Genomic DNA, 144,179 nt, shown 5'->3' with positions numbered 1-144,179 from the left:
GAAAAGATTAATACCTTTTCAAAGTTATTGCATTAAACAGTCAATGTATTTGATTGATTGTGAGACAAAGAACATTATGGATATACCTGATTGTTTTTCTTGGGTTCCGCTAGTTTCTGAATTTGCCACTCCATTGGTCAACTTATCCAGCATACCTTTTAATAATAAACTCCTGGGAACTATTGAACTGATAACCCTATTGTGTTGTAGCATTAAAAAATGAAAATAATAAATGGACTGCCCTTATAAAGGTCCTACACGCCAGGTGCTATAAATTTCATTTAAGCTTCTCTAAGCTAATCATCAAAAACATTGATTACTTCAGGAGCCATTTGGGGTACTGTACTGTATCTTGCCCAAAGATTTTTTGGACATGTCGGCCAGAGGAACCGGATCTTGAACTGCCAACATTCCAATTGAAGTACAACCCACTCCACCTCTGAGTCACAGCTTCCCTGAAGATAGGGAAAATGTATTGGCATCAGAACATCCAATAATTACATTCTTTGGGGTGAAGTACACAATCCAAGATTATCTGGCTGATTTTGGGTCTTATCCCTTATTTCCAATACAATGTTTTATGTGGGGAAACCCAGAAGAAAGCTGAACATGCACTATTATATGCTAACAAAATGATAGCCAATTGGAAAGCAGGCTAATTGAAGTAGGAGGCTCGATAGGTGAACAAGTCCCTTTTTACTCACGTCCAGCACTCTAACATATACAACTCCTCTTTACTCCATGTCTACATTTTTATCCATAGTTTAACCCTTTTTTGTGCATTTTAAGAAAAAAGTAGTCGAAAAACGAATGCAAATTTATCCCGCCTATTATCTACCATATTTGTTTTGTTATTAGAGATTTTGAAAGATTTGAGTTTTGAGAGTCTAGACTGTGGTTGTTGGTGAAGGAAATCTTTCAATTGAAAAGAGCTTAGCACATCCTTCTGCAAAAAGCCAAGTACTGGGAGATGGGGGTTGAACTTGGAAAGAAGACTGCAGTTTCCAGAGGTGCACACAACCTGCACACACAATGTCCTGGCCAGACATTGTGTTGTGGTCAACCAAGGGCAGGAAAATAATTTTTGACTAAGTGACAGTGACCTGGGAGAAGGGATGCCAAAATGCTCATAAGAGAAAGGCCTTGAAGTATCAGTCCTTGGTTCAGGAATGCAAGGACAAGGGATGGCAAGCATGATTGTTACCCGAAAATTGCTGTTGAGGTTTCCTAGCTGAGTTGAAAGAAGCAAGAAACAAGCAGCTCCCAAGATGGGGGAGGAGGCATAACAAGCCTCCTGGATATGCAAGTAGGCAGGAGGAGGGATGCCAGGAGCCAGTCGCAGATGGGCAGTAGTTTGACCACCACTGTCAGCCCACCAACCAGAAAGTGTTGTGGTTAAGGTTCAAAACATTCAGTGATGGTTGGGCACAAACTGCTAATACAACATCTGCTCCTGGCCGAAGACTTCAGGTACCTCTTAATGTTTCCCAACCTCTTGTCATTGCAGTGAACATAATATGGACAAAATCTATGTGGTTGGATGAATTCCCAATAGGATAAAGAAGATAGGTCTATGTTTTTAAGTATCCAAACATTAAAACTATCCTTTTTGGGGATGGAAATGGCTCTTGGACATCTGACATCAGCTGAAAGAAAATTGTGTGATACTAACATTTATATTTCTGTCAGTTTTACTCTTTGAGTTGAAGCTAAACTTGCAAGGTCTGATCTTTTTTTGGGGAATCAATTAAATAATTGATGCAATCAAATTAATTGTGATTTCTGGCCATTTCTTCAAGACAAGGAAGGGAGGGTGGCTTCAAGGGTCAGTAATCGTTCCTTTTCTTCTCAATAACCACCCTATAGTACATTTATTCCTCGCACTGTTGCTATGCAGCTAAATCCGTCATTCTCACCAGATGACATTACATTTTCACGGACAAAATATCATTGAGCCTTGTTGATTTCTCTCCAAGAAGTAGATGGAGATTTGAAGAGTCAAACAACATAACTGAACCTTTGTTTACTCACCAAACACATCCTATTGTTTCAGCTGCGTGTATCTCCTCTAATTATTGTTGGTTGGTAGCAATTCAACTCTTTCGCAATTAATCTGGCCAACTTGTCTGACCTCAGCCTGAGCATACCATTCACATCAAATTGAAAGCAGGTAAGTTGCTGACTCTGAGAATAAACACAAAACCTTCCATCTCCCCAAATGCATTGCTTAGATTAAATTGCGACTGTTAGTTATTACTCAAAGACTGTGATTGAAAACAGGAGTGATGACAGTTTTATTTGAATCTAATCACACAAAAAAGTATTTCTAAATGTTCAAATAGCTTCATGGAAAAGACGATGAGCAGATTTCACAACTGATCCTTGTTTATTTGTTGGATCAACTTGCAAGGACATAGTTTCTAGCATTTGTTGTCTTGACATGAAAACAATAGAAATCTGTTCTTTTTCTTAAGTTTTTATAATGTTGGTTTTTATTTATGAAAAACTTATGGCAGTATTGTAACATTATGTGTACGGACAGTTATTATTTTCTTTTATCTACTGTTCAAATTGATTGTTCATGTTAAGATGTAGTGTATCGTGTTTTTTAAACTGTCCAGATGTGACTATTTGTAATCCATCTGCACTGATGTCCACCTCAGCTTTTAATTTTGATAAAGCTCTAGAGGCAGGAACTTGGACTTTCACATTATTTTGTTCATTGCGTTGCAGACAACATGGAGGTACGTGGAACAGATGCTAATCAATGTAAGACGTCATCAAACTTTTAATCAAATTATTAGTCTTTTTAAACATAAGGTTTTCTGGGTATCTCAAGCGAAGCGCGGGGAGGTTCAGCAAGTTGAAGTTTGAAGTGTTTGCTACAAAACATGTGCTGACACAAGTATGACGACAAGTACTTGAGTTTGTCTCAGCCAGCATAACTCAGAGCTGTGACATCTGTTGCTTGTTGTATAAAAGACACTAGTAATTCTATTCAATAGACTTGTTGCTCAACTTGTCAGAATATTCCCGTTCCTTTAACATGCTCAAAGACAAAGACACCCCTTGAGAGATTATACAAGAGTTTACTTTGATAATTCAAACTGCTCTCAGCATGCAAATCTCTTTATAATGAAAAGAAAAGTCTGTCTCTTCCACATTGATCTAAATGATCAATGACCCATCAGGGCAATAAGGGCTCATAGGGAAATAAACAATTACTACCATATTTCTTTATGCATGTCACAATTCTTTAGAGGCCAGTGTATGGCATTCAAAGCAGAAAACCATTCTCATTTAAACGTTTTTGAATATCAAGCAACAAATTATATAAATAGAAATGGAAGGAGATACAAGAGGTGAAACTGTAACTGGGGTCTGCTGGTGATAGAGTTAATTATAAGAGGCAAGTTTAAGCCAGACTCGAAAAAAAGCTATGATTTGAGCTTTCAAGCTATCACAGCCACTGCTTTATTCATTTATTTGGGTGATGTCTTCAGGTTGCATATTACTAAAAGGCTGGAATAACTCCTAACACTTCCTGTTAGAATTTTACAGCCGATATTCATCTGTTTTTCCCTTGAAAAGTTTTTGGGTAAGCCACCAATCAATCCACAACTAGGCCTAAGAAAACAACCGATCGGTCCAGCCATGAATCTTCATGGCAGAGCAGCCACATTGAAAGCACAATAGAGATTTATGGAGTAATTAATGCCTGGAGTATTTCCTCAAATGGAAGAGAACACAGTCTGCTGCTGAGCTTCCTTACTCTGGAGTTTGGAAACAAGGAAAGTAGTGCCTTATTATTGTTATCCAAAGCATTAACATTTGCCAGTCACACTGCTGTAATGGGTCACTATTATAATACACCAATCTGTTTTGTGTAATTAAAAAGGAAATATAGTTTTTTTGCTGTTTTAGGAAGTACCAACGGATATAGACAAAGCAGGAAAGCTCCATAAAAGCATGGAGAGATTAATACATTTTCTTTAATGTTCTTTGGAGCTAAGGCTGAACGATTTTAGGAAAAGATTGAATTGTGATTTTTCTGGCAGAAATTGCGATTTCAATTTTTATCACGATTTTCTTCAAATCAAGCTTGTGCAATGTTTTCCATGTATACAGTAACATTTACAAACATGACAGGAAATTACATCATACCAGTTAACTTTAAATGCCAGAACTCTAAATTAATAGAATGAAAATTAAAGTTAAGAATTAATTTCAAATGTATTTATTAAGAAGAATCACACAGACGGTGTGATGTTCTTGGTTTTAGTGTCAGTTTGACAGAAATCTGGTCATAAGTGTTGATATATTTTGTGCCTTTGGGGTTGCTGTAGGTGACAATGTCTCCATATTTTCTTCTACACATACGGCCGAAACATTTGCCTGTGAGCGTCATGTCATGTTCAGATCTTGGATTGTATCTTTTGAGTATGTTTAATAAGGTTACAACGTGAGACAACAATTGACACATTTGCGATGCTAACCGTTAGCATTCCTATTCAAATTCTCATAGACGTTAGCATCAAGCTAGCAGACTTTTCGGTTGTTTAGCATATTATGAGATGAATAACTTTTGTTTCGATGTCTGTTTAGTTTTACAGTGCTTCCTTTATTAAAGACTGGACAAAGAAACTTCAGCTTCTTTATTGGAGGAAAACTGATAGCTATCTGTCGAGCTGTGTATCAGGCTAAAGAAGTCATGCACACACGCAGGGGCAGAATAGACGGCGTGTGCACATTAGTTGACAACAGCTCCTGGGTCATTTGGGAGAAGCACTGCCAAAAACCGCAGCGTTTTTTGAAATTGCGATTTCGATCAGAAAACGATAAATCGTTCAGCCTTATTTGGAGCAATGACATCCTTTACCATCTTGTTGGGAAGTACACAAGTGAGCATTAAGAGGAGCGTGTACCCAAATGTGTTGTTTTTCAGCTCAGTTTTTCTTCAAATTTGGGAAATTACATGAGGCTGAGATGACCGATATCTCTGGTGGTTAATATACTTTTGATTGAAGAGTACGGTTCTAATACAACCCTCCTCAAAAATTACAGAAACGTTCCTTTAATTTCTGTCAACTTTGTTACCAGCTATGATCTCCTCACAGAAGCTTTACGTAGTAGCTTAACTCCCAATCGAGAGAGAGATGCCTTTCGAGGGCATGTGTTGAGAACATATCTACGAAAGCCAAAATATACACGCGTAAAGGTCTTTTTTTTTTTAATGTATGATGTTGCTAAATCACAAAAATTCTTGGCATGCTCTGAAGAAGATTTAAGTGTAGCCTGGAGAGGACACACGGTACCAAGTGTGCTGCCGAAAGCCTTATTTAGCCAGAAATTTGGAGCCTTTCTCTTACTGCCATTGCATAACAAGTCGAGTTACTTTAAACCAGACTGGGAATGATATAATACTGTCATCTAAAGTTATTTATGATGTTTTCAAATGTTGTGAGAAAGTAATTTGGATAGTAATGAAACTGCACAAGAGGGGACATTCATTTTTGTTCCTTTTAAAATATGTGGGCCTTCATGACTGGTTAGAATATGACTTCTCATATCAGATTTGTCTGCTGGATCGATTACGAGAGGTAGCCAAAATCTAAAGACATCTCATTGATGAAGCAAAAATTAACCTCATTAACAGCTGCTTATATACTTTGTCTGAGTGTCTATATAAATCTCTGAATATTTTCCACTCAACGGCTTCTTCAAAGTGTAGCAAAGAGAGCAGACTGATTTGTCTGCTTGTGCCTGTTGCTCTGACGCCATTTCCAGGATCTTCTCTGGAACAATGAATTAAAGGTGACTGCTGCAGAGCAGAAGTAGACAGGTGGCCTTTTTGAAACTGTATTCCAGGCAGTTATGACATAGTTTATGTTAAATAAGACATTGACGTGTGAAATCTGCAGATCTGAGCAGTTGTACCCCAGAGCAATTGTAAAATCTGCAATGTGGTTTAAAGCCAGGAAGCCGGATTTAACAGAAAATGATATGACCTGCAGTAGAGGAAAAGTTTGACGAAATACTGCCATAAAATCCAATCACTGTCATTAATGCATCAATTTATTTACCCAAAGAATGTTACATAACATAATTTAGTATTGGTTGATTTATGGCTGTCATATTTGTTTAAGATTTAAAGGCCTGTAAGAGCTGAGTGGCATGTGGGAGGAATGAATGTATCTTTTCATTTTTGGTAAAAGTCCATTTTTTAATGATTTTTCTGTCAGTTATAAAAAAGAATGATGCCAGAGAGGATAGCTACACAGCAGGATTCACAAGCTTAGGATATTTGGACTCAATGAAGGTCTCCTCGAAAGAACTTTACTCATATTTTGTCAATTATGGATGTACTGTGAGGTGATGGGGGGGGGGGGGAACAACATTTCTAAATATTTTTCATGCAGATGCTTAACCTTAAAGAACATCGGTGTCCAAGGATAGAGGGTGTCATATGCTGTGCAGATTGTAAAGCTTCCTTTTGGACAGGGAGGCAGGCAGACAGGCAGATAGACAGACAGATAAATGTAACATTTATCCTGACAGATCAATCATTCACTTTGCACGCGCACATTTGCAGATGTTTTGCACATGTGAAATGTGCTTTTCACAAGTAGAGCATATGTTGTGAAGCATTTCCTCAGTGTCATGAGAGACACACATGCAACTTCACATTTTCTAAAATGGTAAATGGACTTCAGCTTGTACTGACAACTCAAAGCGCTTTTCACACCTACCAATTCACACCCATGTAAACACTCATGGCAGAAGTTGCTATGTAAGCGAGACCATCAGAAGTAACTAACACATGTGCCACCAAAAAAGCAGCAGGAGCAATTCAGGGTTAAGTGTCTAGGACAAATCCATGTGTTGCTGCAGGGATCAAACCCTCAACCTTTCAGTTGAGAGACGACTCTACCAACTGAGCCCCAGCAGGCATGCATTCAGCATTTTTCATCATGTGATCACATGTGAAAAACATGAGGAATTCATCTGGTGTGTCTGCAAAGGATGTTTTGAGGTATTATTTATGTCTTCAAATGCACGAGCATACTTTCACTAAACTAAACACCATTTGAAGTGAAATCCTAAAGGGAAAAACATAAAGAAGAGGAAGTGTAATCAAACATGTTCAAATGTGTGGGCCATGTTCAGAGCTATATACACTGTAATCAGCTAACAGCACACGGTAATCATTTTTTAGTTGACTCCCAGCTCGTTTACTCATGCGTCTCAGCTGCAGAGGCAGCCCAGACTTTGTTGTGGCGGCTCCACATCCACATGCGGGCCAGCCGATAAACTCACAAGATGATTGACAGCCTGCAATCAGAGCAAGCTGAGAAGCCCGTTTCTGTAACTGATGCCAAAAATAAATGCGTCGAGCACATCTGAAGGAAAAACAATCACAACCTACAAGTTTTGTAGGAAGGCCACACCACACGATAGGCGTCTGAAGCTTGAAGCGAAGGAACCAGTAATTACATTTCGACTTTAATTTGAAGGTCCTGTATAGTTTCCTAGTCTTCTTCCAAGTGCACCTGCAAGAACAGACTTGTTAGTCTGTCCACTTGGAACATGACATCACTCCATGTGTCCTAAGCTGCACCTTTCCTCCGGGGGGAACTGCTTCCTCAGTGCAAAAAAACGTACAAAAGCCTCGTCAACCCATATTTTAAACGATATTCCATTAGAAGAGGCCTCACCTGCGTTGCCATGGCAACCAACGAAATGAGCAACAAAATCGGCTGATGCTAAATTCCTCCGTCTTGCTTTTGACTGTCTTTGACCTCTGCATGCCGATAGCACGCATTAGCATTATCATGGGGGGGGGAAAGGTGTGGAAACACCTTTCCTGCACCTCCATGTCCCTCTCATCCAGTGTGCACTACCCTATCATTCCTGTAGAGGCCGTTAATGAACACGACATCATTTTGAGGAGCATGTTTGAACTTGACAGGAAATGAACAGGACAGTTTTGTGCTGGTAACATCTGTGGAGTGAAGAGATGAAAACAGCGTTATTTCCTTGACAGTGTGTCATTACAGGCATGTTTACAAGTTCTGCATGTCAAAGCGAAGCGCCCCTGTGCTCTTAATGACAGTTTACCTCTTTAGATTAGTTGTTTCTGTTTGACCTGAATTTTGAAACTATTCCACGACTTTCAGGAACTTGAAACAGGTTCACAATTTGGACCCATGAAGTTACCGTATTATGAAAGCATTGTATTGAAATAAAAATCACTGATGATTATTTGGAGGAAGACATCCGGCAGATGGATTTTTATTGAAAGGAAGTTTCTCCTAACTTCTGTTGCCAAACTAATGCTGATGGTGGACTTCTGTACGCCCAGCGGTAATCCAGCTGTGGAGATAGGAGGTGTAATCTTGTAATGATTATTTGTCTTCATGATGTTTATAATTTATGTTAGAAAAAAAAGCTAATTTATTGTCACTTGGTCTTTAATCTGTCTGTCAGCAAAAGCAACTAACTAAATAATGAAACGTTTGGATTAAATGTGGGTTTCATTTATCAAGACGCCAGAGGAAAAAAAAAACTCCACTAAAGTTATTTTTGAGCAATGATTTATTACAAACGAAAAGTAAGTCTGGATTTTATGAATTCTGAAAATACTTCAAGCTGTCTTGGGTATGGAACAGAAATGTCTTCCATCCCTGCAGATTGTTGACAAGAAAAAAACAGACCCACTGAGCAAAAGATACCGAGCGCTGTGGAGGCCTCCATCCTTAATAAGCAACAGCCGCAAGACTCCTCTCGTTTCTGCCTGGAAAAGTAAACAAGCTCACGTCCTACACCAGCTGAATCATGAGGAACACGTTTGAAAAAGGAACGTTTTCTCAGTCATTTAAGCGTCAGTCTCAGTTCTTTCGAAACCGTGACTGTGAATGAACAGGAAAACTGACGAATCGCTGCCTCATTTCCATGTTAACAGCAAAACTAACACAAACACACGCGCACACACACACACTCTTGCAGATAGCCTTTCAGCAGAAAAATAGGGATGGGCAGCCAAATAAGAGGAACAAAAGAGAAACCAAAAAGACACAACATCTGCTCCTCCTCTGTTAAAAGCCTCATTCTTTCTTTGTATGTGTTCTTTTAACAAATAGATGCTCACGTCTTTGAAACATGGAAAATGTACTGACAGAGTCGAATTGAGGATTATGTTTTCAATCATGCCAAGTGAATTTTTGATGCGCTTTATTTGTCTTTCGCACGAACAAATCAAAGTTATTAGCGATTTCACATGTTTTGCGTGAAAATAACATTGGTTGCCTGCATCGTCTGTTCAGCAGAAGCCTGTCAGCGATGAGATGAATCAACAGGCAGTTTTTTTGTTGTTGTTGTTTATTTTGTTTTTTAGCCCCACTGCCTCTTCAGGGTTTATGAAGCTGCAAAGAGCTGAGTACGGATTAAAAAAAGGGAGAGTATGGTGGGCTCTGTTCTGGTCACAAGCAGGTCTGACTGTTGGGCTGATATGTGTTGAGGTGTGCAGGGTATTTTGATAGTACGTAAGTGACATGATGCCCAAAGCCAAAAGCAGATTATATGCTAACACATCTGTAGAAACTCTTAAAGAGACTCTCACACCACGCTTTTTGGAAACCTTGTCAGTCCCCAAGCACAAAGGCCGGTCTAAGTCATTTAGTATCGCTGTGCTCTCATCACTGAGAATATGATGTCCTTATTGCAACATGCATGCTGAGAGGCTAGCCTGCTGAGGACTCCTTTCAAAAGTTATGAGTTAAAATACGAAACGGTCACGCTGAGATTTAATCCTGCAACTACATCCTGAGATCAAAAACAAACCCATCTAGACCAAAGGTGCTGTCTGTATCAGAGTGCTGCAACTTTACGGCTTTAAATCTGCGAATATTTTCCGAACACCCCTTCATAAATGAAGATGCAGCCATTAGCTAATGTAAGGTTTATGCTCCTTACTGGAAAAACGAGAGCATGCCAAACAGGAAGAGGGAGAGAAAAAAGTCAAAGTAAAACATAAAAAACAAAGTACAGACGTGATGGGCTGTGGAGTGCTGAGGTCTGATATATCCATTTAGAGTGAAGAGTCTGAAACGGATATGTTTATTCAAATTTGTATATCCTTCAGACAAAGTGCTCCATTTATGCCTTGCATTCTCCCCTTTAAGAAAAAGGCTTTCTATATTTATCTAACGCATAACTGGCCTGAACTTAATTCATGCAATGATAGGTTTTTACATTATATATAAAAATAAAGGAATTACCTGGGAAGATCATTAAATCACAGTGTTTTCTTTGGAAGGCTCAGGGGAACTCTTTCTTACCAGTCTGTCTGGAGACATAAACATGGACTGCCGTAGCAGAGCCGAGCAAAAAAAAAAAAAAAAAAGCTTTACAAAATATTATCATATTTTATATTATATCATGTTTGTTTATAGTGGCATCACGGTTGAAATTAAGCAATGGGTGATAGATTTTGAGGGAAAAATCAAGAAGATAAAACACGAGAGGCTGTAATCTGTTTGGTATTATCACAATGAGCTGTGGAAGTAGAAGCTCACCGTGACTGCAATTTCTGGTTTACTGTTTTTGAAAACAAACACAAAAAGGTTTTAAAGGCTGAGAAGATTTTGGTTGGTGGAACTTTGTGCTGATTGTGTGCATATCAAATCCGGTTGAGGTGTTTCCAGTGTTTGTTCGAAGCCTCATACAAATCTCTTGGAAACTCAAGCTTTCCCTGAAACCACGGGACAAAGAAAGCAGGAAAATGTTTCAGCACATGGCTGGCTGATGGAGGGGGAGCTGGGGAGAGTCTCAGGCTGTAACTCTGTATGAATGACACAGCCAGAAACCACTGAACAACAAAAATAAGATTACGTAAAAGGCTGCTGGACCACTCTGTTCATGCGTTTTGTTCTTTAATGTCTGTTTGATGTAACAAGTCTGTTTATGAAAAGAACGTTGAGTATAGATTAAAAAACTGATGATACAGTTATATATAAAAATAACTAATAGGTTGCTGTACATGCCACAGAAAATATTTTCAAAAATGAAAACATGTCAGTCCTACTTTGAAACATGTCAGGTCAGAATGTTTGACAAATGGAAACCACACCATGCGTCATACAAACTGATAGGCTAAAATCTGTGATGGCAGGTGTGGTTAACTGGTTAACCATCCGCCCAGGGTCGTTTACCTCAAAAAGACTCACCGAGAACAAACAAAATGTGTCTCATGTCAAAATATTATTAATATAAAACTTTTTTTAAAGTCAAGAAACATCTGATCACATTCGTATTTTGTTCACTCTACATCCCCTACACTTCAAAACCATACACTGTTAAAGGGAAGTTTTTTCTTGCCACGCAATGACGGATTAAGCTGGGCTCTTGTAATATAGCCGTAAGTAAGGTCCTTTACCTGCTTTTGTAAAGTGTCTCGAGATAACACCTGTTATGAACTGACGCTATACAAATAAAGATTGAGATTGATAAAGATTGACTGTAAAAATGAATGAATGTATGAAATGTTTTATGTACTAAAAAACAAAAGCCCAACAGCAGACACAAAATGCAGACACAAGGGAACACCACAGAACACGGGCTCACGGGTATACAATCACAACGGGCAGATAGCCGACTGAACTAACACAACAAACAGACTAAACACAAGGAGCAATCTTACAGGTGAAACTCATGAGTGCAATCAAAAAGGGAGGGGAAACACAAAAGGAGGAAGTCAGACAAGACAAGAAACACTGGGGAAAAGATCTCCAAAATAAAACAGGAAACGTTAAAGATCAAAGAGAACTCAAGGAAATATCAGCAACAATAAACGGTGAGAAACCCAAAGGAAGGAAAAGAGCAAACGAAACCTTATTGTACATGAGCAAGGGCAACAGGTTACATAAAAAAATAATAAGAAAGGCAAAAAAAAATCTAAGTAAGACAGGAAACAACAAACAGAAGACACGATAACGCAAGAATTCAAATTTGCAAAATCAGACAGGAAGCATGAGTTACTAACCAGAAATATGAACAAAAAAAATATGAATTCACCTTCTTTTCTGTGCAATCTAACCTGATCAAACATGGTTCTGGGTCAAAATGCATCTTTTGTTCACAGCTTTCCTGAATTGATGTAATCAACAACAATGTCGGCATGTAATGGATTATATTTCTTGCTGGGAAAACAGGATGTTTTTCCTGCAACCTTGATTATAATCCCTGTTATTGGGTTTGTGTATGTGGTAAATACTAAATTGGCTAAATTGCCTTCAGTGTATAAACCACAGTGATAATTTCCTGGTGGCTGATTAAAGACATTTGTGTTTTAAACGTGAAAGAGAGAGGCAAGGAAAAAAAGTTATTTTGGGAAGCTTTAAATTCATTTTAAGTAGGTAATCTAAGCTCCAAGCTGCAGCTGGCAAATTAATAGTCATCAAAACTGTTGAATTCTAAAATAAACTGCTATGAGAACTGAACAAGCCTTTTTAAATTGTTTTCTAACATCTATGTATAAATCCATCTAGGGCAATATTTGCACTATGTATAGGCCTACTGTATATAGCTAATAGCTGCACTTTTCAATACTGGTCCAGCTAGTGATTGTGGTCAGTTTTACACTATGCCGATTCACCTGCTCCTTTATTTTATCCTCTTGTATTATGTAACCTTATTTTTAGTTTTTGAGTAAATATTTTATTTTGAAAGGCTTATTAATGATACGTACATCAGCTTTCAATAAAGCTGCTCATTCTCAACAAAACAGGGAATGTCTATAAATTGACCTGACCTATGCTATTTTTTTGTTGTTGCGTTTATGACGTAATTGTCAAGTTTTTAGATCCTAAATATCAAACTTCTTTGAAATAAATCTGGCCGTCCCTGACAATCCCCGAGCGGTCGGGGACGTTAAGATTGGAACTTTTATACCACTCACGCTTCAAAATAATCTGGGCAAATAATCGGTTCCGAACAGATTTAAGTCGGGAGCAACCCCTGCGATTGTCGGGAAGGAGGAATCGGACCTCAAAGCGGCCTGATTATCCTGCAATGTGAGCAAGGCTTAAATGCCCTAAAGTGCCCAAGTCATCTTTAACACATAAAAAAAAAAAAAAGTAAACAACGTGTCTGTTGACAACAGCTAATATCGTTTCCAGATGTTGTTTAAAAAGAGTCACGAGGAATAAAAACATTTTCCGTCTGATCCAGTCTCCTAAATCTTAATAGAGTGTGTAATCTTCATGGCTCGGACATCCTGGTTAAATAAGGTAAGAAACTTGCATCTATTATCATCACTTACAGTATATTCATGTGCTGTGGAACCTAATGACAGGACCAGATGGAGGACTGAGTGTGAGTAAAAGCTCAGGGATTCTGGTCCAATGCCCGCTGCTGATTTAGAGAGATCCCTCTGTCTGGCTGCATTTAGTGTTTATGCATGATGAGACACTGCATGTATTACTGTGCTGGTCGGTCTGTTGAAAAAGATATATCCCGGCCTGTTCAGCAACACACACAGATGAGGGTAGCTGCAACGCTTCATTGGTAAACATCATGATCTATCTGCGATCTTCCTCACCCAAAGAACCACGTCTCCTCTTTATCGCAGACATACTGTACGTCATCTGAAAACATGACATGGGGCGGCTGTGGCTTAGTTGGTACAGTCGGTCATATTTCAACCAAAATGTGGGTGGTGATATCCCCAGCTCGGATTTTTTCTCTTTTAAATGGAAACTCCAATTTTTCATTATGGCGGTGCCTAACTTCACTTTCAGTGAGCTTTAATTTCAATCAGGAGAGACAAGTAAACGATCGAAAGATTAATTTTACATGATGTGACATTGAGTGCTGGTTAGAGAAGGTTTGTTGCTTGAACTCAAGACAAGGTGATTGAAGAAGTCCAGACAGTGGTGGTGGAGGCGTTGGTGGATGATGTCGTCTGGGCATATGCAATGAAGAAGCTGATTGAATGTGAAGACTGGGGTTGACCGAACGGCCCACTGCTGTTGATGTGATCTGAGGTCGATTGGATGAAGATTGGGATGAATCTGCGAAGACTTGGCGGTGATTAGGAGTTGAACGGTTGCTCGTAACGACGACTTAAATGAACCAGTGGAAGAGAAAGACGTTTAAAAAACGACAGCAGCAATATGATAGGCTGATGATGAGAGAGTGGAGCGGTGCTAGTAGACCAGGTAATTTGAACAGCTGATTATTACAAGAAATGATTCAGCCTGCGTGGGGGCAAACACGGAAAGAGAAAAAAAAACGATTACAAAAAAGTGAACAGAATATCACATTCCTGGCTGAACTTTCGCTAGGGCTACATTACCCTCTGAGATCAGTCATTCAGTTTCCGATATGCCATCTTTGTAATAAAAAGCAGATCCATCTTATCCAATTCCTGCATCAGCCTCCTCAAACAATATGCAATTCATTTGATGGGGAAATGTGTTTGCTGTGATGATTTCTCTTCCCAAACGCATATTTAGTTTCCAGTCTGTTTTCATCTGCGCTGGCACAAAACAACCAGCAAATAAACTTTGATGAAAGCTAATGTTCCATGACTAAACACTCTTCGGATAGCATTAGTGTAGAGCATAACAAAAATGTCATCAAATATATCCATTGTTAGACGTTGACGTTCCTCAAAGTTGATGATAGAGGAAGGAATTTCCATACAAAAGGGAGGTTCGGTGTTTTATAGTTTATCTCTAAATTTCACGGTCAGATTGCATATCAAGCCCACCATCACAGATTTGTGTACGATTTATTTTCCGCCACAATATCAGGCCAGAAAAACACAGACAACGAAAGAGAGAGCTGTTGTTGTGGAAGGACAGAATTATTTTTTTAAAATTTCCTTCACTGTGGTAGACAATGTTTTTGTCCCACAGATATCGCCCGCAGTTAAGTCTTCTCCTAAATAACAAAATTCTACCCTCTGTGGTGAACAAAAACATAAAGAGCTCAGTCGTTTCTCATTTTGGTCACTGTGGACCAAAGAGACATGTACGGTAAATGCCAAATAATAAAATATCTCTTTAAGCCTTGTGGGGATTTAGAAAGATCCTATACTGTTTTAACTCCAAAAAAAGCTGCAAAACCATTCACAGAATTACAGCAAGTAAAACTGTAAATCTTTGACAATAAAAGATAAATACTTGTGACCACGACAAATAATGTGTCTGACAACACCATGACTCATATTGGCTGAACTCTAATAATGGATACCAGTGGATCAGTTGTTGGGCTGGCACTAAATTCTATGTTGGATTACTTCATTTTGGTACAAACTCAACCCTTTGGAAGGTGCTTTCACAACACTGTATGTACTGTATATAACGTGAGTTTAAGACTCTGTGCTCCTTACATTGTGGATGACTTTTTTTAATATAGGCCATTAATCTAAGAACATCTGAGGGCAACATAAACAGGCTCCTTACAGATGGAGAGCATTCACATGATAATAAAAATAATTCCCTACAGCTGTTATTTCATGTGGTTATTTTCAAAATATCAGCACACACATTATTTTTATATCTTCACCATTAAAAGAACAGGCTGCAGGGAAGAAAAAAATGACATCCAACTGTCCTGCAGTGAACACTGCGATGCTTTGATGCTTTTTTTTAAGGCTGTAAATGTTGTCCTGTTTAGATGCAGATGATCTGTTTAGTGTCATTGCTCGTGACAATGTTAGTTAATGTAATGCTCGTGTCAATTTTCTTCATGTTCAGCACATGTTTCTATTAGATTTCTTTCCCATCATTGACATGACTGTGCAACATCCATTCCCATTCAAACACTGATGGCAAAGGCTGCTAAGGAGAGGGACCATCAGTATTAACTAATCCCATTCGTGCCGCCAAAGCAGTGGGAACATCTTGATGTTAAGTGTCTTGCCCAAGGACACAACAGGCGTGGCTGCAGGAGCTGGGGATCAAACTCCCAACCTTATGGTTGCGAGATGACCGATTCTACCAACAGAGCCTCAGCCTCCCCAAGTGAGGAGTGCTGTCAAAAGTAAGTATTTTAAGTAAACATTCATCATATTATGATTCATAGGTATGATTCTAAATGACCTTATAGTTTATAAAACAGTCCACTGAAGCGGTATACTGTAGTACCTTTCCCATGTTGGTTACCGTTATCTTTGATATTTCATTCATTCATTGGAATCTATAGATTCATATGGGATCAGTGTTGCTCCACTAGCCTCAAAACTACGTCGACTACTGCTTTAAAAACACCGTTTATAATACCAGGTGAGACATAATTTACAGTGTTAATAGAAAACTATTTTAAAATGCTGCTCACATTGGACCAATTGTATTTTTCTGGGGTCCAGGATTCCTTGTTACACAACAACTGACATAAGAAAATTGCAACAATAGCGAACAATGATGAAATTAAAGTCTCTGGAGGACTGAAACACAGTTGATCGGCAGAACAAAAGTACTAAACAAGGGTTCGTGTTGTTTTGTCCAGCCTGTGGTGTTTGTGCACAGAAAAAAAAAAAAAAAAAAGATCCACTGACTCTATTAAAATAAACAACAATTTGCATCATAAATCCATTCACTTCACTTTGGGTTAGCTCAGTGGTTTGCGTTTTACTTGGGGAGGACAAGCTGAAAGCGGGCCGGTGGCTTGACCACCCAGTTGGACAGACGAGCATGCTCAAAACGAGGGTGTAATCCAGACTGTCAGCTTTGGCCAAGGCACTTCTTTTTGCTTACACTGGAGAATCATCCATGACTTATGGACAAACAGAGGGGAAAAGAATAATTCACAACAGCCTTTCCAACCTCATAATTCTTCTGTAATTATTACAGCCAAGATGACTGTCATTAATAGCTACAGCTGTTGTTAACATGGTGTCTACAGAATGATGTCATTGTTCAAATTAAGATGACTTGTCCCTGCCAGGAACAAGTCATCTTGTTTATGGTTTAAATAAGGAGAAGAGATTTAAACCTGTTTTTTAGAGGGTTCTAGTGGGAATACAATTAGCATTAACCATGTTTTTTTTTTTCAGAAGTCCATTTTATTAGAATATGATGGACAAAGAAAATGCCAGGTAAAGACGACCAATGAGAATGAGGAAAGTGCTGGTGTTTGTGGGTTCATTTAAAACTAATGTCACACGTGCCATTCCACAAGAATGACTCACTGTTGCGGTAAATTGTGAAAAAAAAAAAAAAAAAAAAAAGTTAATCTTGATTTAATGAAGCAGGATTAAATGCAGTAGCAGTATTAGTCTGTGCCTCTGCAGTGCCCAGACTTCCTTTTCTTAACTCTCAGGCACATGTGTTGTGAATTAGCCTGCTGGCAAGAGACATAAATATGGAGTCTTCTTCCGATGGACGTGGCCCAGGCAGACTTCTACTCATCTCCCCCCCCCCCCATTTGACAGACCTTAGTGGAAAGTCTGTGTCTAGTTATGCTGTGAAAACAAATGAAGTCCGAACCTGATCAGGGATCAGATCTGACAGAGAAACAGAGCAGAAGCGATGATACCACGGTGACATCAGGACACGATTATCACGGCTGTTTCTATACATCCGTTCTTGAGGGAAGAAAGCTTTCTGAATCTTCAACAAATATTTTACTTTACTCAGACTGCTGCCTCATCTGATAATTGAATCCTGATGTTCATTAAAATAACCTGCTGCTGCTATCGACAAATGTGACAACTATTTTATTTATTATTTTCTTGTTTTATTGTAACTTTTTCCTGTTGCATTATACCATACAAGCGTCTCATTAATAAGAGCTCTCGCAGCACATGTTTCCAGTTACTCCAGTAATCTGTCAGCCACTGAACTGCATCATGGGGTGTCTTTGAAAATGTAGTGACAGCTTTATGATCATGTTGTGAGATGTGTAAACGACTAAGTGAGCGAAGACTTATTCAAGCACACTTAGGCCCAAAGTTTTGTACAAAAGCTCTTGGCAGCATCCATAACATTAAGCCCCTCCTGACACCTGCTACTGCTCAATCAGCACTTCCAATGCTCTGCTTACCAGAGGGAATCTTTATATTGACAGCCAAAGGAAGCTAAACTTTTCTCTCTCTGACTTCTTGGTGAATTTGTAAAATAAAAACATAAATGACAATTCTTGCCTTTGTTTCCAAATATATCATTCTAAACCATCAACCTGTCCCCTGGACCTCAAAGAGACATTTGTAAAGTATTACTCAAGTTAGCACTATACTAGATGGGATCCATCTGTCTTTATCAAATGGCTATCTTCCATATGCATGTCAGTTCCCTGAATTAAACCCATTCTTTAACAGCCTGCCATTGATTCAGGCCTTAAAGTTATTTTTGTAGTATTTTTAAAGTGGGGTTGTATGAGGTATTTGTAAGGAGGAAGGAGTGCATGCTTGGAAGCTATAGACTGGTGTGGTTTTGAGTCCTAAAACCAGGAAGTGAGTTAGCATTTTAGCGCCATGGGTTCCTAACTCTAAAAGTCATTGGGGATTGTGAATGGGTTTGTGTTTAGACGCCTGAAATAAGGTCTGTGGTTAACACAAGCTGAAGAGAAGAGATAAACTATGTTAGCTAAGACCCCACTTGTGAATTTTAAAGTTTTTACGTGAACAGCGGTTGCTAACGAGTAGCTAACTGAAACTACAGTGGTTGTTGCAGACATTACACGTCATAACGCTGGGAACTCTCTCCCTAATCCTCCTTACAGCCTCTATTCATGTTTTTCAGTGTTCCTGCAAATATTAGGTTAATAAACAACTTATTAAGCTAACGTTTCACTAGCTTGTCAAATCCGATGATTAGATCAATGAAGCATAACGGTCGCGACGTCATTACCAACCGACCGCGGTATAGTTCGCTAGAGCATAACGTTAGCTTTTTACTTCTCTCGGCTACATTAACTTTTCAAACTTCATATAAATGATGTTCATCTGTAAAGATTATCTCGCTGAACAAAACAGCTACACATAAGAAAATGTGTGTTTGACACAGAGCTTATTTTCTGCAATGATCCAAAATCCAATGCAAAAATCCCATAAGCAAATTTTCGAAGGAACCACCGATGCCATTTTTTCGGGTTGGCCTACAAAAATACGTCATTACTATACCAGTCTTTTGGTTATATGGCTATGTAAATAGAGATGTTCCATGTAATATTTGTAGTTTTGGCTAAAAACCAAGGTCTGGGTAAATTTCTACTATATTAAAAAACAATCACAGCGCTTTACTTTTCCTCATAACTCCACTTCAAATAGTAATTAGATTTGCATTTGACAAAATTGACCATCTCATCATGTAACAGAGAATAGAATTGTATCCACAATACGTTTGTTTCCATCCTATTTTTCAGAAGCATCTCAGTTTATACACATTAATATACAGTACGCCTACCATGCATGCCAAAGCTAGTTATGGGATTCCACATGTTTTGGTGCTACTTCACCTTAGTAATACTTTCTTGAGATAATATCTTCAGGAGACAAGCCATGAATGCCAACTGATTATGCTCAATAATACTTATAAACCAATTTGTTCGAGTCACACACACATTCACCTTGATTTTGTAACACTCGATGTCTTATTAGCCCCATTTCCAACAAGTGGAACAGTATGGCACAGTAAAGTTTGGTTCGTTAAAGCCAGATTGTGTTTGCTTTTCCACAGCCAACAGAGCCAATTTTGGTTGGCGCTGTGTAAGCCGGATGCTGATAGCCATGTCAGCTACGTAATAGCATCTAATCACAGCAGCTAATAGCTAACAGCTACCCCGCTAATAAATTTGAAAAAAGAGAAAAACACGACACAGTAAACTAAACCCGACAATGGAAGACATGCAGCAATTCATCTACTTTGTCATTGACATGTGGCTCTTCATTACAAAACACCATCGAGCTTCGTTTCAGGGAAGGCCGTGTGCCACGAGGAGAAATACAGACGAATAAACAATCGACTGGGTATTTAAAGACGCGGTTGCTGCTGTCGCACGGGAAGCGACGGTTCTGTCGACCAATCAACGGACTGCAGTGTTTCGCAGCTAAACACCACAGTCCAATTTATACAACTGATTTTCACTCAGGGATACATTCAAAACAAAGATTAGCACCAGTTTCATTTAGAATTAAATGGTTCCATTAACAGTTAAAAGATTCTTGACTTTCTGTTATATTCCAAAAAAAATTATACAGATGGGTGATGATGGTCAAAAAACAACCCCGCTGGCTTTTGAACTTTTGACCTTATAAGTACCATTTTTTGCCGTGAAGTAAAATCATAACCCCTCCTACAGCTTCATGCTAGACTGAGGTTGTACTGAGCACATTCAGAGTTCACATACTTCTGAGTGAGGTTGAGGAGGACATTGCTGAAAAAGGGGTCTCCCTCCCAGGGAGCAAACATGCCACATTCAACTTACAGAATTGTACCTTAATTGCTCTGACTGGATTAGAAGCACAATTTATGTGTGAACATTTGATCAACAATGGGGTTTTTGGCCATGGTGAAGACAGAACCTGACATTACATGGCCTTACACCTCAAACAGCATCCAAAAATCATTATTCCAGACGTCTCTTCACGTCTCCTTCCCTTGATGGCTGTTACTCAGAATATCCATCCTCTCAATCACAGGGAGACGTATGGTTCTTTCATTTACAAATCTTACGGCAAACCACGAAGAAAAAATGACCTGTGCTTGTCTGCATTTCTCCTGTTACATGATGGCTTCTCGACATCTACACGAACATGTGGCAACACTTAGAGATCTTTTTCCACCAGTGCGAGAATCTGTCATGCATTTCTCTTTCCATTTCATAAAGTTCAAGGCCAAAGGCTTTACTGAACATTATGGAAATTTAAACCTGTTTTTTAATATATGCTGTTTAGAAAGATAGTGTAACTTCACTTTGGCTTAAGTTTAACAGACCATACAGTAATGTCCCGAGATGATCCCAAGTAAGAAAGTAATATCCAACCTATCCTATGAATGTCTTTATGTTTGACAGATTTGTTTTATGGGTAAGATTGTTATTGAGCCTTTAGATTGTATCCATATAAATCAGTGGCTATTTTTTTTGTTTTACTTTTTCATCACCAGTAATATACATGCTATTGATTGGCAGTCATTTCACCCGGTAAAACAATGTTTTGCCATTCATACAGAATTTTAACACCTCCACAAAGGAGGTTGTTCTTGCACTGTTCTGTTTGATAGCAGCACTAAAGAAGAAAAAAAAAAGTTCCCCCAATCTATTTGTACTTTTGTGATAGCATGGGCTAAGATAGACACATTTAAATTTAAATTACGAAATTTTACTGTATAAAAAAATAAAAGGCTTTATTTCAAATCTAAAGCTGATTAAACTTCAAAGTGGCTGCAGCATATCATTGTCAACAGATGGTAACGTTTCCTTAAATTACCAAAGCACCTGCTTTGTTGAACTATACCATGTCCCTGAATAAAAAATAGCAAATAGCCTTTTCAAGAACAAAGTGCAGCTCTATTCCCCTTCTCCTGCTGGCTAGTGCTTTACACCTTTAGGTTTAATATAGCTTAAAGTCTTTTTTTTTAGTTCAGCACAATGGCAAACAACAACTTTAAAAGGCTCTCTTTAAGTATGCTATAAAGCATCTGCATGATGATTTATTGCCTCAGCTCTGAATGTGTGTGGAAGGCATCTCAGCTGTGGACATTATGAGTCACAAAGCTCACATGGCCCTCAGATCCTGTACAGGTAGTGAGGCACAGCAGTGGCAGAGCGGGCTGTCTGGGAGCGCAGCACCATGGAAAGTGTGGTTTTGTGGTTCAGTAGAAAGGACAACAGGGCAAGGCCAAACAAAGGCACCTTTAGTTTTACTGCTACTCTGGTCACAGAATACTTAAGAAGACATCTGAGCATCTTCACCATAGAAACCCCTTCAGTCCCTCGAGATTGGTGTGTTTGTTTTGTGGTCTTTTCCCGTGTTCTTGATTATTTTTATTTATCATGACTTTGAATGAACAATCAATAAACAAATTGACAACACTTTTGGCAAAATGTATAAATTACATAAAGTTAAACTAAGTTTCCTTTGTTTAAAGCTCTACATTTTCATTTTAATACATCAAGGAACATGGTTCGAGGATTTTTCTGGATGTGGGATAAAGAAAAGGCAGTCATGGTTGCATGGTTGCATAGAGTGCACACACGCTCTGTTTCTCTCTCTTACTCTCTCTCTCTCTTTTATGAAGCATTTTCCAACTATTAAATCAAGTTCCAGGAAACAAACCATTGTTTGGAGTCAATGAATCAGTGGAATATGAGACTTTACAAGGCAATGCACACGCTCATGGAAAGCTGAACATAGAAAACGTTAATGCTCAATGATGACCAATGAAAAGTGTTCCTTTTAAATGGTCATGTGTTTTAGTATTTAAATGTCTTAAAAACATCACAGGCGCACCAAGACATTTTCATGAAATAGATTACAATGACAAGATTAGTTAGAGTTCATATTAATCAATGTCGGTGCTGGTTATTGATTTTCTTTACCATGAACAACATTTCTGTTAAGTAATGAAATTATATATTCCCATGAGTCCTTACACTCTGACATTAGTGTCCCTGTATAAAGCTGATGTCTAAACTAATTAATGTCATCCTTTATCCAGTAGACTAACAACGGCAGCCCTCATTATTCATTTACTTCGTGCTACTACTGTTTTTATTTTTCGTTTTTTCATTGTAAAGATCAAGATTAGAAACCATATCCTGTTCATTTCCCCCCGGAGCTCATTGCCAGTCCTCTTATTCTCACAGGGTTTTGAGACTATAACTTCTAAGTTATAATTGGACCACTAACGTCTGCCCTCCATTAACTTTCATTAACAATCCTTTAAACCAAACTCACTACAAAGCAAGAGAAATCCATAATGTTTTTAATTGTAACAGGACATGTAAGGTCAGTGGCCACCATGATGAGCTGCCATGACAGACATGAAATGTTGATTGTTGCGGGTTTAACATAAAGTATGTTTACCCCAGTCATTGTTTGTTGCATTGTAGACTGAAAACTCAATTGTCAATGGTCTACATTGTTGCTGACATATTATATCGGGGCTTTGCTGATTGGGCTTAAATGACCAGTTGCTTACTTTATGACCGTTCTAATGTTTTCACTCACTGTATGTTGCAACAAAATATTAGTTCTTGCAGTATCCCATGAGTGCTTCTGATGTTCACCCAATGTTAGACAGTCTCAACTTAAAGCCACATCTGTAAAAGAGCTTATTCTGAATCAATAATAAAAGCCAAATTCTGTATGCCTTACAATGCTAGCTAAACAGGGTTTGTTGTTAACAATAACCAAGCGAAAATGTGGGGAAACACTTAGGAAAAGTCAGAGTAAAGAGGGGAAGCTATAAGAAAAGAAAACACTAAACTTAATCACAAAGTGATTTCCTGTAATGCAGTAACCATTACAACCTGATTAAACTCACCAACTGTAATTAATTCAAGTCTGAGAGTTTACTTTTTTTTTTTTAATTCTATTTCCCATTGAGCACATAACAAAACATTTGGCGCTGGCTTCAGAACAACAGATGGTCAGATAACCTTCAAAGTACAGCTGTATAAAACTTATTCCGACAACCACAACTCAAGGCAAGGGTGCTGGTAATGTTTGCAATTCACTGAAGCACAAATTTGACCGATATGTGCTATTTTCAGCGCTACAAGCTCCTTAACGTTAAATTAAAGAGTGAGTCAGGATGTGCTATTTACTGGGGTAATTAAGAAGAATTCCCTGACTCTGTAGCTGACTGAGAGCTAGCAGGTGGCTATCCACATACTGAATGTACACATGATGTAATGTACTGAGTGGCGTTTCTGTGTGTGAAAAATTGGTGGGGCACAACTCCTTTATGATAAGATAAACAAGGAAATTGACATTACTCTATGGACTGATGCCCTTTTTTAATTGTACATATGTCAAGGGGTCATTTATGGTTGAAAAAATACTAAGCAGCGTGCCTTGTCAACTCTTACATTAATACATACACAAACAACACACTCTCTCTCTCTCTCACACACACACACACACACACACACACACACACAAACCCTCATGTACACACTCTTTCTTTGACACAAAGTCTCTCACAAAGTCTCTCTCATCAGTTGTCTCCTCGATCTGTACAGCGACAAAGGATGTCTCGCCCATTTGTTTGACTGTCTCCTCCCTGTAAACTTCATGCATGCAGTCTAACAGTTTGTTTTGAAGGGTGCTGGATGTCCCTTTAAAGATGGGCTGAGCATCATACTGCCTCTGAAGCCTTCAATCGCCCTCACTGATGGTCTCAAAAACACAACGGGAAATGCCTGTCCGCCAACTTGTCATAGTCCCGCAATGTAGTTTTGCATTTTCCACAAAGTTTTAAACATGTGATTATCCGAATAAGGACCTGTTCTCCTCCACCTGTCGTCATGCTGCTCAATGGGTCGCCTGTCAGCGCTGTCAATTTGAGCTGCCACCTTTACTGTTGGCAGGAGGTAACATGCAATGCTCCATTGCATGTTACCTCCAACTTCTCCTGCTAATTCACGGTTTCAAAACTGCGTTCCAATAAAAAAATCCACTTTATTGTCATGTTTATAACTTTGCTAGCTTTGAAATCCTCCCGCTTGCGTACGAATTCGATCGATACAGTCACAGACAGACAGCCAATCATCCGGTCCCTTCTGAATAATCAGCCAATCAAATCTAAAAGAATGTATGACCTTTCAGTGGGGCTACGAGCTGTGAGCCCCACTTGTCATATTTTTAATCCGATTTACGTTACATAGACAAACACTCTGCGCATGCGTAGTTCGCATGCGTAGACACAAACCAGAGTATTTAAACTTTATTTTAAATTGAAAATGAAATAAAATAGAAATAATCCGAAGCAAATTACGAACATACTTATCAAATCTAATACATTATGACATAATATGTAACAAATAATGATAAATTAATTTGTTTGCACAGTTCTGACGCTAAAATGGCCAGTCCCCACCGAATGTACTGTATTTAATGAATTCACCCATCAGCGTCTCTTCAGTGAATACAGGAAAACGTGTTTGATTTTAATGCTTGTGACATTTAGGTGATGTTTGATACTAAGGAGGCCTCTCTGATTCCAGTTCTCATGGCAGAGAGATGAAAACGTTTTCATTTTCAAAAACGTGCAATGAGATGCTGACATTTTTGCAAAACCTATAATTGCATGTTTGTTGTAATGGTCGCTTAAACAGGAAGATCAGATATCAACTTAAGGAGGTGAGTGGTGTAGCATCCAAGTCTTTAGTTTTGACTGTATCTCAAATTTCTAAAATTGGTTGCAGGACACAGAGCCTGTTTAGTCATGTAAAATGATGACCTTTGTAACAAGGTGAAAGAGTGAAAAGGTCAAAGAGGAATCAGTCTCAGACCACCAACACAGCAAGGTTTTTGTTCAGCTGAGTAACCTTTGTGGCCGCCATAACCATTAAACCCTGAATCCAGCTACAATTGCCCTGAGGCTCACATGTTGCTGAGTGGCACTTTTGTGGTTGTGGTTAATGGGCAGACGGTGCGAAGAGAAAATAAGAGAGGATTGGTCATGCCTGTCATTCTCTGTGTTGGAGCCAAAACACCAGGGATTCCTGCTTCCTTGGGTGCAGCGGCTCACATTGTTGACTGCTGCTGTAAGGGCCTGTGATTGCATTCGTGACAGAGTTTCCCATTGTTAAAATGTTCAAGCAGCACAATCACTGTCTGGGAAACTGAGCAAAATAAAGCATAATGACTCTCTGGATGCCGACATGGTACTCTTGACTTGGTGTGTTAAATAGTTCTTACCAATGCTTTTATTGGCATAAAAAGGCCAAAAATAAACCTTTAAAAGAACAAAAAGGTATGAGCTTAGAAAAGAAAAAACAATACAACATTTTATTGTATAGGTGTTTACAATGAAATAACATTGCACAGCCTGAGTGGAACAAAAACAAGAATTAAAATAAGTACAATTGTCAGTCCTGTATACATATACATACATCCACTATATACTCACAAAAGAACATGCATTCAACACTTATACATGAGGTAGCACTTAAAAACAGTAGTGTTATACCAGTAACGTCTGGGTCTAAGTCTGTGTGTGCTTTGGTTGATCTATAATGCTTTTATGAGGACAGGAGCTCAAACAGATAGTAGACAGGTTAAGATGTTTCCTTTAGGACGCAGTTGTAGATGTTATCCAGGGTAGGTAGATGTGTGTTTATGATATTCTGTTCTGAATCAGAATCAGCTTATTGGCCAGGTATGTTTAATGCACAAGGAATTTAACTGTGGTAGACTTTGCTCATTTTGTACAAGGTATAATATTCAATAAAAAACAAGTAACAAGTAATTAAAGACCAAATAAGATAAGCTTATAGTGCAGTTCTGCACCACAAGTTCACCAGCAGCTGTTGTGCCTTTTTAACCAGGGCGTTAGTGTTGATAGTGATAGTGAGATTGTGTGAGATGTGGGGGCCCAGGACTTTCCCCACTGTCTGTCCATTTGTGGTTTGTCATCATCATATTTTGTCCTCAAGTCAACAATTGATTCTTTTGCTTTGTTCATGTTCAGTGCTAGATTGCTATCTTTTCCCCAGTGTGTCACCCTCTGTACCTCCTCCCTGTAAGCAGTCTCTTCACCTTCAGATATCAGCAACACCATGTTGTGTCGTCTGCAAAACATTATGATTGTGTTTGTGTGATGGACAGCTGCCACCCCTTTACATGAATTCACAGTCATCATTTTACAGTCATCCACCGTTAATGTAAAATAAAGATAAGTCGCTTTAAAGATTTATCTTTTTATGTTAATGACATTTTGTAGGTAACATAATTAATCCACAGTAACCAGCTCTAAGACTGATCTCAAACTTTAAAGGTAATGACCTCAGATAACCTCAGTTGTTTAACAAGAATGTAATTACACCATTGGACATTTTAGACAGATGGTACCAGTTTTATTGAGGGAACCAAAGCATACAAGCAAAAGGCTGAACATATAAATAAAAAATGATTACTATAATATCTTGAGGAGGTCTTTCCTCCCCCCCCCCCCCCCCCCCCTTAAGGAGCCTAGGGTCTTTTCAAAGAACGACCTCAATCCCCCATATGCGTCATTCCTTAAAAAGAGGTTTCGAGTAGTTAGGAAACCATTCTGGTTGTCTCCTGCTTCTGTGTGCAACCATTAAACAGTATGGGCTTGGAAGAATTTGATCTTCAACCCTCAATGTCCAATGCTGCCTCAGCTTATTTGAAGGGAGGAGAGTTGCAGAAGCATTATGGTTTGTAAAAAGAAAACATCGTCCTAACTCTGGCAGTGACTCTGGGAGTGTGGGTATTGCACCCCCATACTTTATGGTGTAATGCTGGGGTGAGCCTTTTCATTTTCCAACAAAGAGAAACCCAAAACGTCCAAAGCTATTGCATGAAACAGGAATTGGTTTGCATGTAATTACCCAAAGGAAAGTTCTCAGTCTCACTTCTTTTGCATTGTTGCCATGTTCCCAGGCATTTGAGTACACCATTAGTCATTTACTGCAGATCAAAAAGGTCACAGGGCATTACAAATACAAGTTATGGCAAGAGGAAAGCTAGACTAAACTGTACTTTACTTTTTGTCAGATCCACATAAACAGTATATAACCAGTCATACAACAAATAGTCTGCGCAGTTATACTGCATATGTTGTGTGTTTCTGGTTGAAAATGAGATTTTTGTTGGTTCTCGTTTTCTGTTACGGTCACTTAACAAAAAACAAGAACAAAAAGGAAGTTGGATCCAGGAAATGGGAAGTTGAGGAAAAATTTAAACAACTACAGCTCAACTACACTTTAAAGAACATTCTGGGAACTGTATTTTGTAAAGAACCCTATGAATGAATGTTTACTTTTTCAGGAATCACAAATAATGTAACTTCAGGTGCAAATCGTTTAGTTTCACATTCTCCTTGAAGCATGAATGAACCATGCCAATAGATTTTTTTAGTCTAGATGGGAGTGAAGTATTTAGCTGCCTGTCAAAATACATAAATCTCCCAGATTGAGAACAAAACATTGTCACGGTGTTTAAATCGTAATCATGTCACTTAAACAAACACTACATTTGACGAAACTACAATGAAACCTAGAAAGAAAAAAACTAAATATGAGTGATTGTTAAACACACCAAAGGGGAAAATGAGTGATGACTATTCTTCCCGTGGTTCATATGATGCCATGCTTCACCAAAACCAAACCATATAACTCAGAAAAGGTGCCACAGACTGGTTAGATATCATGATGCAACCTCAGTGACAAACTAACATTCACTTCTCTGCTATTTCGAGTTTCCCAAAAGAGGGTTTTCTTTACTGGAATAATTGTGGAAAATTACACAAGAGGATGTCTAAATAGCTTCTAACGAATCATGATTTTTTTAGAGAGAGTTGAAGGAGGGGGCAATGCTATAAAAAACGGTGATGCTTATGTACATTACAGAAAGACGTGCAATTTCTGCCAAGAGAAAACACCATTTTACAAAAGTATTGATGCAAATTTTGCAGTTTTGGTTTCACAAAAAAAGAAAAATCACAATTCAAACAAATAGACCCAGACATTCCAAGCATCTGGATTTTAATGGACTCTTACATTAAGGCTAATATTAAAGAGTCAAATGTTAAACAGCATCATTACAGCAAGTGACATATTGTCTGGCTGCCTTTCTTTCAACCTAAATAAAGAACAAAGAAAAATGCTCCCTGCTCCCAAAAGCTGGAATTTAAGTCTTTCATAGCGGATGGAAAATGTGAGCGGATGAAGAGCAAACAGTGGAAAAAGTTCCGGCTATGGTTTGAACACTTCTAATTGAAGCAGACAGTTCCTGACTGCAGGGACAAGAATTCCATTTTCTCTACATATTTCTCAGCAGCAAGGGAACTTTTAGGCCACGAATAAATACATCATATTAACAACTTTAAGGTGTGAAGCTGAAACTGACTTTTTACAAGCACTTCTCTAACAAGCACTAAATCTAATGAATTACTACTTACGACTAAAAGAAAAAGGTCCCTAAAAGAAGATCATTTGTGTCTCTGTGGCCTTGTGGCGGTATTGTTTGGCTAGATGTCAAAAAAAGATAAAACTTGCCGTGTTTCTTCTCAAGTCTTCAATTCATTGCAAATGTGCTAGGTTTATTTTTTCTTGAGCTTGTGCTCTCCTGACTCTCAAATCAACGGTTTTTGTATCATCACAATTTTTTCCATCATTTAAAACTGAGTAAACTTTGCACTGCTTGATCAAATTGGAAAGTTTAGCCTTTATCCTTAACCTGCCAGTGGAAACATTGTGATTTGATTTAGGCGATTCAACAGTTCAGAAATCTTGATTTTATTAGCGATGCACTGATGTTACCTGATGTTAAAATATCCTGCTTCTCAATACCTTGTTTTTGCTTGCTCTGGAGAGATTTCACCTCACTTTATTCTTTCTAAAAACACTGAATTTTCCAACAAAAACTGCTGATTAATAAAGCAGCCCAACACCTGAATTTGTCACATGCACATAGTGTGACTTCTTGTCATGTATGATTGAGGTCACATTAGACCAGGGGTCCTCATGGGACTTGAGTTGGGAACTGAAGGGTCCCCTTTTCAAGTCCTGGTTTGGACCAAAAATTTAGAAATTGATGTGGTAGCTGGGGAGGTGCCAGACCACTTCCTGGGCACAGCCGAGGTGCCCTTGAGCAAGGCACCAACCCCCCCCCCCCCCTCCAACCAGCTCAGAAGCGCCTGCCGGGAGCCGCTCCCTCACTCACTCCATTCATGCATGTCCATAGGATCCTGTTTGTGCATGTGTACTGTATATCAGCCGATGTGTGTGTTGTATGATTAACATAGTGTAAAAACACAATTTTCAATCAATCAATAAAGTAAGTCACTGCTGAATTCTAACTGCAATTTCTAACTCACACTTTCCTTTTTGGAGCAGTTTACATATTGACATTTTTCTGGCTGTATGCCTAGATTGCATGTAAATGTGTTCCAACGTCACTGCTAAAAGAAAAGTGGACAATGAAAATTGGCAATTCAAAGAATAATGGATTGAAAAAGTTGCATTCATTCTTCCTCCAACCAGCACAAGACCCATGTGCTTAATATGCCACGAGACTATAGCTGTGATGAAGATTTCCAATTTCAAACAGCATTATGAGATGAAGCATAGGAATTTTGAAATCGGCATATCAAGCTGCAAGAAGGTTTCTTGACACACCAAAAACTGAAATTACATTTTATTTTAGTTTGTATATTTGTTGTTTTGAAGGAAAAGGACATTTTCATTCATATTTTTTTAATACTACAGTATTATTGTGTGTGGTCTGACAGACCTCAATAAATGGATCTTTGAGTCAATGATAAAAATCTTTGTGGCCAATACAACATTATGGTGAGGCAATGGATTAAAATAAAGCCGCTGCAGGTAGGCCTTGGTCACTTTAGACATTTTGAATTGTTAACAAGCCAAAAACATATAACATGAAAGTGTCTCCATTCCATTCTGGTATGCCAAAATATTTTTAAGAGTGTCATAATGCATACGAGCAAAACATTACACTGAACTATCTTAATGGAATCAAACAATAATTTAGTTAATAGTAACTGTGCTTCCCTTGTGTAACATTTGAACATTTCTACTGTGTCAGACCTCGTCATCTATCCCCCTCCTTAAACCTCCAAAGTCCCCACCAAGTAGAAGAGATGAACGTTTAAAGCTGACATGTACTAGAAAGAAACAAAATTCTATTTACATAATGTTTTCTAAAAAAAACTGTTTGTGTCTCTCAGACAAAACAAACAATAATACTTAAATAGTTCATTGTTTGTACATAAGAAACATAATGTTTCCATCTTCTTTAGTTTCTTGGTGAGTGCTTTGCAAAACGGTTTTCCACATAATATCCTCTTTCAATTTCTGCAGACATCTTAAAGAGGAATGTGTGTTGCTTATCCCATGACACTGTGCGTAACATAATCAAAGTCAAGCTCTTCAGTTCAAAATGAAAACAGCAAAAGAAACAAACACGGCTCTGCAGCACTAAACTTGAATTGCCCCCCGGGGACCAATGAAGTTTTTTTTTTAAATTGAACTGCTGGTGGTCACTACACAATGAGCATTATTTTTTGTTATGGATGACTGCAGCAGCTGCACATAATACAACTCGAGGACAGCAGTGAGACAATAACTTGATCAGTGGCAGGCACAATTGAATGTTAACCATCAATCAATCACTCAGTCAATTAATTTTATTTTTTCTTTATTTATTTATATAGCACAAATTAGAACGTTAGTGTTCTTGTTATTTACACTTGTACATCAGAAAATAGGCAGCAAAGTAAACTCCAATAATAAAAAAAGATGTTTTCAATTCACTACAGGCAGTCAGAATTCATCCTAGGTATTCCACTCTGGACAATGTTGATTGTGTTTTAACTCAACAGTCAAGGTGGGATGTGACATCTGTAATAAAATAAGTGTATCTCTGGCCAATCTCTTACACAAACACTGCATGACTGGACTTTTCCAGTCGCTTGGAGGCAGCACTGTTCCTCAAACAGGCAAAGTCTGAGTGGCCGTCATTATAAACTTGGCCTCAGTGGTCCAAACAGCATGGCTCTCAGCCAGAGGATCTCACACTCTGGTGGAAGTCCGCCTGCTGAGTCACTGCTGAAGGACACGAGCGTCTCACACAGACCAACAAATACAAAGGTCTCTCTACATCCACCCATGTAAGCATCCAAAGAAAGCATCTGCACAAATCCGTAATAATATAGTTCTTCTTACAGAGGTCTGGCTTGCATATTGTATCCAAGGACTCAACTGCAAGTCATTCCAAATTACAGCACACATTGCGTAAATACTCAGACTCCTTACAAATCAGAGTAAGACGTATTCAGTGAGCTTATTGTTCTTTTGCTTTTTAACGTTAACCTGTGCGTCCTAAATTACTTTTTAAGACAAAATATATTACCAATGTTAAATGACTATCATTAAACTTCAATTACTCTTGGTATCAACGTTCTAACAACATGGTATCAATTACCTTACTGAACCTTAACATTAGCAGACCATAAAATCATCAGGATGAATACTGTGGGATTTTTTTTTTTTTTACGAGTAGTGGACTCTCAAGTTGGGGGCTTCCTTTTTTGGTCAACTAGTTTACAGAAGACCCAAATCTGGAAAGGTTCTCTGAAGTCCCACTGAAACAGAGGACATTTATTTCAGATCACAGGGAGCCTTCTGTGAACATTTTTTGGTTAAAAGGATCACTGCAGCTTCTTGTTTTTAAACAAGAAGCTGCAGTAAAACATCAGATCCATGTTTGAAATCATCTTCGGACAGAGACTGTTCATGTGGTGCAGCACTCCTTAGAAGCTCAGATTTTTTTCCTCTGAGAGAATCTGACAATATGACACTTTGAAAGGCAGACAGTCCTTCTTAATTAGGTTATGATGTCTCCTAAAAGATGGATAAAGTGAGATGGAAAAGTAAGACCATTTTCATCATGATAACTTTTTAATCTGCAGACAGGAAAATGAAATCACCTTGTCCTGAAGCTAGGGTTGTTTGCAGGTGTTCATGTAATATAATACCTCAGAGGAATCCCCAGGACTAGACTGGAACTACCCTCTTATCACGCAAGAGCCTATTATTCACTGAACTCCTCTGCCTGGGAAAAAAAGCGATTATAATCAAAACGTGCAGAGACTGATTTTTAAGCCAGAGGGGAGGTGCATGATGGAGGCTTTCCAATCTAATCCAAGCTGTTGTTAACAGTAAACCTGGTGGGTGAAGAAAACTATGAAAGAAATCCAGAGACATCTGCTAAAACCTGGCTGGACGTTCAGTCACATCACTGGAACACTATAGCCAGCTATTGTTAATGGAGAACACATGGGCAATGGTGTGATTTCATAGATAGGTGAAGGAAATACGACAGTGGAATCAGTCTCTAAATGATGGATGAGACAGAAGAATTCATGTCAGCACTTTGCTTCTTGTCTTCAACGTGACTACAATGAGAAGCCACAGCTTAAAGGGCTCTGTTTTCATTTTTCTGACGTTCCATCACAAATCTAAACCCAAAATTGAGTCATCATTTCCAACGCTGAGAAATACCAATGCACACCCTTGTCCAAACAATAACCGTTTTTACACTTGCAACACTATTGACTCCTACATTCAAAATCCTGTGCCCAAAAACTACAGGCTAATGTATGTCTAAATGTGTTGAAAACACGCTATAATGTTAGCATATGTGACTCTAATAAACAGAGTGTAAAGAAGCTTAAGACTTACTATAACTTATTTACTCGATTGTTGAGAGAATTATGAAAGAAAGTCTTATCCTCTGAATAAGGTTACACCAATTTGAAAGTTAGTTTAGCTTCCCCTGGATAAAGTTGGTCCAGCTAATATTTTATGTATGTGACTTACTTGAAAGAACAACAAATATGCTAAAAGTTGTCAAATTATATCTAGTCTAACATGATAAAGGAAAATTGTCACAGGAGCGGGCAGAGAACAGGGAGGAAGACCCAAGTGCAGATCAACAAAAAGATTATTTATTTTAACAAAAAGGCAAAAACTAAAAACTTACTCCACACGTAATCCAACAGAAGAAAAAACGGGAAGCCACGAAATGAACTGACAACATGAGGGAAGGAACACAGAGACTAAATAGACATGGGGTAATCAGACGCAGGTGAGACTAATAAGACAGGTGAGGACAATCAGAGTAATCAAGGCAGGAGGGAAACACAGAGAGGCAGGAAACCAGACAATACTAATAACATGGAACACTGAAGAAACACAAGGAACTAAAGGATGTAAGAAAACACAGAAGCATGGGGAGAAGACTTTACAAAACTGGAAACACTAAAGACTAAACAAGTAAACACCAGGAATCATACACACAAATAAAACAGGAAACAAACTTACAGCCAACATAGAAGGACACAAGGATACAAGGAAACACATTAAAGACGAGGACGAAATAGAAAATCAGAAAACACCAAAAAAGGGTCATCAATGTTATTATATAACTCTTTGTAAGAAAACAACTTTGTAAATACTTTAAGTCCTTTTTAGGATATATATATATATAAATAAATAAAATGAATTGGCTTGTAAGGCTGGTAGAAAAATGTTTTTGACAGTTTTGTAAGCGCGGGGCTTTTGGTTCATGTTATTTGCTCACGGGAAAAAGGCAGCCAGTGGTGCTGGATAACTGTATATACAATATATCCTGGAAGTAGCAGCATAAAAGGCATACAAAACCTCCAAATAAACACTTTGGAGTTTAAGGGTCAAACTCATCAAACTTCTCAGTCCAAGTTATCTAACCACAGAATGAGACTGTTTGCTGATGAGTGGACTGAAGAAATGGCTTCCAAAATAATCAGAGGTTATAATGTTTTTTCTTCCCTTAAATTTTCACTGTCTTTCACTGTCAAAATGGAGAAAGACAGTAGAACGATTGACAGGGGAAATGATAAACTGTGGATAAGAGCCAGATTAAACATATACCTTAAACCACAAAGTCACTAGGATATGTTTAATTAGTCGGTATCAGTTTCGGTGGACAAGTTGTGTAACAAACCTCCGAGATGGTTTCCCAGTGAAGACAGCTGAAAAGGAAGTGTTAAACACATAAGCACGACAAAGAAAAATGGGAGGTTTTCAGACAAGAAAATCACCTTCACTGTTGGGAGTCTCTGGTGTCTCCTGCTTGAAACTAAACTCTGCCATAGCAGTGGAACGTATGGAACTATATGTTCTACAAAAATGAAGAAAAGTCAAAATCCATAAAGAGTACAATGAAAGAGCTCCATGAACTCAAACCTCCAACTATAGAAGAGTTTGGCAAGAAGTCAGGATACAAAGTTAAAAGGGATGAATACTGAAAGAACAACCGGAAAGCCAGAGGGGTTAAATATAAGTTTATCAGGTTATCTTATTGACATTTGCTTGGTCCTGGCAAATGGAGCGGCTAGAGAAACAGTTTTTTTTTCCTGATAATTTTAGATTTAAGCAAGATGAAGCTTATACACATATTACAGTAGTTGCCTGACCAGTAAAAGTATAGCCTATGTCACCTATGTCTCTTTTTAAGAGGAAATTAATAACATGAACAACATTTTTAAAAAAAACAAGACAATATACTATGAGAGAGAGAGAGAGAGAGAGAATTAAAGGCAAGATTTATACTCGTACAGTATAAAGCTAGCAATGCTAATTTTTTATTGTCAACAAATCCCAAGTGTAACTGAAAAGGACAATGTGTTTGTTTATCTCTACTGTCATAGCAATGTAAATGTTTTTGTTAAAATGGATGTTTAAAGTGGATATATATATCCACTTTAAACATGGGGTATCTGGCCTGCATGGGTCAAAGATTAAATCTAAAAAAAAGAAAAAAGATTTCCATTTAAGACATACATTACAAGCTACTATTTTTTTTAAAAAGTCCCCCTCGAAAAGTAATTTGTGGTACAGTATAATAATTATTGGATGAGTGGTGCATTTTAAATACATTTGATGGCAAAACTAGGACCGCCAAACTGGCCAAAAATTCCTTAATCATCACACAGCTAAAATCCTGGGCTCAGGATGAGGCCAAAATTACAGACATCATGAGACATCAAAACCTTCCATTCATGATGAGTGCTGAAAGCACTGAGATCACGTGAAGAGTTACGAATTTTATCCAGCATCAATGAAAATGTGTGAGCAGAAATGTAATGAACTCTGACAAAATGGTCAACTTGCCAGCAAAAATAACGTCTGGCTCTAAACCATAATCAGTTCAAAGCAGTGATTGAGTTTCCTATGCATGACAAGGAAGACTTTTCTCTTTTCCACAAAATCATGATGTCAAAAAGTGGAAGTGCACCGAGGTTAGTATTGAGGAAAAAGTGAGAAGAAAAATTATTCTCCATTTCAAGCCACTGTCTTTGTTTGTTTTCACTAAAGCATCTTATCAATCAAACTATGCTGGTTAAAGTTGTGTTTGTTATTTCCATACTCTTGATCAGTTTGCTTATGCAGAACAGGGATTTCTATCAGGACAGTAAAACCATGAGAAGAAAAGGCCCTTGATGTTAAGATGAAGATTTATTAGACCATTTAAGAATAATGATTTATCTTCATTCAGAAAGACCTGATCCAAACTGCAGTAATTACAGTAAATCACAGGGATATTATGCTGTGTTTTGGTATGGCAGCTCACGTCATGTTGATACAGGACATGTAAAGACAATAATGAATCACACTTGCTTTCACAGGGGCCAAACACAACCGTGTCTGATCAAGTATTTATGAACTTCAAGATGAATTTGTTGAGTAAGCCTCCACCTTTTCCAAATTCTTTGCCCAAACTCTTTTGTGTTACAAAAATAATAAACTCTTTATCAGTTGATGGCAGACCAACAGCTCATCAGAGGGCATGAAAGTATGTCTTTATATTGCAACAAAGAACGCAGAAAATGTTTGAAAAGTAGTGTACAACAAAAGTTGTAGTCACAGAACATGTGAAATGATCCCTTGAGGAGGGGGGAAAGGAAAAATGTACCTAATAAATGGATGGAAGCAGTTGTGAAATGTGAAAAAAAAATTGTTTCATGCATTAATATCTCCCTGTTTACCTCACTCTAATCAATGAAGACAAGAGGTAACCCCAAAAGAACCTTGAAATCAAATTGCAAGTATTAGATATGCTTTGGTTAGGGTTGCCGACTGTTCTTTAAGTAAATAAATAAGTAAGTAAGTAAGTTCACATAAAAAAACAATCAAACAAGTCATACAGTGAGAGAATCACAAAGATGAACAAGGCAACATTAATTACAGGGAAACATGCGCACAAACACGCAAAACAGTAGGCTCAAGGAAGGGTTGCTACATGAAAGCTAATCTATACAGGTCAGCCAGGACATCACATACTTTAAACTAAATTCCTGTGTTTCGAATGGGGAACTCTTGTATTTTGTTGATGTAACTTCTATGTCATCCCAAGACGACAAGTCCTTGATCAGATTGTCGGGCACTGATCATGTCATTTATCATCCAATCACAGCCCCTCTCCCGTACATCAGATATGCATACAAGAAAAAAGTAGGAGCTTTATTAATATAAACTCACATAATAATGCAGTGTTGTTAACTGAGTCTTTTTGAGAGGTTCAGCAAGCAGCAGTTATTTTTGCATTAATCTAAATAGAATTGTCTAGTTATTAAATTCAAATCAAGGCCAAGTGTATCCATTACACTTTATTTGGTGAGACATAATTCTTGGTGTAAGAGAAGGGGGTGGAGAAGGGAAGACCACAACTCCTCCAGTTGTCATCCGGTTCCTCTGAAACAGCAGACAGCGATCATCTGTGAAAGTCATCACTGATAGGAACAAGATTATAAAACCTCCTCTATCATCCATTTGGAATGTCCCTCCCACCAGGGATGGAGACCATCAAAACCTCATAGTACCTTTGCTATGTTGCCCCGCTTTTCATTAAAGTCTGAGGAAGAAATGACTCATAGCAACTTTAAAGTTCAAAAGATGGAACACACATGATCTGTAATGATTTATGCAACAACTGCTGGTGTAATATTAACAAAAAAAGATGAATATCTTCCAAAGATTGTTTTAACATTATGCTGTTGTTGCTCTATTTGATCATGGTGACAACTTTACGACCACTGATGGAAACACCATGTCAGTGAACCAGGGTGTACTGTATACGTTCAGTAACATGAAACAAGCATGACCCACTGGGACACTTTTCAATGACTTCAGTGTGAAGCTGTAAAATGTCTCCAGACAACCATCATGGGGCACAAGCGACGGCTGCTTTGCATGTAGTTTTATGATGCTAGCTGTTCAGTGCTTGTTAGCCACAGCAGTATGGATGGAATTAAGTATTATCTCGGTCTTATAGAAACCAAAATCAGTTTTGCCTTTCCAGCTAAGGACAAACAAAACTGTTCCCCAATCTGTCATGACCTCAAGACCCATTTCCTATATGGTTGTTAAGGTAAAAAAGATACATGTGATAATTCAAATGCCTTGATTTCTATCTTAGCTTGACACACCATCAAATAAAGCTTTTATTTAGATACTCTTCAAGTTTTTTCTACACTCTGTACACCTATTTTATTTTATTTTTTTCAAACTGTTGGCTTGGTTTGGCCAGTAAAGTAGTCCACTGAAGCATGTTTAAAGTCCAAAGTTGTAAACTGTGATTTAGGTATAAATAACTAATGGTCTAAAGAAGGCGTTCTAAATGTTTGATGGTCCCCCTGATGTTTCTGTTGCACGGCAGTTGGGTTTAAGCTTCCCCTGGTGCTATTCGGCTCATGACAAAACTTAATGGCCTGAAATTTGATGTAGGCTTTCTAGGCATCCCAAGGGACAAATTATTGTTTTGGTGACCTCCTGAACTTTGCTCTAGGACCAACTAACCATTGATCATTTTAATAACCCTGATCAGAGGTCAGGGTCACAGTGGCAACATAATAGACATGATCTCATAATTCCTTCTCTTCACTTAACTTCAATAGGCTCCCCAGGAATGAGAATTCAATCCATTGTGTTTTGGGTCAGCCAAAGTCTCCTTTGAGTTGGAGCTGGTTGAAAACCTTCGAATACATGTCTAGAAAAGGTACCCTAAAAAGATTCCTAAATTGCATAATCTCAGTTAGAGGGAGCAGTGGATCTATTCTGTAGTCTGCCAAGAACCCAAGGTCTCGGATAAGCCAATCTTTAATATGCTGGCAGTCATTATTTGCTATGTAATTCTTTAGTTATATCAACATCTTAAGGCCACTTGTGAGATTTGATGCAACGCCAGTCTTTCTGTCTATTTGACATTCCAGTCTATTATCTATTGGCTACATACAGGACAGGTGTGTTTCTAACATGCATAAGGCCAGATATTGTGAATTATTTTTAACTTTGGGGAGCACATTTATGTACCCCATGAGATGCCCTATCCAATGAGGCAATACATGAAATGTCAAGATTGGTTCCAATACATCAAAGACATTGTTGCCAAGTCTGCCAGTTATAAGCGACTTTGGGCTCGTTTTTCTTTAAAGTTGCTTGCAAATATCTTCAGTCGTGGGTTGAGATTTTATGAGCTTGTTTTCCAAAGTGTAGTTGCTTATGTGGCTTTGCTTTGCTCCCTGTATGAACTCCTACTGTTTCTCTCCACAATAAAGCAAAACAAGAACACAGTATTTAGTTTGTCCTTTTCCAGGATCTGTCTAGTGTCTACAACCCCATTTCCTTGGTTATCATGCATGCCCAATCTGGCACCCTCATAACTACACCTGCCAGAGCGACAGAGTGGCAGTGCCCAGCAATCAATGGGGAAAATATAGAAGAAAATATAATAAAGAGTGGGAGAAAGAGACAAACTAAATTTAGACAGTTTATAACCAGAAAGCTCAGTCAATAACCTTTTGTACTATTAACAAACAGTAATATAATTGGATCAACAACAATAGCTAGCCATGCCAATCTCGCAAAATCAAGATTTTCACAAACGTGTCGTTTGTCAGCCGCAGTCAGGGCATTTATTCCTGCTATAATTCCCCAAGTTGGTGAAGGGGAAGAAACTTTTTGAGTAAAGTTTGAGAGCAGAGATGACTAAGAGTGAAAATATAAATTACATTTCAAGTTAATATACTTAATATACATACATGTGCTTCAATGCATTACAGCAAACGACGCAAAATGGGCATGGCTGGGTATATATTAACTATTGGAATAGCTAAGTCGCTTGTTTTGGGCTTCTGTCCATAGACCGGGTTGCTTGTTTCTCTAATGACATCTGGCAACAAAGACTAAAGGAACAGCTGGATTTCAATCTAACTGGCAATGGATGCAACCATTTCTAGACTCTAAATCCCTGTGTTTCTAATGGTCTAGGAATTACCTCAAATACTTTTGTCTCGATATATTAATTACATGTCATTACTAAATGACATACTGTATTTACAACATCGCTAAAAAGCGACACAGATGATATTTGAAGGTCAAATTCATGCAAGTAGCACTCTGTCAAGTGTTAAAAAGGTCATGTTCTTCTTTTTGGAAAGCTTTTTACTTCACTCACTAAACTTATAAACACAGAACCTCTCAAGGTATCATAAATGTCAGAGAGAGAAAACTTTAAGTAGTTGTCATTGACAATTGCCAGAGTCCAGTATCTTTAAAAATACAATAAACTAAACTCAGTTACGAAATCTTTCTGGAACCTTAAACAAGGTAGAGTTAGAGAGTTCATTCTTGACCCTAAAAGTATAAACTTCATAAAAAATTAAACGTTAAAAAACACTTCATTTAAGGACCACTTATAGGTTTTTCATGCTTTCAACAACTTTCAATAAAGATTACACTATGTGCTAAAGAGGACAGTGAGGACTTTGAGTTTCCTCAACTGAATGTAATCCTAGCTTAATTTAATACCAACATAACAAATCCACATTTTTGTAATGCAAACCAGAAATCATATGAAATTTAAATGTAAAGTTATGTCACAGAAAATACTGCCAACATTTTACGCAATACAAAGTGTTGTGCTTTCCATCCTTTAGCTCAGTAGATTAGTTCATGCTTGTATACACAAAGAAGAGGAAAGAATAAGAACTTAACAAATTCCGACACATATTTCCATTCTTTCTTTCCTTCTAATTTGTATTTCCCAGAACATTAACCCCCTTCCTTTTTCCCACTAACATTCTCAGACCCCTCTGGGAGCTGAGTCACATAGACTCTTCCTCTGTTGGGGGTTCCCAGGTCATCATGACGACTACTCTGCCAGCTGCTGCAGCCTGAAGGGGAATCTGAGAAGGATCTTCTCAAAGTTGCTCCACAGGAAAGAGTGACACAGCATTACTTTGACCCCAGTAAGCTTTTTTTTCTTCTCTCCTTCAATTACCCTGGGGGGGGGGGGGGGGGGGGGGGGGGGGGGGGTGAGGCACAGACAGTCCAGGCTCACGCAATCAGACCCACATACCATCACCAACACAAACCTGAATGAACTTTAAGTGTAATTTCTGGTTGCTATAGTACAGCATGTTTGCAGCTATTGTAAAATGTAGGGTTTTAGCTTTAAACGTTGATTAAAATTCTTAGATTTTTTTAGATCAACTTTAGATACTAGTCAATGATTTATTTAATAATGTGTTTTCCAAACTCTGGGACAGGACCTCCCAAGGTAAATATTAGGGCTAGCCAGATGATTAAGGGAAAACATCTGATACAGGAAAACTTTAATTTGTATAACTTTGTGTGTGTTTTTGTTTCATGTCAAATACTGGATAATTGTATTTTTTATAGCTTTTTCTTGATGTGAGACATTTATGGAACCGACCACTTTGTAGAAGGCAATAATTGCAGTTGTTATTCAATTGGATGCACCAACTGATGTGGAGATATGCCTGGGTTTAACTTCTACAGAATCCCCTCTAAGAAAACCCAGAGAGGGGGAGATTGGGGATTAATGCTGTTATACACTCTACGGTTCCCTGAGGGAATAAAAAAATTACTATTTTGTAATCCTGCCATATAAATATTTTTTAGCTCAAGCAAAATATTACTGCCTTCCTGACAATACCTCCCCAGAAGACAACTAGATAATTTATTATAAGCTAATATACAGCTACGTATGCTTTGATAATGAATAATTTCTTGCCCTTTACTTCCCAAACAGCAGCATTACTGACCTTGTCACATTGAAAACATATGAGGCTATTAAGTCTGTTCTATTGTAAACTTCCATCCAACAAGCAATGTTTCTGGTGAGCCATTCTCAGTGGTTCATTGATGTATCTCTGTTGTGAAGGTGACGTGCATCATTTTGAATGGCGTACTTTCCTTAGCTCTTTTTGCCCTCCAAGCCTCCATGCCACTCATGTGACTGAAAACCCTTATATTGAAAGATATCCTGTGTAATGCCAAAGAGATACAATAATAAAATGGAACACAGTATAAAATACAGTAGATCTAGGGTCATTGGCTAGCACTATCCTGGCATAGCTGTCTACTAAGTTAAGGATTTGTTCAACCACTACCTCTGCAACTGGGCACATACATCAACAAGCTTTAAGCCCTGCCTATTCCACATTGACAAGCTGGAATATCTTTACCACATCAAGCTTTAAATCTGAGGGGAAAAATCACAGCACACAAGCCATGACCACTTTAAGGACTACAGCCAAACCAAAAAGGCTGAGAACTACTGATTTATATCATTAGCATGACTTTGATCAATTATATCAGTTTCAAATCCAAAAACACATTTAATTTCAGTTTATCCATCTCTCCAGAGACATGTGGAACACCTTCTGACAGATATCTGTTCATGGTTTGGTGGTTGTTTATAGGAGCATCCTGTCTCAGCTCAGCTCTGCATGAAGTCATGTGGCCATATCCTGTCAGCAGAACCCACTCCATCCTCCAAGGCATATTGTTAATTGCATTTCATCTCATTTTACATTAAACATCTGATTGCATGAAAACACGTGTTTGTTCCAGAGGACTTCAGAGATTTATCGTGGAACACTCACCAAACAAGAAAACCTTTTCTCAGTCCTTGAAATGAAATCCCTCTTTGTCCTTAAAAGTCAATGTTACTCAATCAGTAAAGAGATGACATAGCTGACATTTTCCCACAATGTTTGTCACACTTCATTTTGACTCATGCTAAATCCCTCTGACAAGCAGCTGCATTTAAATGTCTTGTGTTTTTGGTGAGAGATGCTAACTACAAAGAATGTGGACTGCCATGATTAAAAAAAAAAAAAAAGGAAAAAAAAAAGGTTGGATTTTTGACTGCATGATGTTTTGGCAAGTAATGCTTTAAAACTTAACCGGGGTGAAAGTACTGGAAAATAAAACTGAAATAAGTGATTTCTAATAGAGGCAGATGGACCGTGTAGAAAGTTTGGATTGCTTTTTCAAATAAAAAATTTCACAGCTGCCTGGAAGCATTTAAACTCCCCTGGTAGGAAAAATTAACATGCAAACTGGTTAACATTTGGAGGGGTTGAAAATAGGAGTGTGTTCAATCAATCAGGTTGTAGACTGGTTCATTTACGCCTACACCATGGGATGAATGAAAGATTCTAAAGGATGTCGGGTATAAAATTACACTGTGCTTCTACCTTGTGTTCCCATGGATGAGTTTCACTTCATTAGCCCTGTAGTCAAAGCAACAGAACATCTGAGACCACCCTGTTGTGACATTTCACAAACATCAGCACAACCTTTTTTTGGGAGAGGCAGATGAATGAAAACACATACTGGCCATGAACCAGGGATTTAAGCAGCTGCGCTCTGCGTGTAATGCTTCCATCAGCAGAACTCCCTGCTGACTCCCCTGCCAAGCAAAATGGACAAATTAAACAAGGGAACTTATTTTTAAACTCTTTCAGGCTTCCACTATATCGCACTTATCACATTATTATGTTCATGGTCTGTATTTTTTAACAACGGAGCTTCAATGATATACATTATCTAATTATGTCTCTTTATAATATTTTGTTATTTTAATGCAACAGTAATGATGCAAACCTCCTTTTGAGGTGAATTGTTTGTGGATTTTCTAACAGCCATCAGTCATCTGTATTTTCTCTGCTTTCACATTGCCTCTTTAATTGTCCCATTTGATGAATAGTGAAGTCATTCGTCCAAATGCATTGTGTTTGTGAGCTGTAAATTTGTAGTGTTGAAACAACATGGAGTTTTTTGATCTCCTAATCAAAAATTCCTGCTTCACATTTGACACATATTTAAATAAAAAATACTGAGGGTCTTGAAGGACTTCGTTCGTTTAGTTTAGTTTATTGGTTCATTTGAGCAGCAGACAAAATAACAGACAACAGATGGACTCACAGGGCATAAAAGAAACAGGGAGAAAATGCTCTCAAAAGGAGTAGGGTGAAGTTCCCAGAACTTATGTGACCCCTACCCCTGACTTATCAAACATGAAAGTGCAGTTTGTGACAATTTACTTAAAAGTTGTTTGGAATACAAAACATTTAGAAAGCATTTTCTTAGACCTTTGATAGGTCCATACTACCTCCTATTTTATTGTTTATGATCGTTCAAATTATAAAGAAGAGAGGAATACAAAATTATTTACCATCAATTAATCCTTTGATAGTTCCTTAATAACACCTATTTTATCATTTATAATCGTTCAAATTATAAAAATGAGTTTGTTAGGCTGAACTGTAAAATACACCAGTTGTTTTTCTTTTGCATTTCTGTCAAAATAGCTTACTGAAGGTTTACCTTAGAATGATCTATACAGTATATGCTGTGAATGCTGTTGTATCATTGGCCTTAGGTGATTTCAAAAAGGCAAAAAAAACAAAACTATTATATAACCATTCATCCCACTAGATCTTCCCTTAAGAGAATATTATGTCCCTCACTTGTCATTTCAGTAATAGGATCGACAGGCAGCAGTTACGGGGACCATTTCAAGGGATCAACTGTGATTATTATCTCTCACTCGAAGCATACTTATTTTCATTCATGCCTAGAGGACATATTGGTGACAGGTAACACGGCAAATGAGGACACAGGGTTTTTAAGAGGAATAATTCCCAATAAAAGCAAAAATTTTGACAAGGTCAGCTGGAGAACCTTTTGCTCTCATCTTCCCTTATTCTAATGGGAGTGCTGCTACGCTATTGCTTTTGGCGTCTCAGACAGTGGAAACCTACTGTCTGCATGCTGACTTATCCTCTGAGGATATAAACCCCCTTTAAGTTCAAAAGGACTACTTCATTCCTTCCCTGAGTTTTGGTGTGACAGTCAATAACTGTAGCCACTCTGGTTTAATGGCCGGCTGCTTCAGGCGAGACAATTATACATATATTTGTGTCACGTTCACTTTGGTCAGTGAGTCCCTCTCCAAACCACATGATAAAGCCTATCTTAGATTACATTCATGGTGAAATAAAAGGTCAGTTAAAGGAAATGTTGCAATTCACTGTACATGGGATTTACTATGTTTTTCAGTATGGGTTTCATAAAAGGTTTCCAAAGTATCAAAGTCTTTGACTGCATTTGCAGGAAAGTCGGAGGGCTGCTTCAGAAGCTTGTCCATGTTGTCAAAAGGAAAACTTTTTGGAATAAAAAACACTACACATAAAACCAGAACAGCTGTAGGCTTCTAGAAAAGGTCATTAAATAAAATCGGTATTATTATTGGTCATCAAAAGCCTGTATTGGTCAACCTCACTCGCTTTCCCATTTAGGGTTTGAAACCTTCGCTGAACTCTTGTGTAAAGACACTTCATGTCAGTTTACAGTAACATGTGCGAGGAAGCCAATGCTTTCATGTCCTTGGGAAAAATGTTGAATTTCTGCATTCTCGAAAGAGTGCTTCAACATTTTGGGGGGAAAAAAACAGCTGCTTAGCATAGTTGAGTGTAAGGACCGGATAGGAAAGGAAAACAAGCTGCATAGCTAGCTATGAACTCAAAAATAAAAAAAGTGATATAATACACTTTTATAAACAGGCATTAATATGTTAATTTTTGAGCTGCAGACCTAATGTTAGGATTTAGTTTTTACTTTGGACAGAGACGTACTCGCTGTTCCTCCTTATATGTGTTACAATGATTAAAGCAAGGCTAACCAAGCTAGCTTCATGATCGCTGTGGTTATTTATCTGCTCTCTCTAAAGCCGCCTTCTGACAGACCAACAACCTATGTCGATGACAAGAGGTTTTGTTACAGTAACTAAGTTTTCAGTTTGGTTAGTCCAAACAAATCATTGAATGCATCAAACTCCATCAACGAGCCCGGCCCTGTTTGTTGTGTTTGTGTATATTTGACGTCTCTGTAATGTCACCAGCCGGGCCTTCCTTTGCCTTGTGAATAAATCGCAATCTCTGGACTCATCGACTCAGAGACTTTGAAGGGTGTTGGAGGTAAATGTGTTCCACTGTTAGGTCATCAAGAATGTGATATCACATGTGGTCTCAACAACCCCAAATTACTCACTTTCCGTAGTCACGTATCTGTAGTCTTTGTTGTGGGGCTTACCCAGAGGTCATTGCTGACTTGATGACATACAGCAGGGGTGTCCAAAGTGCGGCCCAGGGGCCATTTGTGGCCCTTGAGTGGATTTTTTGTGGCCCTTGACTTCAAATCGAAGAATCAGAAGATTTTGGCCCCAGGCCTCATCAGATGGCATATTTCATTCTTTTTTTCTTATACCTATAAAAGCCTGACTATTCTTTACAAAAAATTAGAACACAACAGTTTCCCACTGCAATTAGTTATTGTGTATTTACATTATTTTTTGAAGAGGTCAAAATACAAAAAGTTCCTTCCAATATTTAAAAAAAAACAAAACAAAAAAAACCCTGTGGCCCGCAAGAAAAAAAGTTTGGACACCACTGACATACAGGATGTTTTGTTGTTGTTATATAATAAAGTAGAGTAATAAAGTTATGGATGAAAAATGTAAACATTAAAAATATGATGAGACAATTGCAAAAAGGTGAAAGTGGTTCTTTATGCCTTTTAAAAAAATGTTCCAGATGCTTAAATAGAAACAGTGCAACTGTGTCACGTAAATTGGAGGTTGGCTATTGTTCTTTTAAAACAATGTGTGACCTCCTAAGGGTTTCGCCCATTCGTAATTTTAATAGACTCTCAAGTCCTCACGAGTCGCACACTGCACACTGCTGCCAAGTTCGCTTGCAAAAAACGACTTTGGGCTTGTTTTTCTGTAACGTCGCTTGCAAATATCTTCAGTTGCGGGTGTGTTTTTTGGGCTTATTTTCCAATGTGTAGTTGCTTATTTGGGCTTGCTTTGCTCCCAGTATGAACTGTTATCAATTCTCTTTACAATTCAGCAAAACATGAATGCATTGTTTAGTTTGTCTTATTCCAGGATCTGTCTAGTGTCTACAATCCTGTTTCTTTGGTTACCACACGCGCCCGATCCAGCACCCTCACACACATACATGCACAGCTTCACCTCACAGAGTGACAATGTCCAGCAATAAATGGGGAAAATTTGGCAGAAAATAAAATAAAGAGTGGGCGAAAGAGACAAACTAGATTGACTCAGTTTTTAACCAGAAAGCTCACGTTTTCTTGTTAAATTTAAAGTCAATAACTTTGTGCACTATTAACAAACGGTAAATATTACAACAAGACTTAAGACACTTGAATCATGTATGATGGTTCAAGGATTCTACAAGAAACAGTCTCTCAAAAATATTTTGATAAATTAATATCATGACCATGTGATTAATATTAGACCAATAGCTTAAACTCACAACATATTGTATACGTCCCAGTTCATCAAAAACAAAGAGTAGACCCAAGGGCAGACTCTAACTAAACAACAGTCAATGGCAAAAAGAAAAAAGAGAGTCCATCAAAATACAAACAAATCAAAACAGAAGCGGTACAAAAAACACAAGGAATAACGACAAGAAAGCACTGTGAACGTCACAAAAAAACCATTCGAACTGACAACAAGAGGGCAGGAACACAGACTAATCAGACACAGGTGAGATTATAAGACACAGGTGAAGACAATCAGGGCAATTAAGATGCTGGGAAGCCAGACACGGGGAGGAAGTAAGACAAGAAAAGAAATACTGGGGACAATAACTACAAAGTCAAACAAAAAACACTAAAGACACAGAGTTTCCAGGACAAAAAGTGATTTTCTCTTCCTGGTTAAGTAAAGGTCAAATCAGTGCTCAAGAATGTAAGAGTGCATTTAAATTGTCTTTTTTGCTTAGGAAGGTTCCTAACCGAGTGAAATGAAGCAAGCATCTAAGTGACGACCATGGTTAAAGCAGTTCAAATTCTAAAAGCTGAAGAAAGGTGCTTTAATGCTTCCTTTCTAACCTCCTTTAGGGGACTGTACCATCCTTTACGAAAGGAGACGAGAGAATCCTGTCCCATAATTCCTTATGGCCGCAATATTTAAACATGCATGGTAAACGAGCAACACCAGGGAACAATGAGATAAATTAAGACAAGAACGGAAATCTAAACTCTGAAATAAACAAAATACAAAACCTGAATCAGCAACTCATGACAATACGTCCGACTATCTGACGTGGAGTTTGAGTCTGACTATGCAGACTGTAAGTGATGCATGGTCTCTATGTTGGCGCATGAAAGCATTAGAGACAACTTGCATTTCTATTTTCTTTTGGTTGCAAACAAACGTTTCCATATCTGGGTGAACCTCCACTCCGTAGGTCTGATTAATGTGCTGTGTAGTAGGTTAGATTTAGGTTGGGAGCTATAATGTTTTCATTACAATAAGAAAACGTTCCACTGTGTTCCACAGCATGTGATCTCCATTATTTCGCTATCAGCCCATCAATTTGCATGGCAGAGCATTCATAGAGGTCCTTAAAAAAATCTACTTTACAGTCAGTTATAATTACTTTTAAATATGCTACTAATTAATCTCATCTGCAGCCCAATGCAGATGCAGCAATCCATGCATGCTGTTACGTTGAAGCTTTATAAAAAGCTGTCTACGAATACTTCAACCAGGCACCTTGCTTAGTGCAATAAACAATAATTTGTTTAAAGACAAGAAAAAATGTCTGGTAGTGTTATCAAAACAATTTAGTCAGTTTCACAGCTCCACAATAAATCAAGAATCAGTAAATCCCGGTTAGTCTTGCTTTCTTTATTTCACTTTGTTTTGATTTGCTAAAGTTGGTGCCACATGCTCACATGGAATTCACTGATGCCAGAGTGTAACAGCGTAAAGAGTCTGTTTGTAAATCTCTCAACTTATTACATGACGTCAAACCTGTTTTCAGATTCTACTAGAATATTAAATTTATAGAGGAATTTCAAACTTTAATCATCTTATTGCAATTTATCATTGACAGTAAATCAAACATAACACATTGTTCGTTGTTTGGATTTCTTGCAGTGGTGGAGCCGAACATTTTAGCTATGAAAGAGTTTGTTATTCACAAACACTGCATTAAGTTGATTAAGGACTATAAAAATATCTTCTTTTTTCAACAGTTTATTGCTGCAATTAATCACATTTTGAATTAACGCTAGCTCAAAGTAATATGCATTACTGTACGAAAGCTTTTTTCTTGAAGTGATTACCCTGCAGTATTACAACGCCACCCTTCAGTTCCCCTCAGAATATGGCAAACTTTAGCATCTTTCAGCCGGATGTTTATGTTCTAGAGATGCATCTGTAATGTTTGAATTCTTATTGCTCCCAATCTTCTTTTTCAGGATTCTGTTTCAGCACAATATCTTCGATAAACCTGCTGTATGCTGCTTACCTCTCACATATGATTACACAAGACGGACTTTAGGCCTAGCTATAGTGTAACAAGTTTCCTGATGCTGGATATGCAAATAGATTTCTCTATTTTTAAAAGGATCTTTTTAAGTGGATAATATATCTAGGGTTGTGTTTACAGTGTGTATCCCATACCCCTTAGTGACCAAATAAATCAGCATATGCAGTTTTCCGCCTTAATTTTGTAATTGAATGCTACATCAGACCACCAATTGTCATATCAACCGCTTTGGAAGAGACACTTTGTCTGCTGTTTGTCAGGACGACTGGAAATAAAACAGGAGTTTCTTCAAATCTATAACAACCGCAGACCACTTGAGACTCCCCACAAAGTGGACACAGATGCGCGCTAGTTTGTCACCAAGTTGAAGCAATGCAGCCGACAGAAACCACTTGATTTATGATGAAGCTGGTATCAGGCAACAATAAAGATGGTATTTTATTTGAGATTGGATCATAAGTGACCTTAAAACAGGTGTGAACACTCCACCATAATGAAGTGTGCATTGACACCATAACTGGGTTTTTTTGCCGTCTCATTTATGACAAAGTACTGTACTGCAAAACGTTGATTTACTTCACACTTCACTTCACTTTCATGTGTGCTGTTGCTTCTGCACACTCTCCTCAGACTCCTTACTGCTAACATGTAGCAGCTGTTCAGACACTCATTTCGTACTTTTCCGCCAGGACTCCGAACACTTAAAGAAAATTAACTTCCATAACATCTAGCTGAGGTTCCATGGCCGATGGAAAAGGTTTTTGCGAGGTTGCCACATAAATTGTTTCAAACCTCAGATGAACATCTTGGCCTGTATTCACGAAGCCCTCTAAATATTAAGAGTGACAAAATTGTAAGAAAATTCTTAGAATCAGGACATTTTCATTTGGATTATCACTCTTAATTACTTTCACTATCCATGTTACTTTAACCCTATGCTAACATGGGGTTAAGGACAGGTGTCAGTTTAAGATAGTTTAAAGTTGTTTAAGGCATATTAGTGCAGTAGTAAATTCCATGATCTGCGTCATTTTTCTTTTCATTAACAAGGTTTCATATTAAAATTTCTCGTATTAAATCAACATCAAGTAACAGCAAAGCATCTCCACTAAACATGATACAAGAAAGTCTAAAAGCAAAGTTTACCTCCTTCACACACCTAAAATAAAAAGAAAAGGAATACAAGGCCAACAACAAATTATATTATTATCAATATGGAAGCCAATTGCAGATTGTCTCCACAATTCTCCTTCAACAGATCGATGGTTTTCGTGAACGGTCTGATTTGCAGGAGGGAGGACTTCTAACAGATAAAAGTGGAGACATTTGTATGAAATACTTCATGATGAATATGTGAATATGACTCACAGTTGCGCAGAACAGACACAAATGATTTGTGTAGACTTTTTAATCCATCTCAGACTTGTTTCAGTACGAAGTGCATGTTGCATGCACGTTGAGTTTCTCTTCATGTGGTCAGCTCCACAGGTTCATCCAATCACTAATTAAAACTCTTCACCTGCTGATGTAACGATCAGGTGAACAAGCTGCTGCACAGGCGGATGTGTGATTTCAAACGTCTTGTCGGCTATATACGTTTCAAGTACATCTCACAAATTATCACACAGATGCTAATTTCAAAGTGTTCATGTCTGACTATTCTATGATTGACTATATCTACAATTTTTTTTTTGATCAACCATTCACAGCTTGTTAAAGAAAATGTGCCATATACTTAGCAACAGGGTCAACCCAACCTCCTCACTTAGATAAAAGTTTGTCTCCTCCATGCTCTGAGTATGTTACTAAATCACTCCTTAGCAAAGAATCCTTGCCAGGATTTTTAAGCTAAGCTAATGTTTCCTTAAAGAATGTTTTCCCTTTGTTCTTGTAGTGGGGATGTTAACCTCCATTCTTCAGAACTCCCACCAGTCCTTATCTCTGGCATTTGTGCAGAACTCCTCCTCAGACATGCCTTCCCTTCATCACCAAATGGCATCAGTTATTTTTTCTTTCATGCATCTCTAATTTTACCTTTAGATTTCCTTTAATAGGGGGTACATTTGTGAGTTTTCCAGGGCCAGAATTTGTCTAATCTTATTGTAATCTTCATGGAAATGTATGAACAAGCTAACTGGGTACACACAGAAGACTGTGAGGCTGTTCACATTTTGGAAATGTTTTCACACCCACTGCTCCCTCTCCTTCTTGACATGAACTAACTTTCTGCATGACACAACAACTCCAAAGCTGTTTAAATAAATAAAGTGTCAAACTTCAAAGCGTTTTGCAAAGTCCAGTGTTGGGATGAACAGGTTCTGTAACTCAAGATAAAATAAAATGGTGTTTCATCTAAAGGTGTGTCGTTTAAGAAAAGCATGGTTGAATGTTGAGGAACCTTAAGACAGCTACCGAGGATCGGAGCGCTGCTTTTTCACCCTGGACTGTAAACACGGTGCACAGACACTGTGAGAGGACAGAAATGATTGTAAAGCTGACACAAACTCTACATTTTCAGTAGTTTTATTGAAAAATGCCTCTTCTGTTTCAGAAATAAATAAGAAAATAAGGCTGTGTGGAATTCACAAAATGTGCAGTGAAAACATGAGAAGAGCAATTCTATGTCCATAGTCTTGCAACCAAATCCAAACTGCATAGATAGAAAACAACAACTCTTTTCTGACCTCCTTAGTAAATATACAACATAAACATGCACCTTGAGTTACACACAAGAAAAAAAAAACAAGATTGGTTTGGTACAATATGTCATACTATCTTTTAGTTTACAGGTCTTGGAAAAACAACAACTTTAAAGATCAAATTAACAGTGACTTTTTGTTCTTTTACTGGTGGGGTCTCTGAAACAGCTTAACATACTGAAGATGGACAAAAACAAAACAATGGAAGTCTGAAAATGTTCATTTACATACATACTGTACGTCCTTCAGCATGTTTTCTGCTGGTTTTCACATGATTAGTGCATTATACATTGGAGTCCGATAAACACTTGCAGTTATATTACAAGCAGACACTTAAAGGGAACACTTTGCAAGCACACAGGTTTGTGATGAACCCACATGTAGGTTTGCATTAATTTTGCTTAACTTTCTCATGTCAAAAAAATAATAATATAATGTTCAAAATAACCAGGGGTATCAAACCCATCAAAGTACTTTTGTACTGTAAATCTCAATCCTTTATGTAAATGCTCATGGAAGTCGATTCAATTTTACTCTTTCGGCATACTCCTTATTCGTAGCTATGACGCTAGTGTCTCTGTTTTGTCCTGTGGTAGTGATCGCTTTCCTCGTTGGTTTCGTGTGTAACCAGGTGATTGTATTGTCTCAAACTCTCCAGCTGGCTCCTCAGGTATAGACACTACCTCAGGTTCAGGTGGGTAGTTGTTTGCTAGAAAATATTTGGAATCGCCAATGAAAAAAAAAAGGTATGTCTTTTGCAGCTTTTAAAATGCAGAAATGAAAAATGTATTGCACTAGGTCATTCCATAAAGTTCCCTTCCTTAACTTCCTTACGTACCAAAGGAAAAAAAAAAAAAAAGCTACATGTAAAGAAAAGAAACACTTTCAAACGCTGTGATGATATTTACAATAAATTCATCAAGTCACTGGATAATAAGATGTAGTAAAATAACCAGCTCATACTACAAAAGACACACGAAAATGGCAAGAGAGCAACATTTAGCACTGGTTTGATCAGCATACAAAAGAACAGGATGATTAAAGGTACAAATGGAACATGCTTCACCAGGACCAGAGCTGTTTAAGTCACTTGAGGTGCTGTGAACAGAGGGTTATGCTGATGGTAAGCAAGCAGCGGGTTATGAGGCACAAGCTCAATACAGATGTTAACTGGATTTTTAGTGAAATGTCCTGATTCATACATCATTTACAAGGCACAAAAATTAGTTTTATTTACACTCGACCTCTTCTGTAACACTGCTTCAGATATGAAACCCACGTTGTTAGTACTTTGTTTTTATGGTTGGTAAATAGTACATGCTCCTTCCTTCGTAGAAATGTTCAGTCTCTGATTGTTTCCCACCACCGGTTTGTGTTTCAAGATGCAAACAGGCCAGCAGGTTGCCATCATTGTAGCTGGTAGCTGTGAGATGATGTTAGTGCCTGTCCGCTCCTTTCTGTTTTTTGGCTTTCATAATGTCTGTTTTAATGTTCAATAATTATGTCCATGGTGATTATCCTTACATGCTCCATAGAAATATGGGCATACATCTCAGAAACGGGACTTCAAAGTGGGAGCGGCACAGGTGACTTAGAAGCTTTATTATGCCAAACCTGAAAATAGTTCAAAGGAGGTTTAAGTTTTCTCTGTGGAACAACAAAGTTGTAAGCATCTTATTTGATGTAATGCAAGTCATCATTCACTGCTAGCTAGAGTGCTTTACATGCCAGTAATTGTTCAACAAATGTATGGAGGTATTGAAGCGTAGATGCTGCTGACTGACTGTTTGCTAAACTCTCATGCTGTGATGGTCAAATACTCGCTTGAGGTGCAAGTTTTAGAATAAGTTTACAGGGTTCTGGTTTTGGTTTAAGTTAACTTGTGCTAAACAAAAAAACGTTCTCAATTGACTCTATTGGTTTATTTGTTAGGATCCTCATTCGCTGTACCATAGAGCTTTTCTTCCTGGGGTCCACATAGATGGCCCACACAGAGCATAGAGTGTAAATGAATATGGACGAAACCGGAGTGACATCATCCATTGGTTAGCTGATGGCGGGTCGCCATGCTGGAAATGTTGTCTCAGTTTAACCTTCAGTTCAACCTAACAACAGTACACCAAGCTTGTCAATCAAGTCAGTCATGCCTCTTCGCCTGGATGAGTAATAATAATGAGAGCTATTCAGACCAGTTTCCTTTCTTGAATCAGGCTAAAAACACTTTTACTTCTGCTTTAAACAGTAAGTCTCTTCAGCCTGCCTCAGGTAGACATTCACTGAAGTGCTTCCGCATTGGCTTCAATTTTTTAAACAATGAAGAGTGCTGGTTTCACTAGAGCCAATGTTAACTTAATTCTTTTGCTAGCTATAACTGACTGAATGTGCTAACCAATGTTTTTGGGGCGTCAATAACCGTTAGGCTATATCACATGCCCCCTTTTAAACACAGGCAAAGGTCCAGGCAGTGGAGGAGCCCGCTTTGACTGATCTTTGGTACTTATCTACATGGTATTCCCCACCCAACCACTATCCCAAGCAGTTTCCCACTCTATCGACTGGCATCTATAAGATATGCATTAAAACTTTTTGTTTAAAATTAAGTAATTATTGTGTCGAAATTACTTTTAATATCGGAAAATTTGGCCACATCATGGGACCAGAAGCTTTAGACTCAAACAGCATTAAGGCAGGGCTTAGTAAACTGTCAGTCACCTGTTATTTTTATAAAAATATGCTTCTTCAGCATTCTGTTCAAAAGTCAGCATGTTTTTAAACTTACATTAATATCTCCATACACTTTTTAGAAAGAAGAAGTGCACATGAGTTGCAAATGTAATTAGTCTGCATACATTTAGTCTTAATCTAACTTCTCATCATGCAGGACCTAACGTTTGTTAAGTGTACCTGTGTATCCTTGTCCATTGTAGGGAATGCCAACACACTGAGAGGAGTCGCAATATCCAGGGGGTCCTGGTGGTCCCCTCACCCCTGGCGTACCCTGGCGACCTGGAGGGCCGCGAGCCCCAGAGGAGCCAGAAGGACCAGTAGGTCCTGTTCTTGACTCTCCTGGTGGCCCTGAAAAAGGGAGGAGAGAAGATAAGTACGGCCAGTTTGAGAAGTCTCTGGAACTCTGCACAAAACACAGCTGACATCACCAGTAAATCTTCAGTGAAAATTGTGGGGGTAACACAGGGTTGCGGCACTGTAATTTACATTTTTCAATGGCTCAATTAAAAAGCTTGACCAAGAAAGAAAAAAAGTCTTGGGCTGTGAGAAGCGAGCCCCCTGGCCCGTCTGTCTAGACGGTAAAAACTCAAGACGGAATTTTCCCTCTCTCCTTTTTTTTCTCCCTTAAGTGAGCCCATGTGTTATCAATGAAGCCACCAAAGAAAGCTCAGTGTACCTCAATCCAATTCTCACAAATATACTGTGCACGCACACACACACACACACACACACACACACACACACGCAGATGAGTAATCAGAGTGGACTTCCTCTCGTTATTTCTCAGTTCATTCATAGACACAGACATGTCACTGTTTGCTCTTGTGGGCTCGTCATCAAAAGAGGGTTCCTGTTGTCCTGCAACAGTTCCCTTTGGGACAGGAGACTTTCTGAAGTGGTGAGCTTTATAGAGAAACAAATTTGATACCAATTAAGGAAATGCTATGGACTTCTCTGACAAACCAGCTTCATAACAATTTGTAGTAATTATTTCTAAAACTGTCATGACCCCGAATGAAAACTGATTCAAGATTGCCTGAACTCTAGACACAGGAATTCTTCCTTAATGATAGACATAAATTCCCTCCATTTATTGTATAAAATCTGAGATGTGAGCAGTGTTTTGAGAAGCTCAGTATACATGAGACATAAATCTTTTGGAAAGGAAAGAATTGGGAATATGTTTGGCATCCTTCCAAAGAATTTATGCAGAGCAGCTGCCCAAATGAAGGTTCGAAGACACATTTACTATAGGTACGTGTTGGCTCTCTGGCTGGAATGTGTCATTTTAATTGGACTAATGGGAGTAGGCCTTGAAATGTCCTCCAAAAAGGTGAAAGTCCTCTCATCGTAATCGTGAAACTGTGTTGTAGTGTAAAGATAAAAGTAAAAAAGGAAGGGTTCAGAAGACTGTGTGAAACTGCAGGAGAGCAATGTTCATTTGGAAATGTGGTCAAGTAAAGACACATAAAGAAACAGTTATTTTACCTGGTGGTCCAGATGAACCTCTTTGTCCTCTGATACCAGTTCCTGGGGATCCCCTCTCTCCCTTCTCTCCTTGCAAACCTACAAGAGACAGGACACAAATACACCATGATTATAAATCATGGATACCTTGAAATTTGTAGGTATGTAAAGGCATTTAATAAACTACAGGAACAGGGATTCAGGGTGTAATATTAGTTTGCATTGCTAACTATTTTGCCCCTGCAGACTGACGTTTGCAATTTTTTGCAGAGAAAGATAAGTTACCTCTTTCTCCTTGACTTCCAGGTTGACCTGGGTTTCCAGGGAAACCAGTTCTACCAGTCTGCCCAGGCTCTCCACGGGCTCCCTGGTCTCCAGGAGGGCCAGCAGGTCCGGGTGGTCCGGGAGAGTTGCTACGGTATCCAGAAGGAATCTGGTTGAGCATCATGTCAATTCGGCTCATCTGATCTGCAAGAGCAGGGGGGGGGGGAAAAAATCCATTTGATATGGATTTCATTGATGCAAAACAAAACTTTGACATTTTCTTTAGGATAAAAAAAATCGCTCACTGTTCACAAGCTGTTCACAAACTTGTCTGGCGATGGAGCGCATCATGTTCTGGGATGCAATGTCCCCCTGGAAAACAAAGACACATTTTATAAAACGATTACGTTGTCTTTGTTATGGACAGCTAATTGACACCCAATTGATGGTATTTTAAACATAACATAATGCATACCCTCTCTCCCTTCTCTCCTTTAATGCCAGCGGGTCCCTGTTAACAAGGAGAACAGTCTTAGAAAAAAAAACAACTTAGGCGACCACTAATCGTTGTCATGTGTCCATTGTTTGCGTGTCCTTTTTCAGTACATACAGGATTTCCTGTGTCTCCTGGTTTCCCTGGTTTCCCAGTAATTCCTGGTACACCTGGATTTCCAGGGCTTCCCTGCAAAAAAGGAACAAACACAAAGTGTAGTGTTTAATTTAAATGACCGCACAGTAAACATAATTGCAACGTTTAACTCCTGCTCCCTGTTAACTGTTGTGTTACAAGCTTAAAGTTGTGATCTATGCTTTGACATGTGCAGTTGGGGGGTGGGGGGGGGGCATGTGGCACAAGCAGCCAAGAACAGTAAAGACGAGATGGAAACACACATGTATAACATCCTACACGGGAAGTTTGTGTATATACACACACACACACACACACACACACACACACACACACACACACACACACACACACACACCAACCACCAAGAACTGCTAATGGGTTCTGGAGCACTCAGGATGGTATAGTTCTTGTGAATTCTAAACTGGCATGCTGCCTGTTGGCATGATGTTTGGATTAAGTAGAGTCAGACATCCCTCAAACCACAGAAGAAGAAAATGAGATGCATGCACCTTCCTTATAACAGTGAAGCAGCCGAAAGACTTTTTTTTTTTAACGTTATGTTCCAGCAGAGTGAAAACGTGGAGCCAGAGGAGTAATTGTTGCAGATCTATCAGAAATAAAAGCACGCTCCAACGGATATTTGTTTTGGGTCTGAACTGAGCAACACAACAATGCAGAAATAAACACACACACATACACACACACACACACACACACACACACACACACTCACCAGGGGTCCTGGGGGGCCTCTGGGTCCAGATGGTCCCTCTTTTCCTGGTGGCCCCTATACAGAAACAACATACAATCACACATGGGTAACAACACACTGGGGACTCCGTTCATACAATACATCAGTGTCATGGCTTCATACTGGTTTCAGCTTTGAATCAGTCTTTTTAAGTTGTGTTACAGAGTCAAAGCTTACACAAGTGACAACATGGAGTGAAACTACACAAAGCCCAACACTGCTTCTGTCACTGCTCAGCTAGGTGGGTGATCATATGCTAAACATTAACTATATGAAGTGTTGGATCCATTGCAGGCTTTTAACAAAGTGTGAACACTAAGCAGGCATGGAGGTAGATCTCACCCGTGCTCCGCTTGGTCCAACGGGGCCCAGAGGACCACGTGGCCCGGGTGAACCCTGGGAAAAAAAGCAGACACACATAATCAAATACGAATAATCGTGATGTACACAGTAAAACAGCTCCCTTAAGCTTCTTTCAAAATAGAAAAAAAAGACAAAACCACTTCTGTAACCCAGATATTTATCCAAAAATAATATATCATCTTGGTATTGACGACTGGAAAAATTTCGTTTTGTCTGTTTACACATGATGTTTACAAGACATTCCCTGCAGAGAAAGTGCGGTTACAATAAGCTTTATTGTGTATAGTAACCAACCCAATAAGCTCTGAGTTTCTAAAAGATGACTTTCCCAAGTCTCAATTTGACTTTTCAGAGGCCAAAAAAACCCAATGGTGATGTTCTTTCCCACTGAATGGTGGGAGTTGTCTGAATGACCTCATCAGGGTGAATGATGGCCTGCTCAGCAAAAAGATGCTGCGTGGTACCAACCCACTCAAAAATGATCTCCACCAAAGGAATTTCCCTGTGCTTCTGCCTCTGACTGACAAAGCAGTGATTTAAGTTTATATTATATGAGAAGTATGGATGTTATAATAACCATGAGTTTGGTAGGTTGACTTTTATCCAATAAGTCTCAAGAATAACATCTTCTATACATCGATGGTGTTCAATTTTCAAACAGACCTAAAGTTCAACCAATTCACGGTCATCTTCAATTACAATGCTGAGTGAGAACATGTTCCATTCCCTGTTTCCCCTTTGGTAACATGAGTCTGGGCTCCATAATAATTTAACAGCATCAACTGGCCTCCTACTGTTTGTCAATCAACAGTCTCGAATTGAAAGTGTGGTTGTCCCCTGAGGATGGCACGGTAAACCTCCCACTCTGAGTGTGGTTTCAATCTCTCCATTTGGACTGAATCCAGGCTCCAGTAGCAAGCCGGCTCTCTATGGATAGTCTCCTGTTTCCTGTTCATAAACCACAAAATGAGAGGGGAGGACTTACTTGGGAACCAGCCAGGCCAGGGTCTCCAGCATCTCCCTTTGGTCCTTGGCGACCCTGAAGGTGCAGAAGGTGGAAGAGGAAAAGAAGAGATTTGCCAGAAGTTGAAGGTTGTTTTTTTTTTCATGGAAGAGTGTAAATGTGATTGATTTCATGTTTTGACAAGAACATCTGCAAGTAGGAAAATGAATGGTAATGAGGAGTTTAGTGTGTTCTGTCTTCGATATAATTCCACTCACTGGTGGTTCTTCAACAAAGAGCTGTTCTACAATTTGCTCACAGACACTTATATCTTCCTGAGCAGTACTCATTAAATGTATCTGCCTTACAAATTAATCTCCACCTATCACATATATTTAAATATGACTCCCCTCCAAGGATTACTTACAGGTTCTCCTGGTAGAGACAGTCCGTTAGGGCCCTGTGGACCTGGGGGTCCCATGGAGCCTGCGGGTCCAGCCTCGCCACGTGGACCCATTTGACCCTACAGCATAAAAAAACAATGATTTTTTAAAAGCTTATCAAAGAACATCCACTGTCAGACTTATTAGTGGAAAAATACAGATAACGTACATCAACAATGAAAATTGGCCTTAATGGTACTTGACAAAAACTACTTTAAATCAAGCGCATGAAAAAACAGTGGATAACTGAATATATATATGATTACGTATCTAACATTAAGCTGTAACTGCTTCGTAATCATCCCTTCAGGGTTAATTAATTTGAGTACTTACATTTCATTTGGAAGAGTAACAAAGTCAATAGAAAAAGGTGGAAAATAGACATAATGTGTTACTCACAGCGTTGCCTTGCTGTCCTCTATCTCCTCGTGGTCCCTTAGAGCCTGGACCGCCCTAAAGGAGCAAAAAGCCAGAGCACAGTGAGTGTAACATCAGGAGCAGATTCCAAAAGCACTAAAAAGCTCCAAGCTCGTCTAAATCCTCACTGGGGCTTAAAAGGGTTACCAAGCACACATATCCCAGACTTTTTTACTGCTATTTTTTCCGACAGGCATTTATCTTTTGACACTTCTCCCTAAGCCCACGCTTCATTGCATGCCACCGGTCTGATCCTCAACAGCTCTGTCAGGAGGAAAAGAAAATACACTCCTGATGCGAGGGTCATCCTCAGTATACTTAAGGTCAAAATGTTTAACAGGCAAATGTCAAGCAGCTTATTAAACCTGTACAGCTATTATATTGCCAGCAGAGAAAAGGCTTTGTCATTGTATTAAAAAAACGTTAGTCTTTTGGAAAAAAAAAATTCTATCAGGTGAACACGGACAAACACATCAGAGAAATGTCTTTACCGAAGGTCCTGGAGGCCCCTGAGGCCCAATGCTGTCCTGGGTGCATGTGCAGGAATGGGGCAGGGATGGACACTTGGCCTCGTCTCTCTGAAAAGAAAGACAGAAGATAAAGACATTTGATAAGAGAAATACACTCACAAGTACACTTCAACCTGTTGATAATTAAGTCCATGCTTTGGCACACTACAATATGCAAGGGGCAAAATGGAAATCCTTGATGACAGTGTCCTGGCAAGCCCTTGTTGTTTTGACTTTGCAGAGACATGATGAAGAAGTGACGGTTTGGAAACCCATCAAAGGTCATGGTGGAACAGTGGCTTATGAACAAAAGCTGTCAAGTCTCGACTGGGCCCTGAGACCAGATGCTCAGTGACAGTGGTGGACTTTGTCCACATTTTTGGAAAGAAGTCTTTGACATAATTACTGTTGTTACATTACAACACTGTAATCATTGAGGGGATGTATTAATATCTGATGCAAATTATGGATGCATTACTTATAATTGGGTAAATGTGCAGGCATCCTGTATATGCCATACTTTGTCATAATGAATTAGATTTACTGCCTGCTTGTGATCTAAAGGAGGACTAATTTTAGTGTAATTGGGGGGATCAAACTGGCAACGGTCCGATAAGCAAAATTACACAGAATACAAGGTTCTATTCAGTTCAGCTAAAGCCTCTTAATGGTAACAGCAATTCAGTCTAATAACTACATCGTAGCACAAATGAACCTCTGATATGGAATGTATGTAAAGTCCTGCAGTATACAGTAGATTCACTGAGTTCCTTCTACTGTTAACATTAAACCACAGCTTAGAAGAAAGAACCCAAGAGATCAATTGTTAAGTTTGACATGTTTCTCCCCGATACATCTCTGCAGATGGTGCTCCTTAAATGACACTTGTTCTTACTGTGGCGGGCAGGTCGCAGCATTTGTCTCGGCTGATCCAGCTCAAGCTGCAGATAATATCGAACATCTGGAGCTGGAACTACACAGCAGAAGAAAAGAACAGAAAAATAAAGGGGTGTTACAAATGGCTCTCATTAGTGATAAAAAATGCACACTGTTGTAAAAGTACAATGAGTTCCTCAGATTAACAAAGAGAGGCAGGCGCTCATCCCTACAGCACTCCAGGGGAGCAGTTAAATATTAATTGTGCATCTCTACGCACAAGAGGTTTTGGACGTTAATGCTTTGGAAACTTTTTTTTTCCCAGGTCTTCCAATTTTTATGTCATTTTTGCTTACTGTCGCAGACTGCCTCCTTCCTCCTCCAGACTTGACCATCTTGCCAAGCACTTCATAGCCATCCAGTGTGATGTTGTTGGCCTCCTTGATGGGCTTCTCTGCCACCTCTTGGCAGTCCACATTCAGCTTGACTTTCTCTGGAGAAACGGTGATGTGGAGCTGCAGGAGGGAGCGGATGGAGAGAGGGCATTATTAACAAACCATTCTTGTCTTCCTTATACTTCACATCTGCAAACTTTGTTAAAACACACACATTTGGCAAAGAGTACTAAACCCTTTAGAGCTTTAGAAGAGCTGTGTTTGGCATACTATTCTATTTGGAAGTTGCATGATTGCCTTTTTAAGTAGGATGGGAAGTTATTTAAGAAAGTGTAACCATAAGGCCAGAAACAACCTCTGTGAACCCCTTTAAGCCATGTTGTCTGAAGACTATTAAGATGCTGATACTGTGTTTCATGTAATTGCTAGATTAAGGGATGTTTAGTCTCTCCAGAACCACTTTAATTATAGATTCTGATATTACCCCAGAATGGTAACTGATTGGGCATGGTGCTGCTGTTTGATGCCTCTAAAGATGAATGGACTACAAAAAAACCCAAATATACAATCATTGGCATTTCAAAGCTATAGTCTGTGTTTGTACAAGAACAAAGAATGACGTGAAGTAAAGTTTCCTGTGCAGAGAGCTTCACATCTTGAAACATTATAATCTGTGGTGCGCCATCAAAAAGTCCTACATTTTCCATACTTTCCTCTTACAGTTGCAAATTCACCCCTGGTTAAGAGTCAGACAAGCTTTCTTTATGTCAGGGAAAGCAAGCTACCCTTTCTTTCTACAAAGCCATACCAACCACAGACTAGGCCACAGCTCTTGGCAACCAATCACAAAATTACAGATTACTTCCTTGGAAACAGAAAAGAGTATTCGGCCACCACAAAGAGGGAGGGGGTGTCGTTTATCCTCGGATCCTGGCATGGATATGTTACACCATGATGCTCATAAGGTCTTACCAAAACAGCTTTGGATGACATATTTAGATTGCAAATACTGAGCATGTATACATTACCTCACTGACCAATAAGTAAACACATTAGTTGCTGGAAAATAAGGCCGCAGATGAAATAGCCTTTTAGTGACCACTCAGTTGATGCTTTTTGTTCAGTGAGCATGTTGTTCTGTAGGAAAGTGTTGACAGGAGAACGATTTGTGTTCACAAAATGTTTGCACATTAGGGTTTAGCTGTGCTCCATTGTGTCAACACACAATCAAATAACACACAAAAGTTATTAGGCTGACAATGTCTCTGCTCCAATAAACTTGACATAGCTCAATGAATTCCATCAGAGAAGACTTTATTGTTCTTCTCTTTTACAGGCTTTTCCATCATTTCATATTTCTGGGATTTGAAGGCCCAATGGCGGCCATTTCAGTAAAAGGAGATCTATAATCAGCATGGAATCTCCATCAGATTGCTGTTTCAATGCAAACAATATTGGGCTGATCATAATCATGATCTCATTTATGGGACGCCTCTATGTCGGATCTGGCACAGCAAATAATCGAACACTAAGAGGAGATCTTTGGGAAGAGAATTTAATACACAATTTCCTGAATTTCTTGTGTGTTTTGAGTGTCAGTGTGTTTACTTGTACAGGTCACAGAAACAAGGTGGGTTTATGTCCAATAGTAGCGTCACAAGAGGCAGTACAATCAGTGCTTTCAGGGAAAATTCTGGCAAACACCTCCTTCTCTATCTTAATTAGTGTATGCTTGTATTGGCATATCGTCCAAAACAAATTCTGACAGGGAAGTTTGAAGGAGCTCCAGGTTTTTGTGGCTTTTGGGGGGGGTTTTCAGCTTAGAGGCCAATTGCAGTTCTCGGTGACCACAGCGAATTGCATGTCTAAATTTTGCCAGTTTATCCCTGAACACGAGTAGTCACTGCAACTCATGGAAAATGTCTAATTCACTTCAGCTAACAGGAAGGTTCCCACTGTGGACTCCCACCCCTTGAGTGTGGGAGGGGATTCCCCTGTGGGCTAGTGAGTGGCTAGCATCTGCTCAAGTAATCTCTGAGAGCTTTCCCACATGTGCAGCTAGCAGGAGAACATGACCCCTTCAGCCTGGGTTACTCTTTATTAACCAGCCTGAGGAACCGAAATGTACAAGCAGAAAAATACTGGTGGGGTAGATGTGGATTTGAAAGGAATTTGTTGTAAATTCTGACTGAAACCAAAAATGAGCTTGAATCCGACAACACTGGAATTGAGGATTGAGATATGCTACAAGGCAAATTCATGATTAAAGATACCAGAAAAAGCAAGGCGCTGCTGAAATGGTTGATTGTGGAAGTAAGAGGCAATTTTTTAATTCACTTAAACCGAGACCAAAGAATTAAATAACTCAACCAAAAAAAATGGTGAAGAGTTAGTATCAGGGTTAGCTATGCTACTAACAGGAAGCTAATGACCATAACTCTTAGTTAAAGCTCTAATTCATATATAACCAAATTATCAGCTTGTAATTAATAATAATAATATGTTCTCCTCATACATGGAGAGTGTATTCTACAGACATTTGTTACAGCCCTAAAGGTCAGTTTGAGTAAAGACACAGAAAAACGCTGAGGTCACTTCATAATAACCATTGGCGAACCACTTACAGCGTGTAAACACGTAACACCACAGATGTTGGCAGTGGCATTTACTTAGCGGACCAGTAAATAAGTAGCTAGGTAGACCACTGCAGAATCACAAGCTCATGGAAGGACAACTACAGCACCACAAGCTAGCCACCCAGTGTATAGGCTAAACTGCATGCTCCACTCCATGGCCACAAAGAAGAACACACCACTTAAGCACACATAAAAATCAGGCTGCACTCCAACTAGACCAGCAGTGATGTCATTACATCCAGTCATGACCAAACATTTCCAGGGTCCTGTTCATTCACCAAGTTACCCTCCAATTAGTTACATAGATGCTAAATGGTCAAATGCAAGTGCCCCTTTACAGAACGTGCAAGCGTATTGGTCAATATGTCGCATTCATCGGATCCTTGGTTCTCTTCTCTGTAATATCAGGAAGTAGGCCATCTATGATGTTTGGTTATTGTCTGGTTATTCACTTTGATAACCTCCGAGTGAAGAGAAAACTTTTGTTTCTTGAATGAGGCCAAGCTGTCCTTGGGAACAAACTCAATATGATTTGACGTGGCTTTGAGCACATTGGAACCAGTCGTTTTTCCACCAGTGATGAATCTAGCATTCTAAGTCGTTCCAGGTCAGCACTAAAATATAATGTCCTCTATTGTTCTGGTCTTTACTCCCTGCTGTGGTGAAGCATATAACAGAGGATGTTTCATATTCGCTGCTGTTTTGAGTTGGACTGAAAGGCATTTGATGTCTCTGTTCATCTCTTGCTGCGCCCACAAGAGACTCCATAATCTAACAATGCTGTTTATCATAGTCGTTAGCCTGGCAAGTGGGCTTAATAGAGGGGTTTGCAAACAATAATACTGTTGTGGGTGGTTATTGTTGTTAAGGCAGATGAAAAGAGTTGATAGAGAGTATTTGATGTTAATGCATCTTTTTATGAGGGTCTCTTTTGGTGAGATCAATTCATTTTTTAAATTAAAAGCAATTCGGATGGTTGCATGAGTATCTTTCAAAGTAAAGAAAATGACAATTGGAAACACGTGGATTCGACTTTTTCCGCTAATTATCTGATTATAAAAATTGGCAATGGTGCTCCCACAACCACAATGTGTAGTAATACATATTTAAAGTGTTATACACTCTTTATTTATATTTAAGGAAAATGTTTAGAGCAGCATTACAACAACTGTATGCTTGATGTTCAGATTCCATGTTTTGGTATGGACTTTTCAGTCCTCTTTGTCAAGTGTGAATGCATCATCTTGATGACATCCTCAGATTGAAATTGTACAAGGTGTTTAGCTACACCCATCTATAATGTATTTAAAATGAGTTTGCATTATAATTTAAGATATCTAGTTTGAAAGACTGTGGAGATTTCCAATGTTTAATGTTGTTGTAGGACTGTAGGATCTGTCACTCACTAGGTTTTGGATTTTGTTGCATCAGTTTCATAATTTTTGTTTGTGTGTCCTAACATTTCGGTTCGTAAGTGCAGAAGTGAACGGCTGGAGAACTTTTTTTTATTGAAATACTACAACGTTTAGGGTCCTTTTCCTGAATTAAAGTTAAGTAATAACAAACCAAATACAGATACGAAATATATATATAATTATGATACGTAACGTACATTTTGAGTCAATGCTCTGACGAGTAACACAGATAGAATTAGATTGGCTTGGAAACCCGTTACACTCCAGTCTAGAAGTGATCAAACCCTAAGGGTTTAAGTCCATGACGATCCATTAAAGTCTCTTTTAATAAACGTATAGCCTTACAAGGCATTAATCAAATCAACTCCCCATTGGTCTAAAAAAGTAAAGTCAAATCACAAACAATCATGACAGCAGAACTGAGACAGCTGAGAACTTTTGTCAGATAACATGAAACAGCCATGTCTTTGCCTGGTAATCCTCTGAAAATGTCATTCAGCTTTCTTAAATGAAGCATAACGTCGCTCAGAGACATATGAATAGATTTGAAAATAATATCTGTGAAAGGAAGTGAAAAGAATGAAAACAGTGTGTCTCCAGATCTAAAAAGGAAAATCAACAAGCATGTAACCACAAAGAAAAAACAGTCTGTCACTATGAAAGCCTGTCTGTAATAACAGCACAAAGCACTCCTCTCTTTAAGAATCATGCATTGTGTTTACCTTGTGGAAGCTCCCATGGAAAACCCGCTTCACTTGCTCCTCATTAAACACGGCTTTCTGGATCTCTCCTCGGGTGTCCTTGTTGTAGAATGAGATTGTTTTGCTTGAAGCTGAAAAGAGAGGAGACTTTGATGAATCCCTGACAGTGTGTTACGATGCAGTGGCACGCAAAGCCCAGACAGGACTATAGAGAACACATGGGTGTAGAAAAGAGGAACGAGATGGAGAGAAGGCTTGAAGGGATTAGGCCTATGCTTGTAATTATTTGCATGCATTCACCACGTGTGTAAGGAACTTTTGTAAATGATACTAATTTGAAAATGAGGCCCTCATGTTGAGGTAGAAAAAATCCAGGCAAAAACAAAATCTGAATATGATCAATAGTAGTCATATGTATTTCTGTATACTGACATTACTTAAGCATAAGTCTTATCATATTTGAGATAGTGCCATAACTTTGGCCCTCTGTAACTGAGGTCTAGAAAGAAATCAGCTGAAGTCATCTAAAAAATTTTTTTAAAAAAAAGGTGCACAGCTGTGTGTGTGTTGGGTGAGGTACAGCAGATTCGCCCTCCAGCTGGGAGCCAAAACAGGATGGGAGGCTTACGGTTGATGGTGACCCCGACCTCGGGGTTGTTGTTTTTGTCGGAAATCTGCCAAATATCAAAAGGTTCAGAGGGTGTGTCGGGCAGCAGGCGGAAGAGCAAGATGATGGTGTAAGAAGGGGGAAGACCTTCGGGATGGATCTCCCTGTTGTGTTAAAAAAAAACAAAAAAACATTTGATGAGTCATTTATAGACTCATAGTGTGGTTTTGAGTCCTAAAACCAGGAAGTGAGTTAGCATTTTAGCGCCGTGGTTCTTATCTCTAAAAGTCAATGGGGATTTTGAATGGGTTTGTGTTTAGACGCCTGAAATAAGGTCTGTGGTTAACACAAGCTGAAGAGTTGTTGATGTTTTGTTAGACGAGATAAACTATGTGCGCTAAGACCCCACTTGTGAATTTGAAAGTTTTTACGCGAACTTTATACAGCGATTGCTAACAAGTAACTAACTGAAACTACAGTGGTTGTTGCAGACATTACACGTCTCTCCCTAATCCTCCTTACAGCCTCTAGTCATGTTTTTCAGTGCTCTTGTAAATATTAGGTTAATAAACAACTTATTAAGCTAACGTTTAACCATCTTGTCAAATCCGCTGATCAGATCGATGAAGCCTAACGGTCGTGACGTCATTATAAACCGACCGCGGTATAGTTCGCTAGCGCATAACGTTAGCTTTTTACTTCTCTCGGCTGCATTAACTCTTCAAACTTCATATAAATGATGTTCATCTGTAAAGATTATCCCGCAGAACAAAACAGCTACACATCAGAAATGTGTGTTTGACACAGAGATTATTTTCTGCAATGATCCAAAATCCAATGCAAAAATCCCATAGGCGAATTTTCGTAGGAACCACCGGCGCCATTTTTTCGGGTTGGCCTACAAAAATACGTCATTACTATACCAGTCGAGACTGTGCCCTCATTTCTCAAGCAATCCAGTAGGACCTTTACATTTTGATACTATGACACAGAATTCAGCTGTCAAGTAATCCTCAGAAGCTGTAAATTATTGAGTCTTTTTTTTTTCTCTGGCCTTGCAGAAATTGCACACATATTGGAAGTATTTTCAGTCCCCTCTGCTTTGCTACACTTCAAAGTGCTTTAAATTGTGTGCGTTAAGATAATGACTGTGACCACTCACACAGAATAAGCCTCATTTCAAACACATGATAAAGTATGGAAGTAAGAGATTTAGATATGCTGCAGTAACCTAAGGCCACTAAAATGAGGCCCAGTGAAGAGACAAAGCTCTCGACCCAGGGGTTATTTCTGTGGTTATTATGTTATTATAAAACAGGTGGGAGGAAAGCCTGGTTCAGGAACATTTTAATTCCTCAACCAAATTGTTTGGTTCCTCTTAGAAGCTCATATTCAATTAACTGCAACAATGAATAGGCACTGGGGAAACGTCTTTGACTGCAGGGGCTATTTGAACATCATTATAAGTAATGACTGGTGGGCTGAGCAGGATTATAGTGCACAGGAGATAAGGCCAAAAGGCTGGGAACATGCATACGATGGGAATCACCCTTCCTCAGTTGAACACACACAGACACATATTTGTCAGTCTCAGCTCTTACTTGGTGGGCTGGTTCAGGAAGGAGTCTTTGTGTAGTCTGTAGGCAATGTAGCTGTTGAAGGAGCCGGTCTCCATGGACACACCGTTCATGCCAGCGAACGTTCGGTCAGTGATGTTGAAAGCCTCCAGCATCCTAAAGCCTGGAGAGGGTAAAAGAGTGGACTATTGCAACAATAGAAATTGAAAAAAGCTATACCTTCTTATAGCAATTATTAAAGTTATTCCAAAAAGCTCATTGTGTAATAACTCATCTATGGTGATGATGAATACATACCAGGTGTTGTGAACCCATTAATGTAGATCAGAGGACAAGCTGAAAAGGACAAAGTTGGAGAGGGTGAAAACAGAGTCAGATTTAAGAAAGTTCCCCCCAGACAAGTAAATATATGATTGAGCAATATCTAATCTTATACAACGGTGATGTTTCAATAATATATCAATGTGTTTCTTACTGGAAGTGGCCGTTTCACAGATAAAGGTGATCAGGTTGTCCTGGATCTTGTCAAACTCGTCATAGTCGTTCACAACAAACACATGTCTCTCACTGGGCTTGCTGCCGATAAGTCTCAGCTCTGTCATGTCCACATCGGCCACTCCAACCACAAACACACTGTAGCCTGTAGGAGAAAAATACACACGCATAAAAATAAAACAAAGACTATTGTTAGTCTTCCAATAACCACAAGCAGTTTCTTCGCTGTTGGGATTATTAAAGAGTTTATAAAATCAGCCAGAACGTTTGGCTCTCGTGAAGGAAATCGAAGTTTGGGAGCAAATTTGGAATTCGGATAATGCGAAACAGCTCTGTTACATAGAGTTCGCACTGTAGATACAATGCCGACCAACACACACATGGAGGTGATTTATAATTTCACACATACCAGAATGCTGCAGCCTTTCTGCACTCTTCTTTACTTCATCCTGGGAGCGTCCATCCGTGACCACCACCAGCACCTTGGGAACATTCCTCCTCATGCCACTGTCTGAGGTGAAAACCTTCTCATACACGTGCTTCAGAGCAATGCCTGGATGAACAGAGATGATATGATGAATGAGAGAGTAGATAGAATCTTCTCGAGGTAAAGATAGAGAGAACGCCAGTCTTTTTTCAGTGGGGTACCTGTCTTTGTATTGCCTCCTCTGTAGCGCACACCCTGCACAGCTGACAGAACTATACCCTTGTCGTGGTAAGTGTTCAGCTTGAACTCAGTCTTGGCGTCATCACTGTACTGGACAAATGAAACCTGAAAAAAGAGAATAAATGGGATATTTATTCAGATAAAACCTCAAGAAATAGCAAAACACACTTGCTTAAGGTGCACTGATGCCTGAGCGGAGAGAGAGACATTTAGGAGCGCACTAAGATTTATGCTGACCTGCATGCCTTTAGGACTGATGGCATCAAAGGCTCCTGTCATGCTCTTGACAAACTGGATCACTTTGTGGAAACTATCATCTCCGATACTCCAGGAACCATCAATGAGGAAGACGAGGTCGGCCTTGGCACCTTTGCAAACTGCAGTGCAGGAACAACAATGTTAATGTATACCTACATCTACGAGGCCAAAGGAATTGCTCAAAAGCGAAAGCTCTCCTCACCGTCCAGTGCAGGGGGGACTGTTGCTGGAGCAGGTGGGGTGGGAGGCTCAGTTGGCACCTCTGTGGGTTTGACCACTGCGAGAAGACAAAACAGAAATTCAAAAATGGCACCGATAACACAAAACATGTTGTATGCGCGAGCAGCTTCTCCTGATTGGTTCAATTTGTACAAGAGTGCAATTCGAAGTTGGTTATCTTACATGTTCTCTCCTTCACACTAACTCCAGGTCCCTCCAGGTTGGGGGTTTGGGCGTAAACTGTGGCGTTGTACAGGGTGTCAGGTGTCAAGCCATCAAAGCAGTGAGTGCTTTCTGATCCTCTGACAGTGATTTCCTGAGCTCCACTCTTAGAGGCTTAAGAAGAGGAAAATCCAAATTAGACAAATTACAACTGCCATTGTCATAAAATCCAATGACTGATTCAAAAAGACATTTATAGTGGTGGATAGAAATTAAGACTTACTGTCAAAGGGATTAACTTTGAGTCTGTAGGAGGTGGCAGCTCTGTGAGGAGCCCATCTGAGGCAGAAGGAGTCATACCCAACATTGTAGGTGGTCAGGTCCGTCACGTTCAGGTACACTAAAGGGAAGCATGTGCCTTAGTACGTGCTGTTCTTTCAAAAACGTTTGGCAATCCAAGCCACAAACACCCATTTAATTCTGTGCTAATAAAACTGTCAATGTAAAAAAACGTACAAGTGGTGCCTTGTCCTATCAGAGGTTCACTGAGGCCTGTGTTGTACTGCGCCTGCACCTGCAGGTCATAGGTGGTTCCAGGTTTCAGGTTATGCAGTTGGTGGGTGGTAACATCTCCAACCATCACTTCTGAGTATTCATTAGTGCCTAAAAGGAGACAATAGTGAGAAAAAAAGTGTGTTAAAAAAAATAAAATAATCCAAATGAATTGTGTTATATTCGAATAACAAGAAATTCATACCCTCTGGCCTGTAAATCAGCTTGTATCCATTAACTCTAGAAGGGGCGGGGTCCCAGGACACCCTGAAGCGCGTATACCATTCGTCAGACACACGAAGATTTCTGGGGCCAAGCATACCCACTGCCGGAGACAAGACAAGACAAGACAAGACAGCTCATTAGACACCTTCTTTCTTGTTACTTCATTACATCTGGAATGAATCTCAGTGTGTTTACTCACATGGGAATTTCTTTTAATATTCCAAATTAACTTTTGGAGTCAGATTAATACATTATGTCATCAAAAGGATGATAAATTCAACCACATCAGAGAAAATTGGACGAAAAAAAATGAGCCGCCTCAAGGAATGGAGTGTGATTATGATATGTAAAAGGTTTCCTTTGTTTCAAAAACTAAATCAGGCAAGATAATGGCCAGAACTGCAGGCATGAGATTTCCCTCTCTGGAGTACAACCAGTTCATAATTCTCTGGCAAAGACTCTTGGTTCTTTTGGCCTTGATGGGAAGTCAAGAATCTCACTTATTCACTTCTCCTACAATGACTGAGGTTTCTAATCAATGAATAAGTCTTTTCAGATTTTCTGCTTTGGTTTCCTGTCCCTGGTGCATGTGAGACGTGTGTGTGTATGAGCTGCAGTAACTCCTTTGTTTGTCCTGTCTCCGCTCCTCAAATGATCTTAGCACTAGATATGCTGTACACGGATCTGCTAGTTTTTACCTGTGCGTCCATCTCCTTCCAGCTCTCCTCCTGGTCCATCACCATAGATGGCAGTCACTTTGATATTATATGGAGTGTCTGGATCCAGGTTCTGCAGGACCACATTGTTTCTGTTTCCTGGTACTGTAGTCTATGAGAGAAGAGACACAACACAAGAAGAGGGGGGGGAGCAATAAAAAGATGAATGAGGAGCGGATTATAGGATGATCGTAACACATTTTTATACATTAGATATCAAATACATAGAAGTTAATAGATTTCCTAAAATAATGGAACAGTGTGCAATTATGAAGAGGCTTACAGATTCCTCAATGGGGTCTCCTGTAGTCTGGGCATAGGTGATGCGGTACTGCACAACAGGACCTTCAGCGTGTTCCCAGTTCACAGTGAGAGTACTGGTGGTTGGATCATATACTTGCAAGTTCCTTGGGCCACTTCTGGGCACTATGTGTGGAGAAAAAAAAAAGTTGGATTCATTACCTGTAAAAACACCTCATGTCTATCAGTGTGATGAGTAAACTAAGTTCTGGGTAGTGCACATAGCAGGATTCCATAGGACTGTTAGGATTGTTTTGCTACTTGATGACTGTCTTTAAAACATGCTGGTCTAGGTCCTTACATGTCTTTCCATCATCACTGATGATAGGTCCCTCGCCATCGCTATAAATAGCAACAACTCCGACATTGTAATCAGTGTCTGGGATCAGCTGCTGCAGGAAAGCTGTAGTCGTCGTCCCTGGTACCAAAACCTGAACAAAGACAGAAAACACATCAGGTATCAACACATTTGCAGAGTTTTGTTCAAGCATTGTCAATATTAAGTCCAAAACTAGTCACTCAAATGAGCAAAAGTATTACTACTATGTATTTTTCTTAGCAGTAGTGAAGAGGACATCATACACAAAGAAACACAAAGCCCCCTCCTCTGACAGCTGCATTAGTTGTACACTACATCTTACACCTTCCTCTTACTCAAGCGGCCCTCGCTGTCAGCACTAAGTGAAAGGAAGAGCCAAACAAACCTTTGAAGTTTGACAGATGACACTGCAGTTTAACCCAGTGTGACCGTGACGGCAGCTGATTACATAGCAGCCAACCTCCACCCGACTCTCTCTAGCTGTAATTGTTATTTAGACTGAGAAAGGTAAGTGTTCCTGGAGGGCTCTGGCCTGGTGATAACCTCTGTAAGCAAGTGAGGTGTGTGTGCAAATGGGCAAATCTGTCTCTTATAATGTTACATAAAAATGTAACAACAATGACCAGGTCAATACTGCAGTGACTGCTTCACCCGCAGAGGACATATTTTGAAAAATCTACTTTCACAGTGTTTTTTTTTAACATATATTTGGTTAATCTGAGTGTCTATGATCCTACAAAATGTGAAATTAACCAATCCAGTCCTTTGTTTGTAGTCTTGTTATCCGTTATATTTTGACTGAAAGCACAGCACAGATGTTTCATTTAGACCACAGGAGACTGTTGTAAAAGGTGAAAAGGGGGGGTGATATGTCCTCTTGAAAGTATCAGAGTAAGAATAATATTACATTTGACACCAGTAAAGCTGGTAATTCATGCTACAAATCTCTTGATAATGTTTAATTTGGAGCTGCTGGCTGAAAAAGACCACATTGCCACTGATGCAAATCATTGGATCTCGCCATGGAAAGACGCCTGAGCCTGCCATGTGCTGAGACACGGGGATAACAGCAGAGTGCTCCTCTCGATCAATAAACTAGAAAAGTGGCTGAAACATCAAAGCCCAAAGTTTTAAGTGTCACACAGAGAAGAAACCATTCTTAATTGTGCAGTCTTTCACGCAGATGCTCGAGAAGTCTTATAAGATGTCTGCGAACCCTTCAAAAGTGGCACGAGGATTCTTTCAACCACCAAGAAACCCTTTGCACGTGATGTGGGCACACTGACGCCAGATGTCACATGAGGTGCTGAGAACTGAACTAGCATACTTGGAATCTTTGCATTACTGAACACAGTTTTACAATTTGTGAAAGAGAAGAATTCAGCGGTCAGTGCATAAAAAACTCATATGGACCATTTGGTGAACAGACTCATGTTTTCCTTTCAAACTTGTTCGGATGGTTATAATTGGCAAAGTTAAAACAATTTAGAGGTTTTTGGTCGCAGTTGTGCCCCTATGCAAATCCTTTTTCTTTTTTTTCAATCCATATGTGCTTTACTGTTCTACACTTCTTCCAACACAGTAGATGGAAACTCACCGACTCAGCAGGCTTGGCTCCAGTCACAGGAGTGTAGACCACCCGGTACTGCACGACTTGGCCTGTGGCAGCCTCCCAGCGAACATTCAGAGTGTTGGTAGTCGGGTTGAAAACCTGGATGTTCTTCACAGGGGTACGCACCACTGTCGAGCCAAGAATGTTTGTTGGTGAGAGTGTGATAATAGGTAGAGACAAAGATAAGACAGAAAATGATTTAGGGCGAGCGTCACGCTAAGTTAAATCAAAAAGAGTGGTGAGAGGAAGATTGCTCAGAGTAAAGAGTGTTGACAGAGCGAGGTTAAAGGCCAGCCCATTTAAGCGGCTTGTACAGAGAGGGGAGACAAGAAGAAGAAAGAGGATAAGTAAGGCAGAGGAGACAAGAACAAAGATTGCTGAGGTCAGGTGCTGACAGGTAAATGGGGAATGGACAGGGGTCAAGAAATTAGAGGTTTAAACCATCAATTACACAACAACGATCAGTGAAGAAGTCCAACTCGAACACATGTAGTGTATTCCTATTCCTGTATGTTTTTTCTGTACTTTTAGCTTCTCTTGCTTTATGAGGTGTTTCCAAGTGGTTAAATCACACACTTTTAAATCCCATTACTTGTGGTCTTGTCATTCCTTCTTTCTCTCATTTCACAGAATAATGGTCCAGACTTATTTTGAGGACAGAAGAGCCCAGTGACTACATGAGAACGTTTCAATAAAATGGAAACAATGGTGCCCAGCAACCAACACAGACAAGTTTAGGACATCATTTAACAATACCGCTATCACCAGGACACTTCCTTTCAGTGCCCTAAAGGTTAATGGAAAGGATAAACAAGGCGTACAGTATGTGCAGCTCTGTGTGAAGCTCGCCTTCTTAAAAACTAAACAAAGCAGATGTTCAGAGGCGTTGTGCCGCTAACCATAAGAACCCAATAAACGCAGGGGAATAACACAGAGAGCGAGCTTCCGTACTTTAAAGTTTCACACACAAAAGCCCTGCTGCCTAGAAAGCTGCTTTGAATTTAAAGGCTTGAGAGGAAGGAGAGAGAAAGCTGAGAAGCTAGAGCTTAACTTTGAGAATAAATGAGCGACCGCAGTTTGACCGGAGATGACCCCACTTTCTAGAGAGGCAATAAAGCTGCAAGGTTAGCAGTTTAAGGTTTTTCGGATGATGTACTGTACATACTGTATAAAGGATTGTTAATATGTCTAGGAAAAAGCAACAGAACATGAGGGACCATTACTACAAAGGGGAAAATGTGGGTAACAGTGGCAGGAATGGAGCGTGACCTTAGCCAAGTGAGTCGAGAGCCATAAAATATATAATGCTCTCCATTCATTGTAACCCCCCTTCTGTTTCTTTTTCCCAAAGGAGAGCCAATTGCTCAATAAATCCCCTCCCCCTAGAGCCCAGACCCACCATTATCCTGACCACTACCCTTCATTCCAACCTATAAATGGACAATATTACGGTAAAGAGAGAGGAGACACCATTATAATCCTGCCAACGCGGAGGAATTCCTTCCGACGAGATCACTCCGCAAAATGCTGACTCACTCCCGGCAGAGATTGCTGGTTTGAAATTTGTGGGAGAAACTGGAAAGTCTGTGTTCTTCTATGAAATTCAAACTCAGCTAACAGAGTTCAAAACTGTGACTTTTTGTTCTTTTTTCAAGTTGCATTTGTTGCATTTATTATGTGAATTAAGTTTTCAATCATTCACCTCTGGAATGGCACATGGCTTTTGATTAGTTGGGATTAGATTACAGGTTTTGAGAGAGTTTGGATGTTATTTTGAAACAAATCAGTCAGAAATGACTGCTTCATGGACAGACGGAACCAAATCCAGAAACTAAGGCCAATAAATTCACTCTGGACAGACATGAATTGATTTCTAAGTAAGGAAAAGAAAATCGCCAAGCTGTTATAAAGTTTGTCATTCCTCAAGTTCCTCTTCTCAGTCTGCTACTCTAAACCTTGAAAGCAGTCTTTCAAGCATGTCAGTTATGCCTCTAAACATCCCTGCATAAATCACTTTTGTAACTTGCAACTTTCTCCAATGATTACATGCATGCAGTGCTTACATGTTTTGCCATTCTCAGACATGCGCTGTCCCTCTCCAGCATTATAGACGGGAGCCACAGTTACAGTGTAGACTGTGTCAGACTGCAGGTTCTTCAGCACTGTTTTCAAAGTGCTGCCTGATACCTGGACCTGGATAGAAATAAACAAAACAAGCTCATGTTGTTATAAGAGGGACATTAAAAAAGTTAAGCCAACATGCTTGGATGCAGCATCTTCCAGCTTACCATCTCCTCTTCTCCTCCTGCTGCAGGGACATAGAAGATCTTGTACTGGCGCACGTTGCCCTCAGCAGCCTCCCACTGGACATTCAGGGTGTTGGTCGTGGGGTCAGTGACTTGCAAGTTCCTAACACCGCCCAGAGGCTCTGAGATAAGATGAAGAAGCAGTGAGTTCATAATGCACACTCACCGAAAAAACTTAGCTTCACCTATTTATTGTAAGTGTCACTTGTCATTTTAGGGGGCTACTTACTGGTCTTTCCTACTCCGTTCAGATCCTGGCTGACTCCTTTGGCATAGACCGCCACCACATTAATGGAGTATTCAGTGTCAGGGGTCAGCTTGGGAAGCAGGACAGTGGTTTTCTTTCCTCCAACCTGGGTCTGTTTTGGCAAGAATCAATTTAAGCTTCCTCATCTTTAATCTTCATATCATCACTCAGGATTCATTGTGTGATGGAGGTTATCATTTTGAATGTCAATGTAACACACCAAGCTACTATAACAGGAGCTTACTTGTTCATCTGTTTACAGTTAAAGCCGACTTATCTGTTCACTTCCAACAGTTGAACCTCTTGTAGCTCTTGTATACATAGTGGGAGATGATATTTGATCCGTTTCACTGGATAACAAGTTTTACAACTCTCCATGTGTGTCGTAACTTCATGTCAATATATTGATGGAGAGATTACTACCTGGAAAATACTTGTCTATAAACACTTCAGAGGAAGAATGTTTTGAGTTTTTTGGATGAAACCTTTAGCTTACTGGCCAAAGTAAATCTGTAGCTGATGGCAGAAACAGTCGGATGTCTGGTCTTAAACAGTCAGGCTGGAGATGAATTTACTACGTTACTTTTGGCCGAGGAGTTGGTGAGTGGGGAGAAAAAATTAACTATAAATGTGCTAGGAAAACTTGTTTGTTTGTAAAATTGTGTGAGATAATGTATATAGCTGAACTTTCATGTCTGCATAACCCTTAGGGGTTCCAATTTATCACTATACAGGTCTGTCTCTACACCAACGGGGTGATTTTAGCAGCAAAAAAAAGAAGGCTAGATCTTAAACATTAAGGCACAGCATTTGTTTTCTCGTACGCAAGCGAGTGATGTGTGTCAGACATTTCCGAATACAGCCTTGATTTTCCAGACAAAATAATGAAAACCTCCCTGGATGATCTTTACTCATTAAAATCATGACAGGGAATCAAGACTTCTTGGCTGATGCTGAGCTTGTTAGCTTCCAATTTTCCATCGACCTTTCGGTGTGATATCACACAGTAAATCAGCGCAACAAAATTTCATCAAGTACTAAGTAGGAAAGCATTCCATTTTGTGTTAGAAGGGAAACTAATCGTCAACATGTGCAACACCAGCTGAGCCGACCCTGAGTTGTTGTTTTTTTTTTGTTTTTTTTTACAGAGCTTCTGACAGGTTCAATCACAAGGAGAGAAAATGAGCTTAAACATTTTGCCGCCCTCTCCACTGTGACAAATGTTGGATGCCATCAAAAATAAAAAAAAAGGTGGAATAATAACTAGGTTAGCGCTTTGTGCAGCACCTTAAACACAATCATCTGCATATAATATATATTGTAACAGCTGTAACAGAGCAACCTGTCATTATACAAACATACATGATCTGACAGGGAAAGGGCTTTAAAGGCGCAAACATACATAACTTAAAGATGCCAAAATAGAACTGAGTGCATCCATCAAACTACAGCACAAGTAAAAATGTGAATGTTTAATGTCTGGAGTGTCTGTTTACTGTCTCTCATAGCTGTTTAATGATCTGCCCTACAAATGTGTCATGTAAACGTTTTACCAGATTTAATTCCATCTCTCTTAAGCAACTCTTCACAGCCAGTAAATGTCAAAGAGTTGAGATGAAATAGTTTCCGTTGTTTGGGACATTTAACATTACCAAGCAACTTGTCAGTGTGGCTATCAATTTGTAGTCCTTCGTGTGAGGGTGTGCGTGGTCACCACTGAGCACACATCAGGCTTTTCTTTTTTGACTCCCTTGGGGGAGTAATTAGAAATGTCTGACAGAAAATTGAAACCGAATATTCAACTTTCATCCAAAAAGACTTTTGCACTTTAATAGGGCAGCCAAGAGTCCACGACCAACAAAAGATTTTCCAGTCTCAGAAAAAACTTGAAAGGTTATGTCCACATAAGGTCAATCTCCTCTGAAGAGGACTGAGTTCTAACAACGCAGACAGGAAGAGGATAAGGAATAAGAAGCTAGTAGAGCTAGGCTATGTGAGATGTATGTGTTACTTACAGTCTGGCTCCTGCCTCCAGCTGTAGGGACATAAGTGACCTTGTAGTTCTGTACACGGCCTGGAGCTGGATTCCACCTGGCATTCATGCTGGTGGTGGTTTCATTGAACACAACCAAGTTGGTTGGTGGACCCTGAATCACTGGAAAATGAATTCACACCCACACATATTGCAGTTACAACCATTTCAATATGTTTCTCCAATAAACACAAACACTTTTTCACTGGTTTTCTGAAAATAATCTTTTAAAGACGCAGTCCTTGATATCTTCAGCAGTTCAGTTTAAGGTTAGCTGACTGAATTAAAAGTTAACTTGTACTTTCTTGAGAAACACAGCTACCTAAATATCTGCTTCTGCTTCGTATCAAGTACTGCAGCTTTAAAGATGAAAAGACAAACCCTGTGTGGGATTTGTATCTTTTCTGAAGCAGTGATGGATTCATTTGAACAGCAATGGAGTGATGGAATGATGATAATGAATGGACTGATCAATGCATGGATGAATCAATGCATGGATGATCAATGCATGGATGATCAATGCATGGATGAATGCGATGGATAGATGGATGGATGAATAAAGGATGGATGATGGAATAAGCTTGGAAAAAAAGGATTCAAATCCCTGTTTTGCAAGGGCATGCAGTGTTGAAATCCTTCTTCCTTGACCTTTGACTGAATGAGAATCGATTCAGTAACAGCCATGGGATGATTGGCATTGACAATGGGACAAACAGAGACGTGGACAAACAAACACATAATGAATGTGTCATGAGTCAGCTGCAGTAGAACACCATTTGAGCGATGGATGGGTTAAGGGCCTTGCTTGATGGTGGAATGATGGTTTTCCAATGGTTGAAGTGATAAAACATGCTTTCAGCAACTGAAATAAAAAGCATCCTCTTGTTTTACCTAAAGGATACTTACCTGTGCTACTACCACCTTGCTTGGACACTATAGAGGCAAAAATAGAAAGATGTAATGGGCATACCCTTTGCTGAAAGTTTTACTCGGCATATTTCCAAAAGGTGAAATCAAACGTTTAATCGCTGGTGTATGTAAAAAAGTTTCTGTTGAGCAGTTTAAACAGTGTCAACAAGAGGGATTGTTAATCATTATCACAGAGCTGCCTGGGTGTGTATCTTACATGTCCTCTCAGTGCCCATCAGATCCTCGCTCTCTGATTCATCTGGATAGATTGCAGTGACAGACACATCATAGGGCGTGTCTGGCTCCAAGTTCTCCATTACGTGGGATAACTCGTCATTGTTCAGAATTGCCTGATGAGGAAAACACAAAAACAGCATGAGGGAAAGCATTTGGCTCAAATTTTTGCCAGCGCAAAACCAAACAAGCAGCACAGGAGTCATATTGGAGTAATGATAACGGGATTGGTACACAAGTCTGTTTTCTAGATGTTCTCACAACTTCCTGTGGAGGTGTATTTTCAAAAGCAAAGCCAAAGCACTTTCTGTGAGACCTATTAAATATGTAAACATCTTGCAAAGCTGATTTTCCCTTACGAATTGGAAGTTGGACTCTCCCCTCTTAGTCCAGCCAATGCGGTACAGAGCCACGTCAGGGGCTCCATGCTCCCAGGTCGCTCTAAAACTGGTCTGGGTAACTTCTGAGAATTGCAGGTTCTTTGGAGCAGGAACCACATCTACAGAATGAGGGAGGGGAGAGGCTAAGTGTTAGCTCACTTTCATTAAGAAGCTTGAAAACAGGGCCAATGAAAATGTATTTTATGTCAAATTCCTAACCACTAATGTTATTCTTACCAGTGATACCCTCTCCCAAAATGGTCTGACCACGTCCCTCATCGTAGACCGGAGTCACAGTCAGAGCATATTCAGTTTGTGAGCTCAGGTTGTCCAGCACTCTGGTAGTCACACTTCCTCCCACTTCCAGCTGTCGAAAAAAACCCCACTCACATTAAAGATCAATATTACATAAAATCCACATGACAAACACATAAAACTCCTGCAAAGGACTTCACATGTTTTTCTCTTCAGCCGTACTTTTTCCAAGACTCATGAAAAGTTCGTTTTGTTTGCAGCGTGGGTTTCCTGGAACACTGGCGAAAGCGGGAAATTTGCTGCTAATAAGGCTAGCAGGAAACTTGACGGTATGAAGGTATAAAAAAACTGCTTGTTACCAAAGGAATATGGGAACAAACAACAATTACAAACAAACAACAACAAAAAACAACAGATTTGGACAAAACACCTGGATGAATTCTATGAAACATCCCACTGGTTTTACTGCTCCTGATCCCATAAAGTTTTACTGGGTTAATTTCATGAAATTGTAGTCAAGGGATTTGTTCTCAACAGTCATTATCTTGAACAGTTCCATGTGTTAATCAGCTCTTCCACCTTTTAATTTAAGTTGAAAGACTCCAAAATACACTGTGTTTGTCTTGCTTGGTCATAAAACCATTCAAGAAGTCTTTACCTGAAAGTAAAATGGAAATATGTCTCCCCTGCTGCTGGCTGGGCTCTATCAAAGGGTGGAACATGACATTCGGCTTCTTTCAGGGTAGTGAGCTCCCTCTATCCACACACTACATTTCTGACATTCACAAGTTGGCACAATACGTGACTTTCACATGTGTGTTTCCATCAGAAGAGCTTTAAGGATCCCCTCAACCTGATTTATTGCAAAGGAAGTCGCAAAAAGCGAATCACAAGGTTTGCTGCTGCGGCTCAAGAACTCCCAAAAGATGGACATGCAACCATTAAGTATTCGTCCAACCCCCGGTAACAAAACCTCACATTAATCCCTGCAAAGCTGTGTTCTGTGAATTTTATAACCTTTTTCCATGGGACTCCAAAACTTTCCCCAATGTCCAGCCAGCCTGCTGCACTTTCCATTATGAGGTCTCCGCCAATATATTGAGAGATTAGTAAAAAATATTGATATCAATTTATCTCCATCAAACCTAATGGCTTAAACAGACTCCAGCTACTGAAAATATGAAGGCAAAACATCAGGGTTTGGTAAGTATTAAAAACAAAGGCTGATGACACCTTGCTTTGAACCAAACTCACTTCTTTAGCGTCTGCCTCCTCAGCTTTGTAGGTGATGATGTACTTGCGAACGGGCCCAGGAGCGGCATCCCAAATGAGCCTCATAGTGCTGTGGGTGATGTCACGAACTTTCAGCTCACCTGCAGGCGGCAAGGGCACTAAAACAAGGAGAGGAAAGTGTCAGCTTCAGAACAGGGATATTACTAAGCATTAACGAAATGAGCAAAGACTAATTCATCTGCTTTATGAAATGTGAATTTATTGAAATCTAATTTTGATCAATGAACTACATACGTGTGATTCCCTGCTTGGTCAGAGGTTCACTAGCTGACTCTCCATACAGGGCGAACAGAGAGAGTGAGTAGGCCGTGTTAGGGAGTAACTTCACCAGCTGGACATCCGCTGTATCCCCGCCAACTCTGACCTGAAAGGAGACCAGACGAAATAAACAACAAGAGGTCAGAGAAGAAGGAGATGACGGGGACTCCTTAGTGACATTTGGTTAAGAGGAGTGGGAGAAATATTTTGGTTGCAGCACATCTGCTGATTCCGGTTTTGACCCACTGGGTTTGACACTTCATAAACAAATGATGATGTTCCCTTGGCAGACTGATCTTATGGTTCACCCCCCACCCCTTTGTGACTAACAATGATCCTCTGTGTTTTCCTGTTTGCCTTGTGTGCTGAATGGTTGGGCACACACTGGCGGCCTTGTACACTTTAATTTCAAGCGTGAGACATCTGAGTTTCGTCAAAAACTGCTGACAGTGTACTATAATGTTTGGCTATTTGTGGTGTTCAGCAATGTTTCTGGTGCATGCAAACATTGACTGGGTCCACCAATAAACACATGGAAATGTGGTCATTTGTTCATTGTTCAAATCTGACAAAAAAAATCAGCTGATTGACACGGAGACCATTAACACAGTGACACTGTGTGTTTTCAGAGAATGTACTCTTACCTCCTGCTCAGCGGTGGGCTGAGTGGCATTGATGGCGCTGTAGAGCAGCATGTAGCCTGTAGCACCTTGCACCCTCTCCCATCTCACACGCATAGTTGTGGTCTGTTCGTCATAAATGTTCATGCTCCTCACAGCATTCAGAGGCACTAGATAGCAACACACGGAGATGTTAGAGGCAATTTACCAATTACACAATATTTCAATATTTCTTTGAATGCAAAAAGATGTTCTCCAGCCTTTTGTTTGTTGTTCATATTGAACTAATATCGATAAAATGGCAATTAAAATCTCAAAAGGTAGAACGTAAGAACTCAGATGTATGCTTGAAGCCCAGTGGTGGCATGTATTACTGTCTCTCTGTAGCCATAGGCTATACATAGATTGCCTTTGATAATTTGGTAAATTGAGGCCACAAAGGAAGCACAGTCACTGAGAAAATTAGCATCCTGCAAACTGAGAGTTTCTGTGACAGAGAGGCTGCTTTTAATCAAAGTAAAGGCTGATTTAGCGCATACACAGTTTCAACATGATATAAGACAAGTCAATGATCAAAGCCAAATATCTTAGCTAAGGTTTTAGCTTAGGTTTACTTTGTATATCAAATGATATGGGGTAATGCCATATAGGGAAGACTTACATGTGGTCTCAGTTCCATCAAGAGGCTCGCTGCTCTCCTCTTCCACCACTGAGTAGACGTTAACCATGTACTTTGTCAGAGGGTTGAGGCCCTGGAGAACAACGGTGGTCTCGGTCCCATCGACAAACACCTAATGCAGAGGGGGAAAGTTAGAATACTGCAAGAAATGATTTATTTGTGAGATTCTTTGGTATGTTTTGGCAAAAAGCTTTTATTGGATGACATTGAATCCCTGTATTTACTTTCTGCCGAAAAAAAAAAAAAATAAGCAACCAATTTAGAAGCATAACAACCAAAAGCTCTTTCTATCGGCACATCTGACTTCAGCACTTTCCAATTAAAACTAAAAATCCCTCTGACAAACTCAGCATGTGTTTCAGTTCTGGATCAATAAATAATAATAAAAGCCCTTCACTATGAAACAAACCCATGGGAGCTCGGCAAAAACAAACATCTTTTTTTATGTAATTAGATTCAGACACCAAAAATGCATCTAATCCACACATTGTGCAGCCAAAACTCTGCTTGCCAACAGTGCTATCATAGAGTCATTATTTGCTTTCTAATCCTCTAAACTGAGAGCTGTGTGTTTTTGTTTCCTCCCCCTGTGTGAGATTGTAATGTAATTAGACACCTAAACAACCAGGAGGCCAAAACAAACAGGAGGCTGGAAATAGAAGCCTGAGTGGAGTTTCCCATTACTTGCAAAAAAACAGTAAGTCAGGTCACATTACAGCCAACCAAAACTTCAACTTCCACACAAGCAGATGTCCTACGTTTTCTACCACTTCATCAGAAATTGAACAAGTAGCAGGAAACATAATAAGTGGTGCATTATTGTATGAGGTATGTAATACCTCTTGTGGGGCTCCTGATACAGTCATGTACTCCACACGGTACTTTTCCACTGGGCTTTCAGGGGCAGTCCAGGTAGCTCGGAAGGACTGGTAAGTCACCTCTGATGTAATCAGGTCGGTGGGAGCATCGGGTGCACCTCCTGTTTGGATGTTAGCATAAAAAGACCTCACATTAAACATTTAACACGATCAGAAAAAAAGGTTTGCCATTACTTTCTGCCTTCAATTCTAAAGCTGGTCATTACACATTAGTATGAATAATATCAGAAACAAACATGATTCTTTTTTTACTGGATATTAATTAAATTATATTGAACTGAGCTGATCAAAGAGGAAGAGGAGTTCCACTACAATATCCGATAGCAGCTCTTTAATTTGATTTAAGAGAAGATGATTTCCTTCTCTAGGGACGCTGGAGGAATACAAGGGGGAAGATGAAATAAAAAAGATGCAGGAGTCTTTTTTCTATAGCTGCATTCCACAGAATGCATATTCAGTATGATTACACAACTCATTATTTCTCTTGGAATGGAGGATTTTTTTGTAGATAAGAAGGCGTTTGTTCCTGCACTTCAGTAATCTGTTCCTCAGTGATTCGTTTAGTCTGATCACTTGGCTCTGTGCAGACGTTAACATCCATTCTTTAAGTACCTGGGCCTTTGACACTGTTACAGAGGTTTTCAGTCAGGCCGTCTACGATGTCCAGCAGGAAGGAGAAGTCAGCCACGTTGTACATGTGGATAGTATCTGGATCACTAGCAATGGACCTCAACTCATTCTCATCAGCGTTCTTCACACCTACAAGAGCAAATTAGTTATTTAGAATTTCACATGTACTAAAAATCACTTTATGAAATCAGTTGTTGCGAGCAAGCTCAACTGATGTTAGCTCACCGATTGCATAGAGCTCGATGCCCTCATCACGCAAGGCCTGAGAGTTGATGTTGACGTCGTCCTGGGATTTGCCATCAGTGATCAACACACCGATCTTTCTAGCGTTTGGTCGCATACCCACATTCTCTTTGAAATTGTTCTGGAGGAGGTAGTTCAAAGCCAGACCTGCAAATATGACATCATGAACACAAAATACATTATACTTCTGTGCTTTAAGATGTAAGATTGAAAATGATTTTTTTAAGCAAAAAATGTAATTTATTGAGTAAAGTACCAGTCAGAGTGTTTCCTCCTTTGTATGGCAGGTTACCAATAGCTTCCAGGAGAGAATCCCGAGTTTGATGAGCATTTAAGTGCCACTCAGTTTTTGGGTCTCCACTGTACTGAGCAAGACCTAAAGACAAAAAAAACCTTGTTATACCCATACTGTTTGTTTTCCTTTGAACTGCTTTTCTTAATGACGAATATCAAATAATGAATTTACTCTACATGTTTCAATTAGACCCACCAATTTGGACCCTGTCGGGCCCAATGTCAAAGACTCCCACCATACGGGCGATGAAGGAGCGAATGGTCTTGAAGTTAAGACGTCCGATACTCCAGGACCCGTCCACCAGCAGCACAATGTCAGCCTGCGCAGCGGTCCTACACTGTATATCTGTTTGGGCAACATTTCAGAATCTTAACTGGATAAGTAGTAGTAGAACATTTGAAATTTAATACATTTCTTTAAATCAAAAAGTCCAACTGTATTGTACAAAAACTGTTGTGTGTGGTGGATTGTAATGATCAAAGAGGTAGGAGAGGAAAAGGAAAGAAAAGGACAAGAATTATATGGCATAAAAGTTCATTATAAGCCTTGAACCAAATAACATACATACATCAAACATCATCCCTGGTTATAAAAAAAAAGAGAACATACTACAAAGCATAAAGTAAAACTTTTTTTTTTTTTATTAGAGTTGTTTTTCCCCGGTGTTGTAATGATCATCTTCCTCCTCCTGGCATGTCGAGGCAGTATTTCTGTCAGTTGTTCCGTTTTGAATCCATGAATCTCAGGGGCAAATCAGGAGAGCACGCCATAAAGGCCTGTGACATATCAAAGGCCTCACATGGAGAGATAACCATGCCCTCCAGAGATGCAAGGTAATGTTCAAATCCTGTTTCCCAAAACAATTGTGTGATCACAAGAAGAGCTTCTGATCTTCGGCACCTGAAAGAGGGCTGCAGATGTGCACTGGAGAGAGGCAGATTTTACACTAACTGCTACCGTCTGCAACTGAAATAGGTTAGTATATTTGATTTACAGATTGTTTGCGTAGGGAAAAACTTTGACAGAGCCATCTGGCAAGCTTTCACTCCTGTTCCCAGACGGGGGGAGTACAGTAAAAGTCTGCAGAGGTATTAGCTAACACACTCCAAACAGACAGCTCTGTCAGAGGTTAAATCCACAAAACAAGAAAGGAAAACATCTGAAACTCAAAAGAAAAGTATTAGGGAAAAACTGTGATGAATGTATGCTCTTCATTAATTTAGGATCATTCTTACTAACTTGGACAAGATATAAAAGAGAATGTGTTTTCTGTGTGCCACAAATAAAACTTTCTCTCCCTTCAGAGGCTTCTTGAAATCTGGCCTGTAGCCACCAAGGGAGGGTAAGACTCTAGCACCTCTTCTCTTTCATCTTCTGAAGCTGCTGAATCTGCCTCCTTATTAGGACCAGACCTCGCAGCTGAGTGGTCAGGCTGACCTTTACAGTTCCTTCCAGCAAACACAACACTTTTTTCCTTTTCTCACACTTTGTCCCTGCTGCGCTCTGACTCACAGCGTATTAAAAACATTGTATAACTGCAAACACATTTTACGTGTACGGCTTGAAGCTAAACTGTCTGTACTTTGGAGTGGAAAGAAAATTTAAAAAAAGCGGAAGCTCAAAGTGACACAATGATGAAAGCGAGAAAAGGGATTTTCTTAAACAAATTAGCTTTGGGAAAGGCATTTAGATAAACTCTGTAGCTTTTTTTCCGAGGCATGAGTTTACAGTGTGTATTCCTTAAAAGAAATTTACGATGTGATGCCGTCTCTATGTTTGACTGTTGCTTTCCAGACATAACAATACAGGAGACGTTGCCTTAACATTGATTACTGCCGGACTAAAACCATTTCATTTGTTGATCTTTGAGCTTAATTAAGTATACATGTTTTCTCTGTTTCACCTTATTATTCTGTACTCTTCTCTAATAAATGTACGGTATGTTCAGTAGAATATTGGATAACATTACCTGATGGCACATAAAGTGGAGGATCAGGTGCATCAGAGAGAGTGGTTTTCTCCTGTCCAGCCAATGGCAGACTCTCTCCTCCTTCAAACACCCCAAACACACTCACGCTGTATTTGGTACTAGCTCTGTGGACCAAAACACAAATCATTGTCCATTTTTTTTTACATTTTATTTTGAAGAGCATACTGGATATGGAAGTATCAGTCTGAAGACACACCTCAGCTCCTCGAGCACCACAGTGTTGTCATAGGGACCAACCAGAAGTTCTCCCAAATCCCTGTCCTCCCCTACGGGGTGGAAAGTGACTTTGTATCCCTTAACGTCACCAGGGGCATGGTCCCAGGTCACACGGAAACTGGTCCTTGAAGGCTCTGAAGTCTGAAGGTTCCTGGGACCTTTGTAAGGAGTCACTGAGGAGAGGAAAGAACAGCACTGATTATGAAGTGAATGATTGGATTAAAAAAAGAAACTCTTTTAAAAAATGAAGATAAATTATCTGGAGTGGGATAATTATGATTAGGATGGGGATGTGTGTTTAGTCAGTGAAGGACAAATAAACCTTTTCTGAACTTGGCAGTAGAAAGAGCAACATGTGTGGTGTGATGCACGATAGACCAACGTACGTGTTGTTCCTTCTCCTTGCCTTGCTTTGCCCTCTCCGGTGCGGTAGACTGGCAAAACTATGATGTCGTAGGTGGTGAGGGGAGTGAGGCGTCTCAGTACGGTGGAGGTTGTGCCACCAGCTACCTTGGTAGCTAGCTGCCGCCCTCCCACCTTTGGTTTGTAGGTAACACGGTAGTTGACAACATTTCCAGGCGCTGGTTGCCATGCCACCTTCATGCTCTTCTCTGTCTCCTCCGAGACAGTAATGATTCTTCCCGCTGCCGACACTGCAAGAAAGGTACGACAGAACTGATGACTGAATGTCTGAGGTTTCGGAGCATGTTCATATTGGAATTTTCACTAATGTGTGCTCAGGCGCCTTGGTTTCCAATATACCTTAGGAAATATAAGCAACATAGTTTTCCTGCTGGAAAGTCAACAAAACAATTGCACGCTTGGCTACCTCAAAGTCTCTCATCGGATATCTGCTTAGTTTCCACATGTGTGTGGACACAAACCTACCTAAATATTTCACGCTTGCAGCAGGTATACAGTACATGAAGCAGACCCAGATTTTAAATGATTGATCATGTTTACCTGGAGGGTTTGGAAAGCCCGGGTTTGAAAGTCTGAAGTCTTATGAGTTTGAGAAAAGCCATAGTTCTTATTTTTCCATTAAGCTTTAATCGCGTGTTTATTTTCAGAACAGGAAGGACAAGTGAGAAATGTCAGATGTTTTAAAAGGAGCGGAGGAAAATATTTAAGAATGCTCTTCTTCGGAGGGAGAACTTTTATGACCGGAAAAAAGATCAGCGCATCCAAGTTTGCCTTGTGTGGCTCAGCCCAAAGAGACCTGCGATTTCTGTAGAGCGCACGCAAAGAGAACAAGCAATGGTAGGAGCAAAGTAAAGGAAGGAATGACAAAAGTGAACATTTAAGACTACAAAGCTGCCTCATGGTTGTGCTTGAAGTGCATGTATGCTGCCTTTTTTTTTTTTTTGCTTGCCAGAATCAATAAACACTAATGATGGTTGGGAATATATTTCCATGGGCACATTCCATTTCGCTAAATGGTGGACAAATTCCCTCCAAACTGGTACAAGTTTCCACTCAATGTGGTTTTCTCATCTGAGCATTAGTGTAGTCCAGTAAAGGCGAGGCCAGCTTCTCTCTGTACTGCATCTCCCATGAAAACCCAGCGCAGGTGTGCTGGACATTACATCACTTTGATACATGCACATACACCGCACATTCTTACGCTGCGCACTCTACATTCTTGATGGCTCAGGGGGGTGGCAACCGCTCTGACGTTATCGCTTAACCCAAGAGAACAAACGGAAACTTTTCATAACCAAAAATGGTTCTTACAGCTGGACTGTGTTCCTGGATCATTCTCCAGCCTGCGTCACTGGACGATAGACACCTTTAGGAGATGATCTCCTAAATTTGTTCTCCAACTTAACAGGCAAATTAAACTTTAAGGCCTCAGATGTGTTTATAACAGGAAAGTCTAGACCTTCATTCTTGGCATTTAAAGGGATTTTCTTAAGTTACACAATCGAAAAAAAGTGGTGTCTCTTAGAGGTCATAGAACATTCATGGCTGTATTCAAATGTATGGCTTTTGAGCCAAACTTGTGAGAGTGTGATTGGATGAAGTGTTAAAGCAACTTAAGTATCTTACCATCTGTAGTTTCTTCTCCAACGAGTGGCTGACCCTCTCCATGGCCGTAGGCAGCAATTACAGAGACCTGATAAAGCGTTTCTGAAGTGAGACCATCCAACACTGTAGCTGTGGTGTCTCCAGGGACCATCTTCTCCCCCTCTTCGTTGGTGTACAGAGACTTCCACCTGACCCTGTACTGGCGAATATTACCAGGCGCCGCAGTCCAAGACACGGAGAAACTGCTCTCTGTGACATCACTTGTCACCAAGTCTCTCGGGGAACCAAGCTCTGAGGATGAATACAGATGAAGAGAAATGTTTAAACAAATGTTAATTCAATTCAATTCAAAAAAACTTTATTTGTCCCCGGGGGACAATTCAAAGTATAACAGTAGCACTACACGTTCACTTTTGTTTACTTATAGAACTTCCCCAGATTTTCTTGGTTTAGATTTGCTCTGATGCATAATAATTGGACTAAGATGTGTTCGTACTGAGGTACCAACATGTTTTGTCCAGATTGTGTCGACGCAAACATATCCAAATGGAGCTTTACGGAAGTGCGAAAGACACAAAACAAAGGATAACACAAAGAAATACACCTTAAAAATTCACATATATGCCTCTGTTTTAACTCTTCATAATATTTTCTACCAACCAGATTTTCTCCCTGGATAATTAAGACTGATGGAAACATTTCTGCAAAACTAATCATAAATCACATATCCTCAGTGCCTCTCTCGGCAGCACTCTAATTTTCCATAGAAACCGACGAAACCTGATCCACAAAAGTGCGTTTTCTACAATTGCAGATGTTGCGCTCCCCCTCTCCCTCTCTCCCTCCTTCCTACACTTTTCCCAAGAGACCATCTGAAAGGAGAAAGGGAAAGAAATACAGAGGAGGGAATTTGTGGTGGTGTTTCAGGACCAGCAGCCAGCACATGCTTGGCTGAAAGGCGTGCCTATGGAGTGATGGACTTTCATCACTCCGGTCTGGCTGCCATTTAGAGGATGCAACGCACCAGGACAGGCTGCCTCATACAGCCTCCCACACAAGCCTCCAGGATCCTGATACTTATTCAAGCCCCCTAAACCTCTGCATGCCAGCACCTAATGGCAAAATAATTACAGAGAGAAAAGTGCAGCCGGGTGGTCTATTTCAAACTTTCTTCTTTAAACCTCTGCAGATGCATCACAAATAAACCGCAAGTGCTCCGTGATAATTCTGAAAATGTAAATCAACCAGAGATGGACCTCCAGTCACTGCATCTGTACTTAAACTGATCACTCCATCTAAGCATTCATCTCTTTAACTGATCTGAACAGGAATAACAGCAGCAATCACCAAGCAGAGAGAAACAACACCTTGAGAGCAGAGGCATGATGTGAGAAGTAATGAGCATGAGAAATGACTAATGAAGAGTTCCAGACTTTGGAGGACCATTAAAGCAGTGTGGGCTGCTTATAAAAAAAACCCAAATCATTCCATCAAAGAGGCAATCTTTGCCAAGAGCAGAGGATAACCTTGACTGACTTTTCCGACTGTGTGTGAACCAAGGACGAAAGGATCACAAGATAATGACTTCAGCAGACAGTAGCTCACTTTTCATCAGTATTTGAAGACAGGCGAAAGAGAAGGGGCGACTCAAAGAAGCAAAGCATATGCATGAAACACATGGTCTGCAGGCCGAGCGAAAACTTCTGGTTCTGTGTTACATAAACTGTAAGTCACACAAACGACATGTTACTATCTAGCTACATGGTTGCAACAGCTATCAAAATAGATCCACAAAGAGATGTTTAAAAGTAAAGTTGCATAATTTGTTGCCGATAAAAACATTCAGCAACTTCAAACTTCACCTCCCACATTTCAAGCAGAAGTGTACTTTAAAATTTCAATCTTTGACGAGACCAGATCACAAGGTCACAGCCTCACCCTTTTCACAAAACCACATGTGACATAACGGAGGATCATCTGGGAGATTTGCTCCAGGCCATGTGCTGGCATAACTTTCACATCTGCAGCCAAAGATGTCTAAACTTAAAAAATAGAGGCTCCACCTATTAGAAGGGGGAAAAAAGCCTGAAGGGGATAGAAATGCTCTTAAAAACACTACAAGCTTGAGCAGTGAAAATAACCGTAATGATTTTCAAAGGCTGTAGGATTCCCTCTCCATTAGGCAGCTGTCAATCTTGATTCAAAGCATTGGAATTGGATGGTATAATCATTTAAACGCCAGTTTAATAAAAGCAGAGGAAAAGACTTAACGAATCTGTGATTTTGTAAAGTATTCCTTTCACTGTTCGCTCCTCAAAAATCAATACAGGAATTACATTGTTGCTACAAAGTGCCATTTCAGCACTGGCAGCAGACTTTAAACTTCCTCACTTTGTTGCTTTTGGTTCACTTAGGCATTCATATGAGCCACAAAGATGAAGCCGTCAGTGTCTATGTGCCAAGGTTGCATGTCTCTGTCCTTTTACCTCAAAGGACCTTCAGAGAGGTTAGGAAAAACAGCGTGGGAGTGCAACTGAAGGAGCCTATAAGACTAAAATCTCACAAAGGGCTCAAGTTTACAGTATATTAAAACGAGGTAAGACAATTTGAACAGGCGACGTGTTGCACAGCAAGTTAAAGATTTCAGATGCCCTGCAGGAAATGTAGGAAACATTCACTGGGTCATGCAAGTAGTTCAGGTAACTTCAGGGGTTGAATATTCGACCTCTTAGTTATGGGCGGAGTTATTATTTATCCACCAGACCACCCTGGTGCATTGTATTTCATCTTTTATACTACTCATCTTTGAGCTCTCTCTCTCTCTGCCCCTGCCTGTCCGTTGCCCAACCCTAGAGGAAGATGAACAGACAGTTCTCACTGTGACTAGACAGACAGCTTTCAAGTTCCCATAAGGTAACATCTTCCACATGATGGGACAAAACTTTCTATTTTGAAGAAAATAATTTCCCTGTATTTGTTTATAATTTCCACATCTGTGACGTCTGTCTAAGCATTCACTATGACACCTTTCTTTCCTCCTTCTGAGTCACTTCAGGATGTTGAATTTCTGTCCTGTTCAGAGCCTCTGTACGGGCTACCATTAGCTGTTAGCTACTACAAGGAAAGCTTTGTACAAGCCACTCTCTTCCAGTTCTCGCCTACATGGACTTCACAGAGAGGGTCACTCAAAGTGAGTGACACTCAAAACAATGAGATCAGTGTTGCGGCATGCTGACGTCATGACAGCTTAATGGAGCTGGTTTAACAAAGTGCTTTGTCATGGAGCTCTTTCCAGTGGGGGTGAGCGGTTGATGACAGCACATATTTGACACGTGTAAATAAATTCTAAGACCAACACCAAACCAAGCCTTTTGGTCAAAGTAGGAACACAGAAAAAAAGGATAAAGATGCTTTCATCAGGATGATCAAATGCACTATCCTAAATGTGAACTAATCAATTCAAATGTCTTATTTAAACCTAGTGTACAGGTCTGTGTACTCTGCAATATATACCCTTTGACTCGTATATAAACATGTCAAGCACTTCACTACCCCCACAGCCATCTTGTATAATCATATAGCTTTGATGTGTCTGAGGCCTCAAACTGCTCTTGAGGATTATTCCATTTCAAGTTGAACAATGCACTGGCAAGACTAAGGACAGCCACTGTGTTGTTTTGACCTTGGAATGATAGTCATTTTTTCAAAGTTCGTAATTTCTTTTTCATATTTTGGCACATGATAACTGAAGCTACTTCTCTAATCTCACTGCCCGTTTTCAGACAAGGCAAATGATCTAAATTCTAATGCCCAAGCATGGCATTGAACTGCTCCATCCGGCACAATATTTGGTTGCTTACTCACCACTTTAATGTTAACTATGCTTGTCTGGTTTCATATTTAGTTTACTGGATTCACAGCCGTAAATGGAACTGAATGAGAGCCAGGTATTCTTCCCTGTGGGATACTTCGCTCCCAAGGGCTCGTTCCTTCCACTTCTTTTTCTCAAAACAGATCTAAGACATTCTTTCCATTGGTTTTTCACCACATCAATCCCTTTTTACAACTCTGTGCAACTAAAACAAAAGTTCTGGCTCAAGTAATGTCCTTTACACTGTCTACTATCCATCATCTATCGACAAAAGAGAGATATCAAATCATGAATATGTCTCCATTTCTTCAGTTATCCCATTGATAAAGTGTAATAACTATCTTTAGCTGAACTACACCTCACATGCTAATCTGTATGGTCACATATTCCACAAATCGTCTTGTGAAAAAGGAACTATATAATATGTTCTATGTCTCAAACAGGCCAAGAGGTAAAGGTATTAGCAGGCAGGCCTTTGGCTGTCCAAGCCATTTCATAAGTTTCCAAGTTTTACAAGCATCCCCCACCCATTTCCATCTCACTTGCCTTCAGGGAGGCAAAGTCACCCGTACATACGCTCTGTGCCAAAAGAAATACAAAAAGTGCTACATTCCTTTCTTTTGCCCTGTAACCACAGCCCATATACCCAATCAACCTTAAAAACCTTATTTTCTATTTAGTCATCTTTGAGGAATACCGGATACTACGTTGTTGAGGGGAAACAGCTGACATAATTTAGGTCACTTTATATCAAGCTCATCAAACAAACGTAACAAACTACTAGTAATAACTAAAGCAACAAATGTGCTTGTCTAAATATTTTTGTTTTGTGGGTCTTTTAAGCAATCATTAATTAATTCATCTCATCAGCAGTCATTGATTAGTCTATACTCTATAGCAACTAAAAATGCTTCACATTTCCCTCAACATTGGTCTTGAAAATAATCCAACCATGCTTCAAAGGCTTCCAACTAAATATTAAGATTGTAGCATTTTCCCTTACCTTCTAAGGTGGTTCCTGTGCCCAAAAGAGGATCCCCCAAACCAGAAGAGTAGCGAGCACTGACAAACAGCTCATATTCAGTTGTCGGTTGGAGATTCTTCAGCACAACCTCGGTTGTATCTCCCTTGACAGATACCTCCTTCTTGTCCCCTCCTTCGGCTGGTTTAAAGCTGATGCGATACTGAAGGACATTTCCTGGAGCAGCTCGCCATGTTAATTTCATTGTGGATATAGTCTCATCAAAGACGCGAAGGTCACGAGGAGAGCCACGGACTGAAAGAAAGACAAATGGATCAGTAATTTGTAACAAATGCTCAGATAACTAAGTGTCACAAAACGTCCTTACGCATGTTTTTCTTACTCACCTTCCTTGGTGGTGCCATCTATTTGAGTGTCGTCCCCCATGCCTGAAGAGTACTCAGCAGACACAGACACTCGGTAGGTAGTGAGGGGGAAAAGCTCCTGAAGAACTATGGTAGTCTCTGGTCCAATGGTTTGAGCCTCAAGATTTTCCCCTCCACCACTCAAGGGAATATAGGACAACCGATACCTTATTACCGAACCCGGAGCGGCTTCCCATAACACCCTGAAACTGTCAGTTGTCTCCTCGGTAACTCGAAGGTTTCGAACAGCTCCTTGCTCTGAAAAAGGAACATATTTAGTATACTACTCAATCTCATTTTAATGCTAAACGATTTCAATTTTTAAAAACCATTACAATGTTTGACCAGGTCCAAGTATATGCCTCTCACCTTCTAGAGTTGTCTCTTCACCAGTCAAAGGAAAACTGTCTCCTTTGTCATACTGAGCAAAAACATTGACCTCGTAGGTGGTGAGGGGGTATAGTCGGGGTAGAACAGCTGTTGTAGTATCACCAGGCACTGCCAGAGTAATGTAGTCTCCTGTGATGTCTTCAGCCTTGCGAAAACGCACCAGGTAGGACAAGGCATCAGCAGCAGGAGGTTGCCATGTGGTACGGAAGCTTCGGGAAGTAACCTCGGAGAACACCAAGTCAGTGGGTGGACGCAGACCTGAAAATAAAAGATTCCTCATTGAAGTTTCTGTCATATTTAGGCAGTCCAAATCATGAAAAAAAAATTGCAAATTCATAATACCTTGGGCTTATGTTATTCATCTGTAAGATTAAAAAGGGGCTACTGTAGCTATGCTATATAATTGTCTTGTTCATAGACTATGACTTCAGTTAATGGCAGGCAAATTATTACTGTAACATGGTACAGTGGTGTGAAGAAGTGGAGCTTGGAAGCAGTACTGACCCAGTCACAGAAGTGTTTTCAGCCTGTGAATGATAACATATAGCCCATATGTTATCATTCACAGTCTGAAAACACTTCTGTGACTGGGTCAGTACTGCTTCCAAGCTCCATAGACCTTATTCAAGAAGTACATATAAGGTTTAATAGTATGTTTATTGGCAGACAATGGTCGTGTGACTGTATTTCATTTTGCCTGCACCTCGCCCTTCAGCAATTTTTACAGACTTATAATAATTGCACTTTTACTTAAATGTGCTGGCTCTTTTCCACCTCCACTTCATGTGGTCGGTTCAATTGACAGTCATGGTAGAGTGTCTGTATGGGCCAACATGAAGGTACTGACACACTCAGTAAAAGATGAAAAGCTTTTGCCTTGAAGTTCTGTTGGGTCATGGTTATGGGATTTACATATTCTATTATCCTACTTACTCTTCTTTTTAATGTTGAGCAGCTCCTGTTCAATCCTCAGACAGATGGACTGAGTCAGCTCTTTAGAGATCCTCTGGAAGGCATCAAAGTCCTCCACCTCAAATACATGATTTTCTGATGGGGGATTAGCAATGGCCTCCAGTTCTGACCTCACTGCATCCTTCACGCCAACAGCAAAGATCTCCACGTCAATATTCCGAAGATTTGTTGCTGCATCTTTGAACGAGTCGGAGGACTTTCCATCTGTGATCAGAACCATGACGCGAGGAACATTTGATCTTGCTCCACGAGAAGGGACAAAGATCTTCTCCCTGACATAGGTCATTGCTCTACCAGTGTTCGTCGAGCCACCACGGTAGGGAAAGGTGCGCACAGCTTTGACAACAGCATTAATGTCATGATGGGTGTTGAGGGCAAATTCGGTATGTGGGTCACGACTGTACTGGACCAAGCTGAGTTGGACATTGTTGGGTCCAACTTCAAAGGAATTCACTAGAACCTCCAAGAAGGCACGGACTTTGGCAAAGTTTTGTAATCCAATACTGTATGAGCCATCAACCAGTAGAACCACATCAGCTTGCACATCAACTCCCAAAGAGCACTCTTTAAAAGGACAAGACATAGCGAGTTAGTTCAAAACTTTGTATGGCTTCCATGATGAAAAAAGGTACATATATACATGGGATGGTCTAGCAAAGATAAAATGTCATGGACAACAAATCAGCTTACCAGTTGACACTTTGATAGGCTGGGTCTTTTCCATTGCCATCATTGGTTCACTTGGCGTAAGACCTTTGAGGGCATACAGGCTGATCTCGTACTCAGTCTCAGGGGAAAGATCACGAACATTGATGGATGTTTGGGTAGGCCCCATGTACAGCTCTTGGCGTTTCATACCAGATATCATGGGATTAAGGGTGACCTTGTAGCCTGTAATATCCCCTAGAGAGGCGTCCCATGTCACCCTCATTGACTTTGATGAAATTTCAGTGACCTGCAAGTTAGAGGCTGGCTCAACCACTGTGGAGAAATTGCAGGAAATGTATTAATACATGAGTGTCAAGATTAATTTAACAACCAAATGGTTGTTGTGTTGAACATTTGACAATGGGAGTATTTGCTCTGACCATTTTGTGCCAAATCTGTAAAACCTAATAAAGTTTCTTTACATAGTCTCAAGATCTTTTGACTTACTCTCCTCTCCGCTGACCAGAGTGCTGAGTTGCTCATCAACACCGGAGCACACCTCTGTGATGATTCTTTGCTGTACCTCTTGGATCATGTCAAAGTTGGGAACATTGTACACATGTTTGCTGTGAGGTGTAGAGGCCATTTCCCTCAGCTCCTCCTCATCTGCTCCCTTGATACCTATAAGGGAAAATGTGAAATACAAAACCATTAAACAAACACTCAGCGGCTGTATGACAGATGTGGTAGGCGGCTGACAGTTGTAAAAGAGTTTGTGGGTTAGGAAAATGACAGTACTTGACTTTTATCGAGTCAAATATGGACATTGGAATCAATGGAAAATCAAATGATTTCCTAAAAGAGGCAGACTTTCATGTGGGAGAGCTTATTCAACAGAAAACTGAATAAAAACAACCATACCTAGGACAAATATTTCCACTCCAATGTTCCGAAGCCTTTTAGAATATTCCTCCACTGGGTCCTGGGATTTTCCATCAGTGATGATCATGGCTATCTTAGGAAAACCTTTCCTAGATCCAGCTGTCTCCGTGAAGATGTTTTTTAGCAGGTAATCTATGGCATCACCTTAAAACCAAGATGTACATGGGTAATTAAAATGTGTCCACATTGTTACATTAGAGTTACATCAAAAAACTTACTGTAGAGCTGTTTTTTCCATTTTTACAGTGAAATGGAAAATTAAAAACAATAACCATGCAAACCTTTAACTGCTGAAATATACAAGAGAACAAATACAATACATTTCCCTCTCTGTACCTTCTCTTGTTAAAAGTCGCCTTACCTGTCATAGTATTTCCTCCTTTGTATGGTAGGGAGCTGATGGCTTGAAGAAGGTCTCCTCTTCTGGTGTAACGGGTGAGGGGGAACTCTGTGCGGGTGTCAGTGCTGTATTGAACCACAGCAACACGGGTCTTGTCTTCTCCAATGTCAAAGGCCCCTGACATGGCGCCAATGAAGCTACGGATGTGCTTAAAGTTTTCTCTGCCCACACTCCATGAGCCATCAACCAGAAAAACCAAATCTGCGATTGCACTGACCGAACATTCTGGGGAGAGACGAAGATAAATAGGCATCAATCAGTTAGAAAGTTGATTTGAAGTTATTGTGACCTTCAATAATTGGGATGCTTTAGTTTAAGAGACATTAAAGAACGGTGAAAACATTTAAAATGATTAAAAGCATGTCTCAAATGAAACCACTGTCCAAGCCAGAAATGTGCCAATAAAGGTATGGCAGCAGCTTGGTATAAGAACAAAAAGTTTGCAGTGGCCCATTTCTCTTCATGTCGGTCTAAATAAAATCTCCTTGACAGTTAGTTGGATCTCTCAGAGATGTGCGTTCTGACATCAAAGGAAATATCAGCCAATGCCAAAATAGTGGTCTGGTATAGTCATTACAGTGGGTAAAAATGTGGCTCCGCAGACTAAACATTTTGCACAGGGTTCCACCAGCATTGTTCACATGTTTACTCTGAAATCAAATGGTGCTTTAAATCACTGATGAAATGCTCAAGAGCACTTGAGAGGACTCATGTGGATGGACTCATTCTGTTCAATCTTCTATCTCTCACATCTCCCATGTTTATCCCCATTCTTAAAATGACTTTTCTTTATTTCCTGTTATTAAATGTTATTAAAAATAAATGTCTTTAAATTTGGTCTCTAGTGAAATAAATAGGGGGGGTTGTGAACAAGTGTATGAGAGCTTAACTGTGTTTAAGGTTGTAGGAGAATCTGGAAGTCTTTGTTAAGATTTCTGAAGAGTTAAACAGGTGGGCGGAAAAGTGATCCTGTTGTAAATCCACACAGATACAGCCATGAAGGTAATACATAAATTAAAATAACTGGAAAGTAGTGTGGAGGACAGGCCCCGTTTAGATTTTGGTAGACTATAGAGTTAACATACTTACTGATTACATCTGACTGAGGCCTCCTGACTCGACCGCTGCTGTTACTGGACTGAACTGAAACACAGGAAATACTTGGTGAGTTAGCCTCTGCCTCACTGTGTGCTTTTTCACAGCAGAAAAAAGGCAAGAAAATAAACCCATCATAAAACATTGCTGGAAGGATCAAAACCACATTCATACAAACACATATATTTATAACGCATTAGCTTTTAACGATAAGAAATTTAACAGTCTGTAAACACAGATGTGATTTTTCCACTCCTGGCTAACTGAACATGTCACATGGAATAGGCATTAATGTTTGACAAATACAGTTTATAGCACCCATTTATAATGTAATTTATTTTCAATGTCACACAAAGAAAAAAAGCTATTCAAGATTTTCTGGCTTGAAAAGTACTTTTTAAACTAAAAAATATTAAAAATGAAGGTTATCGAGAACTTTCAGAAACCTTCGTCTTTTTTCCAAGTCTTATAACAATATGTTGTGGATTTTATCAACCATCTAAATCAATCCAGTTTGAAATATGTACTTACTGGTCAGTTGACCAAAGATGGGAATGCTCTCTTCTGTCCCAACAAAGGAGTTAATGGACACAGAGTAGTCCAAGTCAGGGGTCAGGTTAGTAATTGAGGTTGTAGTTGTGTATGCATCAAGGGTAAAATCTCTGGCCGGTTCATCTGGGAAGATATTTTAAAGTAAGTCAATAGCTGGGAAGTATTGTGAACACAAAATGTTTAATTACCCAAAAAGTAGCAAGGACTGATTCCATACTGACATACCTGCATCGGATACAACTTGTATTCTAAAGCCCTCTATCCTTGATGAGGGTCCTGTCCATGACATGTCCACTGTGTTCTCATTTAGAATTTTAAATTTCAAGTCTTTGGGTGGTTCCACTGCAAAAAAAAGAGGCAAAAAACAGTTACAACACAACAGATAATGGCACATTGTATGTATATAATGGTTTTATTTTTGATCAAAGCAAGGTAAACCCAATCAAGCATTTCCATTAAATCCAACGACAAACACTTCATGACTGAAGTGGACATGTTTGTTGTTGGAGGACAGACACATAGCAATGACTTTAAATTGTGAAGGTTACAATCAAAGAAAACATGACAACACTGAAAAAAGCCATTTTGTAGTAAAATGGCATTTGTTTGAGTTGCTCAACCTTCATGGCCAGCAACTCAAGCACTCAATGAGTTCACACAAACTCTATCAAAGTGCAAACATTAAGTGAACCATCCAACACATGCTCAGTGCAGTCTTTGTAACGCATGCTCTGACTTTATTTTACACTGCTTTTATGATGAAGGGATCTCAGCATAACACAAATACTATTCTGACTTCATTCACAAATGACTGATTATACAATGGAATCAAGGTTGCCGTAAGGTTGTTGAAGAAACTCTTGACATAATTGAACACCATATGTTTTATATACATTGTATATAAACATATTTCAAACATAAAAAATGTGGTTTGATTTTCTTTTCTTTTTTAATTCTACACATGTAAGTGGCACACATCCATTGCAAACCTTTTAAAAAGAATACACAATTCGTCCCCAGAGACCCTTGTGTTCTTTTTCATTGGAAGCCCAATGCATAAAGAATTAAGAGAACAGCGATGACAGTTGACACACTCAATAGACTGTTGGAATAACCCATAATGAGGAAGGTGAGTGCATTAACATAAATACAGGAAAACATATAAAGTGTGACAAGACCACACGCCTTTACATCGAGTTGACTTGCTCACAGCATCATGCATCATGTACATGAGAAAGTTGTTTGGCTTAACAACTTTGACTGACTGGACGCTTGTTTCCATGTACAGTTTGGACCACACAGACAGAGGTGACAAACATATTTTAAAATGATATTCTTTCTTACAACTTCTATGTAAGAAGTCCAGGGAAAGGGTCAACATTCATCAGAGAAAGTATGACAACATTTAGTATGTTGTCTTTACATGCAGGATACAGGATATATCGAAATGACCTTTTGACAAACAAAGTTAAACAGTGTCCTTTAGAGTTTCATTCTGTTAGTTTTGGATTGAATACATGTTTTTTATTCAATGATGTAATATGATATGTTCATGCAACTCAGCTAAGAAAGTCAACCTATTAAATCGGAAGCTAGTGTTTTATAACAAACATACAGACAGACAGATTCATTTATTCGTTTATTAGAAAATCATTTAAATAGGTTAGTGTGATAAAGTGTGCACAGATGTTAAGTCTTAAATCAAGTCCTAATTTATCCATACTTGTATCAATGGTGGCGTAAAATGGTAAGGAGCAAATTAACATGCATGACACTTAACGTGATTTTTTGTGATGTGAGTTCATGCTAGCTGTTTGGTAAGAATGAGAGGTGAGAATATCATTGTAAAATATACTTTATGGGGGAAGCCATAGCTTGGGACACACTGAATGCACAGGCAGATGACAAACAGGAGCCCACCAAATGATTAAAAACTAGGACAATCACCAACCTGGCACATCAACTCAAGGAGCCCGGATGGACTGCGTTCCCCGTGTTTTCTCCACGAGTACTCATCTCCAACATGAAAATGGTGTGCAAGTGTGTGGGTGTTTGTGGGCAGGAGTTGTTCGAGAGTGGTAAAGTGATGGATGTTTAAGTTTTGTCTTCTTTTTCCGTTTTGGGAAGGTTATCCATGTTTGTTCAAAATGGTTTAGCACCTCAGTTTTTAAAAAAAAACCCATCTTTGACCATATGTCCTTCAGGTTTTTAAATATATTTGAGGACCAAAAAAGCGGTTTTGTCCAAATAAAGTCTGGTGTATCTTTTGGACCTGGGATTGTTCTTGTTATGTGGGCATCTGTCCCATCAGTTCCTAATGAAGGACATCTCTGGCTCTCTTGGGCCAGAGTCTGGCTTCTGTTCTGTTCGTAACCTCAGTTGAAAGCCAGCACTTCAGCCAGCCAGCTATCAAGGCCAGAGCTACTGCCAGGAGGAGAGACCAAGAGGAGGAGGAAAGAACACCGACTCTCCCAAAGAGGCCGGACAGATGCCAAAGTAATTCCACAACATGTGCTGACATTAAACACCACTGCATATTAACTTTCCATATGTAGTGCAATTCAGCGTTTTTGCGAAAGCCCGCAAAGGAGCCCGAGAAAGGCTCTTTGTCTTTTCGTCTGTCTGAGGATTAATTTGCTATTCTCGTATTTCATCTTTCCATTCTGTTAGTGGAGATATATGAGGGGAGACGTTAGACTCCTCTCATCCCGCCAGAGAGCTCCCAAAAAGAAAAATGTAGAAAGATTTCCATACCATATTTCCATATTTGACATTTTATTGGACTGAAATGTTTGCATAAGAGATGGCTTGGAATCATTTTATGTCAAATCTACTGACAGATTGTTAACAGTCTGTGACAAGCTGTACAGTTAGCTCTTGTGGCATGTACAGAGATAGGTATTTAACAGCTTCTAAAGCAATAATATATGAGAACAGGTGGAAGTTTGAAGGTTTCAAAGTTGTCACCTTTGTATAGATTTTTAAGGCACTTGAATTATCCTTGAATATTTCCCTTTTAATTCCACGACATAACTGCGATAAGAAAACATTTACCATACAGATGATTTCCTTTTTGAAAGTTAAATTACACAAATGTTATGATTTGTTTTACTTTACATCATCTCTATCTTTTTTTTTTCATGTATTTCAATAACTGGACTCAATTTTCAACGTTGCCCAGCACTGTTGTATTAGTAGTGTGATGCTTAAAATAATGCAAAACACTACAACCTCTAAAACCGCTGCAGAAAGATGAACACAGGTTACCAATTTCCTACTACAACCTCAGCATAATCATAAAAACTTAAAAACATGTGATGTAGCATTTCAATGTATAATTACCAAGGACTTGGAAATCTTCCAAATGTTGCTGTGGAAAAAGTGCAGCGACTTGCTATCATAAAACTGAAACAGGAACAGCCCTGCTTAAGCATTTATGGGGGAACATAAAGCCAAGAACGGACTTTTGTTCTCTCCTGTGCCCTGCAGTTTAATAAACTCAATTAAAAATATGAAATCAAATACGTTTTAATGTGCTTGCTTTCTTACAGTTGCCAAATCTAGATGAGAAAATTGCTTCTTAAGTATCTGTTAAAACCATCTAAATTACAGCCTAATACAGGTACATTTGATCTGGATTAGGGTTTTATATCAAAGCCTATAATAAGTACTGACAGATCAATCTGACAAAATAAGCTATGAGGGATAAAAAGAATGATCATCACAAAGAAATCACTCAGTCCTTCCGAAGTCACATCATCAAATAGCATACAGAAATAAGATAACTTTATTCAGACTATCAATACAAAGGGTTCCTTTTCCCTGTAATGGTTCTCTGATATTAGACCATATTCCTGAAACATGAACAACCAGTGGAGATTTAAAAAAAATAAATAAATAAATAAAAAAGGTAAAGAAGAGAAACAGGAGATAAAGAGACAGAGTGGTAAAGTATGGAAGTGTTCTGCAGGCCAGATGGTTTCATTTACCTTGAGCATCTATGGAGGATATCAGGGCTGCAAGCAAGGCAGCCACGGCCAGTGACAGCCCTATCTTCATGTTTGGCCCTCAAAGGTCAGGAGCACATTAACAAGTCTGAGAACATAGAGAGAGAAAATGTGTTTAAGTTTGCAGCTCAGGAATACAACTCACTGTTAGGGTGGTGTGACCAGTCACTACATGCTGGGGATACATCTGTCTAAATCACTGCTGCATCAACAAAGACAGATTTGGATTTTTGCTGAAGAATGGCCAGCATGCTTTCAACCACAACCACATAATGAACGACATGTGTGATCCAAGTACCCTCCTGATTTCTTCTTTCATCGAACACTCAATACTTATAGCTCTTATTATTTATGACAAAAACGGCAAGACTCATCTAGACTCTGTTACACAATAAGTGCCACACCTTGCTGCCTCCAGCTGACGCCCATACCCTGAGGTTCGACTTAGTGCTTATAGCCCAAGTATTAAGCAGGAGTTTGGGATTGTTTCCACATAAGGCTCATTATTTATTTCAAATAAAGCCTCTCATTAATATTTTAATCAATGATATACATACTTTTTGGTATAACAAATATGGGACTTTGTTTTTTTTTTAAATCCCTTGCCTCAAAGAACACCTGAAAGTATGTAAATTGCCTTCCTTATTTCTATTAACTTCTCCTCTTCATCCGTTTCTTTTTGATTGTTGAATTGTATTACATAAGAGATATTTATTATCCGCCTACACTGGATATGTACTAAAAAGATAGTTTTAATGCAATTATCCACTTTACTATCATATGCACATAGTGTTTTCTGAACTCAAGCCTAAGAAGAGGACCTCCACACAGTTGGCTGATTGGATTTTAGTCCCTGGAATCTTTAGCGCGAGCTGTGCGCCCCGCCTGGTGCACGAGCACTCAAACTACAGCTACAGGAGCCGAACTTCTGACACAATGAGGCTTCATCTTGTCAAAATGACTAAATGCACAAAATAAAACACCATCATTTTTATTTTTCACTGAAAAGACCGACAGACGTCAGCTTTTCATTCAGATTTCAAACAGATCTTTTTAAAGAAAAATCAAATTTAATAAAGTTCCAATACATCTTTTATATAAAAAGTTACTCAGCATTTCTTAAAAGAGCCTGCTTAGATAAGTTATTGCATCTCTTGTTTTCAGCATCTTCAAAGAGAATCTAAAGTAGAGTGTTAAAAAATGGGAAAACACTCTAAAAAGGCAAAACTGTAAAAAAAAATATCAAAGTACTTTCTATTGTTTTCTTAAATGTATAATATACTCATGAATAAAAGTCAGTGTACTCACCAATTTAACCCCCCAGAAAAATCAATAGAAGAAATATGCGAGCAGCCTGCTGGAAGCCTCCCCCTCTGAAAAGTGAGAGAAAAGTTTCAGGAGCTGCGAAAAGGACCCCTCTCCTCTTTCTAGCTACTGGAAGCTCCGCCAGCAGATGTCCAAGAAGGAAAAGCCTCTTTCCAAGTGGGAAGAATCTTTCCACCATCGACTACTTAACAGGGGGGGCAGTCCTCAGCTCTCAGTTTACCATCATCTTACGAAACGTCTGCCCGTCAGTTGATGCATGTCCCCCCGCGAAGCCCGACCCGCTGTTTGGAAATTACATTTTTGCCTGCATGCCTTTGGTCTGGTGATTTAATGACTTTCCAGTGGCAATGAGACTTCACAGCAGGGTATCAACTTGGCCAGACAACACTGAGAGTGGAAATGTCATACATGGGCATCAAGCAACGTTAATCAGTGTATTGACTTAACTGTCAAATGGAAGAAAACCTTAAAACTGGAATCCCTGGGCTTGGCTCTCTTGGTTATTTCTCGTGAAAAATTAAATATGTTTGCACAAGCAAACTCGTTTACGTACTCATATTACCTGGTTTGTTTGTAACTTTATTTAAAATGTTGGGATCAAAGTTGAATAAGCGTTCAAGTTACAGCCCACCTTTGCTCTGCTACAATGAGACTGATTCTCAATCATTTAGTTTTGGTGCCCTCTGCTGGTCAAAACAAAGGCTTACAGAAAGTTTACGTATATGACGGAAATCCAAAGTTCTCCAATTAAAGCAAAGAGTTTTAAAAAAGCAACAAAATTCATGGAGCTTTTTAAAATATTTTATTCTGTTTCACCTTATAGTCTGTACATTATTCATTTCTTGCATACATTTATTGAACATTGGACCAATAGTTTCTGAATATCCACAAGCGAGCATGATCGTTCAATTGGCATGGAAAGTCCACTTAAAAGTTGCTGTTTCACTAAGGCTTCTTGGGCATTGCAGCACTGAACAGCTCATACACAACATATCCACTCCCTGTGAAGAGATCAAAAAAGAATCACAGATGGGACTGAGAAACAATGCACGCTTGTTGTCTGGATTTTCAACAACCCTTTGTGATTCATTGTGAAATTACAGTTATTTAATCTTAAATGCCACTTTCAGTGATAACATTTGTGGTCAAGTCGCTGGTATAATATATATATATTTTTTCAAAGCAAAGACTTTGGAGTAAGACTGACTCATCAAATCTCAGACAAATGCTGACATACCAAAGACGGTGAGAGTCATTGTGGCTCTGTAGAGTAGAGCATCCTTTGTCCCGCCTTTAAGATGGATAGGCATACCATTGTCCTCCTGTTTAGAGAGTCAAAAGTCAATCATTTTCGAGTTTGTTTTTATATGTATGAAGCATCTCTACATATATCTGGTTGTAGCTTTTTAAGAATATTTCAATTCTTGTCGAGCTCATCTCTATTTAACCACAGTTATTAAATGGTGGCACACAGTACACTATGCAATGAAGCAATGCTTGGTCTGGGATTTAGAAGCATGGGTACGCCATCTATTAGCAACAGTAATATAGAAGTTTCTTGTTCTATGCAAAGGTTCAGCAAAGGCTGCCACACTGGAACTTTGTGTTTTGCAATGGATGTTTAATTAGCAGCTTGCAAGGATGATTAGTATAACTCTCAGCTACAGTTGAAGCACCGTAGGGGCAAAAACCCTCTGATACTTATCTGTCAGGCTACAAAGAGGTACAATTAGATTTTGTCTCCAGAATCTGGGGATAGAGTACAAACTTTAATATTATCATTAACCTTGTAAAAAAAAGTCTCAACACACTGACAAACGAAAACAAAGTTAGTAAGCCGAAACATTAACAGGCACATCATTATTTTAGGTACAAGAAAAGGTGCCCAAAAAACTACAGGTTTTGATTTTACCTGAAAGTGCCAAAACATTCTCATCAACAACACTTCAATAATTTAGCATTTACTGTTTTAGTAAATAAAAACATTACCTTAAAGTTTGATATAACCTTTTTTCCTGGTAAGACAGGAGGATCATGAAATGTTCAAAGATAATGTCTTCATCAGGCCTGGCATCTCTTGTGGCTTTAGGAGCCAAACAGCCTCTGAAAGTCTGTTACAAATACCAGATGGGACATTGATGGGATCATATGTGTGCTTAAGTACTTTAACCCTACCTGAAACCGTTTTTGTTTTTCTTTCACAGAGTTGTCAATCTGTCTTCGCGCGCTGCTGGAGATGGTCCGCTTGGAAAGCTGCCTCAGTCCCTGGCGACACAAATGAGTCTTATATGGTTAGAACAGTTATATCTGAAGTATGACAAACAATGAATAAAATGAAAACAACTTGTTGGAAATGAAACAGTATAAGACAGTGAAATGACAGAAAATACATAAAGTCTTTGACAAGTCGGGGCCATTGGGTTAATAAATAAAAAACATCTCCTGAGCATTGGGCCTCTTGAAGAAAGTGAGCTAAAAATAAATCCTTGTTTCAAAACGTTAAACAGTCAAAACGGTGACATCATCTGGCTGGGCCTTTATATTGCATGTGTACAGGGTCAGCCAAGAGAGCAAGTCAACACAGAGGTCACCTCACTACTTATACTTGTCACCAGAGCCATATAGAGATCTCTATATGGCTCTACTTGTCATTATTCTTTATAGAGGGGATTGTTAATGTGACGTCATACACGTCCATTGTTGATTCATGGTATTTTAACGTTTGGTAATTGTTGATCAATTAGTATCTCTAATTCAAACGAATGGATTGCACTTGCTTGACGACTTACTTAAATACAGTTAACCCTTTTTATAATAAAAACTAACCTTACCTTAAACTTTAAACACTATCTTGATGTTTGTCAAAACCATGACGTCAGCCTATTCCCCTCAATATAGTACATCCCCCTGGCGCGTGCAGTGAGTGACATTACGGCGTCCTGTGAGGTTAAGCGGATTTAAAAGAGCAAGAAAAAGAAAAGGTGGTTGCTTTGGGAAAAAGATAACTAGTTGAGTATTCTGCTTCATGTTTGAAAACACTTGTTTACAAATCTGACTATAGACTTGTTTTATCCAACATGAAGTAATATCAATGTGCAGCTGTACAAGTGATAAACGCTCAGTGACACTATGCAAATTAAAAAAAATACAGTACGTAATAGCTGCTAATAATAATAAGAGACCAATTTAAAAAAACTTTCCAAAATATAAATGTTACACCTCAGTGACACGCTAACAACATTTCACTAACTAAATCTGAACGTTTTATAATAAAAACCCAAAATGCACTTCCGTCTGGCTCTTACCAAAAGTTGTCTGTACATTTTGTCAAACTTCTGTTTAGTAAAGCGAGGACGTTGACGGACCGACACGGCACAAGGACACTGATGGTGCGTTCCGTTTCCACTGTGAAGTCGGAAATTCCGAGTTCCCAGTCGGAAGTGTCAAGTGGAACGCCTTCTGACAGTCCATCAGTGAGTCTGTCACATCCGGTCGCCTGACAATATTAGTGATATTTATTTTAAAACCGTAATAATAATTTGTGTGATAATAATAATAACGATAGAGAAGACAAAAAAAATCTACCATTAATACTTGGTAGAGTTTTGTTTGCAGGTTCAGCTGGAAAAGTGATTACACAAAAAAAACACAAATACATTCACCAAGTAGTTTAATTGGACCCTACAAACGTTATAAAAACCCAGAAATTTTCAATTGAAACATTTAACTTATTTTAAATTAATCGCTGAATTGTTACCACAACAGAAGAAGTGAAACAATGGGGGGAAACTAACAAATGTGACACTTTTAAAGTGCATATCATTTGGTCAACATTGAAGAATGTAATTAACTTAACATAGAGGTCAAACTGTTTTTACATCATAAACATTTGTGCTCAAATCAGCCTGAGACATGGCCCAGAGTCTTAGAATTAAGAATACTGGATGCAATGGAGCAGGATTATGTTCTTTGTGATTATTTAGCATTACATGATTATTTTTAAGATGCCTTATGACTGGAGCAGTCAATGTATACAACCAGCCATACTAGAGGGTAGATATTATGAATTTTGGTACTACTAATCATGACAATCCTATGACCTTCTAAGGATAAAATGCTTCATTGCATACATCAATGCTTACTATCATTAACAGCACGCGTGCAGGGATTATCCCATCCTATATTCAGGGTCTTCTCAAAGATCAGAGAGGTATGTCATTGAAATACAATGTTACATTCTTCAGCAGGATATATCACTTAAAATGGACAACAGCTTGCATTAAAAATACATACATCCTTCAATAATTAAGCCATTTGCAAAGCACTGCTAAAACAAAACACAGGTACTTTTATGTTTAGATAAATAGAAAACAAAAATGTTCTTGTGAAGTCCGGAAATGACATTCTTATGTCAGCTGACTTGAAGCTGTAAGCACAGAGACACAGACTGCAACACATTTCTTTTGTTGCCCTACACATAAACACAGCTTTGGATGAGAAGCTGCTGTCCACGAACGCACGACAAACAACGACAGAGACCAGTGTATTCACGCTGAAACCAACAAGCAGTCCACAACGAACCTTTTCGGGTCACTCATGCATGCAGAGGCAGGAAGATGCGCAACAGCAGCAGATCAGTTTGGAATATCTGCGCTATTGTTTCGAGTGTCATATTTATGGTGGATGATAAGCAGAACTACACCAAGGAAGAAGCAAATGGAGCCCACAGTGATGTAGGCAATGCCAAGGAAGGAGTTTTTCCCTCCCATCCAGGAGATGGTACTCAGAATCATCCGCTTGCGACCGTCAAAACTGAGAACAGGGTAATCTGATTATTAAGAGTTAAAGAGAAAAAAATCATTGGGGGAAAACATGAGGACAGGGTTACAACTCACACATCACTTGATAAAAAAACATAACTAGAGAAAGTACTGTGATAAAGAAAGGTGTAATGGTACACAGAAGTGGTGGGTTACTGCAAGGAGGATTGAACACTTTTAATACATGAAGTCGGGGTCCTCTATTATTGCATACGTAATAGCCTTTAAGACCTATAAAGTATTCGCTTTGGTTCAACACATTAAATCGTGTGCGACCACTGCATACAAAGTCTACACTTTTAAATGGTCAAAGATGTCTGCTGACAAATGTTGAAGTTTCAGCTCTGCAGCAACGCTAGCTTTCGTGCAAATATTTACATTTTTATTTGAGTAACTTCAGTATCCTTCTTCATATTTGTCAACATGTGGGGTTTCATTCTGAGATATTTGGACCGCTTTGCTATGTAAAACACTGATACCTCTATAATGTGGAACATGTGCCGAGATCAAAAGGCCTGTGTTTGGCTTTATGTGGGATTTGTTATTCTGCTGTATTCCAAGCACGCTAAACACGTTTCTTGAAAGAGTCTCTGGTGAGGATACTGAAAGGAGAGTCACATGTCTTACTGCCTCATTAGAAAGTAAATGACAACAAGCTGACACAGTGCACCGATTTAAATATGTACTTTTTGTTCATAGATGTTTCTTCGTTTACTTAGTTTACACTTTGACTCTCATTGTATGCAGGATTTATACAGGTACGCCTAAACTATTTCCTCAATCCGCACATACTCCGTTCACACCACGGTACGTCAGTGCCATGGTTTTGCTCCGTCGGAACACGCGTGTCCTGCCCACCAGGATCCGTTTTGCAAACGTGAGCCCGGTGGAGCGTAGCCATGAGCAGCTGTACACACATCACAGGACACCAAAAACAAACAAACAACAAAAAACACGCAAACAACATGGTCCTTTGTCTCCCTGAGGATGATTCGTTGTTTGTTTGATGCCTGTTTTGACATAACGTTGATAAAGTGATGAAAAAAACAATCACGAGTGTTGTGTTTTATTTTGAAAAAGACCTGATGCTTTGTGCGTTTCCTTGTCTGACTTCCTGTCACTGTTGTTGTATTCCGAGGTTGAAAATAGACACGCAGCGTATTTGAAACAGAACGTAGTGCCGCTGGTGCCACGTTCCGGAAGACGGACCGTGGCGCTCGCTTTGGGGGAAGAAGAACGATTTTCTACATAATATTCTTACCATCTGAAGCTTTAAATAAATAAAATTCAACCAGCCAACCTAAAAGCTAAAGCCTTTTTTTAAAGAATGTGATAGTTTCTCACTCGATTCAAAGGATACTGTAATTGATGTCCAGGATGTACTGGCCACTGGGTAGAGTCGGGGTTGTGCTAGACTTCTTCTGGATGATGCGATAGAGCTTCCGGAAGGTGGGCAGAGCAGCTGTGCGCATCCACACTATGAAGTCCTCGTTGATGAAGCCGTTGTTCTCAGGATCTGCAGAGTCCAGCTCGTACACTGGCTTCCTCCAGTTCACTGGCTTAGATGTGCCTGAGAGAGATCAAGACAGAATCATGCTGGTTACAGAAAAGATCAGATTTAAAAACAATATATTATCCTTTGCAAAGTTTGCTGAAGTCACCTTGGAAAGCTACAGTGAGGTTGGTGTTTCCACCGGGATTCCTGAACTTCACATGCTTGTCTGTCCACCACGCAATGCCCTTCTTCACCAGAGGAATTTCATTTCTGGTGCCATTCAAATCAATATAATACAGATCCAGAGTGTCTGAAACAAAGAGACCCTACATTTAGTATTGTCACATGAAGTGAGTGCAGATCGTTTAGGGAACAGTTTTAAAGGTCTGCAGTTAAACTTGCTCGTAATGATAATTACTATATTCATATTGTTATTGTCACATTGCCATGGAGGAAAAATGGAAGTTGTCCCCCATGTCTGACTTACCGTTGAAAAGGCTGTTGGCTATGGCTCCACATGGAGCAATCGGTAATCCTTCACTTGTACGGTATGGTTCACATTCCTTGCTTGGGTTCTGTAAAGAGCAGCCAGTGTTAAAACCATGCAAGGGTACTCGGCAAAATCTCTGCATTTTGAATAACAACACATATTCAAACGGATACCTTCAAAGCAGAGCTGTCGCCATTCAGTTGACTGTCATCCCTGGACTTCACGTAGCGTCTGTGGTTTTGATAGAAGTTGGATAAGCCGTAGTACATGAAGACATTGCTCTGCAAAGGAAGCCAGAGTAGTTTATAGACAGAGTGCAGCTGTGCAGTAGCTTTGGATTATCCACTCTTTCTGTTCAGAGTTTAGTTCATTTTAGACATAACATATTTTTCTAAGTTAATGTCATAAAAAAAATTCCCGATATCAAGAAAAGGTTTCCTTAAGTTCTTGAATCAGATATCTCTTTGCCAGTATTCGGCTTTTAGGTGTCATATACCATATATTGTATGACCCTCATCTAACAGCACTTAGTGAGACTCCTGTCTGATCTGCAAAGTGTTTCACTGACCGCCTAAGAGCTTTGTATAAGTAATCAATAAAAGCCTTCTAAAAGTTGAAAGGATGCACATTTTTAGACTAGAACGATCAATGATAATGGAAGCTCTAAACCAACCTTGAACATGCTCTTTTTAAACTCTGAATGGATCTTAAGTGAAATGTAGTGTCATGAGTCCTTTTTCTTCTTTATTGCACATCAACAAACACCATCACGGGTGAGGCTGAAACATATATTATTCACGTGGACGTGCGTGTGCTGACCTCAAATGGCTGCGTCAAAGTGAAATTCACAGAGCAGTGACACGGTGTCGTGCTGTTCCAGCTGAAGTTCTTTGCACAGACGTAGCATGGATTGGAACTGTCGACACCTGTGTAATCAATCTGGAGACAAGAAGGGCAACAGTTAGGAAAACAAGGCAGAAGTGTACTCTTCCCTAAATTAAATGATTCATAGTCCTACAGTAGAATATCTATAGACATGGAGGAAGTTTATTCGACAACTGTCAAGCAATCAACTCCACCCTTATCAAGTTACAAGAGCATTTTAATTAGTTAATGTTATTACGTTTGGCAATTGCTGACAAGGACTTAACATTATCTAACCTTACTCATAAACATGTAAAATGTACCAAGAGGTATTTCAGAAACATGCTACTAAGAATTCATATTCTGCTATACATCCAATAACAACTATTAATAGCAGCCACAGAATGAATACAATGTTCACTCTCTAGCCACACTAAAGTATTACTCTGAACTTTGGAACTATTACTACAATAGTTTAAAATGATCACTTGCTAATCTGTTAGATAAACATTGAATTGACAGTTGCTGTCTTCCTACTTCTCGTCAAACAAGTTCACACTTTTTACAGTCCACTCCGTATATTTACATTACTTCCTGAAGCCTTTTAGGGTGAAAGTACTGCATAGAAACACTTACAATAATCCAGTGAATGAAGTATGAAGTTAGCTAAGCAGTTAAATGACAGGCAGGAGTATATTTGAGTATACCTCGAACTCTTTGATGTTGTTTGATGAGACATACAGGCCGATGCCGATGGGGATGAAGATAAGTCCAATGACGAAGAAAGCAGGCAGCACCGTGCCAGCTGTCAGGATGGGCTGCCATGCTGGTAGTCTCTGCTGTTTGAACGCTGTGTTGTCTGGTTTTTTACTTTTCACAGCTCCTGCGCCTCCGTGGTTAGCGGAGCCCGAGTGGTGTACGTCCTCTTCCTTCGCGTTGTAGCTTGACGCCATCATGGCTGCAATCCGCTTCCAGCTAAACTAATCTACTGTTGACAGCCGACGGGCTCTAGTTTGATCCCACACGGTCAACCGGCGAACAAAATCGCTAACTTGAACTGTATAAATGTGTTAGGAATTACATGTATCCTATAGCCAATCCATTTATTTGACTTTACTCATTGTATTTGTTGTAGTATTTTGCCTGTCTCGTTAATCCCATCTAAGAAGAAGAAGCCGGAAGTTTCGTAGCCAATAGAATGATGAGGTGTAGCTATTACGTCATCAGAGAAAAGACGCCCCTTTAATATTTTGCACTGTGAAGCTAAATAATGTAATAATATAATTATCGTAAAGCTATATAGGATATAAAAAGTATAGGGACATTTAATTTATTTAATTAATTATAAATTATTATTATTATTATTTTTAATCGAATTCAAACTTTAGATGTATTTATTTAATTCCATCAAATACAGAGAAATGCCGTACATTATTATTTTATTCAAAAATAGCCTCTTCGTTTAGAAAAGTTACAAAAGTTTTCATTGTATAATTTCAGTGGAATAGGGTAATTTATTGACTTCCCTTACTTATTTACAAAAATTTATTTAAAAAAAATGAAAAAAACGACTGTGACATGTCCTCATCTCTATCTGTGCACTTTGGTTAACAACTGCTGATTGGTTGTCCATGTGTTGTGAAAATAATTCAAGAGAACTTTGAATTAATAGATTTTCTGAGTTACTATATTGTATTTTGCTTTATTACAATATGAACATTAGCTCAAACCTTTAGTTTAAATAAATGAGCGACATTGTAGCTTTTAATTTGATCAATTTGGAACAACTAAGTGAAAAAAGGGCTCCAACTTTACAACTGCTTTGTTACATGACTTGTCAATTGTATCTATTTTTACTGTAAAGTACACTGTAATGTTGTGAATACATGGATTAGTACAATAACAGTTCAAACAGTCATGTGCCAAAGAACTGGCCTATTTGTAGACAACAATTCCCCTGCTTTATTTGCTGCACGTTTCCTTCATTTGAGAGCATAGCACAATAACCTTTGAATTACATTTATTTTATAATATTTAAGTACAAACCCTTTACAGAAAAACAACATAATTTACATGAAAACAAAATTTTGACTTTTATTGTGACCTTATAAAATATTATCAAAAACTTTTATGAGAGACAACCACTTAAAGCAAGAAGCAGTTAGTAGCAGCAAGGTGTGGTATAATATTCAATAAAATGCCCATTACAACACAGTAAATACAGAGAATATGTTTTCATCTATTAAACAGAAACTGAGATATTGAGTTCATCAAACGTTTTAAAAGTAAGAGTTGCAGGGATTTTTCAATACAAAAATGCCACCTTGCCTTGTAGTGTGAATATATTTAACCCTTTAAGCACCATTTCTATGGCATGTTTGAGTATTTGAAATCAAGCTTTTCCACCATTTTGTAAAGAACTGCTATTCACAGTGGATTTTTTAACTTCTATCCTCATAGACTGACTCTCAGCTCGGGACTCCAACTTCACTCCACCCGAGATCCCCAGGGTTCCCAGCACAGCCTTCCCCGTCTTCAGGCTCTTGGACATTGGGATGCGGGTCAGCCCTGAGCGAGTTGGCTGGGCATCATGCCCAGGCTGTTGACAATAGGGAAAGAGAGTACAGTTTCTCAGGCTGGAGAATGAATACAGTACAGCGCTTTGTGTGGACATGATGTGTAAATAATGGAAAAGGGATTAAACCCATTATAGGAATTCAGCATGTATAAGCAATGTAACTGATCATATGTGTGAAAGGAACCGCGTGAATGAAAAATGTAAATATTTAGTCATTCTTTTACTTCGATCCCAGCACTTGCCCAGGCTAGGTTTCAGTGAGCTGTTACAGTTGAAAGGCTGTTTTGTTTCAGCCACAGGGCAAAGTGCCCTGCATGCATAGCTGTTTGTGAATGTAAACACAGAGTAACAACTATAAATTACAGCATGACTGTAGCAAAGTGGCAAAATGCCACATCATTAGCTCTGGTGCTCTGAGGCCCACACATAGGGTCATTTCTGTCACGCCATCTATCTGATCCACAAAGAGCATATTACAGGGTCCAATGGAACCCCATCTCTGTGTTTCTTCGTTTCCCTTTCTTAGCAGTGTGAGATGAAGCGGTTAGTAAACTTCCCTTATGAAACTCTCTATAATGTATGCAACCATTGTCACTCTCAAGATAAAGGAGAACAGACTTGTTTTGACAAGAGCTGTGTTTTAATCTTATCCTGTAACGTCTTGATAAAACACAAATAGGTGTATCGTAGGTATGTTCTTGACATCCACAGTACCTACCTTTTTTTAATGATAGCATTCCTTAAACCTAGTTCTTGAGCCTTTTCATGTAAACAGTACATTTCTGGTGTATCACATAGAATGCATGAACTAAACTCAAGCTATCCGAAGAAAGCTTTGCATTTGTCAATTTGGATTAACTAAACCTAAAACAACTTACCATGCTTTGTGTGGGTCTGGATGAGTTGGCTGTGACAGGGGATATTGTGATACTGCTCATCACTTTGCTCTGTGTGCTCCTAGTAGTAGTGGTGGTGATTTGGCGTGGGGAACGTAATACTGTCCCTGTTGATAAGGTCATCTCTTTGCTCTCAGTTACGGAAGTCACCGGCCTGACTACCATCTTCGGGGTGTTGCTGTTGCCCAGATGAATATGAATCTTATTATCCTCAGTAGTGGTGATGATACCAGTGTTGCTGTGACCCTTTCGTATTGGCATTGGGACCATCTGCTTCTCCGGGGTAACCTTGAACACAGCTCGGCCCATGGTCATCTCCTGGGGTTCAGGGGAGGCAGATGCCTCAGGAATTACAGCGGTGCTCACAGTCATAATTGAAACAGGGGACAAGGGTCTTCCTGAGCCAGAGGACAGAGATCTGCTGCTTTCTGGTGATTTGGCTCTGGATATAGTTGTGATGCTAACTGGAGACTTGGCTCTTTCAGGGCCCTTAGATCCAATGGGGGACTTTTTCTTGTGGGTTGAAGCAGAGTAAGTGGGAATGATTGTGATCCTGGATTTTGGTTGAGATGGGTTGGGGCTTAGAGGAGCTGAGCTGGAGAAAACATCCTCAGCAATAGGACTACGGATCTCAAGACACGTCATGTTGTTTTGGTGGTCTGGTGTGACGCGGATGTGTAAAGGCTGCCCTTGCTTTGGGGACATTGTTAGTTCAGAGGGTAAAAGACTTCCATTAATTTGCAAAGGCTTTTCTAAGTTTGTCTCATGAGCCGTGTTGTCTTTCTTCCTCATCCAGGGAATCCAGGATTTTTTCATACCCAGGTCGCTACTGGATGAAGAGAAACGATCAGCGCCACCACTCTTTTCTGCTGGCTTTTTCAGGCACTTCTGTCTGAAGTTGTTCATGATGTGATTCTCCTCTTGAACAGACTTCCTGATAAATACAGCTGGGGTATCCTCCTCTGCTGACCCATTGAATGATGCCTCTGTCTGTACTCCAGTGGATGTCACAGCAATGTCCACCATTCTTCTCCCATTCAAACTGGGCCTTAGGGCTCGACTATGACGCTTAGCAATCTCCAATTCCTTGGTAAGATGGAAAACTTCCGTACCCATGTTCTTGGATTTTTCCTCCTCTTCCAAGAACCTCTGTTGCAGGATAGAGTAATCCACTTGGAGCTGGGAGAGTTGGTCTTCTTTATGCATCAGTTCATGGATCTTCTCTTTAAGGGCTACAACATCAGCCTGCAGTTCCCTGGTTTTGACCTCCTCCCTCATGCACCGCTGTCGGAGGTCTTCTTCCTTGCTTTCCTCTTCTCCTTTTTCGATTGCTTTATTTCTTGCTATCTGACTCCTCATTTCCTCCACCTGCTGGGAAAGAATATTGGCCTTGTCTTGTTCAGTCATGAATCGTTTTTCCAATATGTCGTACTGATCCTCTGTCTTGATCAAATCTCCCTCAACAACTTCAAGTTGTTTAAGGCGGTTTTTCAGTCGCTCAATTTCAAATGTCAGCTCCTTAACTTTGTTGTCTTCTCTTTTAACAGGTTCAGACATTCTTCCCAGCTCACATTTCACTGCACTATTCACTGATTGCTTTTCTGCTTGCTCAAACACATCTAATCTTTTTTTCATTTGACTGACCTTAGAATTAAGATCTGTAGTTTTGTCAATCTCATAGGCAAGCTTGGTGCTTAGCTCCCCCTTTTCAATGACGAGGGTTTCAACTTTGGTTTCCATCTCTGATTTCAATTTCAAGAGTTTTTTGCTTTCCTCTATCAGTTTTTCAGTCACCTCCATGACTTTACCCTGCTCAACTTTGACCATCTTACTCATTTCTTCATGTTTCTCCTCATCTGACTTTAATCTTTCCATCAGGGTCTTTCGTTCTTCCATCAAAGCAACAGTCAATGACTTCAGCTTACTCAAGTCATCCTTAAGGGTCAACTCAGACTTTTCTAGCTTTAGTTCAGAAGACTCCAGTTCTTTCATACGGATCCTGAGAGTGAAGACTTCATCTGAGAGCTCTTTGGTCAGGCCCTTCTCTTTCTCAAGAGAAGTGTGTAACTGTGCACTCTCAGCCTTGCTTATGTTGAAGGCAGCCTCAAGTTTCTCCACCTCCATTATTCTTTTTTGGAGCTTCTCCACTTCCAGCCTCAGGTCTTTACTCTTACTATCCTCTTCAAGAAGCCTCTTTCTAAGCTCCTTACACTGGTTTTCAGTCTTAGTGATCTCTTCATCCTTTCCCTCCATCTCAAGCACACGCTTCTTTAAGTTTTCCAACTCAGTGATTAAGTTCGAATTGCCACTTTCCCCTTTCCTGATCTTGTCTCTCAGCTCTTGCAGTTCCTCTTCAGATTTCCTCAAGGCTCTGTTGTTTTCCTCTTGTTCCTCTATTTTATGTGTAAGCCCTAAAAGTTTGGCATTGAGTTGACGGTTGTGGATCTCATGACTGGCCAGCTTGGCGCTCATTTCCTCGTGTTGTTGGGTGAGTTTGGCAGATTTTTCCTTTAGCTCAGCCTCCAGACTCAGCACCCTATTGCCATCCTCCTGACCACGCTCCCTAGCTTCACTCAGCGCCTGCTCCCGCTGCTGAAGTTGCTGGCTTAGTTCCTGGACCCGCTGGCTCTGTTGGTCCATCTGATCTAGGTGCTGCTGCCGTTCATTGACCAACATCAGGGCAAAGGACTTCAGTTTGACTAGCTCCTCTCGCACCTTGGCCAGACGTTTAGAATGCTCCTTCTCCTTTTTCACCTGGTAGGCCTTTTCAGTTTCAAGCAGCCGTTTCAGTCTAAGATTGAAGAAAAAACAGAATTGAAGTATTACTTTAGTAAAGTAATGATTTTACAGACAGATAGCTTTGTGTCTGTATTTGCCGTCATGTCATGAGGATTAGTAATCCAGGATGAAAAAGTTAATCCCTGTCATTGTTTTAGTGGTCATGAAAGATAATCTTGATCCCTTTCATTTGTTCAGGTCTCATCACTTTTTATCTGCATGGAAGATAAAATCACCACCCACGCAAAATAGGAAAACACAATATACTAATTTTTTTTATATCTAGTTAAATCTAAACCATAGTTGACAGATAGTAACTGAGTGTATAGTTTGAGCCATTTCTATGAGAAAGAAGGAATTCTATATATGCTAGATGCTACATAAAGTGGGAAAACTGGCAAAGATCTGCACCACAAATGCCAAACCCCCCTGGTATTATCTCCCTGTTGTTAGGATAGAGACCAGGCACAAAAACTGCTAGTGAAAGTTTAATACTCTCTCACCAAGTGGTCTTCTTTTCTCTTAGCTTCTTTCTATGCTGCTCATGCCCATTCAGATCCCGGCTCCAAATAAATGCATGCAAAGCAGATTGAATGCAAAGCTGCATCCTCTCCCTGCACACTCCCAGGGACATGCAACATTCATCCTGAACTGTTTTTGCATTGCAAAAGAAAACAAATGAATACAGCATCCAGTCCAGCAACAGCTGTGCATCCACAGCTCAAACATACATTCTCAATATGAGCCTTATTTTGATCACATCCACTATAGTGAACACAGTCACAATTTCTCAGTGACTTAACAACCACAAAACATTTTAAAACTTACCCACTATGGAAGCTCTAGTCAGCACAAAAACATTCTGCCATCATTCAAAATCCACAAGAAGAAGCGTTCGACAGATCTTCAACCATCAAATTGCAAGCATGTTATCAGGACAACGAAAGGTGAATGAATACAGTACAGCAACATCGGAACTCTGGTGAGTGATGTCACCCCATCCATATAAGGCAGTAATGTGTGTATGAGAGTGTGTGCTGCTTAACTCTGGACACTGTGAAGTGGGCGGGATCCTTGCAACAGGAGGAGTGCTTTGCAAAACTCTCCCCAATTGCAATGCTTTCATAAAACATTGCAAGGAAAACAATTAAAGCCTGTTTATCCCCACAAAACTTACACAATAAAGAATATGCAAAAATACATTGTCTTTTACTGCTCTTAGTGTGTATTTGCTTGAAATTAAATCATATCTCCATCGGCCAAATTGCACAGGATATTGACTCTGCAGATTAGAAGCCAAAGTCTCAGTGGTACAGTAGACAAGAGAGTATGTGTGCTGCAGTTCCACTCAGGGGGGAAACTGAACTTAAACTGGGTTTCCTTGCAAAGTTGACATGTAATGAGAAAACCAGATAGGGATGAGGTAAATGTCTCCCTTGAGGTGAAAAAGATCTGGGAGGATATGTAACCATGACATTTAGTCTATGAAGAGTATACTCTGGCTTTTGCTTTAAACTCCTGCAAATAATTCTAATAATATAACAAACCAATTTTTGCACAACCTTCACAAATAAGTTTGAATATTAACGTCTTAATGTGAATAGAATGCAAATGACATTAGACATGTGAATGGATTACAGCAGCCTTCATTGCCAAGTAAATTCATGGTTTTGGCTACTGTGCGAAGAGGTCATCCAGCTCTGTAAGTGCCACTCTTAAAATTCAAACATGCACAGCCAAATGTCATTGATACACCCTAGTAATTGGCCTTCTTAAATTTCTTTCATGTAAAGGTTGAAGTCATGATGTCAGGGGTATTTGGATCCAGTGTAGTAATGTAGTCACCATAGTTTAGTCTTGCAACGTGTTGCTGTTACTGAGGAAAAAAAGAACTGGATAACCTTTCTTTTTAGTATTTTACAAGGCAACTAAATGTGTGCAATTTAAATGAGAGAACATTTCCAAAGTAAGTACACAGGTGTTATCCATAAGCCAACGTAAGCCACAAGAGAACATTTCTTTGGTCATGGAACAACATGTCATCCCATGCTTCCAGGGGAATTTGCTCAGAAGCAGTGCAGCCCTTTTGTACACAGAGACTGAGGATTGAAGGAGATATGAGCTGCCAAAAAGCTGCCAAAACACTGTGTTGTACATTAATGACCTCTCTTGACAGAGTAAAAGCATTTACAGTAAAGTGCTGAGAGTCAGTGACTGTGTACAGTGTGTAAGATTTATGTGGTGTAAAAAGAGAAAAATCAGAAAGTGTCCACAATAGGTCTGTCCATACTGTCCATTCAGACATATTTGAATTGTGTATAAACTCATGTGAAAAGGATTTAAAATGAGAAGAAAACAGTCATTTACGTTTCAAATGTCAGGTGTGCATTCCTATTATGTGTGCGTGACTTTGCACTATTTAGAAATCCTTTCCGTAACAGGATCTCTTTCTTCTGATAATCATTACACATACCATCCTGCCACTTAAATATTTCAACTTCTTGACATATAAATTGCTTGTTGTCTTAGAGGGTGTTAATGGCTAATGGTGAACATTTAGAAAGTACCTCTCCTGTGCCCATCCTCTGCATTCCTGCAGTTGTTTGGCACAAGAACTTTGACTTTTCTCTCTTCACTCTCACCCAGATGGCTGGAGGAGATCACCTGGATAAAGGTGAGATAATGACATGCTTCCATCTCACCTGAAAGAGTGAATGTCAAAACAGGGCAGTACTGTACCAGACATAGCAGAAATGTGCACGCTACTGCAAAGGTGTCACTTTGTTTGTGCACATACTGTCCAGTCTGCCTTAATACAGGATGTGATTGTACGTTCTCCTTCCATTTTCTGTTTATGTGTCTATTCTGGAAGTCAGTTTTGTGTCCTTCTAAAGTGACAGACAAATCTGGGCTCTGCAGGTGCTGACAGATCATGAACCAAAGCTCATCCCCTTTACTCCCTCTGTGAGGTGACAGAGGCCAACCTGTGCTTTAGCCAAGGAACCTGCTGGAAACCACCTGGCATTAGAAGGAGGTCACCTCTTCCTTGTATGCAAACCAAGGATCAAGTGGAGGTAAAGGAGTTCACTCATGATTTGTGCAATGTGCTTCCAACAGACACCTGCTTTAACTATTCCCAATTTTAAAGGTCTAGATAGAGTTATTCAGTGTTTTTTATATAGGCTAACAGTTCAGTTAGGAATAATATGTCACACAATGCAACACTTTGGACCGACCAAAGAGGATTTTTCTGAAGCAATCATGGTTCCCAGAGGATGATGCCCAATCAATTAAGTGATCCCTCACATCTCCACTAGTACGACCATTATTGGGTGGATGGAATTATCTTCCATTTCGGATAAATTGTAGTAGCTGGCTTGTATTGTCTTGTTTATGTGACTCGGAAAATGCTGTCATAAGGTAGTAAGTGGAAATATGCATTTAAAGCATATAAATGCATATTTCAATATAACTGTAAACACAAGCTTATACCTACTACGCTTAAGTATTTTAGCATTGACATTGTGTGCATGTTAGCATGTTGATGTTAGCTCCAAGCATAGCTGTGTTTTATAAGAGTGGCTGCTATGCAGTTCTATTAACTACTTCCACATGGACTCTGTTCTTATTCATGCATATATTCAGCTTCTGCCTGTTATTCAGTGCAGTATTTCACTCAAACAACATAAACAGAACATGCCGTAAGAATTGATTCAGGTTTCCAAATCCCAATTGTGTAATTTGGTAATTGTGTTGAAATCACAAAACACCAAAATTACACCCTGGCTAAATTATTGTATCCATGTGTGCACAATGAATGACACTCAAGGCAGAACAAAAACTTTTTTTTTTTGTTTTTAAAAAATATATATATTACTCTACACTACACTGTACTGTCTCATGAAACCAGCAAAAGGAGTAGCTTTGATACTGAGCTAAAGTCTGCTGCTCATTTCCCAGCCTGCTTTCTGGTGTGTGATGGCAGCTTAGCTGTCATGACTGTGATTTAGCTTCCATGGTCTGTTTCCTGTGTCCTGCCGTAAAAGCTTAAGGAAGAGATGTATTCAGTGCCTGGGCTAGGTCAATGCTGCAAATGAACTGTTTGATGTTCTGGCAGAACATGAAATGCAGCATATAAGTGGTCTCCAGTCTGCTCTTTGACTGACTATATATATATGTATACAGCCTATAAACTATATGGTACAGTTTCCCTCTCTTACACTCTGTGGGACTTACTTGCACATGCTTCATGCCTGTTGGCATGTATGCTAATATACACAGCAAGCACAATTAATTTACTTAAAGAATATACAAACAATGCACACAACATGTAAGTGTAATTGTGTGAGAACGGACAGCCATGTGTGATGGGAATTGCAACAAAATATATTCCCTAACAAGCAACAGCCAATTAAAGTCTTTCATCAGCAAGCAATTACGTTAATTAGTAGGGCCTCTTTCCTCATATACATTCAGAGCACATCTCTCCCTCACAGCCAAGCCTGTTTGATCTGTGTGAGGCCCTCCACACACATGATGTAACCACCCCTCTCCCATGTTATGAGGATTTCTTTCCACGTGACCTTTCATACCCTGTCTCCCCTTGAACATCAAGCCAGGTCACAACCTTCAGTGATGACTTCACTTTATAGATGATGTCATGGGATGTCTTCTGTTGAAGCTCTTAATCTACCTTCTCTTGTATTTTTCTCCTGCTCCTCCAACTGTGTCTCCATCTCTGTATCTAACCCTGACCTCTCCATTTCCTGCTGCAAATAGCCGGACACCTTCCCCACCTCACCCTACTCCACCTCCCTCCTCCCTTCCACAGGCTGTACTTCTCACTGTCACGTGTGTATGTGGGGTTATCTCTCTAGTCACCAGCTCTCTAACCCTTCTCTGTCATGGCTGATGAGGCCATTTCTTCACACATTCTCTGTTGGCAATGCATGCCTTCGCCATATTTTTCCTGTGGATTATCTCACCTTGTAGACTGTATAAATTCCACCATGGTTTTAAACACCATGCTGTTGTGCTAATGCATGTTTTCAGCTTCCCTTTTCCCATTTCACCAGCAGCCTCTTCTTAATCTTGTCTCCATTGCTGCTAAACCCCCATTTGAAAAACATGTACTGTTTGATTTAATATAACAAATTAAGTTTGACAACAAACACTGTCTTATGATACTTTACTGTTTTGCAAAAGTTGCAACATTTTTCTATTATCATATGTAAATTTAATATACTACAGTACTTAAATAAATGGTTTAGTCAACAGTTAAAGTTCTCTTTTCTCTTTTCCTGATGGAAGTTTTTTGTTTGTTGCATATTTTCAAATATTAGATTTAAAAGCTTGTGCAGTGAGAAACCTGCCCAAGATTCCTCTAAATGGTGTACCATGTGTAAAACATTACCTCAGGAGATCAATATATTATTTTAAGCATTGTGCTAAGGGTTACTTTGGTTACCATTTGTTATCATTTCTTCTAGTTACCAAATGATAATATCAAGCACAACCTTTGCCACGGATCTGATAAGAGTGAAGTTCGATGGTTCTCCTGAGTTCCTCTCCCCCTCACCTTTCTCTCTCCTGCTCCAGAAGGTTGGTGAAATCGTCGCTCTTGTTCATGTAGTCTACATGTTTGCGTTTCTCTGTGTCCAGCTCATGCACGGTGCGGCGGTGGCACTTCTCCGCAAGAAGCAGCTGACCCAGCATCCTCCTGTATGTCTCCTTGTGCTTCTCCTGCAGACGCTCCAGCTAAGAAAGGGCACAAAGAAAGCACAGCCATCTGGGAAATTACAGAAAAACAGCTAAGACTTACAGCTTATGCTGCTGCCTGCCAGCTGTTTACAGGCACAGATGACCACTAAAGTATTAATATCACAGATGAAGTCAGTGCAATTTTAACAAGTTTGTACAGATTTCTTCCTTCACTTATTCAATTTTTTGATTGTATTTTCTTCAACTGAGTATTATACAACAAAGTGATTGTTGGTTTCTCTTATATTAAAACCTGATGATGCAGACTTGTTGGTGTTTACACTATCCAGACTATAACACCTGTTAATATAATATAAAAATGTATCCCTTATTGGTAATGTAGTTTTGAAAGTTGGCCGTCAATGGAAACATTGTTTTGTCTGGTGCTGAATACTGACCTCAAGCATAGGCTTTTGGTAGACACTGTGGTTGTGCTGCTTGGTACCAGTGATGAAGCTGTCCCTCTGCAGGGCCTGCAGGGCTGTACCGGAGACTGCAGAGCCATACTGTGGTTCAAGGGCCTCTTGGGCAGTTGGTTTAGCCCTAAGCATGCAGATTACATCCTCCCTGGCCTGAAATCACAGAAACGTATATAGAGATATCCAAATGTGTTTCTGTTCCCACAGTCACAAATTTGTTTCTCTGTCATGTTCAATTGCAACTTTCAACCACTAGATGGACCTATTGTGCAAAAAATCCAAATCCAGTAAAAGTTCAGTCATTTCTGTTCAAATGATTGAGAGTAAACCCATTATGCCTTTCCAAGGAAATGTTTTCTTTCCCTTAATACAGTAATATACTACTTTTACAGCAAGTAAAAAGCCCAAGGGATATTACGCAATATGCAATATCAAACAACTCACCTGAACCTCTCCCTCCATGATTCCAAGCAGCCTGAGCAGATCCTCTTTGGGCAGATCAATGAGGTCCCCTCTCTTTTCTCCAGCTTCAGGGGAATCACACAGCAGCTTCTCTTTGTCAGAGATCACCTCAACCTCCACCTTCTCTTCATCCTCCTTCTGGAGAACTTTAGGGATCAGGCTTTTTACAGGGAGACCCACTTCTTGAACTTGGCTGATGTCAGTGTCCCCCTGTGGAACACCAAGGACCACATTGGCCTGGCTCTCCACCCCACTGCTTTTTGACCTCATCCTCTGGCTGCACCAAGAACAGAAGAACAAGATTTTTGTCATGTCACAAGTAGTTCAGTCATTTTAGTTTTAACTGAAAGTTTTTCGTCTGCTGAAATACTAGTGATTGTGTTGCCTTATTATAGACATTCAACACTTATTACCATGGCCTTAACTATATTTCCCCATATTACAACTTCCTACTGCATGTGAAACTGAACCACTCTTACCCAATGACAAATGCACCAACATGGAATCAAGCATACTGTACGCCTCCTAACACACCTCTCTATTCTATTCTATTATTCCATGTTCAATTCATAACCTGAAATATAAATCTTTAATCATGTGTAGTTGTATGGCAGTTTGTGCATTCCTGAGTCCTGACCCTTCTGCTCTCTCACCAGGGTTGTGTTTCTCATGCTGAGTGTTGATGGTCAGGAGGCACTTTTGTGACACTCCAGGGTGCCTTAATCTTTATTGCTGATGTTTAAGGTCAGTCAAATATTATATCCAGATATCGGAAATAAATTAATTGATGACAGACCTCTAAATAAGATTTTACTATATTAATCAGCTCTAACAAGACATAAGGTTGAGATGGCCATAATCATGCTGGAGCTGTAGCCTTGATTGCTTAAACAGGCATTGGCAACTGACATCAATGTACAGTTCCAAGCATTTTAGCTAATAAAACATTATTTCAGGGGTTACTAAACTGTTTTGTTTTATGTTCCCACATCTAAGCTTTTTTTGAGTAGTTTAACCAACACTCATGATCCGTTAGTGTGTCTTCCAAAAGTCATTAACAAAGACTTGGTTATTGACTCACCTTTCTCAGCAAAAACGCCTTAACCATTTGCAACCACAAAATACTGCAGCCTGACTATCAAGCAAGTCCACCAAAGGTCGCATATAACTCCAATTCGGTTTTCATTACTGGCTTCCAATACATTTAAGAATACAATTCAAGATTTTTGTGATTACTTTTAGATCCCAGCATTGACAGGCACTGGCCTATATCTCACAGAATTGTTAGGGCCTTACTACCATTAGATATTTTAGGTCCTCTGATGAGGGTTTGCTGGTATAGTTCCGACAGAAGACCAAGGGAGACAAGACTTTGGAATGCTCTGCCTTATATTCTAAGATTTATGGGCATTGCTAACTCTTTTAAAAAGAAATTCACAACCTATGTGTTGAGGCTTTCTTTTGCTTAATCTGTTGTATATAGTGATTGTTTTGTTTTTGGTTTTTGTTTTTCAATATTTTGTAAATCACTTTGTGACTCCCTCTTCTTGTGTTGTGTATTTTCCTGTCAAATGAAGTAATAAACTGATAAACTATTTCAAGAAGTTATGAAATCCTATTTTACTTTACTCATGTTTTAAAGCTAGTTTGTTTTTAGCTGTCACTATGTCATACTTATTTCCATTTAGCTATTTCAACAGTTTAACTGGCACTTTTAAGTACCTTAAATTTCATGTTTTATACCTTTCTAATAACATTGTTTCAACATCTGCTTGCGACTCGTTTTACTTTCTCAATAGCAACTCCTGAGTTTTAGTTTGCAAATGTTGAAGGACAAAGCCTGAGAAACGTCACCCACAGTTACATTGTGCCTGTTATTAAAGTCACATTCACGCCTTTTTGTGAATAACGCTTCATGAAATAAAAAAGAAACACCTTATTAAGTAGGTTAAAAGTTGAAAATCAATAACAATTTAAATCAGTTTTTAGCAAAAGTAGTGACGTGAGCAGGATGTAAAATGGCAGGAATTATACTTTCTATTTCTATTTTGAAAGGTTCAAAAGTATAAAGATAAATCGCTTTTGGTTTACAAAAGGCTACATGTTTATCTTCCTCTGTAATAATGGTCTGCAAAGTTAAGAATGCAGTCAGTTCTAATGATGCCTGAAACCAATCTCTTTGGAGCCTACCTGTTTCCAGGAAAAAGACTCAAGCACATAACGAGAAGAGTGTAAGATAACAGCAAACACATCTGGGTTCAGACAGAAAAGAAAAAGAACTCTGACAAACTAACGAATTAAATACTACATACTTTATTGTAGTTGTGGGAGTTCATTGAGTGCACAATGGCTTAAAGGAGAGCTACTGTAGTTCCTAACTGGAGATTAATTGCAGGAACATCTTTCCTGTCCATAATTATTAGTTTCATCTGCGGGCTCAGTATCAGTGAGTTACAAATCATAGCACAGTAGTGTACACAAATCCTTAAAATGTTCATCCCACCATTCAAGCAGTGCCAGAAGGTTTGAATGACTGGAGAGATGCCCAGTGGTAGAGGGCATTAAAACTAGCACCAGTGGGACATGAGTGATGAAATCATAGAAACATGTGCAGCGCTGTAAATGACACGGGCAGAGTTCCTCAGTATGGTGACAAAATGGTTGACACTGAGTTAGGCACCACGTTTATTTTTAATATCTGGGCGGATGCCATGAAAATTCAGAGAGCTACTGTAACAGCTTGCCTGGTGTTGTGGTGTCAGCTTGAGAGCATGCAAGGTAGTGTTGGAATGTGTGTGAATCAATTGACTTTTAAAAGTTTTCTTGACATAATTCATTAATATTCAACATGTTTTGGCATTACTCAGCCATTACAAATTTCATAAATAAATCAGATTAGTATCTTTCTTTTAAAAAAATGTAATTTTTTCTGACTTCATCTGTAACTGAAAAGACAATGGATAGTAAACATCTGGAGGGAAATATACAAGTCAGCCCACTTTAATAACTCACATAGCAACTGCTAACTTTAGCTTTCCACAAATTGCTAGAAATTCTTTATCCAGGATTTTAAAACAAGCATAGGCCTACTGAATTATTTCTAACCTTTTCTGCTTGAAATTGCTTGTGCTAGCTAAGTATCGTAGCTGACAGGGTCTTATGAACTTTTTACCGGGAAAATAGCCACTTACAGTATGGTTCTAAAACCATAGCAATAAGCTAAAGAATGCCAAAACAGTCCATTGGACTTTGTTTCTCTCGCTATATCAGTGCTTTTTTAAGTTACAAATGGTAATTTAAGCAATTGTGTAAAGATGATGCCATAGTTTTAAGTATCATTTTAAATAGTCTCAAAGGTTTAAGTGTCCCTAAAAAAAACATTGTTTTAAATATTCCCTAAGAACAATTCTCGTTCTTAGCTTGAGGGTTTGAACAATTTAAAATCCTTACTTAACCAATGTGAAAGACAACAACTGCTTAGTACCTTTACTGGTGACAAGATATTGTTTGACAACACTTTGTGACCAAATTCTGTTTGTCATTGAAGGTGACTAATGACAAGTCTTTGATCTATCTTGACTGGTCAGTGAGTCTTGATTGTAGTAAATTAGCCACAGCAACACACTGGGATTCCTAAGGCAAGTTGCCAGCATTCCAGTCTGACATGCAACATTCCCAGTCATCCTTATGGAAAACTGATGAGAGCTGCCAGACAATAATCCTTTACTCTGGTGTCTACACCAATCCACCACAATGCCCAAACACTTTAACGGCATCTTAACCTTCCGTGCAATGTAAAGGATTGTCAGGCTTCCAATTGAGGTTACCTTTTTAATATGAAAGGGTGGCCCAAGGTCCCAGTCAAGGCCTCTCTCTAAATTTAAATGCAAGATCCTTATTCTATATCATGGTTTGGGCAATCCCAGCTGTCACAAGAAGCAGTATTTATAGGCCAAAAGAAACATATGTTACGGTCTAAAATAAAAAAGGGCAATAATATGTTTTAAATGATTTGCAAGATAGACACCATATCGTTAGCCTAATAGCATATTTGCGTAACTTATATTTACTCATGCAGTACACCATCTTTGTATGTAGTGGCAAAAATGCCTAAGTCAAAGAGAGGACTTAGGCAGACAGTGATTTTAGACTCCAACAAGCGTTCTGATAGGCTGAGGATATAGGCAATAAGGCAGGGTGATGCAGCAGTGGTAGGAGAGTAAAGTTAGGCAGATATCACAATTTGGCAATTATGCTATTAGGCTAGCGATATACATTATCTCTTCACTTACTCGAAGAGAAGGCAGTACTTTTCTAAGTTTTGAGGAAACATTATGTCACATGTTTAGCATGTCAAACAGTTGTTCAATAAGTAGATTAGTCAGTCAATAAAAGTTTAGGCAAAAGGTAAATAATAAATGTTCAACAAGTCAGCAAAATATGCCAATTACTAACTGGGTTTGGACTGGTGGTTATGCAAATTACACATCAAGGTGTCAACGAGGGTTTTCAAAATACAGAGGGGCATTTATTACCAAATGTCCCAAGTATGTTTTATCAAAAAAAAGATCATTCTGGGCCATTTGTTTGCCTTTTTATTAGACAGGACAGCTGGAAAGACAAAGGAAATATAAAGTGCAGAGAGGAGGGGGTGGCCATCAGCAAAGGGGCGAGGTCCGATTCAAACCCAGGACAAGGGTTTGAACAAGGACTAGCTATCCGGCGCTCCTGTTTTATTGTGAAAGTTAGTTTAAACTATCACAATTTTACAAAAAAGTTGTCACAATTTTGCACATCATTTAATTTGTAGATATTTTTCAGAGCTGCAACTGCTAGCTAGAACATTAGCTTTCATAAGGTTAGCAGAAATGCAAACTGTTAGCTTGATGGCAGTCTTTAAACCCATTCCCTATAGGCTTACTGCATGTCTGAGGACATGGTCTCTTGTAGCACTAGCCTTCTCTTTAAAGTATTCCAGCAAAGCCAGTGGTTATTCAGAAAGATGATTACAGATCTTTGGACCAGTCATCCTTTTCCATGTGCTTGTTATTTTTTTACAGTCTGGGGAGGATTGACTTTTATTGCAGAGATAATATCTACTACCGGATTGCTATAGCTGCACTTAAAAGCTTATGTCTAATAGAATAAGAAAATAATAAATTGGTTAAGGAATTGCTTATAACTTGTACATGTAAAATCTGCCTTTTTTTTGAGCACGTCTTCTGCATACCACATTCAGAACATTTAATAGATTAATCAACTTTCACTTCAAATGGTAACAATAAGACTTTTAATTGCCCAAAATCATGACTGTATGCACAAGGGTCAACTAGCGAAGCGCTTGCTGGTGTCTGACAGCACTTGTCCAAGCCTTCAGTTGTTACACATGTGTTATGTTGTATTTTACACACCTTATCCCTTGAATAATAAGTCTATATATCTACTTTACAGTGTTCTGGTATGTGGTATCTACATATAAGAAAGGTGAAGAAGTAGAGGGGGCTAGTGATAAAAGTAGGACTTGCAGCCAAATGAATTTGCCAGAGATGCGGGATGAGGATAGCAGCTGCATAAATGCAGCTACTATGCTATAGGAAAAATAATTAGTTTGATTCAGTGAGTTTGATATATTCACACCACAAACCCAATGTGACTAAAAAAGGAGAGGGAAATGTTCTTTGCATGTGAGTGTCTGACAACGTGATCTGTCAGAGGACACTGATAAAATGTAATACGCTTGGGAAGCTTTTCCACCTTGACAAGAAAAACAAACTAAACTGCCAAGATATGAACATTTCCATCAGAACTGTAGCTGTGGATGAGATTTTGAAGCTCCAAGTGCAATCCATTTGATATTGAAAGTTTTGTGAGTACCTATCTTCCATGAAAGGTTCACAAAGGTAAAGCCTTTTTTAAGGATTATGATGGACAGCGTGTTCCTGCCTAGACAGCCAATGACCTCCTGAGGTCACATTTTACATAACAGCCATGTTTTAGGGAGACAAAGACACTTGAGAGAGAGATGGATGGCAAGTTTAAACAGTGAGCAAGTTTTAACAGACAGCAACAATGACTAGAACATTCGCTTGAGATTGAACTTTTTGAAAGCACTTTTCTACTGATACTAAACAGAGCTGTCAAAGAGTATTCATGTGCAAACTCAAACATTTAAAGCTTTTCTTCCTTTAATGACAGCTTCTATAAATACCTCATAGTAACAAAAACTCCAATGTTGGCATGTCATACTGTTGCAAAATGTCAGCTTAGGTTGTGGGTTTCATCATGTAATATTCTCCTGATCACATTAACCTGATCCTCTCACTGGAGCCTTCTGTAGCTTCAGCGGTTAAGGTTTCAGTAACAAGCACACTAAGATAAATGCAATACTTCTTTATATGGAATTCCCCATTTCAATAACTATGTTGCTGTCAGGACAAACATTCTGGATCTTCACTTAAATAAGACCAAGTTTTTCCTGAATAAGTCATTTAATACTGTCACGTTTTTCATTATACTTTTGCTGTTAGCATGTGTGTTAATAATTCATTTTGAGCCTTCTGTGAGAGTTCACAGGAGACATGTGAGTACATGAACTCTGGGAATATATTCACAAGGGCAAGCAAGCAAATCCTTACAAGTTTAGGAATTCTGCAGCAACATGCATCATGAGCACTGACATGTATGAGAGACAATGCACATTTAATTCAGACATACAACATGCCACCCCCTCTGTTCTTTAGCCACATACTGTACAGTATAATGTTACTAAGCATATGGATCAAAGCAGCAGCTGGAAAACATGACTCACCTACAACTGTCAAATTTAATTGTTCTATAGATAAAATGAAAAATAAAAAGAATTATAAATGTTATTCATGTAACATTGAAGTGTGAATATGTTAAGGAATTCACATAGCAACTCCATTTAATTATTTATGCAAAGTGTCTAAACAAAAACTTCTTTTAAAGGACATGATTCTTTTAGACCAATAGCATGACTGGATATCAGCTTCACGGCCTGGAGATCAAGGAGGAGATCAAGTTCTGGCTGTTCTATGAATAGAAACAGCAGGACAACATATGGATGAAGCTCTCTCAGATACAGTACAATGTCATGGGGTCAGCCACTTGTCTGAAGTCTCCTCTAAATGCCGACCAGATCAGAATTCCAAAGATTGTGATCTCTGTCCTGGCTCGTGGTCCCACATTCTCTCAGAGGAAGAACAGAACAATTTGCTTGGGTCTAGTCGTTGCAATGTAGCAATATTTTGTCTTTTAGCTGTTTTAACCATGGATTAGGTTTTCTTTTTTTGCTGTTCATAAATACAGTTTGTTGCAGTTTAATTGGTTATTAATGACAATCCCAGTCATTCACTGTATTTCTAAATGAAATCATCACATGCCCATGTAACTTTGTAAAGTCTATGGGCATGCCAATTGACTGTAAGATATTTATATATAGATTATGACAGCTCCTTGCTTAGAGCTATTTACTGTTTGGTAGTTATGAGAGAGTATGTATCAATTGCACCAGTTTCGTCACTGTTTTCCCACAGGTTTTAATTTGGTGTTCTATTGTGTTCCGTTAAACCAGTCCATTTGAGCCTGGATTATTAATACATATATAAATGTATATGTAAATGTTGCTTTTGTTTTATTCTTTTTAAAACACAAAATCAGGAAAAGTTTTCACTTGACAGCCATAAACTTAACCTATTGCTGGCCTATTGGCATTTTTTTTTCCGCCATGCTTGTGAAACAGCTTCATGGATGTTGGTGTTGTTCTTTTTGTTGAAGGGTCCACCATGGACTGAAATAGCTGAAAAAATATTGGATAGGTTCATGGAATTGTACAATAACAATCCAGTCCCAGAGGATGAAGCTAATGGCATTGTCACTGTGAACATGCTGGTGTTAGCATTTTGCTCAAAGCACTATTGTGCAGATACAGCATCAAAGAAGCATGGTTTTAGACACTAAACCCTATTTAAACATATTGTTATAAAGTGATCTGTGTCTTGATTCATTGCCTCCTCAAATACAATCTGACACTGCTTTACATTTAAACCTCTTAGTCTTGATCGCGAAGACATAGCTCACATGTTTGTAAGTCGAGTGTTGGTCTTTTTTGTAAAGAAGCTCTGATAAGCCAGCAGCAAAGCAAAATCATTACCAAAAGGTGAATAAAGTAAGCAACTAACTGGTGAAGCAAGCTAAATACTAAGATATATTTGGGTGAGGTGGTGGAGACCAAAATAAAGGGAAAAGTAGAGCCACTTATGGTCTTTAACTTTTCATGTGGATACAGACACACAACTCTTGTGACAGTAAAATACAAGCATGACTTGTTCAAATGCTTGCTTACACATAAACCTTTACATTTTGCACAGCTAAATTAAGTTTTTTCTCTTTAGTAGAACAATAACGTCAACAGCACTGCACATTTAGTTTTAGTGGATAAGCATGTTGTTTTGTGGTGTTGTGAGTATTGTCTTATGTTTACTTTTTTAAACAGAACCCCCCCCCCAACATGTTGATATTTGGTCGACAGCACCAAGGGACAATGACCCAAAGAGAGCAGTCCTCCTTATCTTGGTGCAATCAGTAAATACACACCAGGTTTGTCCCTCCATGTCAGTGACATCACTGGAGAGAGTCTTCTGGATCTTTTGTTGCAGTTGTCAACACACACACACACACACACACACACACACACACACACACACACACACACACACACACACACACACACACACACACACACACACACACACACACACACACACACACACACACACACACACACACAAGCTCAGTGCATTAGTCAGGATTATGTCACTTCCCGTGCATAGATGCATGGGGAAAACATGGGTTGGGTAGAGAGGGTGGGGAAATGGTTGAGGAAAAACTAATCTTTTCCTCCTGTGGAATTAAAAAAAAAAAAAGATTACAAACCAAAGTTTGTTTTTCCACACAAGTTTTAAAGTTAAAATGTGTCAAAAATCAACGAAGACGATTCAGATGATCTTGGGTTGCCATTGCGTTTCAGGTTTTATTTTTAAACCATGGGAACATGAGTTATAAGTACCACTGTTCTGCGAAACATCCAAATGTGTCTAAACTGCATTTTTGGAATTCACGACCAGAGGCCCTTATACGACTGGAGCTGTGCATGTGTCAGTGTCAGCTGTTGTTGAGGCCCAGCAGGCGTATGGGGAAGACACAGACTTGCAAGCTCCATGCACCTCCCAGTATATTGTGTCTATGTTCATGCACATAGACTTTTTCTAAAAGCGGTTTAGCCTATAAGCACACACATAAACTCGAACACAACAGGCAAGCACAGCTGCACATGCATCATTGGGAAAGATCGGGGTCAAAGAGTTGATATATGCAGGAGATCATAAAGGTGTCAAAGAATAATAAAAGCTATGCGTTTGATGGCACAAGTCCTGCTCCTCAGCACAGTTTCTTAGATTTAATTATGTTGTTCTTTGAATTGATATTGCGTAATAGCTTTTAATCTTCTTATTCTTTTTGAAAGCTTTTTACTTTTATTTTGCCAGCAATTGTCAACAAGAACATGCACAAACAGCTTTATGTTTCATCTTGTACAGGGTATATAATATACCCTTTCCTGACTGAATATTCCTTGTGCTTTTATTAAGAAATGTGTTGTGCTGAATGTTGCATCAAAGACGCTGGCACTGCACCTCTCAATAAATTTTATAACCTACTTAACAACCAATGTCAATTGAGTGACATCGAGCGATAGTAATGTCATGAGGTAAGCCAGTGACACATTTAGTGCATCTCTGTCAATGCTGCTCTGGCAAACACCCAAGCTTGGCCCACTTCGTTTTAGTTTACACAGAGGCAACATTATCGATTTACAGTAAGAATGATTCATTTACAATCCATGTCTGATAAATGGCAATATTCACTTTCTCGTGCAGCGGTTTGGCTGATTGAGCTGCACTATAGGGCATGTTGCTGAGCTGGAGTGGATAAGCTCAGATAAGGCTGGAACAGGCACAACAATGTTAATGAGTAATCTCTTGCCACTTGTTCTCTTTGTCTTGTTTTAGCGGTGATATCACTGAGTGCACAGAGACCAAATCAGCTGGAGAGGGTGGGAGTCAGGGTGAGGTTGCACAGAGGCCCTGAGCACTGACAGAGGGGATCTTTGACTGAAACTTTAAGCCACACCTGCATTAGATTCCCTTACACAGGGTTAGATACATTGCATGTTTTCTTTTAGGTTTACTGAGGCAAAGAGATGTGCTGTTTGACAAATGGACAGCGACTAGCAGGAGCCATGCATCTCCTCCAAAAGGAGGATGACTTCATGTGGATGAAATGGAATTCCTTTTGGCATCATTATGAGCCATAAATATTAAGGATGAAAGCTGTCTTCCTTCTGCAGCTTGTGAAACCTCAAAAGCCTCCTAATGTTAGGCAGTGTGTGTTTATTTGTAATTTGTGTAATGCATTTAGTGTGTGTTCAATAAGAACATGCTTAAGACTTTCCCAGCGCTTAAGAGGTGTTGGAGTTGGCAGCTCTGGGAGAAGTTGAAAGTTGCATGTGTGCATTTCTATATGAGTGCATATCATTTAACATGAACTGCCAAATAAGATGGATTACTCCTTCTACATTCTCAATATCTCAGATAGCCATTATCCTCTGTTGTACCGTAAGGCTGTGGGCTTCTCCTCCTACATCCCAAGCACAGACGCTTTCTTACTAAATGGCCACATTCATAACAGAAATATAAGATGTAATTCATTGAGTAATGTTTGATTCATGACTCTTTTCTGTACGCAATGTCACACAATGCCGACTCTGTAGTGCCACTAAGTACTAAGTGTAGCCCTGTTTCTTCTCATGGCAAGGAATTAATGCAACATGTTGAGATTCATGTCATGTGAATGAATAAAAACTTAGCTGAATTAAGTGCATATTTCAAGAAGAGTTGTTTCATTCACATGGCGCAAAGTAAGTCATAGCAGAGCTCTGTTTAAGCCAAGTGAGTAGATTTCTATCAATCAGTTGTTTTTACTGTCTTCATAAATGAATGACAGCTAAGCTGCCGCACCTGTACCTCAGCTGTTTCCTGTATTTCAGACTGAAAGCAAAAAAGCAGATAAGCTCAACTTTGCCAGAGGCATGTGTTTGCGTCTGTGGCTTTTTTTTCCCACACAAAGGGAGGTAAAGCAAGAAAGTTTTTGTAGAGGAGAAACTAAGGAGGCAACGTTTGCTTACCTGCTCTTGTGTTGTCCCCAGGTTTAAACAATTAGTAGTCACACCAAAGGTAATCCTAGAGAAAAGACACTTAGTATCCTCTTGCAGCTTCTGGCTTGTGTGGTCCACTTGTGGTATCTACAGAGTAGTGCCAAGAGCCATCTCAAGCTCAGCTCCTCTCTCTCTGTCCCTCTCTCTCTCTCCTTTCCGTTCCTCAGGTCAGAGAGGGAATGCTACAGAGCACTAACAGAGCACTGTAACTCTCCTCTCACCCCACCCTCCCCTCTTACTCCTGCAGACTATCCAGTTCTGCTCTGCATGGCAGTTTAAAACACACCTCTCATTTTTCTTTCCCCCACTAGTGTTATGAGAAGTCAGTTGAAGAGTGTGTGAGAATCAAAGGCAGAAGGGAGATGAGGGGAGTGGGGAGGTCCTATTTTACTCCCTCTGAGCGGTTGACGGGAGCCGTTGCCCAGTGAGGAGAAAGGCAGAGGTGCTGTGTGATGTCCTTTGTCACTGGGCCAGATCTTTTCACTTAGTATCCTCTATTGTCCCTCTCAACTTTATTTCTTGATGCTAAAAGTATGGTTCTATATTTAACCCATCCAAGCTTGCCAACACAAGGGTTATTAGCAGCTGAGGCTAGCTGAATGCTAGATGTTTTGGCTGGCCAGCTTGAGCGCTAACTCCTCGCTGACCCTTAGTGACAGCTGAACCATGCCATACTATTCTCTCATGGTGGGAAAGTCCGGTGACGCAGCTACCCAGGCCCTAACAGAAGTCCAAGGAACCACCAATTGCTGAGGAGGGCTGAGTAAAGAGAAACTCTCCAAAACTCTGGCAGTCAGACTGCCTTTCTGGCCCAGCTTGCTGAAAGAAAGGCTATAGCAAGCTAGATGTGAGGAGCAGTTATGTGGCTCTGAATCAATAGGAATAGCTATTTACTGCCAGGGTATACTGTTGGGCTGGAAATGTGCACAGAGCAGTAGAAAGAAACTCCTAAACATAACTTAAGTTCACACCTTTTTATAAAAAGTATAGTCAACATGAATAATGAAAATGTTTCATAAAGGTGATTAGACTTTCAAATAAAAGCGTGTTAGTTCCGTGAAAGATAAAGAGATGATAAAAATCCTGTGACATTCAATCTTTTTATGGGTGACTTCATCCTGAAGGCATTAAGTCCCACATAATCATTTTAAATGTTTTAACGCTGCTCAAGAGTAATCATTACAATTGAATTGCCATAAAGAAAAGTTCAAATTCAAATTCTGATGACAGGGAATGAACAATATGACATTTCATGATAGATTAAGCTTTCATTGCAAATACACTGTGTTGCTTCATCCTGATCATTTAGCCCTTTTTTTGTTAAAGCATTAAGCTCCCCAGACAACAATAAAACAAACAAACAAACAAAGACGTGTTTTTTTAAAGCAGTAATGAGAAAAGAATCATAAGTGCACGCAATGAGAGTTGTATACAAAGTCCAAATGTATGGCACAACAAATAGCTAAACACCCTGTTTGGAAAGAACAATCTCCTCCTTAATAGATCTCTGTTTGATGAAATAATATGCAATCGGATCAAAATGCCAGTGTGATGTAAACGTCTCAATGAAGAGAAATTGAAAGAGGCTTGCAAAGCTCCTGTGACTGACTGTGATGCAATGCCATAGTCCTGCAGCACTTTCTCTGGATTATTTTTCTTAGAGCAAAATAGTTTTGCAGAGATGTGTGGAGGAATCTTGCTGTGCAACTCTATGGTATGGCAAGTGGATCAGCAAATAAATCTAGTTTAGACTCTTGCACCCTTCGATCTATCCTTCTTAACAAACCTCTCATGATGCTATTATTGATACTTTTTTAACAATGTAACCATTTTATTTAGCTCATTGTATGGCTACCCAGCTCACAAGTTGTTCAGATAGAAACAGCGAGGAAGTGGCTGAACAACATAATTAAGCATTTAACATCTCAAAGTCAGATTTCAATACCCTGACTAACCACAAACTAATACATATGTTCCAAGACTTCTGCTTGTTTGCAACCACTCAGGTTCATGAATAACATTAAAGTTGATGACATGTCAAAAATTTTGTTTTAAGCACATGATAGTTTAATATTGTCCCTTGCAGGTCTGGTTTGAAATAACAGGCTAACACCAACATGACAGGAAATGTTACTATATACATATGATCCCATCTTTATAAAGACTTGTTGATTTTTTTTTTTATTGACATAATGTGAAATCCTTGTCTTGTTAGCATCGAGAAGGTGAACACGTTGACATTCTTACTGAATCTCTAGGTGGAAACCGAAGCAAACAAAACACACACACACACACACACACACACACACACACACACAGCAGCTAATCAGCAGATAAACTCACTGAGGAATTATGTAACATATATTGTCGGTTCTTCTGACCAAAGAGCAGTTGCTGGATTATGTGGGTGTGAGGCTGACGTAATGTTCAATCAAATGAAACACACTTTAACAGACACAAAATTACACAACTTACAGTCTAGCACACTCTATTGTGAAATCCTTGCATTACTTCACTCCTCTCATTGTCCTTTGAACATTTTACCTTTTAGTTGTCTTAAAGGCGAAACACCATTCGAATTAAATCACAGAAATCCCCCCAAAACACAGCACATTTGTTTGACAGATGCCTCCCTCCCCACATATGAAGTCATCCCCCTACATGTGGTATCAAAGAAGAAGATCTATCCAAACTGAGGTCATGAGAAGTGTATTTTGATTGAGTGCCATAATATCCACACCCCAAATGAAGTCATGTGGTCAAATCCAGTGAGGAAGAGGTTTGTTATGATTTCACTCTGTATATATGATGCCCACATGATGGTGGTCCTGTCTGGGTCTATTGGGGCTGTGGTGGTTCTGAATCATGATAGAAAAGCGGGCTTGTTGACGTAGCTGCCATCCCAACACTTAGACGATGTGATCACAATGCATTCAGATTTAATTAATGCAAAATGGAAGATAAAATGCTGCCATGAGAGTTGAGCGCTGTCATCCAGTTGGAAGACAACTCCAGCATATATCTTTGTTGAAGGTTTTATCAAAAGACAGATTTGCATAAAGTAATTCTAATATTGGGCATAGCCATTAATTATTCCCATTAGCCAGTGGTTTCAACCAATAATATAACCTATATTAAATTTGCCTTGTTTGACTACAAGTATTTACAGACTTTGAGCCTGAATGCTCAACACAGGTCTCTGAGCATACCTTGTCATCACATGTTCCCCCCAACAGTCATGCCTGTCATCAAGACACTCCAAAAATTGATCAACTTGTTATTCTTCGTAGACATCAACTCAGCTCTCCTGGGTCAATTTCAGTTTTGGATGTGCTGACAGATGCTAATGAGCTGTCTTAGCAGAAAGAGAGATCAGAGCAGGATGAGAAAACTGGGAACATGGTGTTCTTAGCCTGAAGACGTAAAGGGAGTACAGTGATATTTAAGAAAAACACTGAGTCCAAAGAAAAATGAAGACGATAGGTTTAGGTCATGCAAAGATATAAAATATATGAAATTATCTTTTTGAAGATGTTTAGGCTTTTTTGTCCCTGGTAATAGGTCATTGGTTTAAACATAGACTTTGACATGAAGCGTCACATGATAGGAAGTGTCGTACTGAATAATCACAGCTTTGCTAATATTCAGAACAACAGCACCACATGGAGAATGAACGTGCTTTTAAACAAAAAATATTACATAACATATTATTCATTTTGCTTGACCAACACAACTTGTTATAGTCTAATTTGAACAGTACTGTTGCCAGTCAATGCAAAACATTTCGTGAACAATTTTCTTTTTCTATGTCAACTCATTATTGCTACTTTGCAATGTACATTTATCTGTTTTTTTCCTATCCCCATTGGCAGCTGTGTTGGTTGCATGTGGGATATCTAAATCAGTCCAGACAAGGACTGTTTGTTGTTACTTAAACTGAAGAGAAGATATATACGTTAGCCGTCCCAGTGCAGTCATTGCATATAAGCACTCATGGGCTTTGTTCAGACTGCCGCCCAAATCTGACGTTAACAGTTTTATGGTGCAGTCTGTCGGGCTTGTTTTTCTGTTTGTTTTGATTCTCGCCATTTTCTTTCACTGACCAAAATTAACTTCCGGCCTGCCAGATCTACGTCAATGGTGTCGCGTTGAGAGTGACACAGAAGACACATTGAAGCGACCAAGACATTCAGATTAAATAAGATCTGTAGGAATGTTATCTGAGTAAGATTTGAAACCACCTGCGTATTTGGTTTGAATCAGATTTGGAAAAATCCGATCTCATGTGACTTTTTGTGTTCAGACTGGCAATAAAACAAACCACTGATCTGATTTGAAGGCGCAACGTGAACAAGGCCAAAGAGACAAAACAGATGGGTAATCAACACAAGTGAGATTAACAAGACACAGGTGAGGACAATCAAGACAGAAGCGGAACACACAGAGGCAGGAGTAAAATACAAGAAACACAGAGGAGACTACAAATTAAATCATGAAACACTCAAGAAGCACAGAACTCAAGAATTTAACAAAAATGCGCTACAACAAGAAATGACTAAATAAAACTAGAAACACTTAGAAACACTAAGACACACAAGGGAATAATCGTGATCAGAAATAAGAAAGACAGGCAACGCCAAACGAGGAAGCATTCGCGCACAGAGGATAATGAAAACTACAACAAGAACTAGAAATCTAAACTCTGAAATACAAAACTAAAATGAAAAAATCATGATAGGAGATTAGGTAACAGCTAGGCAGACGTGAGTCAATGAGGAAGTTACCGCTTGTCACCTAGTTAGCTCATTGTAAATGACAAATTGATATTTTTAAATTAACGTTCAGATTTTGTATGGATTAAACAAAAAGGACCGAAGTAAATCACCCTTGTGATAATTCTTTGTGCTAAGCAGTAACTGCTGTATGCCTCCAGCAGTGTGTTGATAGTGCTGTGCAAATACGAGAGTAGAACTGATCTTCTCTCAACACTTGAAAAGAAAGTAATGAAGATTTAATCTTAGCCATTATTTTAACATTATTGCATCACGACAGGTCACTCTTTCAAACAAAAAAAATATTATTTACTCTTCCTATGAATGAATAAATCATGTCATATAGTGTTATTTGCAGAAAATAAATGAGACAAGAATTAGTCTACTGGTCACAATTTCTGTATCTTTATATAGTTTTGGAATACCTGTCAGACAGGAGCTCTCTGGTGAAGTGTGCACGATCTCCCTCTGTGTATGTGTTGGTTCTCTGCTCCACCTTCGTCCCACAGTCGAAACACATGTAATTGGTGACTCTAAAATTGCCAGTAGGTGTGAATGTGAGTGTGGCTGGTTGTCTGTTTCTATATGTCAGCCCAATTATTGACTGGCAATCAGTCCAGGGTGAACCCAGCCTCTCACCCAATGACAGCTGGGTCTAGCTCAAGCTCTGTTAAAGATGATGGAAAGATGTATTGTTTTGTTTGACTTCATGCTACAAAATAGAATAAAAACTACAAAGTCAATCTTGTGATCTTGGACTGAAGTAACTCAACACAACGCCAAATGTCTTTCAAAAAGACCAACAGATCTCAGACTACCACATAAATAGCACAATGCATGTTTAACAGGAAGACATTGATTACCACAGGACTTCCAATGTTTCAGTACCACAAGTTGTTTGATGTGGTACTGTGCCATAGGATGTCTTATAAGGTTGCCTGACAACTGATGTGTCTAATAAGAGGTTCAGACGTTCAGACTGTAGTCATGGTTTCTTGTACAAAATGATAAAAAAAAGTAAAGCCTACATGCATGATGATGGGTTCAGAATTGAAATGAAAATGATATCATATGGCAGTTTAACTGGCAACATCTTTTACAATTTATTTCTTCTCATTTTCATCCTTAAGTTTTAGGAATGTCATTAATTGAATGCATTTAGTTACAACATGAGTTTCACACAACCAAATTACACCTTAATTAAAGGAGGATACAAAAAATGTAAATTATTTTTTGAGTTGAACTTTTTATGGGATGAGTGGAATATGATAACACCTGCACAGTTTATGAGGGCCCAAGCAGCGACCTCGGAGCCAGGACTCTATTTGAACCCTTAGGATGATTGCTTTTCGCTATTTGACTCACCTCTTCTTGAGTATTTTTTGGCAGCTGAAACATGCATGAAAACTGACCAAAATTGGCAGGGTCATCAGGTCATTTCGAGTTTTTGCAGAAAAACACTGAAAAATGACTCAATAGCCCAATGTTATATTTCACATCATCATGCCCCTCTGGAAGTGTAACGTATACTTTTGAAAATTTGCTACACATGTATCAGGTCTCAAGCCTCTGAATGTCATGGTGCCAGACCAACAGGAAGTCAGCCATTTTGCTTTTATGCTAATTAAATTCACATAACAATAATTAACTTTAACTATAATGCTCCCTACTGCAAGGAGTAAGTACTGCTTACTATATTCAATGTTTGATTTGCTCCAAATTTTACAGGTATCATGAGAGTGCCAGCTTGAGTTGCTCTGCGTGATAACATTATGTGATCTTCATAATGTTGCTTTTCTTTTCTAACTTGCCAGTGATACAACTTTTACTCATATTGATCTGCTGGCCTGCTCCTTCACTGTACCTCGCTGACACATGCACAAGGGTGTAAGGGCCCTTCATCACTGCTTGCGGTTTTAATTCTAAATGAATTTGTATTAAAGTACACATCTGGTTTCACTTTTCAATAGTTAACCCTGTTGAACTTGTTGCATCATATAAAGTTATCTAAAAATAGTGATTCAGCTTTGAATTATCATCATAGCAGCAATAAATGTTGACCTTACTGTAGACAGC

The 144,179-nt window shown here is 39.3% G+C and overlaps 4 protein-coding genes and 1 long non-coding RNA gene across 8 annotated transcripts; 1 reads left to right on the top strand and 4 right to left on the bottom strand.

The window, feature by feature from the left end:
- Window positions 1-51,955: 51,955 nt before the first annotated feature.
- col12a1a (collagen, type XII, alpha 1a) lies at window positions 51,956-105,644 on the bottom strand. 3 transcript variants are annotated; one of them, XM_079369030.1, is made up of 66 exons: window positions 105,459-105,644; window positions 104,133-104,238; window positions 100,369-100,485; window positions 100,123-100,266; window positions 99,586-99,639; window positions 98,458-98,721; window positions 98,076-98,240; window positions 97,662-97,835; window positions 97,197-97,487; window positions 96,468-97,070; window positions 95,514-95,792; window positions 95,127-95,402; window positions 94,762-95,034; window positions 89,909-90,178; window positions 88,246-88,512; window positions 87,840-88,032; window positions 87,623-87,747; window positions 85,849-85,998; window positions 85,615-85,734; window positions 85,341-85,505; window positions 85,098-85,244; window positions 84,447-84,586; window positions 83,590-83,719; window positions 82,953-83,098; window positions 82,285-82,414; window positions 82,012-82,148; window positions 80,740-80,869; window positions 80,482-80,621; window positions 80,106-80,238; window positions 79,886-79,912; window positions 78,963-79,102; window positions 76,930-77,059; window positions 76,683-76,822; window positions 76,458-76,587; window positions 74,380-74,522; window positions 72,765-72,894; window positions 72,447-72,589; window positions 72,146-72,275; window positions 71,428-71,547; window positions 71,187-71,333; window positions 70,954-71,070; window positions 70,692-70,844; window positions 70,492-70,566; window positions 70,269-70,408; window positions 70,013-70,136; window positions 69,774-69,917; window positions 69,345-69,509; window positions 69,167-69,205; window positions 68,894-69,032; window positions 67,314-67,456; window positions 66,707-66,816; window positions 61,895-62,053; window positions 61,558-61,635; window positions 60,645-60,731; window positions 60,136-60,189; window positions 59,721-59,816; window positions 59,336-59,389; window positions 58,330-58,383; window positions 57,970-58,023; window positions 57,216-57,287; window positions 57,081-57,116; window positions 56,911-56,977; window positions 56,627-56,809; window positions 56,363-56,440; window positions 55,052-55,222; window positions 51,956-52,856 (listed from the first exon to the last, which is right to left on the bottom strand). In XM_079369030.1, the coding sequence occupies exons 2-66, from the start codon at window positions 104,200-104,202 to the stop codon at window positions 52,708-52,710; spliced, it is 9,354 nt and encodes a 3,117-aa protein (XP_079225156.1). In that variant the 5' UTR covers window positions 104,203-104,238; window positions 105,459-105,644; the 3' UTR covers window positions 51,956-52,707. The 3 variants fall into 3 exon arrangements, with proteins under 3 accessions (XP_079225156.1, XP_079225157.1, XP_079225158.1); XM_079369032.1 differs by having other exon boundaries at window positions 52,714-53,761; XM_079369031.1 differs by lacking the exon at window positions 79,886-79,912.
- A 615-nt stretch (window positions 105,645-106,259) lies between these two features.
- Window positions 106,260-108,891, bottom strand: LOC306840038 (cytochrome c oxidase subunit 7A2, mitochondrial-like). The gene is made up of 4 exons (XM_079369058.1): window positions 108,782-108,891; window positions 107,652-107,741; window positions 106,714-106,798; window positions 106,260-106,477 (listed from the first exon to the last, which is right to left on the bottom strand). The coding sequence occupies exons 1-4, from the start codon at window positions 108,797-108,799 to the stop codon at window positions 106,422-106,424; spliced, it is 249 nt and encodes an 82-aa protein (XP_079225184.1). The 5' UTR covers window positions 108,800-108,891; the 3' UTR covers window positions 106,260-106,421.
- On the top strand, window positions 108,400-111,647 carry LOC306840039. The gene is made up of 3 exons (XR_013781284.1): window positions 108,400-108,484; window positions 108,820-108,949; window positions 111,044-111,647. It is a non-coding gene; the product is annotated as an uncharacterized lncRNA (long non-coding RNA).
- Window positions 109,130-114,349, bottom strand: LOC306840035 (cell cycle control protein 50A-like). The gene is made up of 7 exons (XM_079369052.1): window positions 113,853-114,349; window positions 113,101-113,220; window positions 112,455-112,562; window positions 112,279-112,366; window positions 111,958-112,101; window positions 111,657-111,866; window positions 109,130-110,304 (listed from the first exon to the last, which is right to left on the bottom strand). Exons 1-7 carry the CDS (start codon window positions 114,099-114,101, stop codon window positions 110,111-110,113), a joined length of 1,113 nt encoding a protein of 370 aa, XP_079225178.1. The 5' UTR covers window positions 114,102-114,349; the 3' UTR covers window positions 109,130-110,110.
- A 799-nt stretch (window positions 114,350-115,148) lies between these two features.
- Window positions 115,149-142,661, bottom strand: LOC306840002 (filamin-A-interacting protein 1-like). Of its 2 annotated transcripts, none has more exons than XM_079368981.1 (6): window positions 142,529-142,661; window positions 126,021-126,315; window positions 125,556-125,729; window positions 124,976-125,154; window positions 116,602-119,410; window positions 115,149-115,744 (listed from the first exon to the last, which is right to left on the bottom strand). In XM_079368981.1, exons 1-6 carry the CDS (start codon window positions 142,621-142,623, stop codon window positions 115,538-115,540), a joined length of 3,759 nt encoding a protein of 1,252 aa, XP_079225107.1. In that variant the 5' UTR covers window positions 142,624-142,661; the 3' UTR covers window positions 115,149-115,537. The 2 variants fall into 2 exon arrangements, with proteins under 2 accessions (XP_079225107.1, XP_079225108.1); XM_079368982.1 differs by lacking the exon at window positions 142,529-142,661 and adding an exon at window positions 137,302-137,530.
- Between the last annotated feature and the right edge of the window lie 1,518 nt (window positions 142,662-144,179).

The sequence above is a fragment of the Symphodus melops genome, assembly GCF_947650265.1.
Source record: "Symphodus melops genome assembly, chromosome: 19".
NCBI lineage: Eukaryota > Metazoa > Chordata > Actinopteri > Labriformes > Labridae > Symphodus > Symphodus melops.
The sequence above is the reverse complement of the archived record's forward strand: the minus strand, read 5'-3'. Positions and strand labels throughout refer to the sequence as shown.

Bases quoted from the DNA above. Each gene is read 5' to 3' on its own strand.
- col12a1a (XM_079369030.1), bottom strand. From the start codon at position 104,202: ATGAAGATAGGGCTGTCACTGGCCGTGGCTGCCTTGCTTGCAGCCCTG. The intron at 82,415-82,952 runs GTAAGAGTACAT...GTCTCCTTTCAG, and splicing joins AGCCCACCGCTGAGCAGGAG to GTCAGAGTTGGCGGGGATAC. The intron at 60,190-60,644 runs GTAAAGACATTT...TTGCTCCTTTAG, and splicing joins AGGGGCCTCCAGGACCTTCG to GGCGGTCCAGGCTCTAAGGG.
- LOC306840038 (XM_079369058.1), bottom strand. The intron at 106,799-107,651 runs GTAGGGTTAAAG...CTCTCTAAACAG, and splicing joins AAAAACAAAAACGGTTTCAG to GAGGACAATGGTATGCCTAT. The intron at 106,478-106,713 runs GTATGTCAGCAT...ATCTCTTCACAG, and splicing joins AATGACTCTCACCGTCTTTG to GGAGTGGATATGTTGTGTAT.
- LOC306840035 (XM_079369052.1), bottom strand. From the start codon at position 114,101: ATGATGGCGTCAAGCTACAACGCGAAGGAAGAGGACGTACACCACTCG. The intron at 112,563-113,100 runs GTCAGCACACGC...CTTCCTTTGCAG, and splicing joins CTTTGACGCAGCCATTTGAG to AGCAATGTCTTCATGTACTA. The intron at 110,305-111,656 runs GTATCCTTTGAA...CTTAATAATCAG, and splicing joins CATCCTGGACATCAATTACA to ATTACCCTGTTCTCAGTTTT.
- LOC306840002 (XM_079368981.1), bottom strand. From the start codon at position 142,623: ATGTGTTTCGACTGTGGGACGAAGGTGGAGCAGAGAACCAACACATAC. The intron at 125,155-125,555 runs GTCAGTATTCAG...GCCCTTTCTTAG, and splicing joins ACCAAAAGCCTATGCTTGAG to CTGGAGCGTCTGCAGGAGAA. The intron at 115,745-116,601 runs GTAAGTTGTTTT...TATTGTCAACAG, and splicing joins CCAGACCCACACAAAGCATG to CCTGGGCATGATGCCCAGCC.